Source organism: Populus trichocarpa, chromosome 8 (assembly GCF_000002775.5).
Source record: "Populus trichocarpa isolate Nisqually-1 chromosome 8, P.trichocarpa_v4.1, whole genome shotgun sequence".
Lineage (NCBI taxonomy): Eukaryota > Viridiplantae > Streptophyta > Magnoliopsida > Malpighiales > Salicaceae > Populus > Populus trichocarpa.
Genome location: NC_037292.2, coordinates 7,436,787 through 7,562,505, shown reverse-complemented (window position 1 = coordinate 7,562,505; position 125,719 = coordinate 7,436,787). Strand labels below are relative to the sequence as shown.

General features: G+C 34.6%; 13 protein-coding genes and 1 pseudogene across 16 annotated transcripts; 5 read left to right on the top strand and 9 right to left on the bottom strand.

Annotated features, from left to right (window-relative positions):
• The first annotated feature begins 4,724 nt into the window (after positions 1 to 4,724).
• LOC7483940 (GDT1-like protein 4) lies at positions 4,725 to 10,146 on the top strand. 2 transcript variants are annotated; one of them, XM_052455537.1, is made up of 13 exons: positions 4,725 to 5,176; positions 5,284 to 5,352; positions 6,892 to 6,951; positions 7,051 to 7,134; positions 7,575 to 7,663; positions 7,765 to 7,801; positions 7,876 to 7,923; positions 8,598 to 8,666; positions 8,796 to 8,840; positions 8,930 to 8,991; positions 9,114 to 9,186; positions 9,295 to 9,385; positions 9,903 to 10,146. In XM_052455537.1, the coding sequence occupies exons 1-12, from the start codon at positions 5,159 to 5,161 to the stop codon at positions 9,361 to 9,363; spliced, it is 723 nt and encodes a 240-aa protein (XP_052311497.1). In that variant the 5' UTR covers positions 4,725 to 5,158; the 3' UTR covers positions 9,364 to 9,385; positions 9,903 to 10,146. The 2 variants fall into 2 exon arrangements, with proteins under 2 accessions (XP_052311497.1, XP_002312384.2); XM_002312348.4 differs by having other exon boundaries at positions 4,730 to 5,176; positions 7,051 to 7,098.
• Positions 10,147 to 10,613: 467 nt separating this feature from the next.
• Positions 10,614 to 12,176, bottom strand: LOC7488342 (ATP-dependent Clp protease adapter protein CLPS1, chloroplastic). The gene is made up of 3 exons (XM_002311410.4): positions 11,984 to 12,176; positions 11,388 to 11,538; positions 10,614 to 11,093 (listed from the first exon to the last, which is right to left on the bottom strand). The coding sequence occupies exons 1-3, from the start codon at positions 12,045 to 12,047 to the stop codon at positions 10,832 to 10,834; spliced, it is 477 nt and encodes a 158-aa protein (XP_002311446.1). The 5' UTR covers positions 12,048 to 12,176; the 3' UTR covers positions 10,614 to 10,831.
• A 617-nt stretch (positions 12,177 to 12,793) lies between these two features.
• On the bottom strand, positions 12,794 to 23,526 carry LOC7483938 (mediator of RNA polymerase II transcription subunit 25-like). The gene is made up of 15 exons (XM_002311409.4): positions 23,268 to 23,526; positions 23,141 to 23,171; positions 22,704 to 22,767; positions 21,913 to 22,043; positions 19,932 to 20,141; positions 19,771 to 19,836; positions 19,318 to 19,528; positions 18,660 to 18,727; positions 17,664 to 18,530; positions 16,609 to 16,662; positions 16,444 to 16,472; positions 15,299 to 15,367; positions 15,096 to 15,180; positions 13,905 to 13,991; positions 12,794 to 13,713 (listed from the first exon to the last, which is right to left on the bottom strand). Exons 1-15 carry the CDS (start codon positions 23,363 to 23,365, stop codon positions 13,093 to 13,095), a joined length of 2,691 nt encoding a protein of 896 aa, XP_002311445.4. The 5' UTR covers positions 23,366 to 23,526; the 3' UTR covers positions 12,794 to 13,092.
• A 4,709-nt stretch (positions 23,527 to 28,235) lies between these two features.
• Positions 28,236 to 32,249, top strand: LOC7483937 (uncharacterized). The gene is made up of 7 exons (XM_002312346.4): positions 28,236 to 28,665; positions 28,781 to 28,906; positions 29,141 to 29,299; positions 30,223 to 30,341; positions 30,440 to 30,631; positions 30,723 to 30,813; positions 31,928 to 32,249. Exons 1-7 carry the CDS (start codon positions 28,396 to 28,398, stop codon positions 32,006 to 32,008), a joined length of 1,038 nt encoding a protein of 345 aa, XP_002312382.1. The 5' UTR covers positions 28,236 to 28,395; the 3' UTR covers positions 32,009 to 32,249.
• A 6,225-nt stretch (positions 32,250 to 38,474) lies between these two features.
• LOC7483936 (transcription factor HHO2) lies at positions 38,475 to 41,034 on the bottom strand. Its single transcript, XM_024606281.2, has 5 exons — positions 40,346 to 41,034; positions 39,946 to 40,253; positions 39,553 to 39,856; positions 39,375 to 39,451; positions 38,475 to 38,914 (listed from the first exon to the last, which is right to left on the bottom strand). Exons 1-5 carry the CDS (start codon positions 40,464 to 40,466, stop codon positions 38,579 to 38,581), a joined length of 1,146 nt encoding a protein of 381 aa, XP_024462049.1. The 5' UTR covers positions 40,467 to 41,034; the 3' UTR covers positions 38,475 to 38,578.
• Positions 41,035 to 45,649: 4,615 nt separating this feature from the next.
• On the bottom strand, positions 45,650 to 48,326 carry LOC7483935 (alpha-mannosidase 2-like; annotated as a pseudogene).
• Positions 48,327 to 51,249: 2,923 nt separating this feature from the next.
• Positions 51,250 to 52,284, bottom strand: LOC7483932 (allene oxide cyclase, chloroplastic). The gene is made up of 2 exons (XM_024605953.2): positions 52,032 to 52,284; positions 51,250 to 51,939 (listed from the first exon to the last, which is right to left on the bottom strand). The coding sequence occupies exons 1-2, from the start codon at positions 52,282 to 52,284 to the stop codon at positions 51,416 to 51,418; spliced, it is 777 nt and encodes a 258-aa protein (XP_024461721.1). The 3' UTR covers positions 51,250 to 51,415.
• Positions 52,285 to 52,383: 99 nt separating this feature from the next.
• On the bottom strand, positions 52,384 to 58,842 carry LOC112323214 (methionine aminopeptidase 1B, chloroplastic). 3 transcript variants are annotated; one of them, XM_024605952.2, is made up of 10 exons: positions 58,618 to 58,842; positions 58,444 to 58,525; positions 58,114 to 58,351; positions 56,882 to 57,043; positions 56,776 to 56,817; positions 56,628 to 56,699; positions 56,282 to 56,361; positions 55,154 to 55,251; positions 54,563 to 54,610; positions 52,384 to 52,624 (listed from the first exon to the last, which is right to left on the bottom strand). In XM_024605952.2, exons 1-10 carry the CDS (start codon positions 58,745 to 58,747, stop codon positions 52,578 to 52,580), a joined length of 999 nt encoding a protein of 332 aa, XP_024461720.1. In that variant the 5' UTR covers positions 58,748 to 58,842; the 3' UTR covers positions 52,384 to 52,577. The 3 variants fall into 3 exon arrangements, with proteins under 3 accessions (XP_024461720.1, XP_024461718.1, XP_024461719.1); XM_024605950.2 differs by lacking the exon at positions 52,384 to 52,624 and adding an exon at positions 53,767 to 54,032 and having other exon boundaries at positions 58,618 to 58,839; XM_024605951.2 differs by lacking the exon at positions 52,384 to 52,624 and adding an exon at positions 54,009 to 54,427.
• Positions 58,843 to 61,558: 2,716 nt separating this feature from the next.
• On the bottom strand, positions 61,559 to 63,041 carry LOC7483931 (AP2/ERF and B3 domain-containing transcription repressor RAV2). The gene has a single exon (XM_002311402.4). It carries the CDS (start codon positions 62,920 to 62,922, stop codon positions 61,813 to 61,815), a length of 1,110 nt encoding a protein of 369 aa, XP_002311438.2. The 5' UTR covers positions 62,923 to 63,041; the 3' UTR covers positions 61,559 to 61,812.
• Positions 63,042 to 75,467: 12,426 nt separating this feature from the next.
• On the bottom strand, positions 75,468 to 85,198 carry LOC7488340 (receptor-like protein 4). The gene is made up of 9 exons (XM_002311400.4): positions 84,525 to 85,198; positions 83,378 to 84,421; positions 83,133 to 83,283; positions 82,941 to 83,012; positions 82,074 to 82,142; positions 81,076 to 81,147; positions 78,854 to 78,931; positions 77,295 to 77,500; positions 75,468 to 76,092 (listed from the first exon to the last, which is right to left on the bottom strand). The coding sequence occupies exons 1-9, from the start codon at positions 84,592 to 84,594 to the stop codon at positions 75,986 to 75,988; spliced, it is 1,869 nt and encodes a 622-aa protein (XP_002311436.3). The 5' UTR covers positions 84,595 to 85,198; the 3' UTR covers positions 75,468 to 75,985.
• Positions 85,199 to 92,617: 7,419 nt separating this feature from the next.
• LOC7488339 (probable galacturonosyltransferase-like 3) lies at positions 92,618 to 94,408 on the top strand. The gene has a single exon (XM_002312345.3). It carries the CDS (start codon positions 92,923 to 92,925, stop codon positions 93,961 to 93,963), a length of 1,041 nt encoding a protein of 346 aa, XP_002312381.1. The 5' UTR covers positions 92,618 to 92,922; the 3' UTR covers positions 93,964 to 94,408.
• A 1,680-nt stretch (positions 94,409 to 96,088) lies between these two features.
• LOC7483929 (serine/threonine-protein kinase STN7, chloroplastic) lies at positions 96,089 to 100,796 on the top strand. The gene is made up of 10 exons (XM_024607792.2): positions 96,089 to 96,716; positions 96,822 to 96,908; positions 97,345 to 97,479; positions 97,626 to 97,724; positions 98,117 to 98,285; positions 98,372 to 98,465; positions 98,955 to 99,048; positions 99,147 to 99,203; positions 99,896 to 100,309; positions 100,395 to 100,796. The coding sequence occupies exons 1-10, from the start codon at positions 96,291 to 96,293 to the stop codon at positions 100,557 to 100,559; spliced, it is 1,740 nt and encodes a 579-aa protein (XP_024463560.1). The 5' UTR covers positions 96,089 to 96,290; the 3' UTR covers positions 100,560 to 100,796.
• A 5,240-nt stretch (positions 100,797 to 106,036) lies between these two features.
• Positions 106,037 to 106,514, top strand: LOC112328393 (small polypeptide DEVIL 4). The gene has a single exon (XM_024606723.2). The coding sequence runs from the start codon at positions 106,153 to 106,155 to the stop codon at positions 106,291 to 106,293; it is 141 nt and encodes a 46-aa protein (XP_024462491.1). The 5' UTR covers positions 106,037 to 106,152; the 3' UTR covers positions 106,294 to 106,514.
• A 6,645-nt stretch (positions 106,515 to 113,159) lies between these two features.
• Positions 113,160 to 118,967, bottom strand: LOC7488338 (SUPPRESSOR OF GAMMA RESPONSE 1). The gene is made up of 6 exons (XM_002311399.3): positions 118,647 to 118,967; positions 116,653 to 116,791; positions 115,096 to 115,282; positions 114,517 to 115,016; positions 113,549 to 113,944; positions 113,160 to 113,437 (listed from the first exon to the last, which is right to left on the bottom strand). Exons 1-6 carry the CDS (start codon positions 118,652 to 118,654, stop codon positions 113,381 to 113,383), a joined length of 1,287 nt encoding a protein of 428 aa, XP_002311435.1. The 5' UTR covers positions 118,655 to 118,967; the 3' UTR covers positions 113,160 to 113,380.
• Between the last annotated feature and the right edge of the window lie 6,752 nt (positions 118,968 to 125,719).

Below are 125,719 nucleotides of genomic sequence, written 5' to 3'. Positions count from 1 at the left end.
ATGGTTGAAATGAAAGATTTGTAAAAACTAATATCTTACGTCTCGTCAAATCTTGAAAGTTTAAAAACCTTTTATATATAGAAAAAAAAAAATCAGCTCAATTTATACTTATATTTTATACAAAATCTTTATAATGTGTCCCGAAAAAAATTAACTGTTGTTGATTTGTTCCTAAAAAAATATTCTTGACATGAAATTATAATGTTTCCTATACTAATCCTTGTATTTTTTAATAATATTCTCGCACGAAATTATAAGTGCAGCGAAAGGTATCCTATTGTAGTGAAGTTGTTTTTAAAAATATATATAATAAAATTATTTTATATATATACACACACACACACAAACATCAAAATAATTAAAAAAATATTAAAAAAATATTGATTTTATTTTTTTCAAGCTAAATATATTTCTAAAATATATGCTTCCAAACACAAAAAAACAAATGTTAGCTTAGTACTCCATGAATAAGAGAAGTTAATTATAGATGCACACCCAGTAACTTTTCTCATCTCTTTGAAAAGTTAATTATAAATTTTTGGTCCATCTCAAGGATTGTGGGATTTGTAGGCTTGGAGCCAGCGGTGAGTAAAAAAACCAAAAAATTGATTTAACTGAAAAAAAATTAACAAAAAAAACCGAATCGGTAAAAAAAACCGATTTAACCGGTTAAAATATTTAGAAAAATATCTGGTTCGGTTCGGTTTCCAGTTTTGGTGTGCCTGAACTAGTCAACCCGAACCGGTTCGGTATACAAATGTAAAAAAAAAACCAAGTCGCGGGCCGCCCCCTCCCCCCCATTAACCCTTTGAATGCTTTCACAGCTTGAAGGGTCCCTTTCATTCACAGCTTCCGTGCTCTCTGTCTTTCATCTCTCAACGTAAAGGAAAAGTAATTGATTACAGGTAAAGCTTCAATATTTCCTTTCAACATTTGAGTTAAATCTGTCTTCTTCTCTTCCAATCTTCCATGCCGATGATTCTTCCATTGATTTACTTGATTCTCCTTCATGGGTCACGGCATAAAAAGATCCCACCTCGATTGCATGAGAGGGATTATTTCGGGTCTAGAAGCTGAAGAGTATTCAGAAAAATCAAAACAGTGATTACTAAGAACTGATACTGTTTTTTTGCAATTATTTTTTCCTTTGCAAGAAGTTGTAACAACGAGAACAACGTTGCTGATTCTTAGAGGATGGCATATTGGCATTGTATTTCGATTTGAACCGGTTTGGAAGGAAAAAAACCGAACCGAACCGAACTGAAATTAATCGGTTTGAACCGGTTTTTGGTTTGGTTCGGTTCAAAAACTTTTTTAAAGAATCGGTTTAGTTGTTTATTTTGATCCAAAACCAAATTGAACCGAAAATACCCAGCCTTACTTGGAGCCAATAAAAGGAAGTTTTTGCAAGTTAGTAATTTAGATCTATCCAAAAACCATTGCCTTTGAAGCAGTTCTATGTGAGACGGCCATAGTTTCAAATGCAATGATTAAAGGGAGAAGGCTACTTGTCATGTAAAGTTGGTCCGTCTGGTGTCATCATCTTCACCTGTGAACTGTCCCCGTTGGGGTTAAGGAGTGTTCGACGTCGTGCTCAAAATATTATTAATTTAAAATTTAAAAAATTATTTGTTTAAATTTTTTTATCATTTGATGTTTTAATATTAATAATATTTTTTTAATATATTTTCGAGCAAAAAAATATTTTGAAACGCAACATCTATCAGATTCTCAAAATACTCGTAGAGATAAAATAATAATTTACATATTTGTATATCATTTATTAGTACCTGTTTGTGTTTTCATTTCAAAAATATTTAAAATAAAAATAAAAATTTTTATTTATTTTTTGCTTCAAATTAATTTTTTTATTGTATTTTCAAATCATGATGTTAAAAATAATTTTTAAAAAATAAAAAAATATTATTTTAATATATTTTCAAATAAAAAATACTTTAAAAAGCAACCATTATCACATTTCCAAATATTCTCTTAAATAACAAAAATAAGATGAAAGAACCCTTTAGATTTATCTAAAACAAAGTGTTTGGAAAAAAAAAATATATTTGGGTTTGTGTTTATTGTATTTTTAGCAGAACACAATAGAAATTAGTTCTCATCGGTTAAAAATGGGCCTGAGGGGGAGTACAGATAAAGATTCTAAGGACCAGCTAAGGCCCAAAGTGAATACTTAACCCCGTTCTAAAACTGAACCCAAGTAAAAGCAAATCAAGAATAGAAAACACTGAAGAGACATCAGCTATTACCTTTTGAGTTACGTCATGTTTGATACTAATTATTTTACAAGATATTTTTTATTTTAAAATATATCAAGATTACATTTCTTTTTAAAATAATTATTTTTAATATTAAAATGATTTAAAAAACTTGAAAGAAAAATTAATTAAAAAAAGAATAATTTAAAAACATGATTTGACCGTAAAAAGAACATTATCTCAATTTCTCATAATCATCAGCTGCCTTTTATATTTTCTTTTGATTTTAGAGGAAACAGAACAGTTCTTGAACTGTACAATGACAGGTGATGTTTTCACTCCTAATTCTCTATCATATTGTTTTAGGATCTTAACGCAGTACTTGTTTTAAGTAGAGATATTTTCATCATCTTGAATGAAAATATCTATCAGAATAATTAAAAATTATTATATATACGTACCGAGAGTTGCGTGCTCCTCCACCTCACAAAAACATGATACTTGTCTCGAAAATAATTCATGTGTCTCGTCTTTATATGAGAAGGAGGGATACGACTTTAAACGTACGTACTGAATAATTATTCCTGGAATAGTAAATTAGAAAATGATCTGGGGATGGAGCCAAGTTGAAAATAATTAAATTTTATAAAAATAAATTGAAAACTATACTAAAATACGATGACAAGTTGAATTAATTACTCGGAAAGTGAAACAAACTTTTAATTTGCAAACATCGTCGTAGCGTCTGCAATCATCCTGCGCATCTGGCACTTGTTTTTTTATAATTTAGAGAGGTTGATGGAAATGTTGACTTTTTATACATAGACAGCTTAAACACTGGTATAATTTTTCATGGAAGAAGATAGGAAACATGACGTGGAAATCTGCCATCTTCGCTCTTCCATTCCCTAGCTGAATGATTTAAAACGGAACGACTTCGTTTTTACTCTGTCAGCATTATATACAGAGCCTCTTTCTGTTGTTGTTGTAGTTACTTTTCAAAGTGTTTTTTATTTGAAAATATATTAAAATAATATTTTTTATTTTAAAAAATTATTTTTAATATCAACGTATCAAAATGATATAAAAATACTAAAAAATATATTAATTTAAAATAAAAAAAATTAAATTTTTTAAAAATCATTTTGTAATTAAAACTCAAATAAGCATGGGCTTGTATATATATATAAAAGATGGTTTGTCGGGCTTATGGCCGATGAAAGTGATGTCCATCAATCACGGGCATCGCAATATTTGTTAAGAGTTGTTATGGTACCCAAAATTCAGAAGGAACGATTGGGTGCCGTACCTATCAAATTTATTTGCCTCTTGGGTTGATTTGATTGGATGGTTGATCGAACTCGGGGAGGAACTTTTACTAGTTGGGTGTGATTCGTTAGTTTTCTGACATGATAGAACATTCACCCAACGAGGTAACGACCATCGTGTCTCGGGTGCCATGACTATTTCACTTGAAATTACAAAAACTTATATATTTTGTAAATTTTATGATTTTTGCTAAGTATAAGTTTTTTTTTATTCACAGTTAGTAGCTTTAAAATAGTTAATCTATATAGATATTGAATTCAGTATCTTTATTATAATGTTTTATTAATATAGTTATATAGGATGCGTTTGAAAGTGTAGTAATGGTTGCAATTTAAAGTATTTTTTATTAAAAAATATATTATTTTATTTTTTAAATTTTTTTTGATATCATCACATCAAAACAATATGAAGACATTTAAAAAAATAATTTTAAGCAATTTTTTTTTTATTTTTTCAAACACATTCATATATCTGAAAATTTAACTTTTAATATTTTTATATGTGATATTGGCATGAACATTAGCTATGTTTGGAACAATACATCTTGCATTCATGGCCAAAGGTTGGTCAGTGAATATATTTTAATGAAGGGGGTAAATGGAATGATAACACTAACAAAGAAATTAAAAGACTCGAGGTTTTTACTATTAAGCATTGCAGTCTCTCCGTGTTAAATTATAATATAGTCCTTTAATTTTATAATTTTTATATTTACTCGGTCATTATAGTTTTAGATATTTACATTTTGATTATAAATTTTATAAATTTTTTTTATCTTTTAATTTCTAAATATCAAAAGGGAAGAGAGAAACTTGTCAAAAAAAAAAAAAAAACCTTGTAGAAGAAGAAGAGTTTGAGAAAGTCCTAAAACTGAAAATATTAAATAAGTTTTGATAGCTATATAAACAAACCAAAAAAAATATTGAAAAAGAGTTTGAGAAAGTTATAAAACTGAAAATCACCTCGTAAATAACGAAAATGCAAAAAAAAAAAAAAAAGAAGAAGAAGAAGAAGAAGAAGAAGGAAGAGGAAGAGGAAGAGGAAGAAAAACACCGTTCAATCAATACAAAGATTCCAAAATCTTTCGGAATCCAAGCGTCGTAGCGTACTTGTTATTGAACGTTATTATCGTTGAAGCCGCGCGCTTATTTCCGCAACTATAAACTGCAACCCTAACATCCTGAAACAACAGATGTCTAGCGCGTTAAATAAGTCCCAAACCAAAAGCATCTTTCCTTTTCAACAGGCTCTCAACTTAATGCTTTAAATTCTGTTTACAAGTGTTGATTATAATTGTTTATTAAAATATATTAAAATAATAATTTTTAATTTTTTAAAAATTATTGTTGATATTAATATATATATTAACTAATCTAAAAATATAAAAAAAAATTAATTAAAAAAAATTAAAAAAAAATTAAATTTTTTAACGTAAAAACAAAGAATACCTTACTCAGAATTAACCCGAACAAACTCCAAAACTCTCTCTCACTCTCTTTTGTCGAAAAGTTGCTTCGACTTGACAACTTCAACGAAGTCTCCGAAAGAAATTTCCCACAGCAGCTCACTTTTCTCTTTCTGACAGCGTATCATCCTCTCTTTCAACGGAAAATATGACCTCAGTCGTTCAGGTAATTAGCTTGTCTAGTTAATCTCTCTTTATTTTGTTCTAATCTGGATTTAAAATTTGTTAATTACAGATGTTCTTTTTCCATTTGTTTTTTTTTGCTCAATCAAGGGATTCACTAAGTCGCTTGCGATGACAGTGCTATCGGAGATCGGCGACAAGACTTTTTTCGCTGCCGCGGTTTAGTTTTTTTACTCTCTAAAGAATTTGGTTTATGTTTAATTTAGTTGATTTATTGCTTAAATTAATTTTGGAACTGGATTTTGTTGAAGGATGTAAATTACTAAAAGATTTTTTTTCCCTTATGGTCAAATGAGAGAGAGAGAGAGAGAGAGAGAGAGGAATTGATTAGTTTTTGGAAAAGTTTTATGAGTTGAATTTCATAATGCGTGGAAAGTAAAAAAAAAAAAGGCGAAGAATAGATACGACAATTTTAAACTTTATCAAGTATGATTATGATGCAACTCAAGAGGGAAACAGGATTTTAAACTTAACAAAGCGTTAAATTCTCTTATGGTTGATGGTTCGTGATGCACACAGGGCCCTTAGGCAGGAATTAATTCTTGTTTTGTTGTTTAGATTATCATTACCATATCTTTCCCCTTCCTTTTTGGTATACTTGCTTTATGGGATTTGGTGGATATTGTTTTCTCCAGAAAATACCTGCCTGGGTGGGTTGTATGGCCATGTTGAATTTGCTGAGACTGTATTTGTAAGATGGAGTATTGGCAACTTATTTATGTTCGCTTCCGGTGACACTCTTCTGTTGAAAAACCGATCAATATTGCATCTTTTGTTTTCTTCATAACTCTTGCCAATACCCTCTTACCTGCCTCTTCCTTGTCTCAGTTAAACTTGGTAACCTTTAGTAGCATTCAGCCATTGGGATGGTCTTTTTGCAGTTATGGTCATGGAATTTTGGAAAAGACAAAAAATGATGATGGTAGTAAAGAGTTTTTTAAAATAATTAATGATTATGTGATCAGCTAACAAATGTCCAAACAAATCGTGGATAAAAGCTTGCCTTTGCAACTAGTCATGATTGTGCTCTTTCGGGAGATCAAATATTAAAATGCATGCATAATGGTACCAAAAGTCACAATCAATGTTAAATCAAATCCACTAGTTAGTTGCACCATTTCAAGAATGACTTGCTGTATTTATGTAAAAGCAGGAGTTTGAAAACTGAGGATCTTTGGTAAATTTCTGGCATTATGAGTTCGGAAACTCAATCCATTTAATGGCCTTTCTATGTGCAATTAGAGTTCTCCAAAGCTTATATATTGAACCGAGTGAGCATAGGAGAAGGGAAAAAAAGGATTGCAATTTACAGCCAAATATCGAACATATTGCCTTCACTTTTAGTCATGGAAGGAAATTGTGATAAGAGACGGAGGGAAAAGAATTCAAAATCTCATGTAATTTTTCTCTGTGAGACATTCATCAGTGAAGTGACCAATAATGGTGCTTTTTAAGTTTTTCTTAACTTCCTTAAGGATTTCATAGTTTCTATTTGAAATTGTTTTACTTTTATGCTGTTTAGATTAATTAATATATAGAATCAGGCATCATCTGTTCTGTATGCTTTCTCCAGAAAACCGTTTTGCATGGTCTTCTGATTAAAACTTGGAATTTCTACTACAATCCCCCTATAATTATTTATTCAGAATTCTCCTATTTTCTACATGTGCTTGCCTGACTTCTGCTTCTTGTTTCAAGATCTTGGCCATGCGTCACCCGAGAAGACTTGTTTTGTCAGGTTGCCTAGCGGCTTTGATAGTAAGTGTTTTCTCGTGTTTTTGGTGCATGACTGTAGATTTGACAAAATTCCCCCTTTTGAGCGCTAAATTGTTAATGATAATATTTGCTGATTTCTAGGTTATGACTATCCTTTCTGCTGCTGTTGGCTGGGCTGCTCCAAATCTGGTAAGCGGTCTATTGGAGGCCTATATAGTTTTGCGTGTTGGTAAATTTTGTGATTCTGCCAGGCTGCCTTTTTTGATGTTATGGTGGAGTAATTACATTTCTAGTAGATGCAATAGAACTTATTCGAGTAATTGATAGATTTTGCATTCTTAATCTCTTCCTTGGGACATATTTTCTTGATAGTATGCAAGGAAAGCCTATGTATATAGCACACTGTTGTAATTAACCTGTAGTTTTGTATAGTCAGCCCCCCTGGCAACCTTTCGTTATGTTACTCAGTAAGTCCATATAAAGCACCCGTGAACAACAATAGCTTGTTGACACCCCCCTCTACCGATCTCTCTTCTCTAGTCAACTATCCATTTTGCAGTATTTGCTTAAAGTGCATGTATCTATCGAAGTTGTTAAAGCAAAACTGTCTTGTTACTTCCTTTTACTTTTGTCAATCAAGTTTTCTTCATTGTTTACCTATCTAGATCTCTCGTGCGTGGACTCATCACATAACAACAATATTGTTTTTTGGATTTGGGCTTTGGTCCTTGTGGGATGGATTTAATGACAAAGGGTATTGTTTCTGATCTTCTTTCTTTGTTAGCTTTCCTTTGCACTCTTCTCCTGGCATGACAGTTTGTTCTCATTGGAGTTTATTTGTATTTTATCAAACAGGGAGGCTGAAGAATTGGCAGAAGTTGAAGCAAAATTGGTTTGTTTCTTCTCTGTAATAACATTTACATTCAAGTGGAATCATAGTTCACGTTCCCTTTATTTTATCATCAGGATGCTGATTGGAAAGCTAACACAGGAACGGCCAAAGCTGGTAGCAAGGTATAATAACTGCTGTATTTTCTGGAAGTGTAACACTTTCTGCCTGCTTATTTGATCACGAAAGCATTTATTCTTCTGCATCAATCTTTCTCATTCTTCTCCTATGTTGGGTTTTATCTTCTTCTTTTTGGGTTGCCTCACTTTGAAAAGAATTTAGTCAAACAATCATTATACTTCTTTACCTCAAAAAATAAACAGAAAAATGTGCAGGCAGTAAGAGAATATAAGCCTTTTCCTGCATTAGGTATCTTACTTTACAAGAGAGGATTGGATTTATGTATATTTAGGTGTTGGATGTTTTATAACTTTTTTTTCTCTAATTAATGTGAGTAATTGTCCATTGTGTGGCATCTCTAAACATGGACCATAGAGCTGCTTGTATCCAAATTTCAAAGAATAGGTTAGCCAGGGCCAGGTTATGTGCGCTCAATTATTTTTACCAGAATGTAGTGTGTCTAATGTACACATGCATTAACATTCAAATACTTGGATGGATTTGTCATAGATGGATTCATTAACTGGACTTTTCCTGTATTTCTCGAGAAAAAACGCAATTATGGCTGAATTGGTTGTGCATATGAGCAATCTATTCTCATATTTGAACACCTTTAACTGTGTTTCCTGAATACGCTATGCTTGGTGGTTTTTATAGTTTAACTTTTTTATTCTTCCAGGACAGTGACGAATTCAAAAAGCAGAGGCGGACATTTCTTTCACAGTTCTTCTCACCTATACTCTTGAAAGTAATGCTTCTATATATTATATATATGTTGAAGTATTAGATTTGGAACTCTGCATTAATACTGTTGGTCCAGGAAAAAAACCCTGATTTGACCTTGAGGCTGACCAGTTTTATCATGCGTGTTCTGCAGGCATTTTCCATTACATTCTTTGGTGAATGGGGTGACAAGAGCCAGGTAAGGGTCACCTCTAGGACTCACACAGCATATTAATTTATCCTCGTGGTGATGGCCTTATTTTGCACTATGTATGATTGCCATTTCAGATAGCCACCATTGGTTTGGCTGCTGATGAGAACCCGTTTGGTGTTGTTATAGGTGGAATTGTGTAAGTTATAGTGTTTTCTCCATGCATTTATTTGAGTCCTGCTATGTTTTTTTTTTTGTTGTTTGAACTTACTATATGTATCGCCATGTTTATTGTGTTTGATTGCTTTTCCTTTTCTTCAGAGGGCAAGCACTGTGTACTACTGCCGCTGTCATCGGTGGAAAGAGCTTGGCATCTCAAATATCTGAGAAAATAGTAATTATGGCTCCTTGCATTTTTCTTCATGGCATATTTGGAATGTTGTTTCTACATTATGTAAGCCAATCAATCTTTGATGTCAATGTCGTACCTTTTGCCATTCAGGTTGCGTTGTCAGGTGGAGTTCTTTTTATTGTTTTTGGAATCCAATCCTTCCTTTCAACGGTTGAGTAGACCACCCATCATCTAACACGTAGTAAGTACTTACTTTCATTATGATGTGGGGGGGGGGGGGTATAGGGGAACTAGGGTGCATGGTTGAGTGCTGTCAATTTATTATTGGAAAAAGAAAGGAAATGCTGGAAAAATGTAGTCCAGCAGAATATTCAGAATTGGTTGAGCGGTGATAATTTCACTGGTGTGAGATAGCTACGCATCTTTCACTCCAGGAATCACCCGCTAACAGAGATGTGCAGGCCACTTGCTTGCGCATGCTCACTAATGCACACGCGCCATAATGAAGAAGACGGCAGCAAAACATAGATGCAAAATTTGCCTTTCAGAACAGCATGCAAGAACTGGTTTATAAAAAAAGATGGCTTTGTCATCAAATTGGTCGGATTTTTTTATTAATTAACAAATGGAACTCTTGAGAACAATGGCTGCAAGCGGCTACACATGCATGGTACTGGTTAGGCGAAAAGGAGAGTTGCATTTAAATTTGTGCTTATCAAGACTCTTAACACTGGTTCTGTTTGACTGCTTGCATTCAGGGTGGTGGTTAGGTGTATTAGCGACTTTCATACATTAAGTAGGTGATCATTCTCCGAAGGACGCAGCAAGATATGGTTATTTACAAGAGCAATTGCTCAACTCATAAATTTCCTGATTCAAAGAGCAGTAGCATGTTTGATTATCAAAACCAAGAGCGTGTTCTATGCTATTTAAATTATATTCTGTTGGATCTTGATATATCTTAAATTGAATGAAGCATTCTGAGGCACCGAATTTGCCCTACACGCGGTTGATTTTATGCATGCAATTTGAAGGCTTCCTGTTGATTTGTGAAAGCAGATAATGTTGGGAAATTTTTTATACAACTAAGGATGATGATAACACAGCAAAGAGCCTGTAGTTCGTGCTGTAACTAGTAGTGAAATAATGCCATGGCGATTGGGGCTGTGGTTTTCTTCCAGAAATCCAGGGTGTTCACTGATCAGATGATTTCAAGGTGCCTTGATCGAAAGGTTCAGCCACATCATTGCCATGATGGCTATATTAATAAAGACTTGAGTTAGATTTTTGTGTGGAAAAATAAAAAATAAAAAGGGGTCCATAAAAGGTAACAGGTGATTCATTGTGACTGCTCGTTTGGTAACAATCAGGTTATCAAATGGAACGAGTCATTACATCTTGAAAATAAAACCTGTACTGCTAGTTAAACATAGTTCGAGAAAATCAATGGTGATAAGCTAGGGGAAATCTACGTTTAAGCGCAATATCCTGTTTAGAAGATGAGTAACAATCACATATTATAATCCACGTAACAATTGCAGACTGTCCTTTTTTTTTAATTATTCAAAATTAGCAAATCCTGCCATTTGCATCTGACCATCGATGACCAAGACATAAAAACATGGGCACTGCTAGGTTATATACATCTTTTAACAGGAAAGCATAGTGATTTCATCAAAGACTGTCCTCAGCAACCACCACTTGCAGGTTCAATTGAACTCAGAAGTCCATTACCTCTCAGCTGCATGCAGTGCTCTTCAGCATCAGCCTGAGCGCAAATAATCACCACCGACAGGCCATTGTAGTGTGCTTCTTGCATTATATTAACAGCATTGTCAAGGGTCATCCCGGGGATAACTTTCATCAGAACTTGTACAACATATTCACGTTTATTGTAGTTGTCATTGTGCAACATCACTCGATAAGGTGGTGCCATTTTCTTTGATTTCCTGAAGAAAATTTAAAGAGCAACGATATCACCCAGGTAAATGACAGTAGAACGTTAGACGGTACAAAAAAGAATTAAATCAACACCAGTGTTCATTCAAGCGAAAAATGTTCACCAAAGAAATATCCCTGATTTATAATTAAACTTGGGATGATAAGAAGAAGAAAAAAGTTCTCCCTCCCAACTTCCGTCAATCTGAATCCGAACTACTATATGCTCATAAAAGGAAGCTAGAGTTGTTTGATTTAGATCTCATAAAATACAAAACAGGAAGAAAAGCGGTGCCGGCACGTACCTTAAATCAAACTCAGATTCGCGACCGGGGGTGGTTCTCTCGATAACCGGCTTCTCCAATAACCCTCCTCCTTTGCCTGAGCATGTTGTTGATATAGCCATGAGAATCCCACGGTTGGCACATGGTCCTCTACAAACAGAGTTCTTGTCTCCTAGTCAAGATTTTAACAAAACCATAAATACCGGTGACCAATTTTACTTGCTAATGACACCCATGACTCAACTCATACTCCGCTCAGTCTCCACGGGTAGAACATGAATTCAAAAAAACAGGATTTTAAATGTGGTCTTTTTACACCATCATTTCTTAATCCCCACCAAAACTAAGAAATCGGAGCATCCTCTCCTCCATGATTAATCAAGCAAAACATACAAGAAAGAGATAAAAAACAAAAAAACATCCAAAGCAACAAACTACAACCACCCGCAACTTAGAAGCTACAGCATGATGCTTGTTTGTGTATAAATAAATAAATAAAAAAAGTAGACAAAAGTAATAACTGATGGTCGTTATAAAATTGAATCAGACGAGAATTTACAGAAATAAATTTGCGTACGATAATAATAATAATTAAGGGAAGAAAGAGCAATAAGCACCGGGTTTAGGGTTAAAGACGTGATTAGGTGAGAGAGCTATTCTCCCACAAATTGCAGTCTCCATTGTCGCCCCCTTCTCTCTCCCTTCCCGAACTGAGAAATCGACACTGTTTTCTTTTTTTTTCCCCTTTTCTTTTCTTTAAAAAAAAAATAGTGTAAGAGATTTTTTTCGTTTTTGAAAAAATTGGAAACAAACTGGTGGTTGAGTTGGGTTGTGACCTGGACAGACAAAACAAAACATATCAGGAAAAAAAAAATAATAAAAGAAAAATTACATACGGAAACAGTAGCATTAAAACACGTCGTTTTGGCATCCTGATGACCGAAAGTTCTGGTACCAGTATGTCAAAATCTAAGAAACAATATTCTTCGGATATTTATTTCCAGATATGATTAGACAACATGTTTTAATAAGGGATTTTTTTTTACCGGCTTCTTTTCCATTTCTTCCAATATTCGCGGTTTAAAGTATTTTTTTCTTTTATGTTTTAATTGTTAGCATACCGTATGCAATCTCTATTTTGAGCTTTACACAAGATATATATATATATATACAAGAAAAGTTTCCTTCCAAGGCTATATAATCTGTGAGGTTAAAACCACCTACAGCCTGAGTAAGCACCACACCAAGGGCTGAGAGGTAAAATTTCTTTGACATACGAGTGCTGGGGTCCAAAGCTGTTGTGGAGAGAGAGAGGTCCAAAGAGTACTAACAATTAAATTCGGAAGTGTTTGTGATCATCCGACGAGGCGTATATGAACTGCTATCAGTCAATTCACTTAACGATATGAAATAATAAGGAAGGTGAATAAACACAACTGGAAATACGAGCTCCGAGTTAAAATCTTATATAGCAATGATTACATTCTCTAATAGTAGAAATGACTGCAAAGAAACCTAAGAAAATGCAACGCCTCTAGCATTGAAAAGTATCTCTAGCGCACGTGCGCAAACTTGCATCGTTACGTCAAGTAGAAGCTAAGCAAGTCTGACCACGAACATTATCAAGGGATTATTACAATATTTAATGCGCAGACCATCTATGTGAGTGTTACAATCGTTCTCAATTACAAAGGTGCATTCTGCTCCCACAGAATCGTAGTTTTTATTATTGACTCATAAAGCCTCCTCCAGACATGTTTGCTGGCCCTTGTGAAGAAACTTGTCCTTGAGAAACTAATTGTGAACGACCTGGACCTTGAACATAAGTTTGACCCATTCCTGTTCCAACCATTTGCTGCTGCTGCTGCATTTGCTGAAGCTGCTGCTGCTGCTGCTGCTGCATTTGCTGCTGCTGCTGCTGCTGCAATTGCTGCTGCTGCTGCTGCTGCAATTGCTGCTGCTGCTGCATTTGCTGCTGCTGCTGCATTTGCTGCTGCTGCTGCAATTGCTGCTGCTGCTGCATTTGTGGAAGCTGCTGCTGCATTTGTGGAAGCTGCTGCTGTTGAAGCTGTGAGAGCTGCTGCTGCTGCTGCAATTGAGGTAGCTGCTGTGGCTGCTGCTGTTGAAGCTGTGAGAGCTGCTGTGGCTGCTGCTGTTGAAGCTGTGAGAGCTGCTGCTGCTGCTGCTGTAGCTGTGAGAGCTGTTGCTGCTGCTGTAGTTGTGGGAGCTGCTGCTGATGTTGAAGCTGCTGTAGTTGTGGATGTTGTTGTTGTTGCATCTGTTGGTGATGCTGCTGTTGCATTTGTTGCTGCTGACTGGATATTTGTGGCTTAAACACAACCATATCCTGGTTCCACACAGTTTACATCAATTTATAGTGCATATGATAAGTGGTTCATTTACGTCTTATTTTGATGGCTTAATCAAGTATTCACAACAATTAAAAAGGAAAAAGCACATCGATGTGCAAGCCTCAAAACAAAAGGAAACTTGGTTATGCTACTAATTTTCATAACTGATAGGTCTCAAACATCTTACCCCAGGAAAAAGCATCCCTATCAAGCGGCAGGCTTTGTCAGAAACAGAGAGTAGCAATGTCTGAGATGGTAACTGGATTACTGCACACTAGGAAAATGAATAACAACAAATTCAACATCAAAAAAGCCTATCAAATAGACCTATTTTCCACGAGTAAAAGAGCATAGTCCTGAGCTAATTATATCTAAAGTAAAATAGTAATAAGAGAATTTGTACGGCTAGGACTTGAGCAATAACTGCCTGAGGGCCTTTTTCATTTCTCATTCTTTCTTTTCTTTTTTCTTTTAAGAATTAGAGTCATCATCCTCTTAGATTCATTTACATGAAAGTTTTAGAAGAGTTTACAGAACTTCATTGAAAGAGCTTCATAAGGGTTTCGATTATTTCAGACTTCAGACTAAGAAAAAAAGTTTAAATTATTTGAACATTAATAAACTGCAAAAACCCATGCCTATCAAACAACCACACTGGCAGGATTAAAGAACTTTCGACCATGTGTGACGAGGGAAAAGGTCCATACACCCCTGCGATTCAATTTGTTCCACAGTAGCAACTTTCACCAATGGACATTTACTCATGATTGACCCTCAAAGTAGTGAGTGTTAAATCTCACTCAGTGAAGAGATCAGGTTGAGAAAACTTCAATTATGTGAACTTCCTAGGCTTGACTTGATAGCCTCTGCGCAAACACTATCATACCCCTGATATGACTTAACAAAATCAGAGTGCCTAAGCAGACAACTTTAAAAGAACAAAATGAAAGGGGAGAAACGGGCAAGGGTAGAGGAATGAGGGAAGGTTGTTATCAACATCACATGAAGTATGGCATTGATGTGCTACTTGTTTCACATTAACTAATTTGGCAACTCTGCTTAACAAGGCAACTTCTGATTCTGCAATTCTACTCTCTTAAGTTTCTTCTTAGAAATAAAATAATATACAGAGAGTGTCTCCACTATATTTTTATCTTCAGATCCAATTCACTTTAAATCAAGCAAGTTTCAACCAGGAAAGTAATATGTAGTGAATTACAAGCATCAAGATCCATACAAAAACATCATATCACTGAAGTTAACACAGGATGCAGTAGAGATAACTGATGACTGGAATGAGAATTGACCGTGACGTTCAAGAAAATATTAAATTGGAAAGCCTTAGGCTACTTTTTTTGTAAGCATCCAGAAAACTTACAAGCTTCTTCTCTTGGAGTTGTCCAAGAAATCCATGCTGATTCATAGCCCGAAATACTAGAAAATCAGCCTTTCCAACATATTGCCTTTATCAAATAAAGCAACAACAAAAAACACATAAATATAACAAATTCAGGAAGATATGCGAGTGAACAAATAAATGCAAAACAGACATGCTGAAAATCTCAAATAAGCAGCAATTACTTGTTATTCATGTGATCCTGAGATATAAGCCGAACTATTTGCATTGTTGGCGGCCAGTTTGCTGCAAGCCTGAGAATCACACGAAAAACTGAACCAGTTGAATTCATCTTGACAAATATGTATGCTAACAAGGGAAACTAAAAATATTAAACAAAGAGAGAAAAAGATGAGAAGAGCACACACAAAAAGTCCAGCTCAAAAGTTCTGAAGTTGGAGTCGTCTTAAACAATTAAATGAAATCTCAAATATTTTGTCTGCTATAAGGGGTATTTGCAAATAAATAAAATGGTCATTTTTCATACAGTTTATCCAACTATAAATGTTACTTGGAATAGAGTTTTGATTTTCATATCAAAGCCTAATTCCCAGCCCTTGAGCAATCCATACCCTGATCATGATCAATGAGGCTGAGATTTAGGTAATTCTCAAAACTAAACCTGTCCCATTGCTGTTAGTGTTTTTTAACCATGGTTGGATGATAAGATGGACAAAATACAAAGCTCTCTGAGGTAACAAAATAGAATAATGTCCTTTGAGAAACAAAATGATTAAATCCAGCCCTTTGCAAAACATTTGCCAGATGCAGAATAATCCCATTCCAATGATTGTGGGGGTTGATGTAATCATGAAACCTAAATCAACCAGCCTGCCCTTCATTTTTAAATTCAGCCCTAGGCAAAACAGTGCCTGACACTTGAGGGCATGGGTGCTGAAAACCCTAAAGTATTAGATACCTTCCAGTATGCTAGGACATACAGCTACTAGGAATGGGTGTGAAGGACCATCTACCTCAAAGTAAAGCTCGCTGTTCCAAACTAATCATCTGATGACCATATTATGATTTTCTCAAATGTAAACCTGTATTGAAGTATAGTCTCACCATGTTTTTGTAATTCTTTTGAGTCAGTTAATACAATTTCTCTTATCTAAGAAATGTCTTGTTGTCCCAATAATCTCCTGTCAAACAGTTAATCCTTGACTTGTATAGAGCCAACAAATATAAAATAAACACGTCTTTTGGGACAACCAAAGATAATCTAAAAATTTGTTCCCAGAAAATGTAAATTTATGATGTAAAAGACTTTAGGAAACAGATAGTGTAGATTGGTTTTCAGCACAAACTATGTTACTACGCCTGAACTTACGTCTCAGAGGCCGAAGCACTCCTATAACCCTGTATCAAAATACAAGGTATAAGTTCCATGTGTAAAACTAAAACATGTCAAATGTACTAAGATTAATTACTATCAAAAGAAGACTGAAACAGCAGTTTGCATTGAGTGGAGATTTATGAGCCATTTCAAACATACTTCTAGTCTAGTGATAAAGACAGGCTGCCCTTGCCGTTGCCCAGACAAGTTTCCCTGTGTGCAGTTCAAATGTTCAAAATAAGTTAGTGAGTTCATAAAGACACATGTTCAACAGTTCCAAAAATATACATTGATATTGAAGAAAGCTTTTCAAGGGAGTTATACAATAATTAATGATAACAATAATAAATAAATAAATAAAAAGGAACTAAGCAAAATCAATCGATTACTTTAATCATCCAAAGGAGATTTTTGTTATTTAATTTTTACTATTCCATACATAAATGAATGTTCCCGCTTCATTTTGGATTATTTGACCTTTGTCTCATTACTACTTAGCAAACTATTATGAAGTCTAACAAGATGAGACTCGGGTAGTTATGATTCATTAGAAACTATCAATAGATTTTAATTTGAGGAGGTGTTCTGCAAGAAAGAACGTGCAAGTCTTCTCAACTGATGACAGAGGTTATATATCCCCATCGATGGCATCGACACTATTTTTCAACTGGCTTTGGGGTATTAAGGTTAGGGTGATTTGACTTTTCAAAATCAATGAGTCAGCGAAAAGGGAAATGAAGAGTTTTAAGAGTTCTCCATATCCTAAAAGGATGACATAGTTTCATTTTTATTTCACACAGAACAAACAGGAGTAAGGTCTCCAAAGATTTTTCACTCGTACCAGGAAAAAAAAAGGAAAAAAGAAAAGATATAAAGGATGACATAAGTTGTCATCAGATTAGTGAGTTCTGAGCATAGGTTCCATCCCGGCCCCACCCATGACCACCTGATTCAAGGATCATGACATATTTTCCCATCTTTTCATCATTTGGTGAAAATTGGTGAAAAATTGCTAGATGCCATTGCACATATTATGAACCAGGCATGCCAAAAGTCCATATGTTTAGTACAAACAACTTTTCGACAAAAGGAAATAAAAATCTGTTCTTTACTTGAAAATGAAAGTGAAAATTTCCATTACTGGCTAGCAAATCGACTATAATCTTGAACAATGCACACACACTTAGTTAACCCAAAAAAGCAATCAGACTTACCTCCCAAACTTTGACATATTTCGATTGAGCTGGTTGCAAGCCCCCTGCTGTCTGTTGTGACAATGGCAAATTAGCTGCTGAGTTATTGTTTGCACCAAGAGGCTGCATCCCAGATTGTACTTGTTGAGACATTCCTGGAGTAGGAATCATTGTGTTCGAACCAGAAGAGACACCTGAAGCACCCAGACCACTCATTGTGTTGGGGTTTGCACCCATTCCACTTTGTACCATTTGTGCTCCTGAACCGCTCATTGTGTTTGGGTTTGTACCCAGACCACTCATTGCTGATTGGCTGATGCTAACACCTGCGTGAAGATTACCCATTGGTTGTGAAATCCCCCCAAGGTTTGAGTTTCCAGGCATGTTAGAAGTTGCGGAAGTGAATGAGCCCAGACCAGAGTTTGGTGTGATTTGTGTTGTCCCAGTAAGATTCCCTGACCCTGTTATTGAAGAAACACCTGGTTGCCCAGATGAAAATACAGTTTGAGCAGCAGGCACGGAAGACGTCATTCCACTTGAAATCATACTTGACATATGCATAGCCACAGAAGTTTGATTTATTGATGGGAGACCAATAGAAGTTCCTCCACTTAGGGCTGCAGAGTTCATCACTTGCCTTGCTTGAGAAAGATTGTTCAGAATGTTCACGTTAGCTGCAGCAGGAGGCGCAGAACGTGCAGACTGTGTCGTCACACTGACATTAGGTTTCAAGTCCTGCGCATTTTCACCGTTTGTTGCCATATCTTGAGTAGTCGTGGATGGTGATGAAGTCTGCATGCTTGGAACTCCTTGAGATGAAGGGCGTGGAACAGAAGTAATATGGGGAAAAGCAGATCCATTTGCCATAGAAGTTATAGTACTTGGTTCCTGAGAATATAAAATCACAAAAGCTCTTAACTATGTCCATAATGCACAGAAGCAGTGCTATCATAGAAACAACTTTATTTCCTATTAATATGAGAACAAGAACAGAACTAAGGGATTCACTAGACTTACGACTTTCACAGTTGCAGTTGGAAGATTTCCAACTGAAATTGGCGGCCGATTTGTGATAGATCCATTCACTGAAGTTTTGAAAGAAAGTAAGTCTTCCACCAGGCAGAACATCAAAAAGATGAATTTAATATTGGAAGTAAAATAAGCCTAAAACTAGAGGTCAATACCTAAATGCCTCATGGAAACCTGACCAATTTTTTTTTTGGTTTATCTTTAATTTCAAGTGCAATAAAAGTCAACACATTAGCACTAAGATATCATCTTCCACAACAAACTTTAAAGGAAACAACAGATACAGATGCTTGAATCTTGCTGAACTCCTTAGACCTGTGAGAGGAGGTGTACTTGAAGCCTCACATCACATCAATGTATCTGTAGATTTTTGCAGATGAAAATTATGATGGATAAAAAGCTAAGAGCTTCTACAACTGCGTATGACAGTAACATGCTGCCTCCATGAGAACCAATTTTACAGAGGGTTAAAATACACTCTGTAGAAAATGTTGATTGATCCGGTTATTATGTCTCTCTCTCGTGCAAAAATCATGTTAGGTAATTTTCTTCAGAAGAGAGAGCCAGCGAGCAAAAGAACTTAACAAGCCATGCCAAAATATCCAATCACACTCAACAATAATGTAGATTAGATAGCTTAAACAACCTGAAGGAATTGAAGCTGGAAGTGGCCCAGTTACTGAAGTAACTGAAGCAATATCCACTTTAACAGGTGTTTGATTAGAAGGCAAACTTGTAGCTCCAGGACGACTTAATGCAGCACGAGCCTCCATAAAGTTCTCTGAGATCAGCACAAGAAAATGAGGATTTTTTATGTTGTCGACAGGTGGATCTGCTGCTCGGCTGTTGCGCTTCCCCTACATTGTAAAGTGGTGCATTAAGTAGCCTACCCCAGACATATATTCGTGATTTCCACCAATTTCAGAAGAGCAAAATATGCTGCGCACTGTTATTTCAAACACTCTCACCCACCCACCCACACCCCCAAATGATTTTTGTTTTTTCCCTCTATGCAAGAAGCACAGTGCCATATACAAATGCTTTTGCAAGCATCAACACAAGAAAAGAAAAGGAAACCAACTAAAAGTCTCATCCTTACTGCATTGTAGATTAATCTAAGTTTTGGAAGCTGTTTTGGACAGATGACTGAAAGAGAAACCGAGCACTGCAATGAAACTAGGAGTCAGTTTTCACATGGCCAGTAATGCTCATAAACAAGAGAACAATAGTAGATTAGGTAAGAAAACAACATCAATGTACCTGAGGAAATGATTTAGCAACTGTCTCTGCATCAGATAGACGACTTTCATTCTGTGCATCGATGTTTTCAGTCTGCTCCAAATTTTGTATTTGTGGACGATAGACTGGAGTGGGCAATGGGTGAGGGTTACTTGCAGCAATAAGAATACAATTTCTTTGCCCATCTGTATTTGGTTGAGTTTGGTTTCCATTTGGAGTAATAGGGAACATCTGAATAACACAAAAAGGCACAAGCCCAAGGAACAATTTCAAGAAACGTTTTTCCTTGGTGAGACTAACAAAATAAACAAGTCTCGAATCTAAACTTGTCACTGACTCCTTGCAAACCAACCTATGTAATGTTGCAGTTGAGGATTAACAGCAATAAGAAACAGAACTCTTGCAAGTTGCAATAACTATACAATATGTATCCAAGTATGTCATCAAATGCAACAGGCAGGAAACAAGCAAGGGTAACAATAGATGGTCAAGCACATCCTACTTTGCTTAAGAATCTGGCAAATGGTCATTTAGGCAATATAATATTCTTCACCAAGCAACAAGACATGCATATAGTTACTTGGTAGCTAAGTTTAAGAGTCATTGATGGGCACGGTTACCAACCTCCTTGCATGTTACAAGGGGCTCAAGACCTGCGTTTAAGCCCAGACAGGAACAGGACTTGGGTCAGGTCTGCCCCATTTCATAGACTAGCCATTGGCCCAACGCAATAAAAAATCATGCAAAGCCACAAATTTGGGTTTATAACCAGTACTCTAAAGCAATAGGGACAAAGTATGACTGTCGCACTACTTTAAACATTTTAATCAAGGAAGGGTACTTATGAGATGATCTAGAGCAGAGCCTAGTGGTCCTCTTAGATCTTTTATAAAAACATTCCATTGAAGAGAGTATAAATCATATTCACTGCCATTGAAGCTGGTTGTATATACACTAATCACCCTTTTGTTTCCTCTTTTTACAATAGCCACCGTTATTTCATGCTATCTTATTGCAAGGCAATCTTTTGATTTTAAATTTCATGGCCAGTGTCTGTAGGTGTGGGATGTTAGTTCGAAGGAAAAAAAAACGGTGGGATTTCTTCAAGCAAAAGAGCACCATACTAAAGGAGATTATAGTTCAACTTGAAGATGCAACAACCAAAAGAAGTCGAAAAGGAAAACTGGTTGAGATCATGAAAACCATAAAAGTAAATCTTTAAAAAAAAAAAAAAAACATGGCAGCATAAGAATGAATAGTACAAGTAAAATAAGACAACATCCTCAAAATACAAAATGAAAATCAAGAAAAGAGCATTCCGATTCCATCAACAGTTACAAAGAGACTATTCTAAGAGTTCCTGTAGCTGTACCCCACAATATAAAAAAGCAGCGACTTGACAAATAATGAAAAAATGAAAATCAATAATGATATTCTATTAGAAGGAAAAGAAAGAATAATTCAAGAGGGACAGAAGGATATCCCCCTCAAAAGGAAATAATAATCAAAACAAGCATTCCAATTTCAATCCCATTAGATGTCATCTAAAGAAACTGCTCTAGGAGCCACTTCATCCATGTTCCATAATACATTGCAGCAGTTAATTAACAGATGATATTTTCTTTTTCGAGAAAGAACCTGAAAAAATTCTAGATATAGCAAACCCATGTAAGCCATTCTCAGCAAACCTAATCCATGTATATGCCTGTTGGATTGTTGGTCATGCATGACACTTCGCATCCATGTCAATCTCCCCACACCATGGCTTACATGTTTATTCATCGTTAGGTAAAATAGGAAATAACTCAAGTTTCTAATGAAAGGGACCTTAAGCTTCTTCCACACTTTCCCTCTTAGAGGAAAGGAAAAGAAAAGCAAAGCGGAATTGTTATAATAATAAGCTACTGTTCAGGGAAGACCATGAAATACTACTAACCATTAACTAGAAACTGAAAATGTTAAACTCAATAACCTAAAAAAATAGAATACAAGAACGGCGTACCATTAGAGCTTCAGAAAGCCCTTCTGCAATTGCAGCATCATTGAAACCGCCACCAGCAAAAGGAATGGCTGATAGCCAGTGTAAGAAGATGTCAACATCTCTTGTCCAGCCACTACGTTGTACCAGGCAAGCTTCACAAGAAGGATAGAAATGAAACGGATACTCTGTTAGTTTGCCAATTATAGTAGAATAGCAGAAGAAAATCATGTTTCAGAATTAATGCAGCCATAGTACAGACAAAAGACATTCCCTGTCATGCATATAGCAATATTAATACAATTCAAACTTTGAATATTTTGCAATAGATAACAGTAATACAAGAATCTCACTGGCTAGCTAAATTTCCCAAATTAAACACATCTCTGACAGTTTTTATGACTTTTTAGATATGGCGTGAATTAAAATATACATGTGTGTGTGTGTTAAATTAAGGCAACAAGTAAAATTAAGTGCAGAGTGAAAACTTGAAGGAAGTTTGGTATACAAACAACAGGTACATGCATATGAATCTCTTCAGAAAGTTGACTTTCAAGTTTCAACTGTAACTCCAACTCACAGAATGAAATCAGTTCGCAGATTTCTAATTACTTCAAATTCAAATCAACAAACCCTCATGTGACCTTTAGCTAGCCAAAAAATCCTCATCAAAGATCGGAAGAAGATGCCAACAACAAAAAAAACATAAAAATCACGTCTTGTCCCTCAAAAAAGTAGTCCAACATTAACATGTAATAACACATAAATCATGAAAAAATGCCACAAAATATGAATTAATCAAGCAAAACACATACCAGAATATGATCCATGAGAATTAAACGTGACAAGAGAGAGCTCAGCACTAGAAGTAGGGGGCTTCTATATTTGAACAAAAGAAATCACAGAATAAGTGTCAATAAAATATGAAATTTACAGAAAAAAGAAAAAATAACAAACAAGTACCAACAAGAAACACAAGTTCAAAGAAAGCATTCCCATTGCTCATGCCTTCAAACGAAAAGTAACCTTCTAAAATGCATTCAAGACAAAGTAAGCGGAGCAAGATAACTAGATCTAAAACCAGGAAAACACCTTTTCTATCTTTCGGAATTGAATCAGTAAAAAACCTCGTAATATTCTTTCAATAATCTAACTATAATCCAGTTTTTACAGTCAATTAATTATATGGCTAGCATTTATCACTATCCAAATTAATGCAGTTAAAATTTGACAATATAAGATTTTTACTTACCTGCCCTGACGTTTCATTACCACAATAACACCTGCACAGATTGATGAATCCATTGATTAAAAAAACCAAAAAGAAAACCCTAGTTCACAATTTCAGACTATTGTTTTCAATCAAAGTGCCTACATACCTGATAATCTTTTCAAGATAATCAGAAACGATGATCAACCAGAAAGGGCCCATGGCGGCCGTGCCTTCAACGGCCACGATCAGCTGTTTGTCCGCCATACTGACGGTTGCGTATGAGAGAATCGGAGGTCAGGTCGTTTCCGTTACTCAACTGACTGGAGACTAGGTTGAGTCATTAATGAATTGAAACGAGAAAATAATAATTAAAGACCTGGATTATTCATTAATAATTTGATTCATTGCTTTTTTTTTTCTTTTTAATTTTTGGTTTCCCACCAATGATTTAAATAAAATTAGTATTTTGTTAGTTTGTTTTTGTATTTTAAAAATATTTTAAAAAAATGAATTTTTTTATTTTTTATTTTAAATGAAATTTTTTATTTTTAAATTGTTTTGATATATTAATATTAAAAATAATTTTTAAAAAATAAAAAATAAATATTATTTTTATATATTTTTAAATAAAAAAATACTTAAAAAAACTGATATTATACTCCCAAGTATGATCGTGACTGCTGAAGTGCCTGTGGTGATCTATTCTACTTTTCGTGTGTTGGAGTGACGATTGTATGCTAAAACAGAATACGACGTGGTTTTGGTTCTTGTTTTGTACAAGAAGCAGGGGTGATTACTATTTAAAAAAACATTATCCGAATTTTCAGAGTTTTTAAAGATTTTCAAAAAATAAAAAATTCGAGTAATATTGAGAAAATAATTTTAAAGAAATTTGTATGGAGGAAAAAAATCTCGGAATTCCCAAATTTTTTTTGAAATTCTTACATATTAAAAATAGTTTTTGATTCATGTATGTATTAATTAATTATTAATTATTAACCAAAACTAGAGAAGGAGAAGTTATTGTGCCCTGGACTCGTGATACTGTTCCTTATTGGAGATGATTATTTTTTGTTTAGTTTAGTTTTTATCTATAAAAATAATTAAATTGAATTAAAAAAAAAACAACCGAAACAAGTTCAAATCAACTAATTTCGATTTGATTTGGTTATTTTAGAATAAAAACTGAAACCCAACCGACTGGTTTCGGTTTGGTTATTTTATATTAAAAACCAAAAACTATATTGTTTATTGAGGGTTTTTTTATAATTTCCAATGGGTTTGGTTTCAGTTTGGTTTTGTTTTTTTATTTGGCTTGGTTTTTTTTTCGACTCGATTTTTTAATTTTAGGTTTATGGAACTAAACCGATTGATTTTTTAAATATTCTAATCAGTTTTTTTCCAACAATTCAATTTTTTCAGTTATTTTTTTTCTAGTTTTTTCGGTTTAATCAATTTTTTTATTTTTTTCTTACCCCTAATTAGAATAGTATTACAATGACTTTGCCTCTCAAAATAACAAGGGTAGATTAGTCTTTTTAATTTTTTAAAACAGTTAAGTTACTTAAATTCTCTGGAACAAAAAATGTGGGGCTTTATGTTTTTCAAATTTGTTTGGTTAAAATTAAAGTGATTAGTTGTCTCTTGGTGCTGAGTTAACAAATTATCATATAGGTTTTTTTTTTCTATCATGATTTTTTTTTTAATTTTAACATAATTTAAATGTATTTTTGTATTTTAATAATTGTCACACGCGTGCTAAAAGGTGGGTGGCCCCCGTGCCTTTTGAACGACACGTGAAAGGTTGTTTGATTACCAAACGCTATCTTCCGCTACACCATTTAAAATGTCTCGGCACCTTTTACATGATAGAGTGACGCGTGAGCCGAACACACTTTTGGTATAGTGTTAATGGCCATTTCTTTTTTTATCTTCTTTGTTCTATCCTCCTTGGATAGTGCACCAGCCTTCAAAATTTTAAACCAACCATTTCTATTTTCTTTCCTCGACATTTAGTTATCGGCCTTTTAATTACTGTTTTTTATTTTAAATTTTTTTAAAAAAATCAATTTCACCCATTTTATTTTTTAATCTTACAAATTTTATATTCATTCTATTGATTATTGTTTATTTTGTTTGGGATCAATTATTAAATTGTTTTTTTTTTACAATTTCATCATTCTTTGAATTTTTTTCTTATCAAATTTAATCCTTGTTTTTTTAAATGCTATTTTTTGTACTCGTACAAGTTTTTTAAATTGATATTTTTAAAACAGTTAGGGATAAAGTTTTTTAGTTGAACTCGAGTCAAAGATTTCACAAGTTGCAAGTTTTAGAGATTCAACCAGGTTTGCATGGATTGTCGAGGTTTTTTTTTTTCAATTGTTAAATCTATTTTTTTTTATGGATTCATCATTCAACATTTATTCAATTGGAAATTCGGTTCCTATTTTTAGTTGTTTTTTTGTAGAAGTTTCTATTAGTCTTGAAAATGACCCTCATTATCTTGTCTTTTTATTTATCATTATTTGTTGTTGTTGTTTTTTTTACTGATTCTTTAAATTGATATTATTTATTTATTCCATCCTTCAATTTTTTGGAATAGTTTTTTTAAACAATTTACAAGATTATAACTATTTTTCTATTCGATCCCTTAAATTTTTTAATCTTTGAGTTTAATCCACATTTTATTTATTGCTATTTGTTATATTTTTATTAATGTTAAAATTTATTATTTTTATTCTATCCTTCAAAGATTGAGGTTTTTCTACACCAGACTTCGTGATTTTTTAATGATTTCTTTTCTACTTGTCTATTATAATTTCATCATTTGGACTGCGAGATTGATGGTTTGGTTTGGTTTGGGTTGACTTGAATTTTTTTCATGGTTACTCTTTTTAAATTTAATATTTTTTTGCATTCCATCCTTTAGCATTATGTTTTTTTTTTTTAATTAAGACGTGTGATGTTTTCCATATTGTATTTTATTCAGTTATCTCATTCATATGATCCGGATTGCAGAGTTTGATTTGTTGAGTTTTTTTTTTAAGAAATTGACATTCCTTTCCATTTCATCATTCGACACTGGATTTGTTTGAGATTCAACTTTGGCTTCTTTTTTCTTCTTCTTATATCGCTCTCATGACATGGCTTGCATGGTTGCCATGCCTGATCAGGTTCACCCATGTCACTTTTTACTTTTTTTCCTCCATATTAGATTAATTGAGATATTAACTTTTTTGTATTTTTTTAACTATTATTTTGTTGCAAGATATCATGCTTTTTTAACTTTCTTTTTTTTAGAAAAAAAAGAAGAAATTGTTCCTCATGCTAGCTTTTTCTCTTGATTAGGTCTATACCTCTAGCCGCATTCCAGGATGGCGTTTGATAGGTCCTGACATCCCCGACCCGATGAGACGGTGCATGTGCCACCATCCACGATGGTTTAGCGCCGACAACTATTTCTTCCCCCCCTCCTCTCTCTCTCTCCCCACCTAGATTTTCACGCCAACCCCTTAAAAATTCAAGAACAACCCTTTAATTTGTTGGCTCTTCAAATTTGGTCAATTTTCTTTTTATTCTGATTTTTTTATATTGAATAATCTATAAAATTAGCACGCCTTTTCAATTTCACCCCTCTTGCTTTGTTTTTTATTTTTCAAATTCGATAATCATTTTTTTAATTGGTATTTTTTTTTGTCTTGAGTCATCTTTTTAAATTGATTTTTTTTTTACAATTTCACCCTCCTTTTTTTTCCTATCAAATTTATTTTTATTTTTTTGATTGCTATTTGTTTTTTGCCTCAACAAGTTTTTACTTTGGATCGTTTTTAAATTGGTTTTGTTTTATGATTTCACCCTCCTTTGTTTTTTTTTTCCTATCAAATTTATTCCTTGTTCCTTTAATTGTCAATTTTTTTGCTTTGACAAGTTTTTAAAATTTATATTTTTAAATTGGCTCATAATAAACTTCTTGATTGGACCCGGATTCAGGGTTTCATAAGTTGCGAGTTTTTAAGATTTGACCGGATTTAGTATGTTTGCCTGGGTTTGCTTATTTTTTACAGATGTTTTAATTTCACCCCTGTGATTTTTTTAATCTTTAAAATCTAGTCCTTATTCTTTTAATTTCTATTTATTTTATGTGGGATTATTTTTTAATTATTTTTTATTAAATTGCATCCCCCTTGGGTTTTTTATATAATTTTTTATTTTTTATTTTGTATTTTTTATTAATATTTTTTTATTGATATCATCATTCGAAATTAAATTGGTTGAAAATTAGGTTTATTGATTGAATCCAGGTTAAAGATTTCACTCTATATGTTAGCCTTCTATATTTTCTTTTCTATTTTTTCACTCTATATTACAAATAATTTTTAATTTCACTTCTTTATAATTTTTTAATCTTTAGTGTGGTCCAATTCTTTTAATTATAATTTATTTTATTTAAAATTATGTTTTTTTAAAAAATTATTCTCATTGAGTTTTTTTCTGTTAAATTTTTTTCTTAATTTTTTTTGTTGCTTTTTTTTTTCAAGTTCTTTTACGAATATTGTTTGATTTTTGTGGACGTGCAGAGAGCCACTGTACAGTATCCCTGTGACTGGTCTTCATTTTTGTGGATGCAAAGGTAAAAAAAACTTCTCGACCTCCTCACCTTTTTAATACGAGTACAAGGTGAGAAGGATATTCCTTTTTGTTTAGTACTGGCTCAATTCCGAAGGTGGTCGGGTCGTTCGAACAAAGGTGTTTGTTTAGTGTTTGATTGGTTGTACGATTGTTTACGGGCAATTCTTTCTCATTTAGATAATTATCTTTAAATCCAATTTATCAGTGGGTGAAGAAACCAAAATTTGATTTTAAATTTTGAAGTGCAAAGTGCAAAGCTGCTTTCGACTCTTTCTGACCCAATCAGAGGCTGCAGAGTAGTTTTACCCTGGGAGAAGGATCTGTGACTATTTTTTTAATATAAAGTTGATATTTTTTATAATTTTAATCTATTAATATCAAAAGTAAATTTTTTTTTTAATGTAGATGTAATTAAGCATTTTGAATCATTGTTACTTTTTAGCCAATCAGATCTGCCATAATCAGAAAAGATGGGTTGTTGTTAACCACGTGGCAGAATCAAATCCATGCAAATGTGCCAAGTCGCTAGCCATTCACGACCAGAAAGAAGTTTAGTGGAAGAATTCGCGGGAAGAAACACCAGAGCAGAGAACAAAAAAACTAACCTAAAAAACAGTCTTTACTCTGTCTTAATCTTCCTTCCTTAAATTCATTATCATCTCATGGCTGTTCTTGTTCAATACAGTTATTATTATTCTCTTCTCTATAATTCTTGTAGAAGAACAACCAGACCCTTTTCTCCTTTTAAGCTATCCTCACCCACCCGTCTTGATCTATCCTCTTCTTATAATACTCCAATCAGCCACAGTTCAAGATCATTCAAGTTACCTAGAAACAGGTGTCATAAGGTTGTTGTCTCTGAAGAAGAGAGCACTGTTGGGTCCGCTTCTGCTGCCACCGACACTGATGTGTTTAGGCTCACTTACTTAGAGGTGATATTTTCGGTTTCTTCTTCATCTGGGCATCCCTTGCCTTATGCATGATTGATCTGTTTTCAGTTTTTTTTTCTTTTTGAAATAGTATCCATTTCGTTCTTTTTAATTTTAGGGGAATAGCTGGTTGTGGGAGGTAGGTGGGGCTAATATTTTGGTTGACCCAATCTTGGTGGGTAACTTAGATTTTGGAATTCCATGGCTTTATGATGCTGCCAAGAAGGTCCTTAAGAATTTCCAGGTACTGCTCCTTCTAATCTTTGAACTGTTAAGTGTTAACTGCCTGCGGAATTTTGACCCTATGCTCTTTGCCTTTTTAGTCGTCCAAGCATATACAGAGTCAATTTAATTTGTAGCCTACTAGCTATTAAAGTGGGGCTACGCTCGGTAGTGGCATTTTACAATTATTTTCCTTTGTAATTTATTGTGGGAATGATTGTGATTGATGGAAATTGGTAATATAATGTCAATGAAGCTTAGTGATCTTCCTCAAGTGGATTGCCTGTTGATCACTCAAAGCCTCGATGACCATTGCCACTTAAAGACCCTAAAGCCACTTTCTGAATCATATCCAAATCTCAGAGTCATTGCAACTCCAAATGCTAAGCCTTTGCTGGATCCCCTTTTTAGTAATGTAAGTTTCTCTCGATCGCAAATTTTATCTCTCATTTTTGGTTGCATTGACTAGATATGCTTATTTCTTGAGTAAATGCATTTTTTTTTTTAAAATGGGACATGAACATTATCTACCGTTGGAAAGAGATATAAAAGACAGCATAATGACTTTTAAACTTTAAAGCATCAATCTTGACTTCACTAGTATCTATCTAGTCACATTTTTTCCTCAGTAGGATTCTTCTATAAAGTTCTTCTTTCTAAGCACATCATCACCCATGCCATCACTCATGGGAGAAATTATGATCTTTCTGTCCTCGTAAGAAGTAATGTCACATTTCCAGAGCTTCAGAAATTTATTCTGCAGAGTAATAAGCTTCTTTTACTCAATAAACTACTGGACTTGCTACAAGACAAGAGGAAGAGTCATGAAGTTACTCTAGTCATTCTCCCTTTGAAAAAAAGTTCTTGGTTGTGCATGGTCCGTGTATCACAGGCCTGCTTGGGTAAGAGACTACATGAGTGGTTGCAATCATGCGTGTATGGGCGCACGCTTGTTAGTTAAGGCAGACTAAACACTTGCCGATACCATGCAGTCACTTTTCTAGATTTGAGCCTGCGCCATTGTTAGATTGAAGCAGAGCATAATTTATGGCTTCATTATTACATTGAAAAAGCTATGGTCATACCAGTATACCACATAAACATGATTTTGGATGGACTTACAAGGTTTGCCAGTGCATGTGTACTCTCTACTCTCCCCTTCCCAATGTAGATGTTGTGATGAATAATCCATGCACTGAAGTTACTTCAAAACAGTTTGAAGCTTTATGATTGGACATGCAATGCTACGATAAAAGATAATTTGTCATGTATTTTTCATGTAACGATGATTTAATACATCTCATTCAAATACAAACAAGGCCCTCAGATTTCTTTCAGGTCATTTATCTAGAACCTGGTGAGAGTTCTGAATTTGATGCCAGAAATGGCTCTAAAGTTGGAGTTAAAGCAACAGCAGGGCCAGTTCTAGGTCCTCCTTGGCAGCGCCCTGAGAATGGGTAAGAGTTTCTGTGCTTGCAAAGGTGTACTAATTACGTGTGTTATCTATGTTCAGTACCCATTCCAGTATTAAGTGACTATCTGGTTATGAACTCAGATACCTCATCAATTCTTCACGAGGTCAATTAACACTCTACTATGAGCCTCACTGTGTATATAACAAGGATTTTCTTGAGAAGGAGCATGCTGACATTGTTATCACACCAGTCATCAAACAGCTTCTGCCTAAATTTACTTTGGTTTCAGGACAAGAAGATGCAGTTAAACTTGCGAAGTTGCTGCGTGCCAAGTACTCAGCCTGTACCTTGTTTTTTACATCTCTGTTGACGTACTTATTTATGGCTGCTATATATTTTTATTGACTTGTCCTTATTTTCTAGGTTTATTGTACCAATGAAAAATGGAGACCTCGATGGCAAAGGGTTTCTTGCCAGTATCATTCAGGCAGAGGGAACAGTAGAATCATTCAAGGTTTGCTATCTTTTTACCTACAGACTACATAAGTTCTCATAGAGTAAAATCAGTTTAGGGGTGCATGATTCTGGATAATGCAAAAACAATATGGGGTAACTGTGTCATGTTTTAACTATTATGTGCTGTATGAGATGAATTGCAAGGCTAGTGCTCCTAAATTGATGTAGTACAATACGGGAGAGAATAGTAGATTATATAAGGGATATATATTGTTGGAATGCGATGCAAATACTGCTATTTTTCTCCTTTCCCTTATTCTCAACTGAGTACCGGAAGATAAGGAGCCTCTTCATGAATCCATTTTGTGATTTATCAAAAACAGCCTAATCATTGTGACAAAAGTTGATTGTTGTCACTCCTTTCAAGATTTAATCAAACTTTGCCCAAAAGTAGTACAATTTCATAGTAGGCAAAGCTGGGGAAGAAAAAGGGAAAATGAAAATTTGTTCAACCAATTTATTCGAGTCAAGTTTTATTTGAAAATGAAAGAATAATAAGTTTATAATTTGAAGAAAAAAACGGAAAGACAACTAAAAATATCTTACTTTTATGCACATCTGCAATATTACGATATATCGTAAGAACTACAAATCACTTGGTTGTATTTGTGCAAAGAATCTTGTCTAAGCTATGTCAAGTCCAACTGAGTGATGTCAAACTTCTGTGGTGGATATCCCTGTGTGGAAGGTATATGAGCTACATTGTAAATACATAGATGCCATTTTGAGGTTGTCATATTTGTGTGACTGGTGGTTGACTAAATTAATATCATCGTGTGCTGGGGTGTTAGCTAGCTGGGCTTTCAGGGACACTGCGGGCAGATTTATTTGGTGAATAGTCAATATAGTTCTCTTCTTGTTATGTCCTCATATTACAAAAAGAAAATGCGTTTTGCAGTAAGTCAACAATGAATTGCTGACAGTCTGGAATCAGTTCTGGTCTCTCTTTTTTGGGTTAAAATACGGTAGTTTGACAAGCAGCAGCTATATGTCCTCTTTGATTGTTGTAAACATTCTTTTCTAGCCCCAGGATCATTTGTCCTCTCTATTTGTTGAATTTTTCCTGCATACAAAGCTGAACATTGAGGCATCAAAATCTTCTATTTTTGTAGGAGCTTTTAGCGAAGGAACTACCAGATACTCAGGCACTTGAGCCTACCCCTGGTGTGCCGCTGGAAATTTCAGAACCTTGAAATTTTTAAGTTGCTCGTACGGATCATATTTTAGTAAATTTACTGTTTCATCAAATATGTAAATTTCCATATCTCTTTTCTTTCTTTAGCTAGTTGATAGCGTTGAAACGGATCATCTACGACTAGTAAGGGTGAGGGGGTAAAAGACAACCAAAGTAAAGGGAATGATCTCTGTAACTTGAATTGGATTTTTCTTTGACCGTTGAAGTATTATGGAAATTTTTGGCTCCCTTGCTATGTATTACGTGGGTCTTTTCCGAATATTATCTATAAAAATGAATAGAAAATGACTTTGCAATTAATTCATTATTGCTGAAGATGCCTTCATTAATGTACAGTTGTGCAATGGGATTAAGATACAAATTAAAATGTAGTCTTGCATACTTAAGAAGTTTGCCAACCTAAGATGGTATAAAAACTGCCGTGGCAATTTTATACAGAAACTGGAAAATTTTGTTTCCGATTTGTGTTCGTACGTACAGTGCAATCACTGGTGAGTTACATTATGGTTTTGCACTTTCTTTGAAATTATGCTGTCATGTAATTCATTAAAACGCAAGTAATTCTTCAATGATATGTAATATAATTGCTGAGTCTCATGCTTAAGAAATGTGTTCAAGCAATTTAATTCATTCTTTTTTAGTCAAGTCTGGTGACTTGATATACAAAGATCAAGGGCAGGTAACTAGTAGCAGGTAATGTCTGGTAAGCTAAAGTGATCAATAACTATGATAATAGGAGGTGATATCTGGTAAGTCAGGTGATCGATAGCTGGTACTTATAAAATGTAATTTTTTATTGATATAAGACCAACGTGGGATCTCAAAAAAATCTCTGGTAAGTGTTAGATTCTAAATCATTAAAGATGAAAAATGGGTTCAAGCATGCTGTCTCGACCCAAACATGTTGGGTTTGGAGTGCGCTTCCAATCCCGAACACGTTGGGCTCGGGGTGCGTGCCCGAACCCAAGAGAGTGTTGGGGTGCCCAGCCCCTCTGTTGGGCATTCGGCGTGTCAGCACGCCCATCCCAGTACGGGTCAGGCCACCATGCCCGAATTTATATTTCTTGAGTCTCGACTATATATTATGTTTTTTAAAGTGTATTTTGAAAGAATTTTTTGAATTTATTTTTTTATTTAAAGTTTTAATTATATTTTATTTAGATTCATCAATAATAAAATATGGAAATCGGTTACTAGTTGTAGGTGTGCACAGTGCACAGGTTCATGACGGAAACTAGTTTAGATGGCAAAATTGTTCGTAAGTATTTGATGACTAGACTTGCGACCGGTAAAAAGATGGCAAGTTATTTATTTATTATAAAAAATTAACAAAAATTAGGTTAGTTTTTTTTTAAGTGTGTTTTGAAGTGTAATAGCGGTTGCTTTTTTTAAAAAAATTCATTTCAAAACACATCAAAAAAATATTTTTTTATTTTTTAAAAATTATTTTTGACATCAGCATATCAAAATAATATGAAAAAATAAAAAAAATATTAATTTGAAGTAAATAAAAAAATAAAAAAATATAATTTTTTTCAAAAATATTTCCAAAATACAATGTTAAACACACCCAAGGGTGGCAAAGCTCTTTACGGAGTATTTAATGCAGCTGCATTTCCAAACCTTGAACAATTTCTGTTTTAAGGGATCACATGCTGTAATAAATGCTGGAAAGCAGATGGATTAAACAATTTGCAGGCTTCTTGGTTCTTTTTTTATCGGTTTCAAATCTCTTGTTCTTCATACATTGTCCGTCCTTGAACTCATATGGACAGTTCAATGTACCAAAATAAGTCTAAATGGGAATGCCCACAAGCACAAGCACAAGCACGAACCCAGACTTGTCTTGTACTGAAAGTAGCCATTTCCATGGAGAGCCTTCATCAATTAAGATTTGAGGTTTTTTTCTGAAGCGGTCATGCAATAAAAGCATCAACATACTGTTAAACACACTCTCTCTCGGAATACACGGTAAAACTTCAAGTATCAACATTTATAAAAGCATCATGCCTTTGACATGGCAAAAAAAAAATGATATTCTTCTGATTTTTCTGTTAGGCCATCGGAATATTCAGAAGTCCCATCAGAATGACACTTCACCACGTAAACCAAGAAATGACTTTATTAGTTTTAAGTAGCTGCAGGAGTCATTTAGCCTTAAGATTCACTGAAGAGACACGTCTCCGTAGTTTTTTTCGCAATTTAGCACATTGAGATAAAAAATTGATATTTATATGCGTCGGTAACAACTCCCTTAAATTATAAAATGATATGACATAATTTTCAATAATAAAAAAAATATCAGAGATATATTAAAATTCTAATAATAATAATATTATTATTATAAAAAAATATTAACAAGACAAATTCAATAATATCAACAAAAATCATAAATGATGATTGGAGTGGATCACACAAGTCGTTAAAAGGTGACTAGTGCCTCATTTATTTTTAGATAACTTTAATGACCCACCATAATCACAATTGATAAATTTTCTTGGTGTTGTTAGATTTGTCTCGTCAAGATTTTTTCGATGGTGTCGTCATTGAAGTTTTAATATGTCTCTCAGGTCTTTTTTTATTTATTTTCTCTCTCATCTCTTCTCGTTATAAATTATAAAAAGAAAATTGAGAGAAAAATGAAAGAAATAGAGAAATTTTGGTGCACATCATTTGCAACTCTCTAGAATATATTATTTTTTAAACTATGATATTTTATTAATTTGTTTTTACTTATATATATATAAAACACTCCACGTCCCGTTGTTTTAATCATACCCGCCCCCCAACCATCTAAGTGGTGGCCCAGTGGTAAGAGTTTGGGACCAAGAGGTTTGCTTCATTTGTGGTCTCAGGTTCAAGCCCTGTGGCTGCTCATATGATGACCACTGGAGGCTTACATGGTCGTTAACTTCAGGGCCCGTGGGATTAGTCGAGGTACGCGCAAACTGGCCCGGACACCCATGTTAAACTTAAAAAAAAAAAAATCACACCCACCCCCCTATCTTCCTGTACTATAGTGTGTATTTTGCAAGTTCAACTCCAAGTCCCATGGATTCATGTCTATGTTTTACAAGATCTGCAACCAAAACATACCAAAAATTCATGCTCAAATACTAAAATATTACTCATCGATGAAAACCCTATCAATTTAAACAGAGGACACTTTATACATATATATATGTATGTGATTTTTGTAGACTGATAAAGAGATGTAAATGTATGTTTGACATTGTGGTTTAAAAAGACATTTTTAGTTGTGGTTTTAAAAAAGAAAATCTAAAAAAATGTATGTTTTGTAAAAATATTACAAAAGGATTTTTATATGTAAAATAATAAAAAAAACAAGTCTCCATTAATAAAAAGTATGTTATTTTTATAAAATCAAGATTTAAAATTAATGTAATTTTTATTTATTTATTGGTTGATAAAAAATATAAGTTACCACAACATTAAATCTACTTTGAATGACAAAATAAAAACTGGAATTTTTCAAAAAAATAATTTTTTTTCATATTATTTTTTATTTCTTCGAATTATTTTAATATATTGATATTAAAAATAATTTTTAAAAAATAAAAAAATATTTAAAAAAACTAATATTAATATATTTTCAAACACACGAGATGAGGTGTAAATGTATGGTTGGTTGGTCCCATGTGTACCAAGTACACCCTCTTGACAAGTAAAATATATTATAATTGGCATGGAATCTTGGACGGTAAGATTTTTAGGTATGAGTAGATCTCACCAGGGCGGCGGCGTTGTTTAGAATTGCATTATAAATTATAAATGGTGTTTTATAAATTTTTTTACTATTTAAAATTAAAATTTTATATTCCTGATATTTTTTTTATGTTTTGATATTAAAAAAATAAAAATAAAAAATTATTTTAATATATTTCTAAATAAAAAACATTTTAAAAAACAAATATACAAGCCTTTAACACCATGGTTGCCTGAATATAATTTAAAACGCCGAGAGAATATACCGGGACACCAAGATAATGATTACTCACGATGCACATTTCAGGTTTATATTTTATATAAGAAAAAAGCTCCCAATCAAAGTCGGCAGAGTAAAATTAAAATATGATACTATATGCGGTATATTCGGAGGTGGGCCATGGAATTGTACGCATTGGGAGAGTATATTTCTTTGTTCTGTTTTTTATTGCAAGGAACGTGTAGTGAGATAAATTATAGAAATTGCAGCAACTTCACACCCTTGTCCTATGCTTTGACGTGTCGGCCTGGCACAAAAATAATATTCTTGCATATTCGGGCTTGCATGCTCATTCTGGTATTTAAAGTATGCTTTCGTATCGTGATTGGACATTTGTTTGGTACAATCGTTGTTTTAAAATTTATTTGATTGTGAAAAATATCAGCGGGGATAATATTTAATTTAAATTGATGTTTTCTCCATTTCTGTGATATTGAAGAGAGAACACAATTTCATAGCCAAATTAATATCATATGCTATCAACATCTTTCTAAACCAAATACAAATTATTTTTTAGCAGCGAGTTTTTTTAAATCGGTGCCAATATCACCACTATACAAGCAAAATATTACATAAAACATCACCTTCTTCTTTGTTAGTGCCGGTTTGTTTTCACCGTCGATCACGTGTTTTCAACAAAAAAATTATTTTTATTTGAAATTATTTTTTATATTTTTAAATTATTTTGATGTGTTAATATTATAAATAAAATTTAAAATATATATTATTTTAATATATTTATAAATAAAAAATATTTTAAAAAAACAGTCACTATCAATCTTTTTCGTGTAACATGTTGTCATTAGGACAGCTAGTGTATATCCCCGTCCAATATGCAACATGGATCACCAATTATATTGGTGAATCCCCCTGTTACAGGTTTCCAAGAATCGGCTCAACATCATGCAATATTTTCTTCAATCAATGCAGAAACTACCAAAAACGCGTTTATAAGTAGTGTCGTTGACTAAGCTTTATCAGAATTGATTCAATGATACCACTGTGATCCACAATTCCACATCACTAGCTAGCTAGCTCGGCAAGCAAGGTCTCTTGTAAGGTTTGACGAATCCTTGCATCTCACGACCCTATAACTTTCCGCTCCTGTATATATATATATTTTTATTTCTTGTGCCAATCCCCATTCAAGTAATGCTAGAAATCATTCCCTGAATCAGTCCTCATATCGGTCCATGAACAAAATATTGTGCCAATACACTAGTTAGGGTTACTCTTTTCTTATACCTAAGATTTTTTAGTAACCTTCCAATATCAACTCAATTGTCTTCAAATTTTTTATATTTTTTTTGGCTACAAAAACGATGCTCCCATAAAAATCTTTTGAAAGGAAAAGGTCACGGATGTGGCTGACTACAAATTTGTTCCAAGAAAATTGCGTTTTTACAATCAAAAGTTGGGCCTCTATGTATGGTAAACACATTCAATTCGATATTTGAACATGTTTAGCACCTGCTTTTGTATGGTAAGGTAAAAGTTAATTAAATGCAGAAAGGTGCTTATCACATTCTCTCATTTTCACATTGTATCCCTTCAGTTCGAAATTAAGAGCTGGGCGAAAAGATATCTGATGTGGGCAGTGCCGATTTTTCTTGGTAATAATTGAGAAAGAACTGTGTTATCCGCGCATGGACAGCAATTTGAGATATTATTGTTATTAGATGCCCATCTAGTTTTTATTGGTATTTCCTGAAATTCCATCCCCGAAAATTAAAAAAATTGAACAAATATCTTTAATTATCTCTTTGATTGTTAATATACGGAGTGTGAGGGACACAATTTAAACCCAACCACTTTTTTCTTTTTTTTTAAAATGTGAAGAATTCGGCTTCAGCTATCTATTTCCTTCATAGAGATTTCTGGACAAGTCAAGTTTTTCTTTTCTCTTTTCTTTTTTTCTAGGAGGGAATGAATTTGTTGCTTAAATGGCCGTTGGTCAATGTTTTGATGGTGATATTGTTAGACGAAGGCCATTGCTTGGAAATTAATCAAGCATTTCCCTGAATTCCAATGATGTTTCCTTCGAAATCAAGCCGTTCCCAATAAAAGAATAGTAAGAAAAGAACCATTCGATTGCAAGCAAAGTGGCGAAAAAATAAAAAATAGAAAGCGGCCAGGGGCCAATATTGCAATTGACCTTTCGTTAGTTGCTTCTTGTCCTAGATACACGATAAATGACCTGTACCAGAACAACAGAAGTTCGTATGTTAAGGAATATATAGATTTGTGTCCGGTAAGCATTTGATGCCTGCTGCATTGTCTTCTGATCTCTTACCAGTGTAATTTATTTGTCTGTCTTCAATCTTATGGAAACCTCAATGGTCGTAAAGTACATGGATCATTATTCATCTTTTCAGCTGACGAGTTGCCAAATTAAGAAAAAAATGGTAACGAGAAAATAACACATCAGAAAACAAGAAAAACAAGTTGCACCCGAAGATTCAGAATGATGTCTATCTCATTACATATAGCCTTTGATCTATAGTGTTGGTTACAAAAATTCTAAACCACTCTTATGCAATGGCAGTCAAAACACTGGGGATGTTACGTTGTTGTAGTATGTGTGGAGGAAGATGTAGCAGGGGAATTATTAGAATGAGCACCCCCTTCACTATGACTGCCCCCTCCTTCTGATTGCAAGGGCTCATATTGTACATGGTGTGGCTTTTGAGGGACTGTGGGTGGTGCTGCAGCTATTGGTGCATAGATTCCGTTGGCAGCGGAAATAGGGGAAGTTTCCGCTGAGGCGGTTGTGGCAGCCACTGCTGCATATTCGGGTGGTGGAACCCAGATACCACCAACAACTACAAATTGTGGTGCCTGTTGATTGCTGTTATTGTGGATAGTAGGGCTTGGTCTTCTTGTATGCAGACGGTATTTCTGAAACAAATGAAACATAAAACAGGATTAATGCTTTGCTTGATTTCACATACAAGACATAAATAAACAGCTGAAATTTTTAGTTCCTTTGCTGGTTTTCCATCCACTACATGGCCGGCATAATAAAAATTCTCGCCTTTTATAAAAAAAAAAAAACCAGCATATACTTCATTCTATTTCTGCGCATGAAGATCATTATCTTGAATCTGTTACGCCAGATCTGTATTTTTCCAAATTCAGAATTCCTAAGCAAATAGTAGACAATCCTGTCTACGAACCCAACTACATGTTCACTAATTTTTCCACTGGCATTCAAGCAAGCTTTCTACCCAGCTTCAACTTTTTTCCAAGCAATGCGGGTTCAAATTATCAACCTGGTGGATTTTGATAACCATATTCCATTTTCCTAATTGAAGATAAATTTATGAATAACAGCGTATGTATAATCATAGATAGCAACCTGTAAATGACTCTTGACTTCATCATTAGTAAGTCCATCCACCTTCATTAGCTCCCTAATTTGCTTTGGTGTTGCAGCTGCATTACATTAAATCACAACCACATATCAACACAAATTCAATTCACAGCAATGGCACAACAAAACCATAACCTCCCCTCAAAAAGAATCACTAACTCACCATGTGAACCACCAAGCTGTCGAAGAGCATGTAAGAACCTTCTATGCAGCTCAGGTGACCAACACCTTCTTTGCTTTCTTTGATTTCCCCCATCTATGTCTTCCTTTTTATTGCTTCCACCACCAATCCCTCCTGTCGCAACAACCGCTGTTGAACTTGTTGTGGAAGCGGGCACTGAAGTTGGTGCCTTGGCAATTGCCTGATTACTAGTCTTCCCTATACTTTTCTCCCTGTGGAAGGGCTGAAATGCACCTCCAGCCCCATTTCTTTTCACTTCTGTCACCGCTGCCTTTCTTGGCAGATCCTGCAAGAATCAAACACGCAAAGTAAAAACCATTGTTTTTTTGTCTCAATTTTCTCATTAACCCACACAAGGGTTGGCCATTACAGTACCTGTTTTTGTGGTAGATCCGGGGAGTGATTCCACAACTGGACAGATCTAAGCCAATCAGATTTCTTCTTGTGATCATTGTTACCGCTGCTGATGCTAGTCTTGTTTCTCTTACTATTATCATGTGATTGCTGCTCTTGATGATCGTCATTTTCATTATCATTTTCATCATAAGAGTGAGTTCTCTTGATAGGAATAAATTCCTCTAAAACCGGCCCTTCACTTGATGTCTGCTCAGAGCATTCTGATTGTCCATGCATGTTATACTCCGTAGTTGTCCCTGATAACTCCCTCTTACATGCCTCAATCGCTGCAACAAACACACAAACTTCAAAAATTCAATCTTTCTTTAGCTCGCCAAAAAAATGGTCCAAGATTTTTTCTTAAAAAAAGGCACAAAACCTTGAGTAACAAGCTCTAAACACAAAGGAAGCTCGCGTTCAAAGACTTGAATCTTGCGTCTTTCTTCTTCTAAAGCTTCTACATATTCACCACACCTTTGTATTTTCTCAGCAAAATCCATTCTTTTTTGTTCAAATAACTAACTCTCCAGTCTCGAGAAGAGGTAGTTCCTTTTTGACTTCTTGATATTATTCTTGGTGGTGATGGTAGCAGAAGAAGCGAAGATAGATTATAAGTAGAAGCACAGGTGGGTCGATCTGTTAGAAAGCATAGATAGATCCGAAAAAACAAGAAGAATATGGGATCTAAGTAGAATCACAAGATGGAATAAACTTGACAACCAAGCAAAAAAAAAAAAAACTACTTGTGTAATATACACACACACAGTAAAGCTAGCTAGCTAGCTTGTACTCAGAGAGAGAGAGAGGGGAAATACTGGTGAGACCTGTAAAAGAATAAGATAAATAACAAGGGATTGGCCTCAGAAACTATGGTTGTAGTCAGAGAGAAGGAGAGGGGAGAGGAGAAAAGCAAAAGCATGGCTTGGTTACGAAGGCATGAGATCGAAGTCGGGGCGTCGCATACAGAAACGAATCTTGGATGTGCGGTGTATCCTTGTTTAGAGAGAGAAAGAAGAAGGTACGGGGTTGAATATTCGAGGGCGTGATTCCATTTTCGTCAATCCGTTGTGGGCTGGCAATGATGTCAGCTTTTTGTCCTTCCATTATCTGGGCGAGTTGTATATTTAAAAAACAATGTCTCGTTCAAATTCATATATATATATATATATATATATATAAAACCAATTTAAAATTTTATAAATATTCAATAATAAAAAAATAAAATTTAATATCCAATTAACAAGAAAAAAAAGATAAACTGATGTGGTATGAGAGAAAAAAACGAGAGAAAAAATAGGTCACTAGGACATACCAATGTTCTATTTTTGACACATTCAATATTGTTAAAAAAATTTCAATGAGATGATTTTAATCATACATTGAAAGACCACCAAATAAGTTTAAAATTGATTATGATTTTTTTTTCAGAGTTAATTTATGATTAATTATGATCTTTTTTGGTAGTCTCCCAAGATGTGATTATAATCGTTTCGTTGAGATTTTTCTAATAGTACTAGGTGTATCAAAAACAAAATGTCAATATGTTCTTGGTGATCTATTTTTTTTTCTTTTCCATTTCTCTCGACTGCCACATCTCCTTATCTCTTTTTTTTTTTTGCCACTGAATCTTGAATTTCATCTTTTCACCATTATAGCTTCATAAAATTTTGAGTTAATTTTTGTTTATGTTAATTATTTTTTTAAAAACATACATTTTGAAACATGACTATACAACTATTATTGAGAATAGCAGTTATGTATAAAAATAATATTTAGAAACATGGTTGTGTTAGAACTGTATTATTTCCCAAATATTTTTCCAACCTATATCATTCTCTCAAGATTTTTACTAGACTATGTTATTTTAAAAAAAAAAACATCATTATCTTCAAATAAGATCAAAATACTTGTCTTTTCCTTGTTCTCACCCTCATAAATTCAAATAATTATTTTTTACTTTCTAATTTTACTAAAATTATATGTTAGTTTTAATATTTTTTAAATTTCAAAAAATAAATGGCAGTAAATTTTTATTGCTTGCTTTTAAAAACACTAGGTCAATTAGAGAACTGTCCAATATTGTTTGTAATCATCCTTCTATCTATTACTAGATAGTTGTTTCGCATTTCACCGCAAGTCGAATTGATTTTCTTACAACGTAAAAAAACCAATGTTTAAGTGTTGCTTAGTGTTTCTAAAGAAACCAGGAGAGAATTGATTTAGTGTAAGACGGTCAAAACCTGGGTTGATCCATGTTTTAGTTAACCTGAGGCAAATCCAGTTAAAATATGGTCAAAACTCGTTGATTATTTTTTTTTTCAAAATGGTATCATTTTGATTTTTTTTTTTTACAAAAAAAAAAGATTTGATTGACTTAGGTTAACTTAGGTCAACCCACTTGACCCGTGACCCGATAGTTGTCCCGGATTAACTCTCGGGTAGAGCATAGAAACAATGAGAAAAACCAAGGAGACCAAATCCAATAAATCAAATGTCGAATGATGAAATAAAAAAATAGCAACTAAGAGAATAAAGACCTCATTTGAAAAAAAAAAAAATTGAGGAGACAAACTAGAATTTTGAATTAAAGAGCAAATTTGAAAAAAAAAGCATTAAATTAAAAAATAAATCCAAAATAAAAAACAAAAATCAAGAGAATGAGGACCAAATTCATAAAAAAATAAAATTATGGATCTAAGGATGAAATTAAAAATAAATTAATTTTTGATAAAAGGGCTAAGAATCAAAATTAGAAATCAAAATATTGAGGTCAAACCTTAAATATTATCATAAAATATTGAATTGAAAGGGAAAATTGAAAAAAAAAATCAAATTCACAAAAGAATCCAAAACAAAAATAAAAATCAAGATAATGAGGACCAAATATGAAAAAAAATAAAAATTAAGATCATGGATCTAATGATGAAATTGATAAAGAAACTAAAATTTAATAAAAGAGCCAAGAATCTAAATTAGAAATCAAAACATCAAGGGTTAAACCTGAAACATCATAAAATAAAAAGGACAAATTTGATAGAAAAATTAAATTTTAAACGATCAAATTGAAAAAAAAATGAAACTTGATACAATTAAAAAAATAAAAACCAAATATGATAAACTTTACAAATAACACACTCACTCAATTGATTTTTTGCAAGGATTGTATATTTTTTAAGGTTAAAAAGAGAGAAAAAAGAGGGAGAAAAAAAATATCGTTGGAGCTCCATCGTGTGTGGGGCTGCTACACACGTCAGACCACCATGAAGGAGGTGGCAAGACGCATCAAATGCTGCCCTAAAATGTGGTGTTCGACCATTGGAAGGCACCATATATGCCAATAACTTCTTATTTTTTAATTTAATTTATGCAAATATCAAATTGTTTCTGACCCCATACAATATTAACAGAAAAAACATAATAAAAAGAAAAGAAAAACTTTTAATTTTATTTATAGATTATTTGATTCCAAGGGCACTTCAATAACTATATTGCGCTGAGAAAAAGTAAAAACCAAAAACATCCCTACTCTTATTGTTAAGAAAATTAAACTTTTGATGGTGTTTTAGATATTATATCGTGTAGATCAAAGATTAAAAGATTCATATATCCTTATTTAATCTTGTAATAGCAAATATGTCCCGTGAAAAATACTATAAGAGTTGAATTGTCAAGGGTAAAACAATAATTTAGTATAGAAATTCATAATAAAATATGAGCAATGAGTTCTTTTTAGTTTTTGTTATGATAAATAGGTAGGATCCTGACATGGATTTTGTTTTTATTTTCGTTGAAGCTATTGCTTATACCCATGGAATATACGAATATACCAAAGGTATCTATTTAAACCTTATTCACCGCATATCGTTATCACTAAAAATTATCTTTTGAGATATTGATTAAAAAAATCACAATTTTTTTTTTATATTTTTCTCAGACCGTTACCAAGAAGTCAAACGCACACTAAGGAGGAACAGAGATCTTGTGAGTTGAACCTGAGCGTGAATACGCACTGACGATGCGGCGTGTGATTAGGTCTGAAGATAATGCATAGTACGTGATCCTTCTTGTTAACGTGGCTGGCTTTTCACGCCTTGTAAGGGCGGCCAAACCCCAGTTCCCACGTCCCATTCCCTCCCCACCTCCTCCACTCTTTCCTTGTTTTTGTGCCTTTCCTAATCATTAATTCCCCTACTCGCTATTCAAGCGCGTGAGTCAATTTCATAAATTATTTTAAATTAAAAAATTAAAGAATAATAAAATTAAAAAAATCAAATTTTATAAATTATTTTAATTAAAAATAATAATATAAAAATATGTACCAAATCTGATATATAAAAAAAAGTTGAAAAAAGATAAAATTGAAAACAATTTATAATTTCATAAATTATTTTAAATAAAATAAGTAACGATAAAAAATAAGAACCGAAAGTGATAGATAAAAAAATAATAAGAGAAAAATAAATAACAATTAAAAAAATAAGAAACAAATTTTATATAAAAACAAAATTAAATCAAATTCTAATGGATGAAATTGAAAAAAGAATCAAAACAAAATATATAGCAATAAAAAAATTAATGACTAAATTTAATATAATCAACAAATAACATGATATATTTTTTTATTTTTTCACAACTTCTGAAAAGTGTATTCATCCCAAATTACCTCGTTTGTTTAATGAAAAATAATTTTCTAGAAACTACCTTTTAATATTCATTTATCATAAAAAATTGGTTAATGAAAAATACTTTCTAATTAGAGAAAAATATTTCAAAAATTGGTGTGATTTTTTTTTTAAAATTTCCTTTTATTTTGAATGGAATGCACTTTTTAGAAGTTACAAAAAATTTAAAAATACCATGTTATATCATATCAAATTTGGTCCTCAATTTTTTAATTGATATATATTTTGTTCTGATTTTTTTTTCAATTTTATCACTTAAACTTTGATATGATTTGATTTTTATATCGATTTTGTCCTCGTTATTTTGATTTTTATTTTTTTCCTCTTACCTTTTTTTTTTAATTGATTTTTTACCAATCATATTCGTTCCATTCTCTTAATTTTTATTTATTTTATTTAAAATAATTTATAAAAATAAAACTTTATTTTTAATTCCATCCTCCTTCAACTTTTTCATATGTTAGATTTGGTTCTCATTCTTTTAATAAACTTGAAAAAAAATTAAAACATTGATAAGTTATTTTCTAGCTTATTTTTTTATGGCATAGCTAAATATTAGAAAATATTTTCCAACTTATTTTCTATGATACTTTCAAACATAAAAAAAAATCACTTTCCATATAAACTACTTTCTAGCAAACAAATTAATAAGGAAAAACACATTTTTGAAAATCAAGTTTAATTTTTCTTTGACTAGAAAGTGTTTTTAATTGATAAATTTTATTAATGGTAAACAAAAAAATAAATTAGAAACTGATTTTTATAAACTTTTTTCCATAAAAAAAAGAAGTCCTAGGACCCATTTCACCATAATTGATAAAGAACGCTCTATTTTTTTTAAATAGAAAGATAAAATATAAAAACTTTCATTCAAATGAAACAAAACCGGAGATGAAACCAAAAGAAAAAAAAAACAAAGTCAGATCCAAAAACACATAAAATTAATTTTGAATTTATTAAAAAGAACAAGGAAAAGGAAGTGAATTTAAAAGGGAGGACGACGGTGAAAGATTCACCAGGCTACCATGGTTTTTTCTTTTAAGAAACAAGATAAAGATGGCTAATTCATTATGTACGAGTACATGGTTTCTTCTTCTTCAAGGCACCGATGCTTTTTAGGAAATCATGGAAATTATTTCTCTCCATAATTGACTAGCTCATCAATTTCAGATACAGATAGGTCCGTGTGATGTTTATACAAGTACTAGCAACAGGTCTTTTCTTTTAGCAAATGAAATTAACTCCGTGCACCAATAGAAGTTCAGTTTGATATTTTCTGGCTTATTGGTCGAGATGTTCTAGGTGGGACTTAGGGTAGATTTTTTTTGCCCTCGCCTGAAATGTGAAAGATCAAGGAAACAAAAGAGAAAAGAAGCGATCGGTGCCTCTTGCAATGGATAATTCAAGGGAGCACTAACACAGTGAGGGAGAAAAGAAGGGCTGAAGGGAAGAGGATTGGAAACAAGATCTAAAGTGGAAAAAATGTTAAACTCAAAAAGAATGTGAAAGATCGCATTCATTGGGCGATTATTATCCATCCCTCCTTGCCCAAGACCATGTCCATCATCTCTTTACAAACGACAGTCAAGCCTGATCTCTAACCATCCATCATTTTGAGTTATTTTCCGCAGCAGACCATGCTTGATATCAAAGTTGAGAGTTTGATGTTGATTTTGAATTTCATCCACGCCACCTTCAATTCTGGAGCAGTCATATGGAGCAGGGCAAGAAGATACATTGGACATCGAGAAGTATTCAAGTCTTGCTGGTTTTGCCTTGTCACATCTCTCAAAGCCATTAGCAACATAATATGTTTGCAACCCCATGGCAGGAACAGAAGCTTTCCAGAGGACACTATGCCTTCCAGTAAAAGTTTTGCTTTTATCTTGCTGCTATTCAGAGGACGCTTGACTTCGAACACAAGTCCAGTTTGAATCCAGAATAGTAACATCTGGCATGTTAACAATAGGCATCGCAATTTCTTCTCTACTTTGCTCCAACGGATTAGAAAACTCAACATATTGTGAGGTTCCTTCGCGAGCATTGATTGCCTTAAACTCTGGTTGGACATCATATTTAGACCTCACCTGTTCTGACTCAAACTGGGATGGGTTACGGTCAGATTTATCATGGCGAATACCAAGAAGTACTTCAATAGCTTTGGACATGAAAATTTGCAAGCCCTGTAAACAATTATGCATTCGAGTTCCGTAGTCCCAAATAACATGATACTTAGCAGTGCCAGTTACCCCGTCCTGATGTTGGAAAAGAACTAAATTCCCCATTGCAGTAGTCATCTTGTAGGCAAAGCCTGTGGGCAATTTTTCACGTTGTGCTCTCTGGCAATAAGTACGCCACGAAGCCATCATTATCTCGACAGCACGAAGTCTTTGCTCTAGTACCCGATCAACAGCCTTAAAGAAAGGCCTTGAGATGTAATAGCCACTCCAATAGTCCTGTTGCCTATCAGCATAAGTAAAGAAGTCACCTGATAAAGATGGAAAATCCCCAACCTGATCAGAGCCAACCTCTACAGGAAGAGAATAATTTATCCTGTCAGACTTTCCACGAAGAGTTCGGAAGTACTCATCCAAAGTACCAAATTGTGCCCCTGCATTTAAACTCGGATTAGAGTTGACGTAATCAAATAACATTCGGTAATTCTGAAACTGAGCCTCTGCTTCATCAATACTGATGTAACAGAAATCATCACCAAGAGGAACAAGGAGAGTATTAGTCCGGTACAGAGTTAATTTCTTCCTGTATTGATCCAGTAGCTTTAGTGCTCTCTCCTGAATATTTTCCACTGGATGTTTGCCCCATGGACACAGTTCATAATTAAAGCCATGCATTCGAGCAAAATCAGTTTCACAACAAATAGCGGGCTCGGTCCACAAGTATGAGAAATATCACAGGAATAGAAGGGCATTATGTATATTAAAATATCAGTACTTCCCTCAGCATGCTCATTTGGATCTTCAAAGTCATCCCCACGAGGATCTACAATGCCTACTTGATCTCCATACTCCTCACATTCATCATCAACACCATACTCATCTTACATAGACTAAGCAGTCGTACTGGAGGTTGTTGTAAGTGTAACAGTTGAAGCAGGGACACTGAGTAAAGGCGCAGAACTATCAACTGGTTGAGTTTGCGATTTTGAAGTAGAAGCCGGGGATATACTGGACAATGAAAATCCAGTAAACGAACAAGTACTAGTAGTCCCTGAAGAAGTCATCACACTAGTTGTAGCAGAAGCAAAATCCGAAAACGAAAACAATGCAGAGCCAGTAGAAACAGCAGCAACACCTGTCCCAGCTGCAGTTCCTGAAGTCACACCGAATGCAGGCAAACTCAACCCCGAAGTAGTATTGCTAGTACTGGTAGAAGTAACTGCAGTAGCACCACTAGCTGGAGCAGAAGCATGTGTATTAGTTAGTGTGGAAAACAACGGCGATACAGTTGTGGATTTCGCTGATGAAGAAGAAGCTGCATTGCCATATAATGAAGGTTGTGAAGGTGCTAATGACTGCGTCCCAAACGAAAAAGAATTTGGTGTTGAAGGGGTTGATGTGGATGCGATAGCAGTGGTACTAACAATAGTTGGCGTTGAAGCTGGGGTGGTTTTTGGGAAAGAAAATCCAGTACATCAGAAGATTGGAGTAGAGCTTGCATTAAGGAAAAGAAGATCAAGAACCAAACAAATTAGTAGTGGTGCTGGTGGTTGAAGCAGTAGATGATCCTCCTAATTCCAGAGTGCTTGTGACAGACAGCAAATTATTTTACGTGTAAAAGAGCAAGTGCATCTCATCGTACTGCAATCTCCTCAATAAATAAACGGTTCGCTTGCCAACCCGACGAAGGCGACGATATGGTTGAGGAAAGTAACCGAGATTTTATAGTGGTGTGCTAAAGGAACTTTTCAAAAGTTCTCCAGCTTTCCAGTTTCCCTTTTCAACTGCTTCGCCTGCAATCTAAATCAAGAAATTACGGTAACATTTCTTCGTGCTTCGTTTCAAGGTATTGCAGAAAACTGGTTGCTCGTCAAGAGCCTCAAATCTTTGATGATCCTTGGATCACAAGATCTTGTAGCCCATCTCTTGAAGCCTGGATGGATGTGTTGGGCCCGTTGGTAACGAATAGCCCATAATTCTTGAGGATGTTTAAGGCCCAGTTATTACTTGACCTTGACAGAACGTATTTTAGTAATGCTCTCAAGAAAAAAAATATAAACAATCACAAGGGAGGATGTCGACCTTGACATGGTCTGCTAGCGACTCGAGATGAGTTTCTTGCAATCCTTCCTTTTTATCAACATCAACAGTAATAGTATTAATAATGGACCGACCGCCAGTGCCATCGAATCTTTTATATAAAAAACAAATGTTGATAACAGTAAATAAATCTAAATTGAGTGCCAAGACGAAGTAGCCCAAAATTAGGACTAATTAAATTGTAGTTCATCCGTTTATTTGACGAAATGCTATGATTTCCGAGCACAGTTTGGTGACATTTTTCCAAAGGACATATTAAGAGCATTCTTATAATTGGTTTATAAAGCTTGTAGGTTGTATTTAATTTATTAACTTAACATTCCTATCTGTTCTCTACAAGTAGATTATAGATTCTGAGTTTTATTTTTTCTTTATCTTTTCTTGAGAGATATTGAAAGAAAAAAAATGCAAGGCAAGTGAAAAAAAAAAAAAAATCAAAGATAACATGAATAAATAGAGCACCATATGCATAACATAGGCTGAACACTATCGCTCGATTGAAGGCCTGTTTAAGATTGTGGTAATGATGGGTGTTCAAAGTGTTTTTTGCTTAGAAATACATTAAAATAATTTTTTTTATTTTTTAAAATTATTTTTGACATCAATACATCAAAACGATTAAAAAACATAAAAAAAATTCATTTTAAACAAACAAAAAAAATCAAAATTTTTAAAAACGTAGTTCGCACTGTGTTTCCGAACACTCCCTTGACCCAAGCTTAATACAAGCACGGATCCCGTTCCATTCCAAAAGAAAAATTACTATTATTTGATCAAGTTCTTGTGCACAAAACTTCTATTGATTGATGCGTCATTAATATTTATTTATTTAATTAATTTTTTTTTAAATCATGTTGATAAAATCTTTTCATCTATTTATATTATGGATTTTAATAGTGTTTTGAGTTAAATTTTCTATGATTTTTAGCTGCTTTTGTGATTTTTTTCCTACCCTTTTATTTTTCTACTCTTATTTTTGTTTTGATTTTTTGGTTGTTGTTGGGTTTTTTTATATTATCCTTTTTTTATTCTCCCTTGTTTTAACGGACGGGTGGGTTGGTGTTGTGGGTATTTTAAACAATTATCTTAATTATGTATCTAATAAATTGGGGGAGAAAATATGCAAAATCATGTTAGAATGTTAACTTTCTTTTGTTGTCCCTTAGAGAGTTGAGGTATCAAGAAGGCTTTGCAGAGAGGTGAGAAAAGACACATTGATGGTTCATAAAGTAACGACGAGGATGATGCTTCATTATAAAAAAGAAAGGAATGAAAAAGTGTTCATTTCTTTCGGACTCATCTTTCTTTTTCTTTGTCTCTTTATTGATTAAAGGAGGAGGGTAGTGATTAATAATTTGAAAAAAACTTGCTATTGGAGGATCCTATAAAATGGCTACAATTATAAAACTATCAAAATCTATAAGCATCATCCTACTTCTACTACTACTATTACTATTATTTTTTTTATTTACGTGGGTGTCTGGGCCAGCTTACGCGTACCACGACTAATCCCACGGCTCACTGAACACCCTGCAAACCCAGTGGGCATGTAAAGCACCGCGGGGGTGACAGGCGTGCACATGAGGGCTCGAACTCAGGAGCAGCGGAAGAAGACAAGCCCCTCCCACCGCCAGGCCAAGACCCTCAGTGCATACTAGTACTACTACTATTATTATTAGTCATAGCTTTGTGTATCAAATGATAAATTTTTTATATAAAAATCGATCGTTTTGGTGATTTAAATCTTCCATAACAACAACCTTTTCTCTCTAAGTTAGATTTAATGACCCCCTCTCTTTTTTTTCACCAAAAATAAACTAAAAATTAAAAAAAAATAAAGTTTTGTATTAAAATATCATTTTAAATATTATAGGGATCGTTCACCTAATACCTTTAAAAGATAGGATGAAAATGAATTTTCCAAGAAAATTCTAAAGAATCACCTTGTTACACGTGTGTTTCACTTCAGTCCTTTAACTTTCAATTAGACCCTCACAACCAAACAAACATGTAATTAGGTTTCAATTTGAGCTTAATTGTGCAAAATATAAGATTAAGTTGCATAATTTAATTAATATTTATCGGATAGATAACTGCTTTGTATCTGGCACACCGCAATCTCTATTCTCTACCGGTGGCGAGGCCACCACTATCACCCCCTGATTGGTCCCGGATTGCAAGCCATCATGTGCATTAGACCTGATGACATCAATGTGTGTAGGAAGTACCTAATGCGTGCTATTTGAAGGTTATTTGTTTTCTTTACTTATTTTTTTTATTTTGATTGTTAATATATTAAAATATTTTTTTTTAATATTAATTCATTATAATAATATAAAAAATATATTAATTTAAAATAACGGCAACACTACAAAAACAAACACCGCCCCCCAGATACATCGTTGAGACTTAATTTCTCCGGCGAGAAACAAACATTGACTGGAAAGAAAATGGCAAAAAGAAATTAAGCTAAAAAATAAACAAAATGGATCATTTAGTGAAGTTTTGGATAATCCCACGAGGTTCCGTGGCCTTAGCAGCAGGAGCCGGTTCCACACTTGGCGATGGGGTGACTGGCTGTCCCAGAAGTTCAGCTGGCAAATCAGGTATTCCCTTCAAATAGAAAGTGTAAAACAACTTGAACGGAAACACAAGTTGCTGCAATTTGACCTGTCCATACACACCCTCAAAGATCCCAGACCCACCAGTCACAGCTAGGTAGGTATCCTCATAGGTCAGGTATGCTCCTTGTACTGATATGTGACCATAATCACCAAAGTAGAAGCTGTATGTTGCCTCATATCTATCACCTTTCTTTTCTGGCACATTTTGGATTAGTACACAGAGACCAGAAGTTATGCCTAGCCGTTTCTGTAAGTCTCCAGAGTAAAGCTTGTTGGAGAAAGGCACAAGGTCACCGAGAGAGTTTTGGGGTTTTTGACTCAGTTTTAAAAAGGCTGGGCTGCCTCTGTCTCGCTCGTTGATTTCATACACATTCAGCTCTTGAACTTTAGCTAAAAAAGAGAAAATCACTTCATCAATCAAGTAATATAAACAAGATCATTATTTTTAAAGCGAATTATATTGTTTAAGTAGTTTAACTTACTTGGTTTTGGAGATACTGGAGGGGACCTAGGCTTCTTGTTGAAGAAGAAAGCTCTGGTGGTGAAGTCCCCGGAGCTTCTTTTTGTTGAGAAATGATCTTGATCACGATTTGCTTTGGAGAGTTTGAGGTGTTGAATTGCAAAGCCTTGTGAGTGAGTGAAACCCAATTGTTGTTGGGATTGGAAGAGAGATTGGGATCTTGGGTTAGAGAGTTTGAGAGAAGAGACTGGCTTGAGAGAGCTGGTAGAGGCCATTGATGATGCCGGTGACGATAGAAAGATAGATAGAGGAGAGAGTGCCAAGAATCAAGGTGGGCAGCTCAAACTATGTAGAAATGGTACATAGAGAGAAGATTTTTCAAATATTTCATGTCGAACACGTGGGGATTTTATTTTTATTTTTATTTTTTTCGTGGAAAGTGGAGAAGTGGAGCTGGGCCGCATGTGAACGATCGTCATGTGGAAAGATCAAAATCATTTAATTAAATTTCGTGGAGGGTGCCTCTCATTTGGCCTATGGTAGCAATAAACTTGCAAGCAGCTCATTTCTATGAACATGGTCGGTTGGTAGCTTGGATGGAGCTTCCTCTTCCCTCTACAAGAACAAGACAGTCGTTTAGTAATTCCATTAATGGCTTCAAAAAAAATAAAAACAATAAGCAATTTCAGAGCTTATAAAAACCATTCCAGATGAGGTATCTAATGCTATCTTTAGTGCTTCATTTCCTCAAGAGAATATACCAATGGGATCCTTAGTTACAAAACACCCACTTGCAAATTGGTGCATGTCCACCCCATTAGTGCACAAGAAGAGCTAGGGTTAATTCATTGACTATTCACCCACCCAGATTCAGGCATCACGGATTCCACACGAGGCAGGTAGGTGTTTCCAGGAAGTTACGGGTCAACACAATCGGACGGAGTAAAAAACGTGAAAGAAGTCTCTATTCCATGTCCTAGTCAATTAAATAAAATAAACTCCACTCCCCTGTCCAAAAGAAAACAACTATCGTGCTTGTCTCTAGTAGAGACTCGTGCGCCGTCTCAGAGACTAAGGTTCGAGAGAAATCAACATAGATAGATAGCATAAGCCTCAACAACAGTATAAATACCTGGACCTACAATCATAGTTGGCCCAGAACTAATTAAAATAAATACACAGGAAAAAAAAAAACAACCATGCTTGTCTTGTGACACTTGTCATCGAAAAAATCTTCCTTGCCTTATAAGTTTTTGGTTCGACCCTGAGGGCAAATCCTATATTCAGACAGTTTAACTTTTAAGAATACATCCCCACCTGTTCCTTGCCACAATAATGACATCGGCAAATGCTGGCCGTCATCGACTCAATAGATTCGAATCTAACCAGCATGCCCCATGATCAGATCAAATGGAGGGACGGCAGGCAACGAATGAAGTGAACTAAAGACGAGACCATATATCCTACTATAGTTTGAACTACAAAGAAAAAGTACACGAACGTAGAATCAGAATTACCTAAATCAATGATATAGTTGCCAAAAATAGAAGAAGAAGAAGAAGAAGAAGAGGTCATTCAAGAATAGTATAAGCATGTCTTAGGTATAGCAGAACTTGTCCAGCAGCCATTAATGGAAGTCTGATTTCTTCTATCTACTTTCCTAATCCATAAACTATAACCTGACTCGCATTGTTTGCCTAGTCCTTAGGAATTGAACCTCTCAAATCAAGATTTGCTTCTTTACCAATCTAGAATGATTAAATTTCAAGCATTTGAGGAACCCACATGTATAAAACCAGAATTGGATCCTACAGCATCTACTTCAAAAAATGTGAGGGAAAGATATTGGGGCCGAAAATATAATAAATTACAATGATTTAACACTTTGTCAAAATTTCCGCACCAGTTCTAGTAATTAAAATGGTATGCTCAAATTGTGCTGCAGGACTACCATCAGCTGTCAAAGTTGTCCAGTTGTCAGGCCACGTTATGCACTCAGTGCTTCCTATTGTAAGTATTGGTTCTGTAGAAAAAGGTTTAAAATGAGAGGCATAAAGGTGGTATGAAACAAAATAACAGTTGTTCAGCATTATACTTGTTTTTCCCCCCTTCAATGAAAAGAAATGTATCTGATTAGCATGGACACAAGGAATTTCTCTAATTATAGAACAGCGCAAGGTTTAATTAAAATGTCCTGACAATTTCATTTTGTTCACAAAATCACGGAAGATGCCAAATATACTCTATTTTCAGCTAGAAAACACTGATAAGGGTAGGATCGTGAAATGTGTACTGCTATATGATAATTGTGCGGTAGCTAGATTAGTAATGTCACTCTGGGTCCTCCTTGATGCAAACACAGCATGGTTCAGCGCAAGGAAATTGTGTACGACAAGTAAAAAGCATATTTGAAATGCACTACAGAATGTGTAGCAGATCAAACTAAAGGAAACAAGAAATAATAATGGATATGTGAAAAACTAAAGCAAGGATTACAGATTACAGTTGTCAAATAAAGGCAAACAACTCTGGAAATTTAGAAAATGAACTCACCAATGGTAAAAGTTTCACCTTCAACCATGATGCCAGGCCTGTCATTGCCTGACAGACAATTAGACAAAATTAGCAAATTTTTTAGGATGAATGTTCAACAGCATGTGAAAAAGATTTTTAATGAAACTACACAAGGAAGCTTTGTAGACAAAAAAATCAGTCCATCTTTGACTTGAACAAAGATGATGCATTTGAAGGCATTCCATTTGTTTATCCTTGAATAATAACAGGTCCATAAAAATATTTCCACTTTTTTAAACATTGGAAAATTAAAACGGATTATCAGTAGGGAAAATGAAACAAAAAAGGGATAGGCCTAAATAGTTCAGATAAGGCTTAGCTGAATTGATTTGAGTTTGTTGTTTGATATTCAACTGGCAAAAGAATTGACAGAAATTAGCCCAAAAGCAAGGATGATATACTGCTACTATGCCCATGAGCCACAAGGCCTCTTGAGTTATTAGTGCAAAGCACAGCGCAGAGAAACAGACCGGACCATATACAAAATGTTTCAACTTCACCTCCTTGAAACTTAAAAAAAATGGACAAAAAAAGCAGAACAGTAAAATATTTTTGTCAAAAGATACTTACGATTATGTAGTATTAATGGTTCAGAATGAAATACAGTCCCTACACCATGTCCAACAAAACGCTCCACCACACCATAACCATATTTTTCAGCATGCTCACTGAGACAATCATCCAAGTGTGTAATGTTATAAAAAGTTTAAGTCGCCATCAAATAACAAATACACAAGAATGAAGTTTTTATCCTCACCACAAATCCATCAAGTTCAGGTGATATTTTAGCAAATACAATCATGAAAAATCCGTTACTATACAATTAACTATAGATAAAAATATAATTGATAAATGAATTGATCAGACAGTAACTTCACAAGTTTTGTGTTTTTCATAAATTTTCCATAAAACTTTCCATAAATAAACCAATTACCATTGATCAGTCCACAACCAACCACAACACTTGGTAACAAATCATCCGATCTGTAGAAAGTAGGTTTAGGTAATCCAATTGCTTAACTCATAATCATATAAATTATCTAGGAAGATAAACAAAAGAAATGATGATTAATTACTATGAAAAGCTGTCATCAAATGAATTGTAGCTCCATTGTGAATGGTTTGTCTCTAATCCAGTTCTCTCTCCCTTTTATGTTTCAACTGGTTTTCCAAATTATACCTACAGTTATATCAGCTACTTGAGAGATCTACTCTATCCAGTGGAATTTTTTTCAAAAATGATCCTCAAGTCTAGTTTGCTTTAAGGTAACAGAAACTTAGTTCTATTCTTTTTAAGCAAAAGAACTAGGTTCAACCTTGTTAAAAGAATTAACTGAACTCAACCCTTCAAAAGAGGTTGCGTTTGGTTGGTGATTTGTTATACATATACAAGAATATGACTGCATTGAATTCCACTCATGTACTAGTAATTTTACTAGATAGATAAACATCAGAAATTTTCTGGGAAATAGGAAATGAAATAATATTGAAAAATTAAAAGTAATGAAAATAGTGCACAATAAATAACTAATAATCAATCAGGTTTAAAAAATGCTAATGACCTGTAAACTATTGCTATTTTATGTGAGTACCAAACTGTGAGAATGAATATCACACCATGATTCTAATATAGTAAGCCAGCACAGTAAAATTGTTCTCTTCCCATTCCAACCAAAAAAGGAAAAACAGCCACAATACCTAATTCTCTTTCCGATTTTCTTGAAACTAGCACCATCTTTACATAGAGCTATCCCTCTTTCCAAACACTCCTCAGTCACCTGCAGCAAGAGGTATAAATGAGGTCAATGCCTGAATAACATTTCTGGTGAATGCAAAACAGAAAAAAGGACTCAAATATCTATTATATCATCAATATAGAGGGATATGCAGGTTTCTTTGACAAAAATTGGCAAAGCAGGAATCAGTTGCCGAAGTACAACTTCATCGATTAATTAAAGATTGTCAAATAGTCATGGCTCCAATCTGCAAAGCTATCAACAAAGAGAAATAGCTGTTATTATTACTTGTACAAAATATAACTCACCTTCACGAGACGCATAAGAGCATCATTGACATTCCCACACAGAAATGTTTTTGAAGTGTCTCCATGATAGCCCTAGCAGGCAAAGGGAGACATATTATGTATAAGGAACCACCCAAGTTAATGATAAAATGGTGAATCAGGAACTTACATTTAAGTAGACCGTCACATCAATATTTATTATGTCACCATCCTGCACAGAAACAAATGTTTAGAAATGATCCACATGCATGTTAAACAAGCAGCAACAAACAGACCTGCAGCTGACGAGAGTCAGGTATTCCATGACACATGCACTCGTTAACTGATGTACACACACTCTTTGGGAATCCTCCATAACCAAGAGGTGAAGGATAAGCACCAGCATCAATGATCATCTGGTGCACTGCTTTGTCAATCTCATTTGTTGTCACTGATGGCTGATTGAGATAAAGAAACAAGTAAAGGCCGTATCAAAAGCATATAATCTTACAAATCTCTGGTATCAAATGCCACTAAGTATAAACATACCCAAAGGGTAATACACACACACACAGAGAGTGATAAATAGAGAAAAAAAAACAGAAAACATCCTCCTCCAAAATCATAAGAAAAAAAGAACCAATTTCGTAAAGAAATGTCAGGGGAAAATGAGAGCTTTTATCTCCTTTTTCCAGTTCTATTCTACCTTAAGAGCATAATTTCAATGCACGAAAGTTGAAGAGAATTTCTGTTCACAGGAACATGAAAACCTCAAAGGTGTTCAAGGGGCAGCGAGTTGAAAGGTCAAAATACTGGCCTGTCCTTAATAAGATAACCACACAATAATATCATAGGATTAATATACATACCGGCCTGTCCTTAATAAGATAACCACACAAAATACTGGCCTGTCCTTAATAAGCTCAAATTTGGAAAGTGGCAGATTGCATAAGTGTTAGCATTCCTAAGCAGGCATAAAAGTCATTTGCAATGAATTCTGATCAAAGCATGCTCATGCATAACACCTAGATAACAAGTCAATTAACAACTGACCACGACGTCAAGCAAAGGCTTTGACTGTTTAATGACTGTTAAAGAAATTTGTTATCATTAATTGACAGATAAACATTTGTTTTCCAGAAAATTATTTAACCAACGTGACAAGCATATGAAAACCAGAATCACCCTGCAGTTGACACAAACACTTCAGAAATGCTAAAAGATTGGAATTTGAAGTCAGGAAAATTAACTAAAATTCAAAAAAGTAAGAAATGGGACATTTTGCTTTGCTAAAAATTCCAGCTTTGCATCGTTGAAAGTGTTCACTAGCATATACAATGGCTTCTATCCCGTGAGAAATTTGTTTAACATTTGCTTGACTAACTATCAAAACATAGACTTGAACATTACTAGATAAAGGACCAAAACCTTAACATAAAACACCAAATCATTCAAAGTCAACAAGAACAAAAAAGTATAGGCATCTAAACAGAACAAAAACATAAAACATAAGGGAGCTCCTACTTACCCTAACCAATTTGCCAGCATTATCCAAAACGCGAGCAGCAAGCTCGCAGGCTGCCCTCATTTTAACAATCCCTTCAGAGTCATGAATCTGATGCTCACTAGAAATATCTGGCAACTCATTTGAACCTAAATATGGAGGCTTTGGAATATCATCGGGCACTGGCAACCTTGGCGATACTCTCCCCCGCCTCAATGGTGGCCTTTTTCTAAACTTAACCGTCTTTTGAAGCTCTCGTTCTCTACAAAAATTAAAGAACACGCAGCCAAACCAATCAAGAAAGTAAGCAAGTAACCATAACACAATCATCACTTCAAATTTCAAGAGGCGTACCTCCTGATTCTCATGCCCTCTTCTAGAGGTGAAACTCTCTTTGACAATACGACGAGTCGTTTACGATACTGTGCATTTTTTCCTGGATTTAGTAATTTGAAAGCATTTAGGAGGAGGACTACATTTTTGTGGAGTGAATTTAGTTAAAAAGAGTCAAAAGTTTGAGAATTTTACCAGTTGGAGGAGAAAAGGAAACTGGGGTCACGCTGAAAAGAGCTGACTTTGACCATGATGATGATGAGGAGGAGGAGGAGGAAAGTTGCAGAGGAGGAGGAGGGGAAGACATTGAAGCAGCAAAACCCATTTTTCTCTCCAGCAGACAACGAGAGTGGAAAGAAAGAAACGAGGATAAACCAGAGAGAGAGAGAGAGAGCGGGGCCGGTTTATGGATTAATGGGTCCGATGGTTCGGCATCTGACCCATTTTAGTATGGTCTGGGCCAGTTGTGGGTCTTTGTTATAAGGCCAATATTGTGATATTTGGACACTCCTTGACCTTCAAAATGTGTGATGGCAAATGCGTTGAAATTTCACTTGGGAGCACTTGACACATCCGTTTTCTTCTTTTATTTTGTTGGTACAATTCCATGCTGCTCACTTTACCAAGAACACTAGCCAGGCCAACAAAAGTGGAAGTATGCTTCTTCTTTTTTATTTGGGTTTGGCATGAAATACGAGAAATTTCTTGAACGAGTTTCTATGCTACCGAGAATAGAAACACAAGTCAAGAAAACGAGCTTGTCCTTTAATGTTATTGGAGAATGTTCTAGGAAGCTTTTAACAGCATGGCATCAAATTACCGAGAATGTTCTTTGGCTTTTAAGTTTTATGATGAAGTCCTGGGAGGGTTCCAAGAACACAACGATATCACAATCAAATATTTATCGTAGAAATCAGTGCAGCAGGTATATGCCCAAAAAAAACAACAACAAGAAGAAAGACCATTCGGAGATAAATCAAATTAGGATAACCAAACCTTTTTTTTTTTTCAATCGTGGCAAAACCATATTGTGGAAAGACATGTTTCAACACCCATATGTAAATTGGCCAAAAAGAAGTTGAATTTCTCAAGTAGATTTGGTAGTGACAAGACGGTCTTGGGTGTTTGGCTCTGCATTTCCATACCTGAAAGAAAAGTAAAAGAAGAAAAGTGAACCCGTTAGGCATGGGGTGGAAAATCTATGGTTGCCCTGATAGCATATGGGGGGGTGCCGCTTTGTCAAGTTGATTTACATGGCCGAGCCACCAAGCTCAGGGCAAATGGTAAGAGACTTGCCCTGGCCTCCAAGTATACACACGGGAGATTCAGGACAGGGAGATGTTAGGTTCAAGTCTCACTTCCAAATAATTTCTGAATTTTTAATTTTTGTATATATATGTATGACTAGATATGCAATCTCTTCTTTAAAAAAAATATATACATATGGACTCTTGTTAATTCAGAGGTTAATTGCTAATTGCTCTATGCTGTGTTGGATGCGGTGAATGGACTGACTTTTCTTCAACTCAAAAACTTACGAAGCATGCTACAGGGAGAATTCCGCATAGTTGCGGGCAGTCCAGCTCACATTTCTTTTTGTTTAGTCGGTCCAATATTTATATCCAACCATTTTAATTTCAAGTCTGATTACAATTTTATACGAGTTACTTTGACTGTTGATTTAGGAATCGATGTGATTTGGTACATTTAACAAGGATCTATGAGTATCTTGCTAATTATAAATTAAAAAAAATGGATTATATCATAGAGCTAATTAATTTGGCAAGAATTTGTAATCATATTCACATATTTTTGGAACGTGGCTAGGAAGAAAATGCTGGGAAAATTAACTGTGTCAGAGGAAACTGCAAACAGATTAGCATATCTCCTTAACAACTAGAAGACTTGGAATCAAATCTGTGAGTATCTGGAAACCCATAATTAAGTGATGGAAATGTCAATGATCTTGTGTGGTTTGGAGGGTGCCATGGATAATTGTACAGTGTCACGCTTATTTCTTTGAAAATCCCAGCTTTGACTACCATATTGTTTGTTGACAATAGCTCATGGTTTGACATTTTTCCATTAGATTAGCAACGTCAAAGCTCTTATTTAATTGGCAGTGACCTTTAGGCCACCGGTATAGGCCAGTATCGAGCGGATTTAGCTGCCATCTACCACCAGGGTTTAACGTGTAATGAGAAGATTAATATGCTAAGATCAGGGCAAACATCGAGATTTGAAAAGAACTGCAACTAGCTTGTTTATTGAAAGGAAAGAAAGAAAATTTGACTGTGAAATCAAGATTCAGCTGGTCCAGAAAACCTACATTATTATTATTTTTTTCCCTTTGATTTATAGCAAAACTCCATGAAAGGAGCACTTCCTCAAGCTCCCGCACACACTGGATAGGTGGGTCTCTCCAGGGTGTCTGTATCTGCATAGAAAGTAAAAGTTAGTCTATTCTTATTAAATCAATTGTGTTTGAAATATCCGACCCTGTCTTAAAATCCTGGAGCTGTTTCTATTTCTATATATGTATAGTCATTCTGGAAGAAATATCTCAAGAACAACACCGGCCTTCGAATTTCTCTGAAGACACTTGTTAACTATATAAGAAGCTACATAGACCAAGGCCTGTAATGAACGTGAAACCAGCTTCAAATCATTTTTCAAACTAAATAACCATCACCTCAAAAATTAACTTTTCCTGTGGATTGCTTTCAAAAGTAAAAGGTTTTCCCACTTGCCAGCTTAGACCTTGTCCTTCCTGGGCAAAATCAAAGATGAGCTGTCTTCTATTTGTGCCACAAATATCCATCATTTTCATGTGCCACAAAGGTAGGCTGGAAGTGTGTATGAACATGTAATGGGATTAGGGGCCAAGTTAAAACACTTATAAATCGAGACAAGATTTTATAGTGATAATCAGCCAATTAGCCTGAGCTTGTTTTAGGACAAAGGTGCCATCCATACCTAATCTCTATATATCTCATATCTCATCATGAAGCATGAGATTATTTTGTCAACACGGAAAATATATTTTAGGAAAGCAACACCACCAGAAAAGCCAACAGAAGCCATAATGCTGCATAACAAACAAACATTGAAATATTAAAGAACAGTTCAAAAGGCGTAAACAAATTGACAGTCATCCATTTCTTGTTTTCCTTTTTCTTTCGTTATACTTTGTTGCACCTAATTTCAAGCTTTCTTCAGCCTTTTGTCTTGTAACAAAATAATATACAATTACCCTTTTGCGCAACTTGCAGCAGCTACACCTCCACCTCCTGAAACCCCACCCTCCCTACACCTTCCTAAAATTCACAAATTGCCAAGAAAAAAGCAGAGAAAAACATGGACAAAAACCAAAACACTGAAAACAAAATGTTACAAAGCTCCAATGATCCTTTGTTTCTTGCTATACTGATGATCTAACGACAAAAGCTCCATTTCTCTCACTGATCTCTTCCCATTACACCCATTTTCCATCCCAGGTACGTTAAAGATGTTGACCCCAAACAACCTCACCATCTGAATCGGTTGAACCGGCTGGACCTGGTTGGACCCGCTTCTTGCTTTCCAATCAATGTAAAGCTGCTTATCTGGCCCTGTTGATCTTTGAAAGCAAACAATGTCACCAGCTTTCAAGCTCTTTTCTTTAACAAATCGGCTCCACCCTTTGGTCAAAACATAACTCTGGCTACTATTCCAATAAGAATAACGAAACCTCCACACTTTACCACTCATATCTTCCAGGTTAAGCAACACACCCTTAGTACTACAGCTTGATGTACTCTGCAAAGGAAAATGCTTTTCTGCATGTTGTTTTGGTATGACAAGCCGATTCAATTTCCCAACGTCACTTGGAGTCACAGCTTTCTCGAAAAGCTGTTCACGCGCTTTCAACACCCGGCCACAACCATGGTCATAACTATTACTCCCATAGTTTGCTGTATTCTTGTATTGCTTCCCATTTACCCCATTGTTACTCCTTTGGTTCCTTTTGCTTTGCTCTAGCTCATCGCTGTACGTATGTTTCCTTAACATGTCAACGATTTCAGCTTTTGAATGAGTGATCAGAAAAGCAGCCTCTATCTCATCATCTTCAGTTTCATTAACCTGTTTGAAGTTAGTCACGGCATCCCTTCCACGAAACCTTTGCGCAGCGGTATCATAGGCTCTCGCTGCTTCATCTTCTTCATTGAATGTCCCAAGCCACACACGCTGGTGCTTCTCGTAAATCTGTGCACCCCAGCGACCATTTGGTTGGGGGACAACCCCTTTGTATTTAGAGGAAGGGAGCTTTCTTGATTCGGCTTCGACACCTAATTCCAAATCAAGAATCACACTATTGCCGCTCCCAACACGGCAAAGTGACTCAGGTGGTGATTTTGTTGTGGTAGCTGGAGGTGGAGAAGGGGTGAGGGAGGTTGGTGTGATGGATATGGAGTTATCAGTACTACTAGTTGTGCTCTCATCTACGCAGCTTCCATCCATTTCTTTTCTTTTTGTTGTTGTTGTTGTTGTAAAGAGAGAGGAGCAAGAAAGACAGAGACAGAGAGGGATGAGGTGTTTTTGTTGACTAGAACTAGAGTTATGATTTGGGTTGTGTTTGAGGATTTGAGAATATATATAGAGAGAGGGTAGAGGTGTTGGGTAAAGTTTTGGGATTTTAATTTTAATTTTGATTTTTGATTTTTGGTTTTATGGGTTAAATTAAGAAATACGGGGTGGGGTGCACTGTGTAGTCTTGGGGAGAGATGGGGACGTGGGTGAGGTGGGTCAACCCAAGGAGGAGATGGTAAGGAACTAGGAAGATTCATGGAGTTAGGGTCGTAGTATGTGTGTGTGTGTGTGTGGGGTGGGGCCCTTGCCAACAAGTTGATCGGGTTCACATGATTGTGGACCGTGTTTTTAGTTATGTTCATCCCCCCTGAGCCTTGCTGCTACTGCTGACTACCAAGCATGGTCTCCTCTTCCTTGTTTTAACTTGTTTTCTTCTCATGTACACTTCATAGTTCATATCTTATCCCATCCGTTTGCATTGCAATCTAAACGGGGCGGTCAAATCTTGAAAAAAAAAAAATTGTTTAAACTTAATTTTGTTTAAATGGTTTTTTTTTAATTAATATGGGTGTCCGGGTCAGTTTGCGCGTACCTCGACTAATTCCCCGGGCCCTGAAATTAACGATCACGTAAGTTTCCAGTGGCCCTGAGAGGACTCGAACTCGTAACTATTGAGGAGCAAACTCAAGGCCTGACTCGAACTCTTTTAATGGTTTTTTTATTAACGTAAGTGTCCGGGTCAGCTTACACGCACCTCGACTAATCTCACGGGCCCTGAAGTTAACGACCATGTAAGCCTTCAGTGACCGTGAGGTTTGTGGAACTCGAATTGGTGACCTTTAGGGAGCAAATATAAGACCTGATCAATTGAGTTATACCCTCAGGGTCTTTTTTAATGGTTTTGAATGGTCTTTGATGTGTGTCGATATCAAAAATAATTTTTAAAATATAATAAAAAGATATTATTTTGATGTATTTTTAAACAAAAAATACTTTAAAAAACAATCGATACCATTCCCACAAACATCTTGCTGCTTCCATCGAAATCTTCTCTATTATTTGTTGTTGCTTACCATTAGTTAGAATCCAGTCCAGATAAACATGGAGGGCGAGAAATGAGAAAGGGAAAGGGATAGGGATAGGGTTTCTGTTGGGTTTGGTTTTCTTCCCACTAGGAAGATGGGCAGTGGACCTCGCCAAGATTAATACAACCATTGCTATTCGCTGGTTAGTAGTAGTAAGTTGATGGGGGTGGATAGACATGAGGGACAAAGGCTCACCCAACAAGAAATTCCCGTAAGAGTACACCTGGCTTCATTCGATTCGCCCTCCTACAGCTTCGGTTTGTCTTATTGGCTAGGTTCACCTTAGTATCTCTCAAATCAAAAACCTCCCCTCATTAATATCACCATTCCATTATTTTGCCCAACCAACGCCTGACATTTCCTGTCACCAAGTGGGTTTCCTCTTGATTGTTTTTTACCCTTTACTTGCTTGTTCATGCATTCAGCTCATGGCTCCATGTAACTAATAACATGCAGGCGCCCCCATCCCTTAATCCAGGCCATTGGATCAAGATCCAACGGTCGCAGATAGATTCAATCTCCCAGGGGACCCGGGATTTATTTATTTATTGTGGGCAAGAGAATCTGGTTTAGCACAATTTCTTTTTGCTCCCGTCCCATCGTATAATCAATAATGGAGATAAGCGAATAACATGAGGGGTGAAAGTGATGCTATAATATGGGTATTTTGTACGGACGAACCTCGGTCTCCTGAAGGCCCACATGGCAAGTTGATAAAACCATCTTGGAGTTTTACTATTGGCTACGCTGCTATGGTTTTGTGTCTGAGTGGGTCCCGATTAGAGATTCCACCTGATTTCCTTCATCCACTGATCAAAGGTTAATCAACAGGAAATCATGATAGTACTAGTTTTAATCTTAATTTAACACTGTTCTGTATTATTACTTAAAACAATGTTTTGAGAAAAATCTAACGTACATGTACGGTATTCTTGTGCGGTGATACGGGGAAGCTGTCTTTCTGTTTTATTGCCTCTCCTTACAAGTGGGAACGAGTGAATACAATGCAGGGCTGTCCGTAGAGAGAGAGAGAGAGAGAGTGTTATTGCAATGAACATGAAGTATATGATTTGTAATGTTACCACGCTAGCAAACTACATTTACTTACTGGATTGATCTGGGATCTATGTGGCTGTTATGCCCTTTTCAGCATCTTTTTTTTTTTCCACACCTGCTGAAACAATCAGGGTACTAAACCAAGTACTAGTTTGGTATAGGGCAGCTTTCAAGCATTAAATTAATGTTATTTTATAATTTTGATGTATTTATGTTAAAAATTAAAAAATAATTAGATAAATATGTTTTTAATTAAAAAATAGTTTAAAAAACATTATGTATTATAATAACAAAAACACACTCATAAAACAATGTGAATAATTTAGTTATACAAATTCAAGAGTGCCATTTCTTTCTCTCTTTCTCTTGTTATTTCTGAGGAGTTAATTATTAGAAATTAAGTGATAAATTAATAATTGGATATAGCTCAAAGATAAGAAGAGTATCCTTGTGGTGGTTAGTTGGCATGGCATGCCCGTGATGATATGCAATTATTTTGCTTTGTTTAGACATTGTCAACACGACTAACTAGTTATTGAGACCGAGCAACTTAATAATAAATCAATCCATGATCAATCTCATGAATTTCTTGTACATCGTTCTGGACTCGATTCAGTATATATATGTATTGGAAGACGGGGACTGTTGGTCATGATCTTTCCAATTTAAACATGTGATTCTAAACTAAATTCTTCCCTTTCCACCAGGAGTGTTATAGAATTGTTAGAAGAATTTTCCCTTTCCCTCCCCCTTCTTCTTTTTTTGTCGCATGAAACAGCAAATATTTCCCCGTCCTTCTGTAATCACTAATTTCGGACCTAAATGAAATCATGTTTATATTTTCTTTTAGATTAATATGGATATTCGGGTCAGCTTGCGTGTATCTCAATTAATATTACGGATCCTAAAATTAACGATCATGGAAGCCTTCAAAAACCCTAAGATTTATAAAATTTAAATTAGAAATTTAAAAAAAAAAACCTAAAAACCTAATCCAATTAAGTACACCCCTTAAATTAATCATGATTTTATCTCAATATCACGTTAGAGATAATCTAGCTACCTAAATTAGATTGATGTGCCAACCTGCATGACCACATTAATGACGAGTAAGGTTAAATGCGTGAGCACACGTATAGCTAGGACGTGACAATGAGGCCTCGATATTCATGTCAAGAACTTCAGTTAATATTGCTAATTGTTTTTGTAATTTACCGGATTAGCTTTAGAGAGATCAACCAATGCTATCTAGCTAGCTTCCTGGTATCATTCCACTAAACAATCTGGTAAATGGGTTAAAACACTCTTCAAGGTCTTAACTGCAGCAAAGGTATGATTAGAACATCTTGATTATTGTGTTCCATGAATATATGCTTTCCTCTTCTTAATCATCATCAAATTCATCTGTTTGGTTGCTTTCAATAATGGGCGTGATTTGTCCATCATGATTTTTATCTCTTAAACAGTTGCCCATGCTTATCCTTTTCACTTTCGATCGATAAAACGTCTTCTTTCTTGATAAGAATATATAGTTTTTGTTGCTTTCTTGATGATCAATCTTATGTAAGCCTATTAGAAGTACACTAAATTTTCACCTTTTCTCATTAGAAACAAGCTTAGCCTGTTCTTCTTAGAGATAACACTCTCATTTGTTTAACCCCAAAATGTGTATCACACCCTTGTCATCACAGGGCTAAAAGAGGATCCTGACGACGGAGGAAATTTATTCAGGCGTCAGCAAATCCCAATTGGCCCAGTGCGTGGTATGCCTCAAAAGCAAAAGCATGTGCTCATTTATTTCTACAGCCTTTTCCAATAAAAAATTACGTTTGTGGTTATCTTAAATGAAACATAATATATGTGTGTGTGTGTGTGAATGACATGTTATCACTTTCCCACTCCCTAGGGTTTGTTTCAGTTGGAGATGACTTAATATATGACTTAAGATGTCGACGCCACATCATTCCCACCGACGCCGTGCCATGTCACGTTTATTGAATTAACATTGCAAATAAAGATGGTGCACGTTTGTGATGAAATCACAATACAGGGAATCTTTGATTTGGATGCATCCTTAATCTGCTTTAGGCGATTTAGATTAAGCTGCTGCTACTCCCTAATGATCATTAATTATGTTTTACTGGTACGTTCTCATTAATTAATGCCGAAGTGGGGCAAACATGATATATATATATATATATATAGTCTGCAAATATTTGATGACCCCACAGGGCCACAGCATTAAGAAATTTGAGGCTATGGCTTTCGGTATGTCGGAAGAGGAAAGGATAATTGATCGCATTTTACGTTTTTTTTTTTTTTTTTGGACGTTGATAGGAAATGAAGTCGCCAATTTCCTCTGATTTCAACAAAATAAATTACCATCAAGAACAACAGCGCCAGTACCAAAATGTCAAGCTAATTAACGAAGTATTAACCAGCTGAGTGCGCCCTCAAAAAAAAAAAAAGGAGTATTAATGAGCTCTTGCCTCACGAGAAACCAGTTGAATGTTTACGCGTAAGGGGAAAAAAAGTGTTACGGTCCTACGGAGATGGTTGAAGAAATTTAGCTAAATTACCATTCTTTTTTCTTTCTTTTTCATTCTCATAACTATCACACTCTTCTATAAATAAAGATTTTTTTATATATATTGCGTGATTGATGGACTTTTATATAAATTTAGCTAAGATTTTTATGTATTTTTTATATAAATATATATATTTAGAAGTAATTAATGAAGTGTTGAAGGTTCCCTGTACAAATGGATGCCTTATATCATCAACACGAGCTGTTGGATCAATAGCCGAACTTGATCCAAGCTCCAAGAACTCGACAAGTTTGGATTTTTAGTGCGTAGACTATTAAATTAGAGATAGCAGGATACATTGAACCACATGCTATTTTTTTATTTATTAATAAGACTAATTGGTTAAATTCATGGGAAAATAAAAAGAAGTGTTTGAGGTGAAGATCTTTTGTCCTGACACGGAGAGATTCTATTTTTAATTAAGTTGCTATTATATTGTACTAGATAAGATTAATTAATTTGGCCGATTTGTTTTTAAAAAAATCAGAGAATGAGGATAATAATTCGAGAAATGGTAATATATAGAATCCAAAATATATTGCTCCGAAAAGAAAATCCAATATCACATGCTATTTATTTCTGAAAAAAAAAATGCTATTTACAGGGAATTGGAAAGACGTGGCAGAAGCTCCGAGATATTGTATCCTCTGAAGATGAGTACTGATAATTATTCTTGTGTCTTTACTTTTATAAAAGGATAAAGATAATAAAGAATGAAGGTGAAAGAAGCTGACTAGATGCATACGTGTTAGAGAGTATCTCCACATGGCGTAGAGCATAAACGGTGGGTCTGTGGTCCCGAAAAAGCAACCATCGAGTGAGTACTCAAAATCCCTGATCGCCTTTTGCCGTGTGCAGCTGATTAATCAAGTAGATCACATATATTATTATTATTATTTACATAAATAAAAAAAGGTGAGTCACCACCGAGGAAAAGTTTCATATATATAATTAACTGGTAAGATTTGGAGATAATTTGGGGAAGAATATCCAAATAATTTAATTGGATTTATAGCTTATAATAGCATCCTTCAACTTGCTTTTGCTTACGTCAACATGTTCACACGCTTATATGTTGCAAAAATAAGAAAAACAACAGAAGTTACGGATAATGATTAACTAGGCAGATTAATACGGATTGATCATGATATTAACTACAATATCTTTGACTGTTGCTTTGATGCGCTACCGACGTGGACAATCCTCGTGATTTTCGTTTCCTCACTTTCGAACTCGTCCCAGTAACAATGATTGTTGATTGTTGATTTCTACTGCTAAGCTGGTTTCCTTAATTTTTATTTCTCATTTATTTTATTTCTTAGATAAAACTTTTCTAATGTTAGACTTCATATTTTTCATTTTTTTGAAAGAAAAAAAAAAAAGAGACGGTCGGTTTTGTTCTATGTTTTATGCTTAAAAGACAAAGAAGTGGTTTTTTTCCTCATAATCTGGTAACCATTTTTCAAATCCTGAACTGCACCCATGGTCCAACATTAAAAGGTTGGTCAGAATGGAATTACTACTCTGGTTCTAGAGTCCACAGAGAAAGGTTCTGTCTCTGACTGCTTCAATTCTACTTTTAGAGAAGAAAACCAAACAACATCCACCTAGGCAGAAACAATCGTTTCAAAGTAAACCAAGAACGGGTGCAGAAGCTAGGCTAGTAGGCTCTTAGCCCTTAAGTGGGGCAAGGCATGCAGCCCGCACCATGTAACTCTAGAAGTTGCTTTTGTTGACTATCTATATCAAGTAAACATCAAGCAGCTAGCATCATTCCAGTGGTCATAAGTGGGCCTACCACCTCCTGCATGCCACATAACTCTCTCCACTGGTGCAGATGTGGTGCGAGTCAGATCGAACCTTTCGACGGTATCTGAGAGAGCGACAGTACTGTTGTTTATTTCATTTTTTCTAAATAATAATTTTTTAAATTTATTTTTAAATCAAAATAAATAAATAAAAATTAAAAAAAAAAGAGTTTACGGAATAATGATGCGACCGCTGCGGAAAACTATCCCTTGACAGGTAAGGAAGGGGTTTCTGAGAAGATAAGGCGCCATTCTGTGTTCTCTACCCACCATCTCGCATCTCTCCTGTTGGTCCCAGTTTACATCAACTATTTCAAGCTGCTCCATTAAGTTATAGTGAGGGAGTGAATTCCTTATTCTTTGTACAGAAAGAATAAAAAAAGAGAAGTAAACTCCTTGTTCCCGAACAAAGAAAAATAAATTAAAAATTGGAATGAAAATAATACTTTTGTGGCGAAAAAAGGAGGAGGAGGAGGAAATTTTGAAGTCAAGGGTTATAGAGTTTGGACCACTAAATTGTATTGATGAGGTGTCATTCAATTTGACCCGATCAACTCTTAAATTTCAATGGTTTCAACGATTGTCCCAATCAAGCATTATTTTCTTCCATTTGGAGACTAGTGCGACTGGTCCGTTAATTAACCATGCCTGATTTCTCTTATTATCTCCCCGCAATCAATGTAATAGGGGCGTCTTTTTATTGGTGGCTTCAAGAAGGAGAAATTTTCAAAATAAGAGGAAAGGAGAATAGTAGAAATTCGATGTTTTGGACTATTCTTTTATATATATAAAAAAACACCAATAAAGATAAAAATTACTTGTCCTTGATTACAAATTGGTCCCAAACAATCCTCATAATCTCTTTTATGTCCTTAGGGAATTGAGCCCTACTAATCCTTATTGGTTGTATGTGTTAGAAAGACAAGCCAAAGCAGCTCAACCACCGCAGACGATCACTCCCTACAACATATACCAGCAACCACAACTCCATCTGCTATCCCTATAATTTAAAATCAACTCAATGGAAGAGCAATATACACGGCTGTATCTTTCAAAATTCTTTTGGTATAATCTTGATGGGTAGCTCAACTAGTTAGGTCTTGTATTTTTTTTTAATAGTCACAAGTTTGAGCTCGCTTGTGACCATTAAAGACTTACATAATTATTAATTTCATGATTTATAGAATTAGTCGAGTACACATAAATATTGATACAGCCGACGTAAGTTGTTAAAAGTATATAATTAATAAACAAGTCAGGTGCACATAATTGATGTAAAAAATGTCTAACAAATTACCCATTAAATCACTCGCATAAAATCAAATGTGATGCCAATAGCTGTGATTTTCAATTCAATAATGGGTCATCTTTATTTTATTTTATTAGTGGAAAAAATCAAGCGGGCTACAAGCAGGATATAATGTTGCCGACATGGCACGCATCAACTAGATCTTTACAAAGTCAAAAATATAAACTTGTCCCTTGGTGGTTGGCTGGCAGGCAATACCAATAGCTTGACGTAGCTAAAAAAAACGATGTTCTTGTTTTCTTCTCATTCTAGTCAATCGTCATCTTGTTCCTGCCAGCAACTAGGAGTCCTAGTTGCCAATTTATACTATATAGTAATTGAAGATATTTCATTTAATATCTCAAACAATTAAGTAAAAGCTAATTAATAATCTCAATATATTATAAAAACTCATTATTATTTACGTGCAAGCTCATTTGCACTTTCAACATGTATAGATCACTCAATCACATGAACAGTTCCCAGTGTGTAATAAGTAATTAATTAATAGATTGAGATTTTAAAATTCAAATATTCGCGTGTTTGTATTTGAATATCGTTGATGTATCCATTTTCCTCTACGGGGGAATTATTTAGCCAGGCAGGGGATCGTATGGGAGAGAAGACTTTTTCTTAGGCGTATACCCAGGTCAACCAAGTCAAGACATTTTTTTTCCTTATAAATTCGCAGAAAACGTAGACCTCCATGCATGCGTTTACATTAGAAAAAATATACAATTATACACACACAGACGCACTAACCAGTGGCTCCTTTGGATCTTATAAAGCCACGTCATGGCAGGGGCATGACTCTTTGAAGTAGGGTTAATTGCTGTGGATCTAGGAGAAGTCAAGAGATTATGGTGCTGTGTTTTACTTTTTAACCAGGGCCCTTGCGTGGCAAATGAAGGCTTTTCCTCAAGGATACAATCGAGATACTTCTCTCCCATCGCATGATAATAGAAATATATTATATAATTAGAGATCGGGTCTTAATTTATCGAGAAAAGATAAATCAACACATAGCCTTTAAACCAAAAGTGCATGTACATTTATTTTTTTTAGCTGGTACGCCTGGGAGGATGACCATGAGGAGGGTAGGCAGTGTCTGTGTGGTGGGTGCTTCATTATTTTGGGCCCATGGGCAAGCCGGTGCTTGAGGTGATCTTTCGAGAAAGTCTTGTCATATTCTGTATTTTTTCAAACATTACAACAATTATCTCATTTAATACATCAAACGAAGAAAAAAACAGATCCGAAATTTGTCTCTCCTTGTTATATATCTTTGAGAGGCGAGTAAAATAATATTTGTCAAGGAGTGCTGCATGGGCCATGATTATTTAATCCACCGAGTCAGTGCAAATGGCCTGTAATCAGAGAGATTAAACTAAGCAAGTGACCAATATGCCAATGCACAGAGATTAGCTCAAGAGAAGATAAGGATTCAAAGTTCTCGAATTGAACACCTCTTTAGTGAGACACTGGTCGAAGTTTCAGTGCTGAGATCACGATCCACAGGCGGAGCCTAGCCAGATACAGACACTGATAAAACAGGAGGGAGGGAAGCTAGCCAATCAGTCCCAAGGACACCCTGACCATGTATAGGTTTTAACCTAATATAATATTGTATGGTTTTTAATTAAAGCAACCACGTCTAGTCTTAGATAATTAGTTCCCATAATTTGGATCTCGTGGTGTTTTTAAACTCTACGTGGCCTCACCTAACCCCCACACGTACGTTACAGATTAATTAAGTCACTTCGGATTTTCTGAGGCCATACATACATATCGATATCACAACTCGCAGTTTGTCCACCAGGAGTTCATCAAGCATGGTGTTTTAGGAGGGTTTTTTTTTTTTTTTCCTGGTGATATTTTTTAAATTTATTTCTCACGGCCTGATTTAATTAATATTTGAACTATAATAGTTGCGCAAGAATCCTTTTTACCCATCAAATTAACCCCACGTATTCCTCTAGTTCTGTTTTAGTTTATGGTCAAAACTCGAGGGATTTAATTATTTATTAATCAAGATTGCAGTTGAAAATGGAACCTCTCGCAAGATTAGTTAATAAATTAGTCTTACTTCAATTATATTCTGAGTTATGAGTCCGAGTCAATGTTCAAAACCCCGTCTGGACTTAAGTGGAAAAATCACCCATCTCATCACGGAGGGGTCAGAGTCAGCATTGATATACACAGTACACTTGCATTAGGATATACGCAACTTGGGCTTCATTACATCGCGGTGCCAGCTTAACATGCTACATACATTTATAGTATCCATGTGTACGGCTAATAATGGTAGTCTTTGGTTACTGTTTCAGATAAAAAAAATAGTGAGAATAAAAAAGATTAGATATAATTGAAGATAGAGGTAAAATTATATCGAGTAATGTTGTATAAGATAGGTAATTGTTTTTTATCATGTTTTGTTGGGGGTAGAAGAGGCAAAATAAAATATAAAAACATATATATATTATCATTAATATGTATTGCTTTTCAACTTATATGGTTAAAACAATAAATAAGTGTTAAAATTAATGATTATTTAATAATTTTGATAATAAAACAAAGAACAACTCGACGATTTAACTTGAGATATGACCGACCTGGAGTTATAATCACTTTAAAAAAAAATAGATGATTCAACATATAGTATGCATTACTTTTTATATAATATTTTGAAGATAAAAAAACAATACATCTATTTTTCTAATCGTGTTTTCTTGTGTCATTTGTTTTAATTAAAAATATATAAATTAACTCTAAAATTATTTAAAGAATTAATTTATTTTTATATTTTTATCTCATCAATCAAATATATTTTTATTCTTACTATCACCGTGTTTTTTATCCTGAAATAAATATCCTAAATAAATATCCTAACTCAACCTGTGACTTTATAAAGTATAACCATTTAAATATACCTCACAATCATTTATAGATACATTGATGTTAGAGTAAACGGAAACTTTAATTAATAGTTTTGAAAGCATGATACTAATACCAGTGATGATTACATTTTCGAAATCGTCATAGAAAATCATTTGATATATTCTCAAAAGATTTGATGTCGAATTCTACTAGAAAAAAGGAAAAAGTAACAACAGAAGAGGTTAGGTCCCCTTGCTGTAAAAAGAAATAAATAAGTATATATATATATATATACACACCTGATCATGAAGTATAATCAGATTCTTTTTCGAAGAGCAGAAGCAGTCAAAAAACGACGACCGTGATGGAAGGTGACAAGCAAACACTAACGTGGGGTCCAAGTTTGAGATGATATAGCAGTAGTGATGATAACCTTCAAAGTCCAAAGTTAAGGTTTTTGACATTTAGGGCACAAACATATCATATGCGAAACCATCAGAGATTCCCTGAGTGTATTTATGAATTGGGACGTCCGGTTCTCAATACGACAACACTCCTGCAACCTCAACTACATATTTTCCTAAAACCGTGTTGAAGATGCATAATTGATGACAAAGAAATCTCAAGTTTGTGCTGTTACTTTGACTAGTAATATTATCGTTCCCAGGCCTCCTCTAGGTCTTCTTCATCATTCTCGTATTCTCTAGAAGCATATTTATTTTTTTATTTTAAAAGTTTTTTTAATTAATTTTTTTAATGTTTTTTACATCGTTTACATGTGTTAATGTCAAAAATAAATTTTAAAAAATAAAAAAATATTATTTTAATATATTTCCAAGTAAAATCACATTTTAAAAAAATATCTATTACTAAAATACCAAACAAATTCTATATCTTATTGAAGCATTCTAATACCTTCCATCCCTCTCTTTACAGCTACTAGCTAGCCATCAGCAAGTTCAATTTCACCATTCCTTCGTTTGCCAAAAAAAAAAAAAAATTGGGAAAAGTTCAAAAAATAGCTAACATATAGAGATAATCTTAATTAGGCCCCCAATCTATTTTTCTGCGGGGTTTGCTCAAATACAAACTAGTATTATAGTGTTATATTTATAGATTATTTGGTATTGAGATTTAATTACCTTTTCAAATGTGTTCAGATTTAAGAATATTAATTTATTTCAAAAATGATGAAAATAATTCTTTGTGAGTATTTTTAATTGTATTTAACTTCATCACATTAAAACTAGTATTAGGATAAAAATATAATTACATTAAAACCATTAAAAAAAACATTTTAAAAAAATCATTTCGTGCTTAAAAGTATTTTGAAGAACTCCTTCCGGAAAACATCATAAGATACACACTTGATTTGCATTTTTCCCCCCCTTTAAACTTCAATGATCAATGTGTGATGCAGCTGATGGTATGAAGTAAAACCTTCTTCTTTTTCTTGTTTTTTCTTTTTTCAAAAATCATGTATAAAAAAGCCAACACGGTTGAGCTTCAAAATTATACTTTATTGGTGATGGTGTGATCTTTGATTGTATGAAATCCAAGGTTCGACCAAAGATATTCTCTGCAAGAACACAGATAAACAGTGCTGCCCGACATAGCCAGCTCTAACCGGAAGTCAATAGAAAGAAAATCATTTCGAGTGGACACAGCACAGCTGTCAGAAAAGAGTAGCATTATTGAAAGTTTTGCCTGAAGTCGAGCAAGAAGACCATCAATAAGCAAACACGACCCATTTGAATGATGGAGAACTGATCCATGGTGAACAATCTTTAGTTGAAATTTGTTGCAGAAATTACAGGAAGGAAATGTCAGTCCATGACAGATGAAAATTGCTTAAGCTGAAAATAATTCCCGCAAGGAACTGGGAAAATAATCAACCAAAAAGTTATATCATACAATGCTACCAAATCTGGGACCACTGGGTATAAATGTGTAATGCCCTTATCATAAATTGAAGATCTACTCACAGCAACTTGTCATAAAATGCTGCAAAGCCGCTATGATATACACTAGGAAGGCTTATCCAGTTTGTTGTCAGTAAGAAGGAAAAAAAATCCCAGATACATTGCATTCTATAGACAGTGTGACTTTTTTAGACCCCATCTTATTTCCATTGTTCAAAGAATCCAAACCCACGAAGTTTCCTTTGTGGAGCAGATGCAGCTCACATCCTATTTGAGCACTTCGAACTAACTACATCCAGGGTCCCCTCTCTATGCTCTCTTAGTGAGCTGAAGAATATGAAGATCAATATTATCTTTTTTCAAAAGTCTGTTAATGTGGACCATAAGGTGATGGTAACCCTTTGGCATGTTGGCTCTCCATTTCAAGAAGCATCAAGGACTTCTGCCTCTGGTATCTGTTTCTCTTGGCAGCCATTGCTGGGAGAATACAATTGGATGAAATTAATCAAGATTCAATAACGAATGCATGATACCAAATGAAAAATTAGAGTGAGCACATATAGTTGTCACATAAACTGAAAGGTTCAAATTCTTTCACGGCGGCAACTACAGTGATGGAGACAAAACTTTTAGAAAGGTTGATGTCAGATACGAGACCTGGACAAATGAAACTATGGAAAAAACACTCCTACTTTTTCCCTTTTCTTTTTGGCTAGGAATAACACCATCGAATTTAAATAGTTAACTGAGGATGAGAAACCTTCCATAACGACAGCTGATATAGCCAAATTGAAGATGATGGAATTGTCATTACTACACGCTATAGAAGTTTCATGTTGTGCTACTTTCAAACAAGATCTATATGGATCCAGTTAGGAGACCAGATCCCTTGGACAGACGACTTCCTTGGCTACTATGGAAGAAACTCTTTTGATGATGAGATGATATATCATTGGCATGATACCCAGTTGCAAATTCTAGGTGGTAGTTACCCTATCTTTGGTATATTGTGAAGAATAGCCATTGAGGGATGAAAAGAAATGTAAGGTGTATCCACATGATGTCAATGTGGTTAGCACTGGTTTTACAGCTCTAACTAAAACTCTGGGATCAAGGCATACACAAAAGTACAGACTATGATACCTACAAAGTACTAACATCATCTAGCAGCAGTTCAATGACTGAAAATATATCACAGGTGGCTACATGCAACGTTCAACTATACAAAGGTTTGTATTTCAAATGACATCTCATTCCCAAGTCCCAATCCTTGTTGAACTACTCCTGCAGTTTATATGTTATATGGTGGCTTCAAGAATAAATATAGTTCCAGATTTCAGATCCTAATTTAATCTAATGTAAAAATTTTTATTCTAAACTAGCATCTCCTAGTGGTTAACACCGGACTTTTAGCATGTTGTATCAGGAATAGAGAATCCTAAATGATTAGTGGTTTCAAACTATTCTGCAATAAAAGGAAGTCAAAATAAGGTCCAGAGGTGGAATGCAGTCTCGAATTTGACTGGCCTCTAGAGGAGTGATATCTAATATGCTGTGTAATGCAAGCCTTAATTCAACAACACGTTGTGACAGATGACATATCAGACCATCTGATAGCCATGACATCATGAATGAACGCAAAAAAAGCTAGAAGTTGAACATTCTTGAGAAATACTTACACATTAGATCGTGAGGTGGAGCAAAGTCGTAATCATTTCGACGCCTCCTGATGCAGATTATGTATCCCAATACAAGCACAGAAACAATTACCAGGCAGGATAAGCCTATCCCAATTTTACCACCAGTGGACAAGCGACCATTTTCCCATAATAGAGAGCATTGTGGCAAAGATGGTACACCACACAAGCCTTTGTTACCTGAGAGACTGTAAGAGAAAGTTTTCTTTCCTAGTGAGTTGTTAAATAGACATATTAATTCAATAGGAAATAAGATAATAAAAAAAAAGACCAATGGCTTATATGTACCCTTAAAAGGTAAGAGGGGTGAGGCATTCATTCAATTCACATCGTAAGCAACATTAATCTCCAACAAAGAAAAAAGAAGGGAAAGACAAGATATATCAAAATTGGTATATTCCAGAAATTGTGTGTCCAATAGGGAGCCAAACATTCCACACAGCAAGTAAAGAGTTGTTTATTAGAATTTTTTGATGCTGCAAAAAGTAATCTGTACTGCATGCATTAATATGTAAATATTAATCACCATTGGCAAGTACCGTATTTTTCAGTTTCCATAGCAGTAAATTGGCTAGGAACCTAGTTTACTGATGACAGATAAAAAAGCTGGTTGACAAAATTATCCTGAAGGTAGTGGTGTGTGCTTGCTAGAAAAAGTTGATAATCTGGTTGCCAAAGAAAATAAATTTAAGTAGCCACAAAGTTCCTAATAAATCGAAGAATATTTAATGACAGTTTTTAGGCTTAACCTCCCATTACAATTTGACAGTGGGCCGAAGGAAATGAAAAGATGTTCTGGTATATCAACAAAATCACAGGTTTGAACAGATTAAGAAACTTTTGTCCAATGTTGAGAACAAACAGCAACTTGAACTGAAATGGGGATCTCACATGAAAAAAAGGGAGAGTGGGTAGATAGGACTTCCCTTATTAACAGAAGACTAACTACAAACCAGGGGTATACATTGCCTTTTCTATAATAGCAAGAGTGAAACTCATGCAGATACAACTTTTTGGGAAGGTATGGCTGAAAAAGGAAAGATGCATGCAACCATCAGACTAGTGGTTCAGGTTTGAAGAATATAGTGAATTGTTACATATTATGATTGTCCATCTTCTTAGATAATTAAATTAATTGGAAAACGATGAAATTATGATTTGCAAACCTTTAGTAAACAATAGGCACCTCTCTTGAAGATAATCATTAACGTTTAACAATGCAATATCAAAGACAACTAAAAATCATAGACCAAAAGTATACACTTCACTATTTTGATAAATGTATTCCTCCAAGGAGCAAGGTCTTTCAGATTAAGTTAAATAGACTTAGAAGTCTTTCAGTTTTCATCCTCTAAAGGATTTGAGGTGAATATAGAATAATCGAAATCTGTTGGTGGATAAATAAATAAAAGTAGAATCGAGAGATTTAAAGTTAGCACATAGGCTTTAATGCAGGATGATACATGCCAAATATTTTATAACTCGAAAATTGTTACTATAATAAACTAAATAGAATTGTGAAAGCTAGAAATGAGACATACTCAATAGCTCCACCATGCACACCAATTGAATAAAGTTCCTCTGGTACTCGCCCTTCCAATAAGTTACCATTCAACAGCCTGGAAATAAAGAGATGTTGAGGCAATACAATCATGGAAAATAACTGGGCAATCAACATTAGAATTGTTAAATATTTGGACTTCTATTGCAAAATGTCACAGGTATTCAAGTAGCTAACATTTGGTGCTTTTTCAATCAATTTGCTTATCAAATAATAAAAAAGGGAATACAGTGTGGTACATCTATCAACAAGCAGAGTTGCAAAAAAGAATATACTGAGGGAATGTTCGCAATGGAGCTCATGAAGTGGTTCCAACAAGATCTGGTTTGTTCTGGGGAGAGGAGGGAGGTTTGTGAACAGGTGGACTTAATACTTCCTAAAAAATAAACAGAAAAAATTGAAAGAGCAACATGTAAAAGATGCAATCTAACTGGAAATGCAAATATGATTTTAATGGGTAGACATCAAACAACTATAGTGCTTCTGTCTTGTGTTGCTTCAGTGTTGACTTGATATTATAGGATTCTGACACCAGAGAAAATTTCAGCAATTTAAAGTTGTGACCACAAAACAACTGTGTCCTCGTTGGCCTTTCTGACAGAAAAATGTTCATTTTCCTTTTCAAATATAGAGAAATTGCAATCCATTAGATGTGATTATTCATTATAACAACGGAAAGAAAAGAAATCTAGTAATGAAATGTGACAGTATTGATTTCATTATAAGTTCTATGGCCTCCAGCCTCCAGGGACTGGTCAAGTAAAAGCAATACAATGAAAATAAAAGAGTACAATTACGCAGAGAATGGTCCATCAGAAACGAATATGAATATTATCATAAACAACTTAGGATTATATGAATGTTCAGTTAAGAAAAACAATACTTCCATAACCAGTTCTATAAATAATTGCATGATATTATATGCTGCTCGTGAGAACCACGTTACACTTCAGCTGAACAGTTTAACCACTTGCCTGTATTGGTGGAAACACTAACAGGACCTTGGTTCCTTCATCAACAAAGGCAAAGTAGACAATCAACTAGAAGAGCTGTCAAACATAGAGATCAAATTCCTTTCTTTCTAGTCTACCCACTATGGTCTAAAAAACTAACACTCAATATATCCTCAACAACAGTTTTCAGTTATTTTTAACGTCGTGACCATATGCTTATAACAATGCAGCACACATTGTATTACCCCTATTGTTCATGTGCAAGTGTAAATGCACATGAGCAATGGATTAACGAGGACAACTGATCCATGTCACCACCAATGTGTCGAATATTTATTTTGATGGTGGTGGGGTTTTACACACCACCTCAGGCATAAGCATTCAATGTCATATGTGTATAGCATTGTTTGAGTTTTCAATTTGTAGTTACACAAATTCCTAGCATGAAATTAGTTGTTGAACTTTAATTCATTACTAGTTCAAAGATAACTGAAAGACATAAAATTTTAATGATAAGTAGGATCCATTCTATATATATATATGGTGTGGATGTTGATCAATCTCTTCTAAGTTGAAAAATCAAAACATTACATTTAAAATTGCAAGGTAAAATATCCATCTTCTATAATCAATTTCAAGTTCTTAACAAACTAAAGTAAACAGATCCCAACTCACATCTTGGTTAATTCCAAACAAAGTGGTATCATTGATCTAAACATGAGGTTGAATTAAATAAAATTCATGTAATAACCAATATTAAGTAAAATTATTTCAAGAAAATCAAACTACTTCAATTTCTGGCAGAATATACAATTAAAAGCATGAAAATGTTCTCCCTATTTGAATGCATGAAAATATGCTGACAGCACGGCATGCAAGATGGAAATGGGTAAAACTATCACATTTAAACTCCAGACTTAACAAATAAAAATTGAAAAGGAGAAGAACAACAAATTTTCGCTTTTAGATCCAAATATCAAACAAACCCCTGCTCTGTGTGTGTGTGTGTGGGCGCGCGTCTCCCTACTGGTATGCATGATAATATGCTAACAGCACGGCATGCAAGATGGAAATAGGCAAACACTACCACATTTAGACGCAGACTCAACAAATAAAATTTGAAATGGAGAAGAACAATAATTTTTTGCTTCTAGATCCAAATATCAGACTTGCAGTCTGTGCGCACTCGCACACGCAGATATTTATGTCAAATGCCTCCATTATTTATTAGTGCAAACAAGCCACTTACACAAGCTGCAGATGAATTGCCGAGGCTAAACTTTCTGGTATAGGGCCCGAGAACTGATTGTTGGACAAATCCCTACAAAGTACAGATCAGAAGTGTTAATAAATAACATAGTGGAATGCCAGAGTAAGTTTCTAGTGGTCTCAGGATCAGTTTCATGGTGTAGATACAACATCACATTAGAATTTCAAAAGAAGATGATGGAACATAATTTAATTCAGACTCTTAACTTCAGTCATGGAAGGCTAAAGTTTGTGCTACCCTATAAAGCAGACAGAACAAAGAAAGTGAACTAGCCAAGCAGATGAATGAATATTTTAAGACAAAGGGAGAAACAATGATAAACATCTAACAGAGTAGAAAAGTTTCCAAACTCAAAGAAGACAGAAACCATAGGGAAGTTTACAAACAAGGAAAACTGGACTCAAACACCCATGTAAACCAGGAAAAAGGAACACTTTGAGCAGAAGAATGAAAGAACTAGAAAGTATCAACGAGGCAGACTTCTTTCCATGGACGAACCAGTTTTAAAACATTGACTTGAATGATTGTACATCCATGTCTTAGGGAGTGGAAGTCCTCCAGATGAGGTGGAAAAGAAAGTGTTCCCTCCTAGAGGGGTCTCAAAATCAAACATTCTTCAGCAGAGGGGATCATATGATCTTCATGAAAAAACGCATTAGGGACACATGCCCTAAGTCAATTTCTCTCTATTTATCAAATAATCAACAACAACAAAGCCTTAATCCCAAATTAATTTGGGGTCACCTAGGTAACATATAAATAAATTAGTGGTACTCAATCATGAAATACACTATAAGAGAAATTTTATCATAAATGAGACCAGAGGTTGCCATACACATTAAAAAGCAGGACCACAAAATATCAACTGTATAAAGCTTATAAAATGCCGTAATGAGACCAGAGGTTGCCATACACATTAAGAAGCAGGACCACAAGATATCAACTGTATAAAGCATATAAAATGCTGTACGACTTACAGCCGGACAAGAGATTGTTGACCTAATCCTGATGGTAGAGTTCCTCCCAAAGAATTAGTACTCAAATTCCTGCAGGTTTAAAAGATAATGATTAATTACGATTGGAAAAACAGCAAAATAAGCACAAGAAACTATGGAAGTGTAGGTCCAAGTTCAAAAAAATTCTTCATCCATGATGTCACACTAAAATTTTAGAAGATTTAACTTTGAAGGCAAGGCAGGGGTCACGGAGTAAACAATTCTCAAATGTAAGCTAAAGTAGCTGAATCCAAAATCAATAATGTTTATCATGACAGAACACGTGAGCGACCATTAGATTCTACCATATTAATATTTCAACCAACACTTGGATTATCTACTCAGGAAAAAGTGACATAAATTTGATGAACTCTGCAGAGCTAACAATAATGATGCTACATGTTGCATGTGAGATCAACTGGAAGACAACTAATTTGTTTTTTGATCAATATGTTAGGATCCTTTTGCATTAATTAAAGCTTTTAAATGGAATTCACTTAGAAAAAATCCTATAATTAAATTTAGTTCACTCAGAAGAAATCCAGTAATTTTGTGCAGTAAATCGTTTGATAGATCATACAAATTAAAACTAGCATCTTCACCAATAAAGAGCAGAATGATTAAGGTTGAAAGAACAGGTGCAAAAGATGGAAACAGGTTGTTAGTGATCTCCAAGAAGACATGTCAATTTGAAAATTAAACCTAAAGCATCCTGCAGTGCAGTAGAACATTGAGAAAAGACACTCATTTCAAACATTTATGTGCAACAAGCTAATATCTTCTGCATGATTTCAGCAAATAAAACATAAAACATCTGCAGCGCATAAAAAATCGGATGCTGATACTTACAGGCTTAACAAGTCCGACAAAAGAGTAATCTGCTCACTTATACTGCCTTTCAAGCCTTGACTTCCAAGATCACTGAACGAGATACCCAAGTAATTAATAACATGAGATTAAACTCGTCTTCTGAGACAAACAAATAAAATCTTTCCAATGCATCAAGGCTTGGACTAATTCAACACACAACTGATTGCTTACATTTGTGATATCACAAGTGCAGTCTCGTCTTTGTTGGGATGGCATGTAACTCCTTCCCAAGCATCCCAGCTAGTAGGAGCACAAGGATCCCCATTCCATCCCATTCTATCAGGAACCCGTAACGACTCTTTCAACGCTCTCATTGCCACCACTACCAAAATTAGAACACATTCCCAGTTAATTTTCAATAAACAAAAATCATACTAATTTACCATTCAAGATACCAAAAACCCAACATCATATACCTTGCTCGGGCATGGTTGAGAGATCATTAGGAACCAAAGCATAAATCTCAATGCCACTAATTATCGGTGCGCCCACAACCGGCACAAACTTCAGAGTCAACACAGTACTGCTCAAATTATGCACTGTGTAACTCCAACTATAAGCTGCAAAACTCCCAACTTCCTCGAAAACGTCCACCCTCTCCACATTCTTCTCATTCACCACCACATCAAACACTCTCTCCGATTTCTGCTTCACACTTGAATCAATCTCCGCGAAATGAAACCACAACAAATAATCCATTTTCGCATCGACTGATACTGCATACTCCAGTGTTCCATCTCCAGTTACCGCCGTTTGGTAAAGCTTCATCGGAAAATAATTAGGCGGCTGAATGGTGCCGGTTATGGTTTCTCGGGTGGAGATGGAGTGGATTATTTTTGTCGTGTTTGGAGTTTGGAACTCGGAGTCGGACTGCCATGTTCGGCCAAAATCATCTGTGTCGTTGCTAAACCCCGGGCCCCACTGTGTGGACCCACAGGATAAACGGCCGTAATTAACGAGGGTGAATTTATCGCCGATTGTTGACGAACCGTAAGATAAGGGATCGATTTGACGGATTTCGAGGGATCCAATGACAGGAGGGTCAGTGGCAATACTGTAAAAACAAACATCCGCTTCACCGTCTTTAACAAACGCGAAGAGATCGGAGTACGCGCCGTCACGAGCGAGATTCTCAGGCCAAGGAGAACGCCAGGAAAAGACGAGAGTACCCTCGACAGATGCGTCGAATGAAGGAGGGTTAGATTTTCCGTCGTAGTTGTCGTATACAGTGAATGTACGGAAGTAGTAACGGCCGTTAGGGAGAGGGAGAACGTAGCAGTTTTTTTTGCCGGAGGAGAGAGGGAAGAATCGGAGATTTTTTTCTTGAGGGTAGAGGAAGTGGAGTGGCTCTGACACTACAGAGGTAGCTCCGCCTGTGAAGTAACGGTCGGACAGCCATGTCGTGTTGAATGGATCGGTTGTGTTTGTGGAACCGCCACAGTCTATGAAGTATGAAGTATCTGTAGGAAAAAAAGAAGAAGAAGACGAAGAAATGCGGTTAGAAAACAGAAAGAGAGATAGTTAGATCGGTTATAGAGGGAGGGGAAGGGAATGAGTGCTTACTGCCAAAGTGGAGGGAGAGGGAAGGGGAGAGGAGGAGAGGGAGAGAGAAGAGGAAGAAGAGAACAGACATGGTGAGTGTGATTTGGATTTGGAATGATATTGTTTGTTTGTTAATGTTGTTTGTTGTTTGGACATGGAGGAGGGAAACAAGGCATATTTAACAGAGGGAATAGTAGAAGGAATGGTGGGAGGCGAGATTAGCGGGGAGTTGAGTGGAGAAGGGAAGAAATTGAGCTGAATCTTGTATTTTCTAGATTTGGACTTGGAGGATTTGATGTTTTTAGGTATTCAAAATCTTTTGATGGAATCAAAGTAAGTAGAAAAAGGAAAAATTGATCCCAAGGGAGTGAGTTTTGGTAAAGAAGAGTCAAAATTAGTTGGGAGAAGTCATGAGCAAGTTAAAAGCAGGTGATGGTATATTTAAAGACTTCTTCTCGTGAACATGTTGAACCCCACAGATGATGAACAGTGAAGGGAGGCCTTAGTGCTGTAGAACTTGTTGTTGAAAAGAGATTGTCGTCTGTCCTCTCGGAGATGGCCGGCAATTGATGAATTCAGGCTGAAACTGAATGCGGTGTGGTTAAGTAGGGATGACGGAGCTGAAGAAGAAAATCCGCGTCATCCATTGGTGAATAGATTATGGATCTTTGCTGTGAGTCATTGTTGTAACGGGTCCTCTCTAGACGTGGCCTCCATGCAAAAGAATAAAATAAATAAATAAATAAAACCCTTTTTCTTTTGGGAAAATCAAAGTATAATGCGCGTGCAGATTCTTCTTCTCTTTTTTTCTCAGTTTTCATGGAATAGAAATGGCCGTGGAGACTTGTAATGACAAGTAGGATTTTGTGTCGTTGGATGAAAATGAAGACAGGAGCAAAAAGGATATGTAGCGGTTGCCGGTTGGCGCCTGTTGGTCCGAATAATTAAGTTCTTCGTCTGCTATTTATTTATTTAACGCACAAGTCGTCTCCTTTACCCAGCCACTCGACCCCTGTCCCCAGCACCAAGGCAATGGCACTTGATTACATTAACTGTTAAGATTTGTAAAAATATACAGAAGTTTTCCACGTCTTTGCATAGGATTCAAATTTTAAAAAAGTTATTGTGAGAAAATAGTTTTCTTAATGGATATATTAATATTATGTGGATGATCCATTTAAAATTAAATATGAAAAAAAAACTATAAAATTGATTTGAATACGTTTTTCATTTTAACATAATATTAATGGATACATTAATATTATGTGGATAAATATAATTCATTATATTTAATATCACAATATAAATTATTTATTTAATTGTGTTTAGTTAATTTCTCTATTAAAATCAATTTGTAACAAAAAAAATTGACATGCATATAAAATTTATTAAATAAAATAAAATAATAAAATTTTTATGCTAAGCTACACATATTAAAAATATTATTGGGCTTGTGAAGCCATGACTAATGCTTGGCATGCATGTTTTTAACTTTAGTCTTATTTATTTATATAAATTGATCATTTAATAACTAAAAAAAATAAGGTATAAAAATAAATTCTTAAAACAAATTTTAATGTTGTCATATATGTTAAATGTATTTTTTTTATTTTAGTTATCTTTATTTAAACTCAACCCTCCCTGTTGAAAAAAACTCACACATTTAACGATGAAAATAATTTTTTTAAAAAATACTATTATAATCTAAAGTGAATTATAAAAGAAAAAACAATGAAAATAACTACACTAAACAAGAACTGGTGTGTAGCTAGCTGCGTGTATTTATGCCACATACAGCGCAAGTGACAGCGTCACGGGCCACTTCGTATCTTGGAGTGTGCGTTTATTTATTCCATGTATTCATAAATGACGGATTCAATCGCTGTCTCCTTTGGTGGTATGTTTTTATTACAATTGTTTCACTCGTCACATGCAACGTTCAATTGATTCTTCCTTTCTTTATTGGTAGTTGATCAAACACATCACTGAATAAATATGGAATAATTACCAAACATAAAGAGACAGACCAGTTAAAGTCAACTCGCTTATTTTTTAATTGATGTTTTAGGTTCAAGCCATAATTAATACAAATATAAATTAATGTTCCTAAGAATAGGCAAACATGTAAAATAATTGGTAATTTCATTCATTCTGAAACTCATTTGTTATAGAATATTACAGGGGTAAGTTGGTCATATGTGGATTTGGATCATGCCCAATCCGGGTTGACCTCGTGTAATTTAAGTGTTTCCAATAAAATCCACGTCCAAGCCCCCGACCTAGATGTCATTTTCAATGAACAGATTTTAACATGATTACCCAAGATTTTATTATAATAAAAATATGCAAGTATATTTTTTTAGTATATCTTAATTCACTATATCCACGAATTCAAATATAATACAGGAATTTAACACCATTAATTTTATAAATTTTTATATAAAATTTTAGAAAATTTATTTATTAATAAATATGTTTAATCAAATAAGTTTATACTACGCCGACACTATTAGGTGTATTGGAGTTTTTCAAGGCTTGCTATATTTTCATCTTTTTAATGTATAAAATAAACGGAATACAATTTACAATACAACTTAAAATATCACATAGTTAAAATTATATCTTAGTCCCTCCTTTTCTCAAAAGAACAAAATTTATTGGTTATAAATATATCACGAGACATTCAAAACAAAGGCTCACAATCTTTATTTTCTGTTGCATATATATTTTTTAAAGCATCTCTCTCTAAAATATTATTATAATATTTCTCTAAAAAAAATTTTTGTTTAAGCATTTGAGAGTCTTTGCCACCATTAAAAAAGATCTTATGCAGGTACTAGCTACAAACTATATTGGCTTATCAAACATCAATTACAAGTTGTTAACTATCTTAATTAAAAAAAATGGATAAAATTATTGTGACCGGTTGATTAACTGATTATATAACCTTCAAGTCATGTTTCTAGGCTAATCGGATTTTTTGGGATAGGATCATATCGTGTCCGGTCTTACTGTTTTAATACATAAAACCATGTGCTGCACAGAAAAGATAAAAATACATTAACGGGCATGGATGGGAGACCAGGTTCAGTTGAAACTTTCTTATTACATTGGAGATTCAATTGAAAAATCGATCTGCCGAATGAAGATTTATACAAGGTTGCTCCAAAAATACGCCTAGCTTAACTATAATTACAGTGATTCTGCACTTGGCAATGCTTGCTTCGTCCTGATTTCCCCGCCTCTATCTAGCTCTGATTCGAATCAATTGAATTTAACTTGGAAAAAAAAAACAGAGAGACGAGCTGTCTTGTCTAATAAAAAAATCAATGTATACATTCGTCCACTGCGAAATTACATTGAATTCAAATAAATAATTACAATTTCCTTTTTATATGTCAACCACGGAAGTCGAGGCAAGTAACTAAAAAAAATATATGCTAACAGCTGTTCCCAGCAATACAAATGTAACCAATCCAAATGTACAAACCACTTGTGCGTACGAGGTTAATAAAGTTTTTTTTTTTTTACTACTATAAATGGATAAATGAAAGAATAATAGTAGCACAATGTTAAAAATAGGTTTCTCGCAGTAGTTTAAATATTTTTCATTGCCCAGCTCCATCAACAAATTCAAAATACCACCAGAGTCTTTCAAAAGGCTCAATAACCCAATAAAACACATGTAAAAAAAATAATCTAAATAGGCACCCGTGATTGGTTTATGTAATGCAAGGCGTGATTCATGTGATTACGCGGGTCTTTATTTATAGTTAATTGATGTAATTTTAGTTTATTATAATTCATATATATATAGGTTGTGAAATTAAAAAAAAAAAACTGGAACTCGTGGTAGATCTATGAAGCAATTAATTCAAAGAAACTGACTTGTGATTAAGCTATATAGAATTGAACTCTAAGCAATGTCTAGTATTTATTGATATAGACTTTAAGATTTTGTTTAAAATTGAGGTCCAACCATAATTTTAAATATGTTTTTAGATTTAAATTATTATTTTTTTATGTTTTTTAATTGTTTTGTTGTTTCAATATCACACATGAATTTTAAAAATTAAAAAATTTATTTTAATATATTTTTAAATAAAAAAAACTTTAAAAAAACCCTCTAATACACTAATATTATTTTTGTTATTTCGCTTCCAATATTAAAACAATAAAACCAGCACAACATTCCATACACGTGTATACAATCTGTAATTAACTGTGGATCCCCATGGTAAATAAATTGATAGATTTATAAATCTACACGGAATTATTTGTTATATGTCAACTAATATGTTTTTTTAACATGCATGTTTCATTTATCAATACATAAAGATATCGATGTATTGCATCTGTTTTATTATATCAAGATGACAATGATATTAATTAAACAACCCTGCATTTCTTTTTTTTATCAAATATTACATAATTATTTGAAAATATGATAGTAGTTATTTTCTAAAGTATTTTTTGTTTAAAAATATATTAAAATAATATATTTTTTAAAAAATATTTTTAATATCAACACATCAAAACAATATAAAAAAATAAGTTAAAATAAAAAAATTTAAATTTTTTAAAACCAAACTAAAAATTAATATTGATTCCACGGTTACGAAAAATATAAAAATAACGTAGTATTACTGAGAATGTACCAGTCACACCACAAGGAATAAGCCCTTTTCATCATCTTTTTTTTTAAAAAAACACCTAGAGTATCGAATTTAACATGGCGTGCATGATGGTTGAACGAGATTGTTTTCGCGGTATAAGTGTGTTTTTTTAAAAAGTTATTTTTTATTTTAAATTAATTTTTAATATTTTTAAATTATTTTGATGTAGTGATTTTAAAAATGAATTTTGAAATAAAAAAAAATATTTTAATATATTTTTAAATAAAAAACAACCACTCTACATGTATCTTGAAAGGAGGCTGGAGTGGTTTTTGGGATGGTGCCTGAGGTCCCTCGATTCCCATTATTTTCAGCGCAACTAATTACGATTGATTAGCAATCTAGATTTTCTATGGTATGGCAGACAGCTGACCAAATTGACGATCCAGATCTATTGCTAATTGATAAATGTAAAAAGTGCAGATCGAAGCGTGGAAACACTGAAATTTAAGAGTATGTGTGAATGGAGTTCAAGACTCGAAGCAGTCTGATTTTCAGCACGCCATCTCATGTGCCCTAATTTAAGGCGGCAACAAGGGCGTTTACGAGAGAAATCCTTGAGTTGAGGCGACTCTGAAAGTGGCTACTAGATTAAACGATAACGTTATCGTGGAAATTAAGAGATGCAATTCACAGCATTTCCAGAAGCCTACGACATTCACCAATGAATTGTCTACTCGTTGACATACATACATACATACATATATATATATATAAAGTTGCTGCTCTTTTGGTTTTACACTTCTGAACCTAATTATAGAGAACCCGATCCAGGTTTACCTGTTTTTTTTTGGAGATTGATTAGGTCAAACTGATTTTTAACTTAGAAAAAAACAAATAAAAATAAAAGGTTTTTTCAATGGCTCTATTTAATTGGGCCAAACTAACCATATCGGGTTTTATATGTAGGCACAAACACAAGCAGAGTAGGAATGCATATAAACTCAATATTTTCATCATGTTTTTAGACGTTGTTTATTGTTGAGTAGATAAATTGAGCATGGGAATTTTTAAACTCTACCAATTAAGTACATTCTTTCAAAATTAAATTAATTTTAATTAATTGAAATTTGTGTCAACCCATTTTTATCAATTTCTTTAAAAGTCTTTATTCTCGAGGATGATATGTACTGTGAAATCTGATATTGTTTTAAATTGTGTTAGTTTGCTGGATTTTTTCTTAAATAGTGCTAGTTTTTTTTTATATAAAAAATCTATATAATTTCTCTAAACGGTGTGATTTAAGAACGGTGAGTCTAGCTAGAGATCTGTCTCCGTTTGTCTCGTGAAAGATGGTTTTGAAAACCACTTTCTAAGCTTTTAAATGTTTGTTTACTATTATAAAAGTTGGTAAATAAAAAACACTTTACGGTTAAAGAAAGATTTTACTTGGTTTATAAGAAAATGTTTTTATTTTATTTTGAGTGAAATATATTTTTCAAATGTTGTGAGAAAATAAAAAATATATCTTTTTATTTATTGATTATATCAAATTTGATACTCAATCTTTTGATTGCCATATATTTTTTTAAAATTATTTTTCTGATTTTTTTTTTCAATTTTATATCATAAAATTTGATTTGATTTGATTTGATTTTTATATCAACTTTGGTCCTTATTTTTTTGATCATTATTTATTTTTATCTTATCATTTTTCTAATTGAAATTTTTCATATCTATCAGATTTTGTTTTTATTCTTTTAATAGATATTTACTTTGTTTGAAATAATTTATGATTTTTTTTTAATTTAATTTTTTTAATTTTTTTTTCATTTATTAATCCTCATTGTTTAATAATTTTTTTAAAAATATTAATAAATTATTTTTCAATTTATTTTTAATGGATTAGCTAAATATTAAAAAAAAACTTTTTTTAAAAAATATATACTTAAGAACACTTTCCATAATTAAAAAAAAAACAGAGAATAAAATTGTCCCCAGCACAGATATTGTAAGCTTTTAGCCCCTCAACGAACCCTATATGCTTGTCAGTGTCGCGAAGCCCATCCGTGGATGAATGAAATTTCCAACTTGCATTTGATGCTAAAGTGGAAAATAGGAAAGTATATTTGTTTGGGAGGGAATAGGGAGATGGGACAGCCATGCACCTATCATACGCTTGCTTGCTTGGCCAGTGGACCAAGACCAACACTAGAAGGAAAGGGCAGTATGGTAAAAGACCTATAGCCCAACTGGCAATAAGCAATCGCTACACTGCATTTCAAGATTCCAATGTAAGAGGGTGGTGATATGTCAGCAAGTTCTAGTTAATAGATCCGCGCTGGGTTGCGGTTTTTTTTAATAAAAAAAACCTAAAATAAAATAAAATCAAGGTATAGATAGTTATTAGATACTTTTATTATTAATATAATTGTTATGAAAAAAACATCTCGACGCAACTCTCTACATGATTTGAGTTTAAAATTAAATTATGTGGTAGTTGTTTAAGCGTGATGTAGTCGACTTGTCTAATTAAAAAATAACTTGGATGATTGTTAAAAAATTAAAAATAAAATTTATAAAATTAAAATAAAATAAAATAAGGAATGAAAGAAAAAAAGAGAGAGGGCAATCGGAACAAAAGAGAAGGAAAAGGAAAGAAAGAGCTTCACTGCATGTATCCTCGCTACATTTACGACTGCTTGTGGCGACTGACATACCATAAAAAAATTGATAGTTGAGTTTGTTTTTAGAAACGGCCAGCGCTCAGTTAAGAGATGGATGAAGTGGCACTGGCACCACCTTGGCTGGTACGAATCATTAAATGCATCACTGATAACGGTAAAGGTAGTGGCCCTCACGACAAGAGGTACAAACAGGTAAGCCTTAAGGCTCGAGGCAGGGTGAGCCGATGGATGCACAAGGAGCTTGGATAATGGACCATCTAAGTTGACAAGATACACAGCATAATTGGTGGTTAGATGTTTAGCTCAGGGGAAAGTGGCAGTAAAGTTGTGGGAAGTTTCGGTGGTTTTCAAAAATGACTAGTCGAGGGAAGTTGTCCAGATCACGGGTGGTGAATTGTCAAATATGGGGCATGGCTAGGAATACTACATAGCCATCAGGTTCACGGGAACATGTAGATCCAACAGTTTTAGCTCGATTAAATATATAAGTTCATGGGTTTTGAACCCCTGCACCCCAGCATTATACATGAGATTTTTTTTCTTCTGGGGGGTTGCCACTACGGTAGCACCACAGAGAATCAGCTTTCTCAAGAACTTCAATATATTATCAAATTATGTATTTGTTTTTATTAAAAACTAGCCCTGTCTCTGCATATACATGCACCAAGGCTCCGTCTGGAAACAAAGGTTGCGTGCAATTAACCTCGTTTCCAAACAGACACTGATACATTTAAACACTGCCTTTTACAAAACTGATACACTTGGGATATCAATTTGAACAATCGTTTACTACCAAGGACGACATTGGAATAAGTTCTGGGAAGGACCTGGATAACTTAATATTAAAATCAACATACGGTCAATGATTTCAGTAATTTTCTTGATTAAAAAAAATTCAGTATAAGTAGGTGCAATCACTAGCACAGGATGAAAACCCTTGTCCTTGGCCCTCAATTACAGACAAAAACAAAAGGGGCTTTGCCAGCCTGGCTTTAACCCACACAGTCTATATTCCCACTCTCTCACACAAAATCCCCAAACTACCCCCAGCCAACTATCTCCTCTTATCATCATCTCCTGTCGCCACCATAGTCCATACACCTAGTTTCAAACACCATGTCAATCCTCTGCATTTTTCTATTTCTAACCACCGTCGTCGTCTCCGTACAGAGCTTACCTAACGCAGAACTTCCTGCGTTTAGAGAAGCACCGGCATTTCGAAACGGCAGAGAATGTCCCAAAAAGACATGGCCTTCATCATTCAACAACCTCAACCACCACCGCCACGATCCTTCTATAATTCACATCGCAATGACACTCGATGCCACCTACCTCCGTGGCTCCGTAGCCGGAGTCCTCTCCGTCCTCCAACACGCCGCCTGTCCTGAACACATAGTCTTCCACTTCATCGCCACTCACCGCCGAGCCGACCTCCGACGCACAATCACCTCCACATTCCCTTACCTAACCTTCCATCTCTACCATTTCAACACTGATCTGGTCAGAGGAAAGATCTCCTCCTCCATTCGCCGAGCTCTGGATCAACCGTTGAATTACGCGCGAATCTACCTCGCCGACCTCTTACCGTTCACAGTGAGGAGAATCATCTACTTCGATTCTGATTTAATCGTGGTCGATGACGTGGCAAAATTATGGAACATCAATCTAGGTGCACACGTACTTGGCGCACCAGAATATTGCCATGTTAATTTTTCTTATTATTTTAACTCTCGGTTTTGGTCGAGTCCAGTGTATGCGACATCGTTTACGGGGAGGAGAGCGTGCTATTTTAACACGGGGGTGATGGTGATAGATTTGAGAAAATGGAGAGAAGGGAAATACACTGAAAAATTAGAGTACTGGATGAGAGTACAGAAGAAGAATAGGATTTACGAGTTGGGTTCATTGCCTCCTTTTTTGCTTGTTTTCGCCGGCGACGTGGAGGGCGTCGAGCATAGATGGAATCAACATGGGCTTGGGGGCGATAATCTTGAAGGGCTGTGCAGGGATTTGCATCCCGGTCCGGTAAGTTTGTTACATTGGAGTGGTAAGGGCAAGCCTTGGCTCAGGTTGAACTCTAAAAGACCGTGTCCGTTGGATTCTTTGTGGGCACCTTATGATCTTTATCGTCATCCCACCTTGTTTTGTGATACCTAGCTAGGTTTGGTGCTGTGATCTTGATGCTAGGACAAAGGTTGAAATGTGAGGATTTTTGTCAGGTCTATCGTTGAGACCTAAGGGGGTTACGGCCGTTAAAAGAAATTTGTTAACGGCTGTGATTTTGTGGAAAATGGAGCGTTCAATTACTTTGAAAATGCAGAGAAAAAGTGGGATCTTCGGTTGTTTGTCATGGTGATCCGATAAAGATGATGATTGACTGCGTGGATAAAGGAAAAGCTAGGTGGTGGAGGGTTTTTTTTTTTTTGAAGTAGGTTTTCTTTCAAGATTATGGAAAATCGCTTTCAAAGGGTTTTTGGTCTCGCTTTGTACAGTATAATAATAATAGTAAGTGAAAGGGGTATTGTTAAATACCAATAAGGGACCTCCACCTGCTACATTGTTTGATTAATGTTTGTCGCTGATCAAAAGTTGTTTTAGCTTTTGTTTGCTTGCTAAAAACTTTACTGAAATTATTTTTCAACATTAATCAAAAATTGAAAAATAAGTACATAATTTTTTTTTTAGTTAACCTCTTAATAATGTCAATTTAAAAAAAAAAACATGTTTAAAATATTTTTATCAGTTGCTATCAACTTGTTATTATTCACCGAACACTACAATAACCAGTAGTCCACGATATTTTAAAAGGGGGTTTGAAACAGTTTTAAAGTGATTTTTTTTTAAATATATTAAAAATATTTTTTTATTTGTAATAGTAATATATAAAAACAATAAAAATTATAAAAAATTAATTTAAAAAAAAATACATTCAAGATTTAGTAAAATTATGGTCGCACAGTGGCGCCAAGAAATTGTTGATATAATTATTATTTTATTTTTAATTTTCAAAACTTTTTATCATTATTACTAATATCATCACCTTTCTTTATCATAGATAATGTATTTTTCTTGATTTATTATCATTACTTAAAAAATATAATTAAAAATAATATATCTTACAGAGAAATATTATAGGAAAATATTTTTTTTGATATGTCAGGATAATAAAAAAAATAACGAAACCTTAAGTTTGCAATTAAAATGTAAAGTAAGCGCGGGTTCTTGAATTGTCGTGGGTATTGGTTGCATTTTTTTGCCCAAGAATCGCCGCTTGTTTGATTTAAAACCAGCGACTGGAACAATTTCTTTTCCTTCTTTCGTTGATTTGCTCAATCAGGACTTCCAAGTTCCTAGCTAGGGAAATAAAAGAAATGGAGCTCTCTTTTCCCTCCTGTTTGCCATTGATCTGGAGCTTTTCCTGTTTGTTTTAAAGGTTATATCGTGAAGCTATAGTTAATTTTAAACAGCGATAAAGCTAAAGTTTTTTTTTTTCTTTTCAGAATGCAATAAATCTAAAGCTGAATCTAACATCCACACTCATTACACTTGCTAGAGAAGGAAAGAAAATAAAACAATGGAGTATAACTTCCACTCCTAGTGCAGGCAAGGCAATAGTAAATAGAGAAACGGGAAGAAGAAAAAGAAAATATTTGAATTCAAGTGGGTTGAATTTGATGCTCATATAAGCTATATGCCTCGACCATTGATGAAGGCTGCGGATTCAATAAACCAAATAGGAGCAATGCCTTAAACCGATTCTTGCTTCGGCTTCGAACATGGGCCTGGGGTTCCATCGGTCACTGTGTATACCTAGGCTGGATCTTTTTTCCTTGGGCTTTTTCTAGAAAACGTGTTTTGTTGACATCAAGCGTGCTCACTGTACAACATCATGTACGTGCCTCTTGGGGCAATTTCAATGGTAAAAACCAGTCAAATTGTCAATGTAATATTTTGAACAGTGTATTTTTTTTTCCATGTTGTATTTCAATGAAAAATGGCATCTTGACATGTCATTTTTTATTTTATATGGAATGAAAAGAAGAGAGGGGAGGAGTTTAAAGAAGGAAAAAAAAACAATTAAGATTTTCTCTTCATTTTATGCCTTCTTTTTTTAAAAAAAGAAAAAAAATAAAGTAGTCAATAGTTGTTAGAGGCAAGATCACGCACGCATACCACCTAGCAAATGCCATGTGGATTAGCAGAAGCCCAGCCCAATCATGTTTACAAGTATCTACGTGTCATCTGTGGTGTCCATTGCTTTTCTTCCTCTTCCATCCCCTCAAGCCATCAGTACTGCCAAGTGCTATCCACACAAAATACCTGCCATAACTGTCACTGTATAACCAAGCCAAAAATATCAAAGGAAGAAATGATGAAAAAAGAAAGAAAGAAAAACTAGAGGTCTAAACTCGAAGCGGATTCAAGAGAAACCAGTGACTTGACACTTGAAGCGGAGATTCAAGTAAAACCTTTTTTCTGCAGTCATGGCCACTGTGGCATCAGGAGGTACAATACCTATCAAACTCCACAGCACTCACAGACCAAAACCCCCATCTCCATTTCTTGGAAGAAAACTCAATCTCAATCCCTCTTCAAGAACATCCATAGCCACCTTACACCCCAAAACACTTGCAGTTGTTGCATCATCAGGAGGTGAGTTCTTCGATGCAGTTCACAATCTCTTTTTGGGTGTAGGAGTAGGGCTACCATGTACAGTGATGGAGTGTGGTGATATAATATATAGAAGCACTTTGCCAAAGCCCAGTGGGTTGACGCTTACTGTTCCTGGCGCTGCTTTGGCTTTGGGTACTTTGTCTTACCTCTGGGCCACTCCCGGTGTGGCTCCTGGGTTCTTTGACATGTTTTTTCTTGCTTTTGTTGAGAGATTGTTTAGGCCCACTTTTAAGAAGGTTAGTGTTAGTTGTGATTGGTTTTATTGTTTCTCTTGGTTGGATTGTTTTTGTGGCTCTTGATTGCATATAACTTGTGGTTATGGGTTTGTTTTTTGGTTTCAGGATGACTTTGTTTTGGGGAAGAAGTTGGGCGAGGGAGCTTTTGGAGTGGTTTATAGAGCTTCATTGACGAAGAAGCCTTCTTCCAAGGTATAAAATGTTTGATGAAATTATTTTTTGTTGTCAGAAACTTTCTTTGAACTTGTTCTTACAGAAATTGACTCTTGAATCAATTGCATCATTGTGTCTTTTTAGGTACATGACTAAAATTGAATTGGTTAGATATTTCACAGTTAATTCATGACATTAATTTTACCAATCGCTGCACTTTCTTTATTAGCTGTCCTGCTTAAGCTAATAGATTCATACCTTTAAATCTCTTCAACATCAGATGTTTTTGGAAGATATTCTCACTGATCGTTTCATGGGATGACCGGATGATTAAAAAGGAAAACTAATCAATTAATTCTATTGGTGTTTTCGATGTTCTGGTAATGATTTATGAGTGATGCACATGCTTCTTAGCTTTCATTGACTAAGAATGCCTTGAGGAACTTAATACATTACATTAATTTGTGGTTTTTAGGTGCCTTATCAGAAGGAAGGTGACTTAGTATTGAAAAAGGCTACTGAATACGGGGCAGTGGAAATTTGGATGAATGAACGAGTTCGAAGAGCTTGTGCAAACAGCTGTGCTGATTTTGTGCATGGATTTCTTGAGGTGTTGATCTATAATGACTAGTACTACCATATAAATTAAGGGTATTTTTATCTCAAGAATTGAGCAAATCAATCTGATAGCTCACACCCTTTTGTATTCTGTTCCTTTTCTGGTGACTTGAATTGCTAAAATGGAACTAATCTCAGAATTCTTCAAAGAAAGGAGCTGAATATTGGCTCATATGGCGGTATGAAGGGGAGGCCACACTTTATGATTTGATGCAGAGCAAAGAGTTCCCCTACAATGTTGGTACATTCTCTCTGTTTCCTTCTTTATAATAATACTCATTACTTAGATTCAATAACTTATACATCTGAATCCCGTGTTTGAGAACTTTGTATAATCAATTAGCTTAAGTGAAAAGGTTGATCCTTCCTTCTGAGCAACAACTTTCAGTCTTTAATTGGTGATAAATATTAGGTTTTTCTATTGTTGATGTAGTATCACAACTGAACGGTCTAATTCATCTGTACTTCTCATTCTGAAATAGAAAATATGTCATTGTGTTTCTATTCCCAACTGATTTTGTAGATATAGTTGGTTTGGACTTAATTGGTTCTATTAAGTTGCTTCAAGATTAAAACTTGGTTTATTCAAATTACCAGTGCCAGTTTTAGTAATATTACCTAATGTTCAGGTAGAGACAATGATAGTCAAAGAGGTACAGGACTTGCCTAGGGGGCTGGAGAGGGAAAACAGAATCATTCAAACTATCATGAGACAACTTTTATTTGCGCTGGATGGCCTTCACTCGACAGGAATTGTGCATAGGGATATTAAACCACAGAATATTATTTTCTCTGAAGGTAATGACATCGAGATTTCTTCTAACATAAAAGTTAAAGTCAATCTAAGATCAAATTATTCATGTTTTCATGTAAAACTGGAGCAGGATCTCGTACATTCAAAATCATTGATCTTGGAGCAGCAGCAGATTTGCGAGTGGGAATCAATTATATTCCAAAGGAATTTCTTTTGGACCCAAGGTACTTTCTTTCTCACAAGGCAACAACAACTATAAAAGATTATGGTGACAATTTTATTGAAGATAACTAACTATATGACAGGTTGAACCCCCAACTTCTTCACTAGTAACTGAAATTAGTACTGAGACTCGTGTGATGCAATCATTTAAGTTTGAATCATGCTTGTCATCGAGTTCATAGTTCTGGGATTTCGTTCTTCAGATCTCCAAAAGGAGCTTTCCTTTTCTTAGCACGTTTATGTAGCATTTAGCATGTTTATGTAGCATTTGAATTCCTTTATTTACTTTATGTCGATCACCATGGCACTTCACAAATAGGAAACAGGCATTGCTAACTAAATTTTTGACAATAAGATGGCCCTTCAATTTTACATCATTTTTTATATCCATGATTGTAGTAGAGACACAGCATACATTTTATTTACTTGGTTTCTTTTTCCTAATTTCTTTCCCGTTTATCATATTGTATTCACAATCCATCCCATCTCAGATATGCAGCGCCAGAGCAATATATCATGAGCACGCAAACTCCATCTGCGCCCTCAGCTCCTGTGGCAACTGCACTTTCCCCAGTGCTTTGGCAGGTGCAAATACCAACCTCAATATCTCCTAGTATAATTATCATGAGCCTGGCATTCTCCCTCAACGAAATAATCTTCCTTCTGATGCTTTTGACAAACAGATGAACTTGCCAGATAGATTTGATATTTACAGCACTGGTTTAATCTTCCTGCAAATGGTGAGTGAAAATCACTGAGCAGCTATGGTTACCGTGTTCAAGCGCTGAATACTTTGTCTGCCATGCATCTGTTCACACCTACAGACATTCTGTAGTGACTTTCATATAAGCAGTTCAAGAATGGACAAAAATTATTAAATCCTTCTGTACATCAACAACAGCAGTGAGGAATCCTTTTCTTTAATGCTTGAGGGTACTATCTACTGATTCATGCCCAGAAACATTTTGCAATAGGAGTACCAGTACCGTAAATAATGGGGAGTTGTGGAGGGGAGGGGGAATGAAATACAGTAAATGCATTCAGGGAAATAAATTTTGCATTTAGGTTAGCATTTTCATTGATTTACCACTCAAATTATCACATCAAGAAATTGTTTGAAATGTTCTGGTTTATAAATTAAGATTTTAGTTGCATTGAAGGTCAAATAAATTGATAAAATGTACCACCAAACATGAGTGATTAGGTCACATGCCATTTTCAATTGATCAAAGTAGAACGAAGTACTTGAAAATTCAAACATTCAGCTAGTCACACACTGGATATGAGAAACTGTCTTTAGGCATTATTAGCTCTTAAAATAGTAACGTGCTTCTTCATGTTGTTACCTGAGTCTAAACAGATTGCTAGTTTTGACTACTTCTTGTGATGGAATTTTTTAGTTGTATTCAACTTTTAACACCTCTTCTTACAGGCTTTTTCAGGACTACGATCTGATAGTGCACTCATACAGTTTAACCGTCAATTAAAACGATGCGATTATGACTTAAATGCATGGAGGAAAAGCGTAGAGCCACGTGCCAGCTCTGACCTTCGAAAGGGTTTTGAGTTATTGGATTTAGATGGTGGGATAGGATGGGAGCTTCTTACTTCAATGGTTCGATATAAAGCAGGACAAAGAATAAGTGCAAAGGGAGGTTTAGCTAACCCTTACTTCGATAGGGAAGGACTATTAGTTTTGTCCCTCATGCAGAATCTCAGGCTGCAATTGTTTCGAGCAACACAACAGGATTATGGAGAAGCTGCCGAATGGGTTATTCAGCTAATGGCAAAATCTGGAACAGAGAAGGAGGGTGGCTTCACAGAAGCTCAACTTCAAGATCTGAGAGTCTGTTTTTGAACTATATTAAAAATTATTTTTAACAATATCGTTCACAGAGGAATCTCTGACTGTTTCTGTTCTTTATGTTCAGGAAAGACAAGAGCCTAAAAAGAAGGCAAGCCCTCAAAGGAATGCTCTTGCGTCAGTACTTCGGCTCCAAAGGAAGATTATGAAAACAGTGAACGAGAGCGTGGACGAGCTTTACAGACGAAGGAAGAGCCTATGGTGGAGCCGATGGATCCCCAGAGAGGAATGAAAACTGTACATAGATGCATATATTTTAGTTTTTATGTAAATTTTGTAACTGCAGTATTACATCTGACCACTTTGGTGGAATAGAAAATCATGTGTGAAGATGAACTTAGCTGGAATCTTTGGGGAAACATACCTGGAATCTTTTGACCGCACGTGTAAGCTCCTTCAGTAACGATAAACTTATAGAAAAGAATCGATAAATGAAATGAAACTGCCATGAAGCATTCTAAAGTCTTCACATTCTTGCGGAAGTAGTTGAATATTCAGACACGCTCTGGGCACGGCATTTTAGAAGTATTTTTCTGCAGAAAAACTGACTCATGATGCTTGCTTTTAAAGAAATGGCCAGTGAACGTGGGTTCTCGATATTGATGATTGCAGAGAAAAAGTAAAGAAACTGCTATTAAGCATCGATATTTTCTCACCAGCTTTCGACAGCTTCAGATCAGACCTGTGCCACTTCTAGGAAAATAAGAAAATTATTGTTTTCGTGGAATTTTGAAAATTATTTTGTGTTAGGAATGGAGAGCACTCAGCTCCTAGTAAATTAAGAAAAATAAAATTAAAAGCTGCGAGTAACAAACAGTAAAAGCAATATTAAGCCTCTTAATTTGACACAAAGGCCTTACAGCAAAAGCAGTAAGTTCTCAAGCTGGCCTTGCTCTTTGCGTAGCTTGAAGACACAAAGGCCTTAGGCCACTGCAAAGAAGATTAGGGCCATGCTCATCCTTGATGAACAGAACTGACTCTCGCAGGAGTCCCACCCAGCAACAGCATGGGTAAAAGAAAAGGAGAAAAACTGGGAGGTTCAAGGTTCACAAATTTATTTCCTGATGACATGTTGCCACTGGCACATTGCTCCCGTTCTTTCCTCTAGAAACATCTTCCCTAGAATCACAAGCTGAATCATCTATCAACTTTAAAAGTAGAAGATTCCACATTTGTTTTTCAGGTCTCATGCATGCTGGCTGGATATTTTACATGAGATAAATGTGGTTCACAAATCATTTACCAGAAAATAAGTAAAAATCACAACACAACTTCGAGTTAATTAATTAATACACTTAAAATCACTAAAATTATGAGAATTTATCAGCATGCAATATCTTTTAAATTAGTTAATTGAGCTGTTCATATCCATATTATTCGAGAATAAGCAACGATTCTACAACGTTAGCCCTTAACTTGTTCATTCTTCAAGCCATCTATATTTTCTATTTATGATCGCATACGTTTCTCTATCCCTGCGTGGTCATGGGACTGGGTAGCTAAGACTGGACAACGGTAACCTGGCTGGCCTGATCAGTCAGCTAAGCAAGGACACAATCACATGTTAAATATCTGTTCGTGCATAATTGATTCAATAATTAACTCGTAATTACATGGAGGATTTCTCGTAAACTTCCCGTTAAGCATGAAGTTTACGACAGAATTAGAATTGGTCGAAAAAAACACAACTGTTTGATCAAATTGAAGTATTAGTCCATGTTAAGTTATGGCCATTTGAATGATTGGTTGAAGGAATTCAAGGTGAGGAGAAATCAAGCACAGCAGCATGTGGGAAGAAAGTTGCTTCATAAACAAAAAAACGTATCAAAGTAGAATAATTCGCATGGTGGTCGAGCCAATATTAATTATAAACTATGGTTTCAAAGCTTATTGAACTAAGATAACAAATAATATTTATGTTGAGTCTATCACAGGCAATGTTATTGTAAATCACGAGACATTCACGTGCAAATCTGACCTTCTTGTTCAGTACAACAAGGCTGTTTTTATATGTGTACAATACAACAAAACCCAGCATGAAACACCTCAAACAAGACCTGTAACTCTTTGATTATAGTGCAATTAAAATATCAAATTTCACTGTTATTAGTCATCATCGTCTCTAATCTTTAGTTGAATCTGTGGTTTAAATGGTGGTTTTCATCACAAATCCTGGCATAGCATGCCATTGCTGATGTCATAATTACAACCTGTAAAATATTTAAATATTTTTGGTGCCTAATAATGCATGCATCAAGTATAGGGAAAAACAAGTAATGTGTGAACATTGAATATTTTTTAGTCCACAATCATCATATGATGCCCATTCCTATTAACTGGTTAGTATTTTTAACTCGATGATAACTTAATATATTTAGGTTTATCATGAGCTGAATTTAAAAAATTATAGGTCTAGCAAAATACCAAACTCAATGTATTTTTGTTTAATAATGCGTTGAGCTCAAGGAACCATAGACTTAGCTGAGATTTCTCTGTGAATGATATTGTTAAAAATAATTTTTAATATAGTTCAAAAACAAACTCAATGTATTTTAAACCCATGATAAAATATAAAATCAAAAATACTCGGGTTCAACCATACACTGAACCCAAGAAACCATAAATCAGCAAAATATTAGACCCAATATACTTGGGATCAACCATGCGCTAAGCCCAAGGAATCATGGGTCTTACAAAACGCCATAACCAATATACTTGGGTTCGACCATAAGCTAAGCCCAATGAACTATGAGTTTGACAAAATACCAGATCCAATATATTTGGGTTGAGTTTAGCCATACGTTGAGCTCAAAAAACCATAAATTAACAAAATATCAAACCCCATACATTTAGGATCAACCATGAGCTGAGCCCAATAAATCATGATTTGAAAAAATACTAGACTCGATGTACCTGGGTTCAACCATGAGTTGAGCCTGATGAATTATAAGTTTGGCAAAATATTAGACCTGATATACTTGATTTCAGTCTTGAGTAGAGCCTAAAGGAACATGAGTTTGGTAATTTACTAAATCCAATATATTTAGATTCAACTGTGAGCCTAGTAAGTTTTCAAACCCATCTCACCTAGGTTTCGCTCCCGACCTAATTGATATGTTAGGACCATAGTGTTTTATTTTAAGATTATTAACGTGACATATTTATGTTAGAAATAATCATCTCTCTACACTTGTAGATGTATGAAATGTCTTTTAAAAGACTACCATATTCTCATCTCATTAATGATCTGTAAGAAATATTTATTTTTCATTAATGATCTATAAGATATCTTTATATCTCATTAATATCATCAAGCAAAAATAACTCTTCAGTCCTTCTACTCCACCAAATCAACAAGGTTCAAGAAGTATAAATATTCTTTGAACCACTTAGGTAAGAGTTTCACTTTTTCTTACTCTTAAAACATATATATCTTAATCTTTAGAGCATTAATCACTCAAAAACAAGAATAAACATTCTTGTTCTTAAATTTTAAAGCTTTTTTTTTATTATTTTTATTCTAAAATTATTGATTTTATTATTGGAAGATCCTTAAATTTTATTGATAAAGACTGTTTTGCAGGTAATATAATATTTACTATCGATTTTGCACTCCCTCGACTAAGAAGAAGGAGATATTGACATGAATATTTAATTAACTACTATTTAAATACCTAATAATCTGATTCATGAGATTTTAGAACATTATAACTTGTACATATATGTAGGTAGCTTCTTTTGATGATCGAAATGTTAATACTTTGTCTACTAGACACAATTAACAACTGTGGTGTCCAATTAGACTCCGGAATCTCAAGATAATATTTGTAACATATGTAGTAAACCTATGATCATCCAAAACATAGAAACAACTAAAGTCATGTGTTATATATTCAAGGTAAGCACCACACATAGCATCAAAATATCTTGTCCGGGTTTTAAGAAAAGTGTGTAAGAACCAACAAATTTCTGATCATGAGCTCTTGAATCGATATTGACAGCTTAAAATTGTTCAAATAGAGAGATTAGAGTATGAATATCATTGATTATTTATTAGAATGAGGGTTAATTAATGGAAGTTGGTGTCCCTTTGTGAAATGGGAGGAACACGAGACCAAGCAAGTGGCTGATTGCTTTTTGATCAAGTTTAATCTACTCCTTAATTTAATCAATCACTCAATTGGGCTATGTGCTCTCACAGTTTTGTTTTTACAAGATTGGCAGTGTAAATATATGGTGGAATCTTGGTCATATAACCGTGAGATTTCACTTCTTGACTCACTCTTGTTTTCTTTTCTGGGAATTGGAGATTCTGGAGTTGTCTTTCTTGATTTTAATTCACTGCAAAATGGTATCCTGTGATTTGGACGGCCATTTCATCTCTCTTTCTATACGAGGACTTCTGGTATTTTTTTAGTTCTTAGGCATTCCACCAATGTGACCAGTCTGTCAAATATTTGAGTAGAATTTCAAGTGAGGAGTGGATTCAAATTCCCATCAAATCTCAAGAGTTAAAATGTCGGCAGGATCTTATTCTCATGCGGCCTGCTGCCAACTTTACAATCTGACATGATTTCAACTTCTCTTTCGACAAACCCCCTGATATGTGTGTTCACTATTTGATTCACTGGTGATTCTATGGAGGTAAACTATCACATTAGGTCCCCTGTCTACCAAAAATCTCAATTAAACCGTTGATTTACAGTGCTCATTTGTCAAAGTAACTAACTTGGAAGTGCTTGTCAAATTTCTTGATGGCTTGGAAAGTTCATTCAAATATAACGAGTGCTCCTCCATGCTCTCTGAAATCCCAAGCAGCTGGTTGTGGGCATCTAGTCCCTTGACACTCTTTTTCTTCTGATGAAGCACCGTGTATTGCATGGAAAAAGAAGTGATCATGAATTATAAATATTAAAAACGGAATGCCCACCAAAGAATAATTTTATGGCATCCTCTCATGGGCATGGACGTACAGCCAAACCACGTACATTTAAAGTAAACAAATATCCGTCCCAAATCCAAAATCCTCTAAATTATGCAGCAAATGTCCAGAACTAACGTTTGGATAACACAAATAAAAATTAAATGTGCTAAATTATCCATGGATTGTGACAACACCATTGTATCATATGCGCTCATGCCCCACATGGAAGGATTTATATATTCATAGAGAGTCAAAAGAATTATTAAGATGAGCTCACTATAGTCTTTAAACATGCTGAAAAGGTAATTAATATTGCTTTGATATGTAGGATTCAACTCCCTTCTATTGTCTGTTTAGTTGGATCCAACAAGAACACAAGCAATTTTAAAAAGAGAAGTTAAGAAGTAGAATTATTGTCAAACTATGATCCCATCATCATCTACAAATTAAGAGGCAGCCCATAAGCTAAGAAATTTGTCACCTTATTGAAGTAATGGCCGACCCACTGTGCTGGTGGGTGATGCCTATTTTCCTACACAGGTAAGGATATGGTATAGATTATAGAGTATGACGGGGCAAGAGAAGAGGAAGGAGATGGGGGCTTGTTTGGATTCTTTTTATCATTTTCCTTGGAGCGTTTGGGTATGGTGCCCAAGTGGGGTTGTGGGGGCTAGTTGGCATTGTCTGGTGGGTTTAGCGACACTGCACGCCCTTTCATGCCCCATCGTTGGCTCTTTACTAGACCAGTCTGAGCTAGGACCACACCCATCTTACTATATAAACAGCCTCCCCTTCTTGCACTTCCATTTCAAGCCAACTCACACAATAGCTCAAAAATCATTTTCCATTCAATTCAACCAGTGACCCCCCCTCCAGAAAAATAATAAAAAAATCACTAAAGATGAAGATGAACAGTGCTCGCATGGGGAGCTCAAAGAGAAGGATTTCAAGCAAAGGGCTAGGAGCTGTCCTTAGAGAACAAAGGGCTAGGCTTTACATAATAAGGAGATGTGTAGTCATGTTAATATGCTGGCATGATTAACACTATGATCTCCTCTTAGCCATAGTTACGGCGGGGATAAGTAATCTTCCCCTTTTTTTCTTCTTGGTGGAGTGTAAATAGCTGCGGCAGGGCTGGAAATTATTATGGGAGAGTTTTTTCTTTTTCTTAACAAATTTTGTTATGGCTTGGCCTTATGGGGCTTCGATAATCAATGTATACACCGGATAGTATGAATCAAAGCTTCGATATTATCTAACAAATCATTGCAATTGTTGATGCTCTCCCTGTTCCTTTTAGTTTTCTAGCTTTGTATTATTCTTTTTCCTCGGGGTCATAAGTGCGCATGGTGATCAATATTTGAGCGTTGCCTTGTGATTTAGTGGTCTAGCTAACCCTTCACTCCCTACCTCTTCTTCTTTATTTCCCTTTTAATTTGTTTTGGCATGAATGAATGCTTTACTTCAGACATATATTGCATCTAGATTTTACTTTCTTTGATTAACCCTGTTCGATGCCTCTAGCCATCTCAATTTGGTTGAGACGTCATTTGACTAGACTGTTCATAGTCAAAGCGATATTACTATCTTCATGTTCAATAGGGGGGGGGGGGGAAACCCTTCAATATCTTCTTTTCCTCTGTGTTTGCGCTTCACTCATCTGAATCTCTCGAGGCATGTACAGATTCATATTGTAAAAAGAGTTGCTATAGGTACATCTAGGTGTTATCTCTGCAGGAGGAGAGGTGGGGAGATCCTCTCTTTTGCTGCCTTAAACATTATAAGTTTCTATATTTGTTAGAATTAGGCAGCTACTGCTAGGATTGCTGATTAAGATCAAGATAAAGTTCAGAATGCGGAGGAAGGAAAATTGATGCATCTCGAAGTTGTATTCTTTTGTCCCGAGTCTCTAAATATGCAAATCCCATAACTAGAACTCCATTGCAGTAAAACGAAGAGGGCGTGGAGATTAGAAGGAGATAATATTCAACCGTAAGATACCAATGTGAGATTTTCATTGTTTTTACAGCCATGATAGTAATCATCATGGATGTATTCAAACTCATTTATGTGTCAAATCTACTTGGTCCAGTTAAAGAGAATAAATTATTCAAAGTATTTTGAAACTTGTACTGTCAATTTACACTTTTTTTTCTTTGTTTCTTGTTTTTTAGGATGAATTTGAGAGCTAATCTTGCTCGCAACAGAAGCACAAAAAAGTAGCAACTCTTTTTGTAGATTTGGATGACTGGCTAAGGTGAAGGTGGGTTTGGATGGAGGCAGCCGTATAATGGACCGTGAGGTAGATGTAGGTCCATTAATCATTTGAAGTGAGGATTAGCTGTGATGATATTGCAGAAGCCCTTACTGTTTAATCATCATGTTATCTCCCACCTATCTCTAAGACACGTCCAAAAAGGCGTCAAATTAAGCACAGAAAATGGCTTATCATTGATGCTTTCCAAATCCTCTGTGTCTATCGATGTCGAGGCAGTATTTCATGAGTACATTAGATCTCCTTGATTTTCCTTGAGAAACAATCCATCCCTTCAGCTGTCCGCTTTGATCAGGAGTTTTGATGGCTAATAGCAACTAATTTTCATATAATTACTCGGTAAATGCATGGTCTGTTCACCAGTCCCTTTCTTGCTAGTTCTTTCGAAAAAGAAGATGAAAACAGTAATTGTATTCCAAGGGGTTTTTTGGATCTTCCTTGAGCCTCTTGTTGCGGTGGCTTTGTGGTCAAAACTCATTTTGTGGGCCTCGTGAATTATTGGGTTACAACCCATACTCACGTGTGACACGTGTACGGTAAAAGATGAGTGCTGCGTCTAACAGCACCCCCATTTTTGTTTCTTCTACTGTATTGTGCCTGTGAACAAAACAGAAGTAAGAAGCGACCGAGTCAAATGACGGATTTTGCTCAGCCTCCATAGTCCATACATCCATGCATAGTATCCTCTGAGGCCATCTGCACACCAAGACTGTAACTTCTTTCATCCGAGGATAACACGTGTCAAGATCGGTTCATACCTTTTTCTTCTTCCTTTTGGATATCTTATGATGATGAATTTGACCGTGACATTCCAGTTTCCAGAATCTAAGCTTTTTATCCTAGGGATTGTAAATTTCTAATGTTGACTGAAAGAAGTGATATATGGGATTGTTTTACGCTTCTCTTTCCGTTTTGGATTCCCATCTTTTAAAATGTGAGAAGATGCGGATTTTATTAGTCTTAATATCTTAAATCTGAATACAGAAGAATTTCATTTTAGAACAAACATGAAATTTAATTTCAAGATAATCTGGCACCTGAGATAAATCTTAGTCATTACCAAACTCTTCGTACTTCAATAGTCAAGTATACAGATATTTAATGATATAAAAAGCTTGGTTTAAATTTAAAAAATAAAATTATTAAATAAAATCTCGTATTATAAATTTACTGTATAACACCAGCTGCTTGCCTTTTCCTTGCTAAAAAATTCGCGACAGGTATAGAGTTTTGAACTGAATATTAAATTCATTCCATGAAAGGTATGATAATTTAATTTGAACTGAGTTTAATAGTTTAGATAAAATATCACAAGGCACATCACTACGTACGTGCATGAGTGCCATCAAAACATTAAAACTTAACACGCCATTTAAGCAGTAAAAAAGCAGAAGTAAAAGACCGGATTTACTGCTGAAGATGGAGGTGCATAATCCAATTGAATGGAGAAGGCTGCAGACGATAATGGTTTCTGACATCCACAAAAATGGCAATAAGGTGAGACATATTGTCTGCATACTGTTTGCAGAAGGGAGTTCAAATGTACAACTGTTGCAAGATGTTGATGATGGCAGTAATATTTTCCAACGCACGTGCCTTCCTTCCTTTCTGGTAAAGGGTGAATCAACTAACATAAATGCATCAACAAACATGTTTTCCGTTGTTTTCTGTAGTAACTACCAGCTAGTAGTGGGATTTCTTTTTTAAAAAATAGCATAGATCTCCAAAAGTTTTGTGAAAATAACGTACTTTGAAAAGTTTTTTAAAAATATTACAATTTGAACACAATCATGTTTTAAAATATTGTTTTTATACATAATTGTTATTTGTAATAGTAGCCGCATCTAACAATATTTTTCTACACAACCGTTATTTGAAATAGTCATTGTTTAGTGAATGTTTCAAAACATCTTCCGTTTACAAATTAATTAACCTCAACAAAAATCAATTAAATATTTTATGAATATCCAATGGTCAAAAGATAGATTGAAGATACAATGTCCAAGAAAAAAAAGATGAGATAAGGTGATCTAATGTGGCAGGAGAGATAAATAAGGGAAGAACAAAAATAAAAAAAGGAATGGGTTACTAGGAACAAACCAGGACTTTGTTTTTGACACACCCAATACCATGATCTTAATGATACGATTATAACTACACCTTGAAAAAATATCAAATGAGATCATAATTAACCTTAAACAAAACCATTAATAAATTACGACTATATTTAGTGATTTTTTAATGTATAATTAGAATTGTTTCAACGGTATTAAATATGTTGAAAATAAAACTTTAATGTATTCTTGATGATTTATTTTTTTTTGGCCTTTGAATTTTAAATTTTAGTTTTTCACCATTATATTTTTTTTAATCTCATTTTTAATCATTAAATCTTTATAAAATCTTGAATTAATTTTTTATATATATATGTTAATTTAAATGAAAAAACATGATTTTTTTTTTAGCAACTATAGCGGTCGGTTGTTTTTAACTACTATTCTCGTCGACTGTCGTTTTCGATCTATGTTATTTTTCTAAACTTTTCTACGGAAATGTGTTTAAATTCTAAAATACTCCTGGTAGTCGCTAGTGGGTCAGTAATGTCAGGTGAACAGAAGCTGAGTTTTGCAAACTTAATATTCTGCTGTCGGCCACATAAGAAGGTGCCACCTCTCACTCTGTCCTGTCTAAACAAATAGAGAAGGAGATGACCCGGAGGTGATTGTCAAAACAGCAGCTTTTATGAAGCCCACGTGCACCTCCTCATCTTAAACCCCACCATGTCTGATTCCTTTTCAATCAGCATCCAGCAAATTAAATAAAGAAAAAGAAGCTGAGCAAGGCCAGGACCAGGCACGGGGACCCCCGATTTTTCTCTGTTATCAATAATTCTTCGCTTGAATGTTGCCTCTGTGCGCGTGCGCGTGTGCGTGTGTAATGGGCCATCTCAAAATTAGGTTTTGAAAATTTTCAAACAAGGTCTCGAGGTGCTTCAGCTCAGTTACGAAGTCCACATCGTGGATTTTGCAGGCAACTAAAGCTTGTTGGGGGTATCAAGCCATTTCCCCCCTCTTCGTTCTTTAATGGTTTATGCAGGTTAATTTTGTAAGACAGCAAATTAAGCATTCTCCAACAGTTCACATCATGTTGTTTTGAATGTCCATGCGCTTATGAAGTCATTTTTGTTCAGAAGCAACATAATCAGAAGATAATCAATATGTAGCTTGACAGGCGAGGAAGAAGAAGCCTAGCCTTCTGGAAGGATTGGTTAAAATTAAAACATGCATGGGCTATAATCTATTGCTATAAATTTACACAGTTCATTACCAATGACCAAACGTTTGTTTTTGGGCTAAATTGATTAATGGGCAAGTGGCGAGTCGTTGCTTGCTGTGGCTTGTGGTAAGCAGTATGCCTGTCGTCCACTCGTGGAGTTCTGTTAGTAGATGGCAAGGGCTTTGCCGCCAAGCAGAGGACGAATGGTCCTCTACAAGGACAAAAGTAGTTGCTCATCAGACGACAGGCCATTTAAAATTCACTGACATGTTTCTTGCAAAGAGGTGACAACTGACAAGCAAATTTACAAGCAGGCAAGAAACAGTTAGCCCCGCCAGCTGAGGCGTTTGATAGTAGACGACCGCTCGTTTAGAAAACAGGTGAACTATTTCTGAGTACTCAACTGAAAAACAAGGTTTAAGGCCTTGCTGCCTGTCTAATTACAGCAAGGATGGTTTGTTTTCTAAGTGAGATTATGCTGCTACTATCAGGTATTGGGCAATATGACTATGAGTTATCAATCCGATTTGATCAACCTGGTCTCATAATTTTATTATATAAGAAAGACTTGATCATTTATTTAAGACTAAATGAAGAACACGCAGCATTTCGGTTCTAGCAGATACTGAGCACTTGGCTGGTCGGTAGTTGGGTCTGGTAATTAGAATCATTGTCTCTGTTAAGAATATTTTTATACCAATCATTCGAAGGTTGAACAACTAAAACCCGTGTTTTCCCGAAGGTGGAAAGGTCTTGGCAACTAAAAGATTTCATTAATTGACTTAAGAGAGTCAGCCCATGATTAGTACACCAACTAGCATTTATCAAGGATTAGCTCCACTTTATCTTAATTACACGAACCTGATTAACTGTTATATGATCCAAAACCTGATAGCTAGTATGCCCTTTAATGAGTATCAAGTGATTAGTGTCTTAATAAAATCATGTCGTTGATGGTTCTTACTACCTAAACATGAGAGATACTTGGAGTTCTGAACAACTTCATGATATTATCCTGTTGCTTCAATTTTGTAACGCAGTTGGAACCAAATGCATGAACATGCAAGGTACAGACATGGTCCTAGACGAAATAATTGGCATTCTTTTTTTGTTAGAGCCCAAACTGGCCAGGGTGTAGAGGTCCTATCTGTCTGTTTCTTTAATTGCATGATGGCACCGAAAGCGAGAGTAGCCCTAACCCTAGTATTGGACCCTGAGAACAACACCAATACCCAGCTTCTCTTGCCTTTTCCACGAGCAGGTTTGGCTTCGACACTGAAGGGTGTCCTACTTAGGTTGAGAAATGTAGTAATGGATTTTTTTAAAGTATTTTTTTATTTTAAAATATATTAAAATAATATATTTTTTATTTTTAAAAAATTATTTTTGACACCAGCATATTAAAATAATATAAAAATTTTAATTTTTTTCAAAAACACTTTCAAAACGCAATCTCAAACACGCTAGAACAGTTCCCTCACAACATGCTGCCAGCCAAAGCATTTACTAGGATGGGTCTTATTCCAGCTTCCCCACAAGCAATCATGCTGCCCATGTACAAAACAACCGTGCCGGTTACCTTTGAACAGATGATAAGGTTTGACCCGGTGGTCTTTCTCAAGCCATTTTCAGGCCACCCTGTCCATTCTGGTAATGCTTTAACAAGTTCATGAATGTTTCGTGGTACTCCAACCTGTGTCGCTCACTTTGACTCGCTAAATCCATCTCCTTTGTGTTTTCCTCGGTGTTGACATACAATGAAACCCTCCAATAATTTTATGTTCCACTCGTATTCGACTGAGCTTCTTAAAAGTTTAGCATTTAATAGCACACAGTTGTTTAAGTTCTATCCCAGGTCATTGACAAACTAACTTGCACCAAAATCCCATGTCCGGCTGCCCAACACCCATCCACTACCAGAAAAACTTGAGTTTCGAATCACTAGTCTTGATTGGACTTGGTTGACCAATTTCCCTTCAGACAATAGCTGCTCTATGTAATAGCACACAGGGGATGCTACCAACTGCATAAACCAAGAGATTCCAACCCCTCAGTGCAAGCTGGGTTTGTGGCCTTTCACTTTCCGAGTGACCTTTAGTTCTATTCCAGGTTACTAGAAGCAACTAATCATGAACTTATGCAACACTGACTTCGGCACCGTACTTTTAGAACGTGCAATGAGTCAAAACCACTATCTAGAATGAAACCCATGCAAAGGTCAACAATGGGCATGCAGATTACCCTTTGATGGTTTAAGTTTCTAACATGTATTTGAATTCATTAGCATCAAGACTTGGAACTAGATTCGGTAACAAATGCTAAATTTTTACTCTGACGTTCTTAAGAAGAGAGAAACGGACGATAACTTTGATCCATCCCATAGCAATGTGTAGTTAAAAATACAGCATAGGTTATAATAATAGTAACTTCGCCAACATGAACGACATTGAAGTTATCCAGCAAAATATTATAGTTTCAAAATGCATCCACGCGGAGTTAAAAGTTGAAGAGTGAAAAAAAGTCAGAACATAAAAATGATCCCCCTTCCACGATCAGGATTGAAATTGCACGACCATGTTTAGTCAGCCACCCTGCCTTCACCCCATGCCATAAAGCTATCCTGTGATCCAAATTCCTTCAAAATGCATTTAAGGACAGCATTAGCATTAACAAAGAATTCTGAAGCAATAACAAGATGTACTGTATAAGACAGAAGGCACAGAAAATGTTGGAGATGACAACATACAAGCTGGCTTAGTCTGAATTCTGGAGGTGTATCAAGTTCTATGTTTGCTGGATCAAGTTCCAGATTCTGGCACTCCTCTAGATCTTTCTTTAAGTGCTCTGGCCCCAAACGAGCATAATCAGAAAGACCAGATTTGCCACTCGCTCCAGTCCCATGTCCACCCCTGCTTGGGGATTGGCTCTGAAGAAACTCATCGCACAAAGATAGCCCTTCCACAAGTTGTTGTGAATCCAACAGATGTTGTGACTCACTGTCCCACCATTTTGTCCCTTCCTCAGCACAGTTATCATTATCACCTACCATTTGATCAACATGATTTTCCATCCCTGGTTGGTCGTTGTAACAGGGGCTTTCATGTTGAAGATTAGCCTCTTCTAAATTTTCAACCCCGGGATGCTAAGGAGAAACCACGAGGGGCGCATGTCAGAATCTCCTTATCTCATAAGCAATTTAGTGTAAGGAAATTAAATTCCTGTAGTTGCAAATAGCTTATAGAAAACCTTCCAATTCTATCAGTCACTGGACACCATATTTCTTTGAATACTGCTTCATGTCACAAATTTGACGACACAATCTCATGAGTACAGAAATGACAGGTTTTGTAATTTAATTCAACTTACTCTTTATTCAGTGAGTCAAGTCATGTATTTTTGCCTTTCTGAAATTTGTCCTTTTCCTATTTCTTTGGAGATAATTAGTATCACAGAGGATGAGGAGGCTAAACAATCCAAAGGACAATCAACTGGCACAATTTAATCATGCAACTAACTTTATTACAGGCAAAATGCAGTCTTACAAAGAACAAGCACCCAAAATTTGAATTCCTTGAGACTGCATTTCTAAAGGATGAAAAACAAAATGCAGACTATAGAGGTTATGCTCCAAAATTTGACAAATTTGAGCTTTTTCATGGCAAAGAAACAAAAAAAGATGCTCTTTAAGACACGATCAAAAGGAAAAAATTTTACCTCAGCATAGGGTTCTGTGCAAACATTAGTAGATTCCTTTCCCAGGTCAAAATCTTGGCATCGCCTTTCAGCACGAGGTGGGTCAGGAGTTACAGACTTGGGAGTGACTGGATCTACTTTTGCAACCACTGCATTAGCAATTTCAGATAAATCTTCTTCAGTTTTTTCTCCCTTGTTCGCTGCTTGTTGCTGATAAAATACTTTGGAAACTACATACTCTCCATCCCTCTCATCCTCCCCTGTTCCCAGGTGATATTGATGCATCACCCAATTAGTTTTCTCAGCTTTACCTCCTCTGACAGTACTTGTGTAAAGAACCATAATCTTTTTACACCCTTTCTGAACCCCATCCAAGATCACTGGTTTGGTCCTGCCAGTCTTGTGCCAGCGGACATCACCAGAATCATCACCTTGAATCTTTCGACGCTTTCGAGTCCCAGTATTGTATGCTTTGATTGCTCTATGAAAGAAGTGGGATATACTGCCATCTTGCTTAACACCTAAAAAACTTAGATTTTGAGAGCTAAAACTAAAGACTTTAAGAATCAAAGTTGAAAATCAAGCTGACTCCATACCAACCTGGTAGATTCTTAGGATGGGTATAGCAGATTCCATCATCATTTTCAACAGTTGGAATGAACTCTTTAATAAAAGGATGAGATTTTATGCCTCCATTGCCAGCTTTTGCAAGTAAATGCCAAATAATTTCTTGATCAGAAGGATCAAATTTCACCCCTCTGGGTAATCCAGGCCACTCTTGAACAACCTGTAGACATTCAGTCGTTCTAAATGTTTAGAAATGCTTCAGGGTAGTTTGTCAAAAATTAACTTGGTGAAAAAAAGGTTAGCAAAGAAGGATCATTCTGGCTACTTGCCATAATAAATAGCACCAAGGAACAAATGGGGCAAAATATGGAGAACAATAGACAGAGCATACACATACATTCATACAAGAAATATCATGGATGGAGAACGATAGACAGAGCATACACATTCATACAAGAAACATCATGGATTCAGTTTAGGTTTACAAACCCAATCTGAGCCCCCTGTACTATTCCATTCATTTAATCGCAGAATCACACAACCGTAAATCTTGAACCATGATCCACCTATTTCTCCCAATCTATTTATTCAGAAAACTTATTCTTTTCATGCCTGTATAAAAGTTAAAAGTCCTGTGAAAATTTAAACCCCGATGCATCATTAATAATTTACAATGATCACATTGCCATACAGTGGTGCATGTTATTGCTTTTTTGGTGGATGGCTGCAGCTAACGGTGTTGCATTGATACCACTATGGAGAAGAAGAAAGTCCTTGTATCATTTCAAATTTATAATCCAATAACAAGGGCTATGCATCCCCCAAAAGTAATATCAATTTCTTGAGATTTAATGCTTTCATACACATGCACAAACATCAGAGAAACTTTAGTTCCTGAGTACACAGACACCAATAAATACATTTACTTTATAACATTGCAAAAAATTATATCCAAACATGTAAAATATGAATCAGATATAGCAGATCAGTTTGGCTTCTGTAATCATAACAGGGAAAAGGTTGAGAAATATCAGTTATGAGGGAAGTATAACAGTAAGCAATTTTTCTTTGAGAATTTCGAACGTTTACCTCTCCCACTTTATTCATATGTTTTACTTATGATCAAATAAAATACAAGTTGAACACCTAAAATAGGAGAATGTCAAGTCCCTCTACAATAAACATGTATGAGTCAAACAACTTCATTGAGACAACCAAACTTAACAAATCATTACAGAAGGATCACAATAAATAATAAATTAGAATATTGATGGGTACTGCATGATATATTGTGTCTGCATGTAAAGAAAATAATGTCTTCAGCTACATTTAGATATAGAGATACATGACTTAAAAGATATTAGAAGAAATGAATTGTAAGCTATTGAGATCCTCAAGAATTTCATAAAACTTAAAATGTTTCCATATGTAGCATGTGCCATATTAGAGACCAACTTTGCATAAACTTTCAGTATATATTTCACCTTATTAGAATCAATATCCAAAAAAAAAGACATGCTTTTAATGATAAAATTCAATACATTATCATTAGAGAACCATTATGAGGTTTGAGAGTGGTTAGGAACATACATCACTGTTGTCAATAACATGGTGGCAATTTGGACAAGTTTTACAAGGATCACTCTTCCATGCAACTCTTTCATGATTACTTGCGCTAGAAGCACTCTTGATTTTTGTTGCGAATCTATTACCATCCACCAGCCATGGCCTGGATACATTTAAAGAAAAGGAATCAAAACCATGATCTGGGGCTACGACACTGACTAATCTTAACTGCAACTAGAGTTAGAACACAAGTACTGAAACAATCTCAGAAACAGACAAAATTGAAAAGAAAAAACAAGACTTAGGGCCTCAAAAATACATGTCAGTAGGGGTGTTCAAAAAAACCGACCAACCGATTAAACCGAACAAATAGAAAAAACCGAATAAACCAATTAAAAAATAAAAAAAAATACCCGGTCCGGTTCGGTTCCGGTTTAAAAAAGCTTAAACCAATTGAAACGGACCAAACTGGACCGGTTTAAAAAAAAGCTATATAAAGAACCATCCCTAACCCTAAATCACTTTCCCCCTTTTCAGCTGCCACCCCCCCTCTCCCTTTCCAGCCTCCCCTCCCCTTCCCAGCCCCCATGTGGAAGACTTTGATTGCTGGTTGCTTTTCTTGAATTTCTAAGTGGTTGCTGTGATTAATAGCTCAGATTGATATTTGACATCAAATTTTCCTTTGATTAGGCTCAGTGATGAAGATTAGCTTATCCAAATACCACGGTCCGGTTTTTCTGGTTTTTTATGCTAAAAAACCGACCCGAACCAAACAAAACCGGTTCGGTTTGAACCGGTTCTCGGTTCGGTCCGGGTAATATTAATAAGGAATACTATTTTCCGGTTCGGTTGAATTTTTGGGTTAAAACCGGACCGGACCGGACCGTGAACACCCCTACATGTCAGTTAGGACCGGTACCCCCATGCAGTCAGATGATGCAGAAACATGTACTGAAATATGTCATAGTGAATCACATTTTAACACACCTCCCATTGATAACTAAATGGCTAATAACAAGTCACAAACTTAAAAAGAATATGATGTCTACAATCTTATCACAGCCTACTTTAAATGTATTAAGTTCCCTAAACGAAAACTAAAATGGTGTGAATACGGGAACACAGTTCGAAATCTACAAAACTACATGGCTGTACCAACCGCATGGAAATGTTTGTTTGAAGAATAAAAGAGCCATGAATTTTTATCTCCATGGATCTAATCAACACTCTATAAAATCCATGTTTCAAGGACATAGGATTAAAATCAAGGATATCACAACCATGAGTTCTTCATCTTATAAAATAACATCAAATATCTGTGTTGAAAATCGCTCTTAATGACACAAGCAATTTGCCATACCATGTGCTTTAACAACATCAAGATGAATATCAAGAAAATTTCTATGGTGACATCATCAGGTCACCATTTGTGCATGTAATGCCACAAGTACACTTTCTGCCTAAAAATTAAGAAATTATGGTTACAGAATAAAAAAATTCCTCTTCCCGACTTCATTTTTAACAAAAAAATTAATGAAATTTCCATAACCCCACCATCAATGGACAACAACAAACATACAATAATAATCACAATTAACTAAAAGCATGATCATTATATACACTACCATTGACAATGAAATTGCATTCACCCACAATGCAAACACGGATAAGAACCAACAGTAAAAAAAAAAAACTTTCCTTTTGAACCTCTATATCAAATTAAACTGATTACCAAGTTGAGATTACCTCAATAAGCTGTAATATTCAGTATCACCTCCCAAAAACTTCAACTTAGAAACAAAGCAACCAAATTGACATCACACCACACACAAAGACCTATATTAACAAGAACCCAGATGATCTTTTATACCAAACAACCGATCGACATAAAAAGTCATTGCAAAACTTCCATTAACCCATAACTATTTAAAACCAGCCCAAGTTAGAAACAGGTAGTAATACAAGATTATGCATCTACAATGTGATTCTTGAATTTAAAAAGGGAAAAGGGAACTTACCCAGCCATGAGAAAGTAGTAAAAGATTGATCAAAGAATCAAAAGAGATTCAGAACCATAAAGGGATGGTCTTTCTCTGTTCTGCTTCGCTTCTCTCTCTCGGAAAGAAAAGGAGGTTATTTGGAGGTACTGTTTCTTACCATTTTTAAGGCGCCCCCCCTAAATTGGTGGTTTGGTCATTTCAAGGAAAAAAGGTGTCGTTTGAAATTTGAAACCGTGTTTTCTTACTGTTGTGTTATGTACGATGTTAGTGAAGAGGAGGGAATTTGTAATAGAATCATTACTTCCTGGGAAGTGGGGCTGACTGCTGGTTGCTGCAGCAAAGCTGTACGTACGCTTACTCATACATTCACCAGTTTGCCTGCACTTTAACTATCATTTTTAGCAAGTCATTTAAAATTTTATTTATTCGAATGCAAGTTAAATAACTTCCAACTAATTCCGAACTATTGCCATTAATAAGGAGGTTTGGAAAGAATATTTGCGATCGTGGTTGATCGTGATTTTAAAAAAAATTGATTTTTTTATGTATATTTTTAAATTATTTTGATATGTTGGTATTAAAAATAAATTAAAAATATTAAAATATATATTATTTTATTTTATTTTTAAGTAAAAACAATTTAAAAAACAATATTTACCATACCATATTATATACATAGCAGTGTTTGTTTTCATGGTGTCACTGTACTTTGAAAAAAAATAATATTTTTTAAAAATTAATTTATTTATGTTTTTTATTGTTTTGGTGTATTGAGATCAAAAATAAATATTTTAAAAAATATATATTATTTTAATATATTTTTATATAAAAAATATTTTAAAAAACAATTACTCATACAATATTAAAATATTATCTTTCAGACAACAGTTGTTAGGATCCAGAGACAAGGTAGACCGAGGAAAAGATTACCATACAAATGGCTCCTCTTAAATGTATGCTCTTCATTCTATATGTTTTTATTTAGTGCTCATTAACTAGTGTGTAGTGTGGTAATAGTTTTTTTTAAGTGTATTTTATTTAAAAATATATTAAAATAATTATTTTAAATTTTTAAATTTATTTTTAATATTAGCATATCAAAACAATTTAAAAATAAAAAATATATAATTTAAAATAAAAAAATCATTTTTTAAAAATAAACATGGCCACGTCACGAAAACAAACACAACCGAGGACAACGATTTTTGATGCACTAAAACGCTATACAGTTCTAGTGTGAGGAATATGTATGGTCTACGTATCAGTATGTATAAAATAGGAGTTTCTGTACGGTTTTCCTGTATGAGATCGTATACATGGTCTCAATAAATCAGAAATGTTTTCACTTCCTACACCTTCCGTGTTCGTATATTTTCCATTTTTAAGAAGTTTTAACATTCTTTGTCGTCATCAAATACCATGCTAGCTAGCTAGTTCATTTATATAAATATTTTGTTAAAATCTATAATGTCTTTTATACATGGAAACGTCTCTAAATTATGTTTTCACGATGCCCAGTTACGTAGAATTAAGAGAATGCATGGAATGGTAAATAAATGATAATGGTCCAACGATGGCATAGATAAGCTGATCGTTTTACAAATCCGAAAGCATGACATTAAAATAACATTATGAGAATTTCGACACAGTTAATTAATATCATTTTTAAATAATAAAAAATTCAGACACTTGAGCATTCCTGTAAAAGAAAATACATTAACAATTCAAGTAGTATTAAAAATAATAAGATCTTTGTAGCAAGATTTTCACTCGTCAGGTACAATGTGTTACAGTCACACTCGAATTCCAAAGTTCCCTTAATTTCTATGCACTGTCTGTAGATTGATATATTTCCTAATAATAAATTATTGTTATATAGTAGCACTCGGTAAAATATTCTTAATTGTTGAGACTTCAGGATTTATTTGAAATATATGCGGTCAGAAGTAAGAAAGTTGTCTTCTGGGTCATGGAAATCAAACCACAATCACTGCGTGACTTGAAGAAATATATATCAGACTGGATCGGACACTATAACCGAAAATGAACTAAACTAGATAAATACATGCGCATGTCTTTTGTTACTCCCTAGGTTAAAAAAAAATCAATTAAATTCCTGCATGTCCCTAAATTCATTTTAATAAAATTGGTCAAATCCCAGTCTAAAAAAACAAAAGTAAATGAGTGCTAGATAGATAAATAATATGAAAAACTATAAAATTCTCTTCTTTTTTTTGTTAATGATTTTATTCCACCCTTTATGATGGAACAAGGATTCTGCCATGAGAACAATTTTGAACAAGACCAAACATCTCACGACTTGTTCTCGAGGTGCACACCAAGCCTATCATACAGCTTAAGAGAACATTATAAAAGCCTTGGATCTATGCTGAAAAACAAGGCCCAATAAAATATATTTTTATTATCCGATCATCGCCAATCGAGTTTGCTGCATGAAAGAGAAAAGTTGTTCGTTTTTTTTGGACAGGCTTGTTTTCCCTCGTGTGATTTTTTTTCGAATATTCTTGGACAGTATAAAGATCAATCATTGCCGTGTGCAAAATATACAGTAAATACCTCACAACTTTAGTGTCTGTTTGGAAATAAGGTTCCACTTGAAGTATAACCTGCATTTTATACTTAAAAACATTATTCTAAAATTTTCACTAACAAAACTGAGATTGCACCACAGGTGAACCTATGTAAATAAGTTAGTGGTGATCAGTTTCAATTTGGTTTAGTTTTTATAAAAAAAATAATTAAATCAAACTTTTTAAAAAAAAACTAGAATCAAACGAAAACCGGTTCAAACTAACCGGTTTCAGTTTGATTCGGTTTTTTTAGAACAAAAATATGTTCAAACCGGTTTGGATCGGTTTTTTTGGTTTAACTCGGGTTTTTTTCCGGTTTTTTCGGTTTGGATTTGGTTTGATTTTTTCTGTTTCATAATTATAAAACCAAAATTGAACTAAACTGGTTAGTTTTTCAATAATTTTAATCAGTTTGATCGGTTTTTTTTACAATTTAATTTTTCTAATTATTATTTTTTTTATTTTCTCAATTTAATTGTTTCCTCATCTGTAAAACAAAACAAGTGGGACAATTGCTTCACAGGTGGTCTATCTATCTCTTTTTTTTTCTCATCTATCTCTTTTTTTTGTGTTTATTAATCTTTTTTATGTGTTAATATTAAATATATATATATATATATACATATTATTTTTATATATTTTTAAATAAAAAATATTTTGAAAATCAATATCACCATACTTCTAAACGACACTTACGGTTTAAATGCTTAGAACACTTTTTTTTTTTATTTGATGTTGTTTTCTTTCATAGCCAAAATTATTCTATCCATTACCTTGTTAAGAGTAATTATATAATAAAGTAATTATATATATATTTTTAATCATGAAAAGGACTAGAATATAATATATATAATATACAAAAATAAACTTTTTAACACAAGGAATAAGTTGCCTCTACCATGAACATGGAATATTTAAATATATTAACTGCCTCTATTGCCGATGTAGTTGAATGGGATTATGTGAAGACGAGTACTTAACCCTTTTTTTTTTTTTATTAAGATCATTTTTTTCATCTCTATGAACTAAAAAACCATAAAATAAACTATTTAGATGGTAGTCCAGTGATAAGAGCTTGACATCAAGAAGTTTGCTCTTTCTGTGGTCTCAGGTTCGAGCCCTGTGGTTGCTCATATGATGGCCACTGGAGACTTACATGGTCGTTAACTTCAGGGCCCGTGGGATTAGTCGAGATGCGCGCAAACTGGCCCGGACACCCACGTTAAACTAAAAAAAAAACCATAAAATAGAATTGAAACTTCAAATCTATGCATAGAATTATAAAAAGTTTTTCACAGATAAAAGATCACAGATCATGTTAAGAAATGAATTTGCAATTCCATTAAATAAATAAAAAACGGATGGAGTTGTGTTGGAAGAATTCCTTTCTCGTCATTCAAATTAAACCCAGCAAGATTTTTTCATCTACAGTCTAGTCTAATACCAATCAACACCTATCGTGGAAATTGGGCATCCATGGTGACTAGTCGTTGAGCTTCAAATCTAAGAAACGTATTCTAAAGCAGAACCTATGGAAATTGGAAACTAATCGAGTAATGGCCATGGATACGAGTCAATGGCGTGAGCTATGTGATTTTTTTGAACTAATTATTAGCCTTTAACAGTAGTTTGATGTGCCCTTCAAACACCAAATTCAAGACTCTGACGGGGGCCAGGTAGTAGGTGGCCATACGATTTTATTATCTAGCAGCACTTAATTCGTTTTGTTTATTTTTGTATTTAAAAAAAATTAAATTTTATTTTATTTTTTACTTCAAATTAATATTTTTTAATTTTTTATATGATTTTAATGTATTAATATCAAAAATAATTTTTTAAAAATAAAAATATATTATTTAATATATATCTAAATAAAATATATTTTAAAAAATAACCACATCTACACCCCAAACAAACTCCTCGAACTCCTAACCAAGTAGCTGGCTTCTTTTGACAGCTTAGCCTAATAAAAAGGATCTTATCAATTTCGTATTCTCCAACGAATCAATTTCGTATCACCAACGATTTTATGATTAGAACGCGTAGCTGATCTGTCATCACCAACCATCTTCGCTCCCTATACGTGGTGGTCCGTAAATAAAGGTCCGGGTAGACATCTGTAAGGAGATTCGATCTTAATTGATTACAATTTACTTCTTTGCGATTTCCAGAATCCTAACACGCGTTCTAAAATAAAAATAAAATTAATATATTAGTTAATTAATTGAATTTTTAATTTTAATAATTTAATTCATTCTCTATTGTTAATAAATATATCTAGTGAGTTGATATCAAAAGTCTAAAGTGTTAATAACTGATAGTAAATAATATCTAGTAAGTCGGGTAACTGATAATTAATATCTACAAAAAATCCTATTTGATAAATATAGAGACTCTTTGGTGATAAAGTTAATACCTTTATAAAGAGGAAAAAGTACAATAATATTCTAGAAAGAGATGTTCTGAAAATATATATGTTGTAGAGAATGAAGAGATTCTGAAACTTTGTTATAAATAATTCATGGTGTATTTATAACTCATAAATTCTTTTTTTAAATGGAGATAAGGGGTTGGAGTGTAATTTTATCATTCTGATATTTTTGAGTTGTATTCTACTCAAAATAATATGTATTTGATTAATATAAAATACTTAGGAACTTGCGTTGGGTACTAAAAAAATCCACGAGGAGTGTTAGGGTTGAGTCAATTAGAGATGAGAAATGGATCCGGACACGCTACTCAGACCCAGACATGTTGGGTTCGGGGGCGCTCTCGAGCCCGAGCATGTTAGACTAGGTCGTGAAAGCCCGAGCCCATAGGGATTGCTGGGGTGCAAGCCCGACACCAAGAATGCTGGGCATGTCATGCCCACGTTAGGTGTGACAACATGGCCAGCAGGGCACGCACCTTGTCTAGAAGCCCGAGCCAATGCTCTTTAGAGAGATGAGCTTGAGCTACCATGCTTGATCCCATTCTTTTTGGTTTCTTTGATGTATTTTGGATTTGCGATACTAAACTCGGGCCCAAGAGATATTCTTGTTGAACCTATTTCAGGGTGGATTTTCTGAATTAATTTTATTTACATCCATCACTTATTAATCAAAAATTATTTTCATTGTGGTTGGTGCGAGGACAATGATAAACCAAGACTTGAGTATTTTTGTTTTACCTTTTGTTTTCAAGGAAATCCGTGGGCTTTAAACTATGTAATAATAGATGGTCGAGCATCTATGATCTCTAATTTTTTTTTAACGTTTCAATACCAAAACAGTGTTTATTATTATTATTATTATTATTATAATAATAATAAATATTTTTTAAAGGATTTTTTATTTAAAAATATATTAAAATAATTAAATATAATTTTTAACATCAATACATCAAAATAATTTAAAATAAAAAAATAATTTTATACCAATGTAGCTGAATAGCCGAACATGGTCCAGGAAGGACCGGATCTACCCCGCCAAAGTTTTGGTATGCTCTAAATAACAGCGAGAGTAAATAAACACTACAATAATTGATTTTAAAATGAATGTACAATTTCAACCATGCATAGTTTACATTATATTTGACTAAATCATGTTTAGAAACGAAGATTATGAAATGAAATCCATCTTGTTTGAAAAATAAGGAAAAGAGCAAGACAATAATGAGAAATTAACAAATTGTAAGGCAATAAATGTAAACACCTACTAAACCGACAAGGACAATCTCTTCGAAACACACTTGGAGGTTTGATGTTCCCTATAGTTTTAACTTTTGTCTGAAACTAATTTACTCATGCGCTTAATTTCCTGTTTCCAACCAAATCGTCTCTCTCTTCATCATGTTCTTTCAACACCATTTCTAACATTTTCATGTGAGATTCCAGCATATCTCTTAACTAGATTCCAAACTCAAAACTTCTCATTGGTTGCAATTAAAACCTCATCCAACTTTCATCCACATTTTTTCCCTAATGAGAATAAAACTTATTTACCGAAGCAGAAAATGACAAATCTCAATGAGTAGTTGAAATGGTGCGCCACGAGGAGAACTACTTCTGGGCGGGTATTTCTATTTTCTTATTTATTTCTTGCAAAGAAATCCCTTTGAAGAAACGAAGAAAGAAACGACTTCAAAGGAAGTCGAGGAAAAATTGAAATCTCAATCATTAAAATTAAGAGTCGTTCGTGTTTCGAGAAGAAGAAAAGAAAGAAACGTAGAAACCTAACGATGATAAGTTGAGGCCATCTGTGATCTGACAGAAGCAAATGTCATAGATGCTCTCATCCAACCATCAAAATTGTTTTTTTTTTTTTTTGAAAAAAAAATGGTATTTAGTAGGAGTTGAGATAATTAACCAGGTTCATATCATTTTATATTTTGTCACGCCGGTATCTGATAATTGATTTCAAAGAAGTTTACTGAAGAGAAACGAAAGGGAAGCAACGGACGGTAAAGATAACGAGATAATTTCATTTTCCGATCAACAACTGCAGTTCAGAGACCGTTTGT

Excerpts from the sequence above, each read along its gene's own strand:
- LOC7483940 (XM_052455537.1), top strand. Across the intron at positions 7,924-8,597 it reads CGGCCAAAGCTGGTAGCAAG|GACAGTGACGAATTCAAAAA; the intron begins GTATAATAACTG and ends TTATTCTTCCAG. Across the intron at positions 8,992-9,113 it reads GTTGTTATAGGTGGAATTGT|AGGGCAAGCACTGTGTACTA; the intron begins GTAAGTTATAGT and ends CCTTTTCTTCAG.
- LOC7488342 (XM_002311410.4), bottom strand. The coding sequence starts at position 12,047 with ATGGAGACTGCAATTTGTGGGAGAATAGCTCTCTCACCTAATCACGTC. Across the intron at positions 11,539-11,983 it reads CGTCTTTAACCCTAAACCCG|GAGACAAGAACTCTGTTTGT; the intron begins GTGCTTATTGCT and ends AATCTTGACTAG. Across the intron at positions 11,094-11,387 it reads GAATCTGAGTTTGATTTAAG|GAAATCAAAGAAAATGGCAC; the intron begins GTACGTGCCGGC and ends AATTTTCTTCAG.
- LOC7483938 (XM_002311409.4), bottom strand. The coding sequence starts at position 23,365 with ATGGCGGACAAACAGCTGATCGTGGCCGTTGAAGGCACGGCCGCCATG. Across the intron at positions 23,172-23,267 it reads TATCTTGAAAAGATTATCAG|GTGTTATTGTGGTAATGAAA; the intron begins GTATGTAGGCAC and ends CAATCTGTGCAG. Across the intron at positions 18,728-19,317 it reads TCCAGCTTCAATTCCTTCAG|TGAATGGATCTATCACAAAT; the intron begins GTTGTTTAAGCT and ends TCAAAACTTCAG.
- LOC7483937 (XM_002312346.4), top strand. The coding sequence starts at position 28,396 with ATGGCTGTTCTTGTTCAATACAGTTATTATTATTCTCTTCTCTATAAT. Across the intron at positions 29,300-30,222 it reads TGGATCCCCTTTTTAGTAAT|GTCATTTATCTAGAACCTGG; the intron begins GTAAGTTTCTCT and ends GATTTCTTTCAG. Across the intron at positions 30,632-30,722 it reads GCGAAGTTGCTGCGTGCCAA|GTTTATTGTACCAATGAAAA; the intron begins GTACTCAGCCTG and ends CTTATTTTCTAG.
- LOC7483936 (XM_024606281.2), bottom strand. The coding sequence starts at position 40,466 with ATGGATTTTGCTGAGAAAATACAAAGGTGTGGTGAATATGTAGAAGCT. Across the intron at positions 40,254-40,345 it reads TTTAGAGCTTGTTACTCAAG|CGATTGAGGCATGTAAGAGG; the intron begins GTTTTGTGCCTT and ends TGTTTGTTGCAG. Across the intron at positions 39,452-39,552 it reads ACAGCTTGGTGGTTCACATG|CTGCAACACCAAAGCAAATT; the intron begins GTGAGTTAGTGA and ends AATGTAATGCAG.
- LOC7483932 (XM_024605953.2), bottom strand. The coding sequence starts at position 52,284 with ATGGCCTCTACCAGCTCTCTCAAGCCAGTCTCTTCTCTCAAACTCTCT. Across the intron at positions 51,940-52,031 it reads TCCAGTATCTCCAAAACCAA|CTAAAGTTCAAGAGCTGAAT; the intron begins GTAAGTTAAACT and ends TCTCTTTTTTAG.
- LOC112323214 (XM_024605950.2), bottom strand. The coding sequence starts at position 58,747 with ATGGGTTTTGCTGCTTCAATGTCTTCCCCTCCTCCTCCTCTGCAACTT. Across the intron at positions 57,044-58,113 it reads ATGCTGGCAAATTGGTTAGG|CCATCAGTGACAACAAATGA; the intron begins GTAAGTAGGAGC and ends TATCTCAATCAG. Across the intron at positions 54,611-55,153 it reads ACCATTAATACTACATAATC|GCAATGACAGGCCTGGCATC; the intron begins GTAAGTATCTTT and ends ATTGTCTGTCAG.
- LOC7483931 (XM_002311402.4), bottom strand. The coding sequence starts at position 62,922 with ATGGATGGAAGCTGCGTAGATGAGAGCACAACTAGTAGTACTGATAAC.
- LOC7488340 (XM_002311400.4), bottom strand. The coding sequence starts at position 84,594 with ATGTCTGTTCTCTTCTTCCTCTTCTCTCTCCCTCTCCTCCTCTCCCCT. Across the intron at positions 84,422-84,524 it reads CCTCTCCCTCCACTTTGGCA|ATACTTCATACTTCATAGAC; the intron begins GTAAGCACTCAT and ends TTTTTCCTACAG. Across the intron at positions 76,093-77,294 it reads TCCACCTCACGATCTAATGT|CAATGGCTGCCAAGAGAAAC; the intron begins GTAAGTATTTCT and ends GTATTCTCCCAG.
- LOC7488339 (XM_002312345.3), top strand. The coding sequence starts at position 92,923 with ATGTCAATCCTCTGCATTTTTCTATTTCTAACCACCGTCGTCGTCTCC.
- LOC7483929 (XM_024607792.2), top strand. The coding sequence starts at position 96,291 with ATGGCCACTGTGGCATCAGGAGGTACAATACCTATCAAACTCCACAGC. Across the intron at positions 99,204-99,895 it reads GTTTAATCTTCCTGCAAATG|GCTTTTTCAGGACTACGATC; the intron begins GTGAGTGAAAAT and ends CTCTTCTTACAG. Across the intron at positions 100,310-100,394 it reads CTCAACTTCAAGATCTGAGA|GAAAGACAAGAGCCTAAAAA; the intron begins GTCTGTTTTTGA and ends CTTTATGTTCAG.
- LOC112328393 (XM_024606723.2), top strand. The coding sequence starts at position 106,153 with ATGAAGATGAACAGTGCTCGCATGGGGAGCTCAAAGAGAAGGATTTCA.
- LOC7488338 (XM_002311399.3), bottom strand. Across the intron at positions 115,283-116,652 it reads ATGTTATTGACAACAGTGAT|GTTGTTCAAGAGTGGCCTGG; the intron begins GTATGTTCCTAA and ends GAATGTCTACAG. Across the intron at positions 113,945-114,516 it reads GCACAGAACCCTATGCTGAG|CATCCCGGGGTTGAAAATTT; the intron begins GTAAAATTTTTT and ends GTTTCTCCTTAG.